General features: G+C 34.4%; 6 protein-coding genes across 10 annotated transcripts; 3 read left to right on the forward strand and 3 right to left on the reverse strand.

The window, feature by feature from the left end:
* Positions 1 to 7,304: 7,304 nt before the first annotated feature.
* LOC104899944 (uncharacterized) lies at positions 7,305 to 8,526 on the forward strand. The gene has a single exon (XM_010687240.3). The coding sequence runs from the start codon at positions 7,504 to 7,506 to the stop codon at positions 8,524 to 8,526; it is 1,023 nt and encodes a 340-aa protein (XP_010685542.2). The 5' UTR covers positions 7,305 to 7,503.
* Positions 8,527 to 39,207: 30,681 nt separating this feature from the next.
* On the reverse strand, positions 39,208 to 39,600 carry LOC125492691 (auxin-responsive protein SAUR76). Its single transcript, XM_048635401.1, has one exon. It carries the CDS (start codon positions 39,598 to 39,600, stop codon positions 39,208 to 39,210), a length of 393 nt encoding a protein of 130 aa, XP_048491358.1.
* A 20,339-nt stretch (positions 39,601 to 59,939) lies between these two features.
* On the forward strand, positions 59,940 to 60,521 carry LOC125492690 (uncharacterized). Its single transcript, XM_048635400.1, has one exon. It carries the CDS (start codon positions 59,940 to 59,942, stop codon positions 60,519 to 60,521), a length of 582 nt encoding a protein of 193 aa, XP_048491357.1.
* A 3,460-nt stretch (positions 60,522 to 63,981) lies between these two features.
* LOC104901674 (uncharacterized) lies at positions 63,982 to 80,889 on the forward strand. Of its 3 annotated transcripts, none has more exons than XM_010689271.4 (12): positions 63,989 to 65,161; positions 68,018 to 68,294; positions 68,449 to 68,634; positions 70,125 to 70,262; positions 73,007 to 73,468; positions 74,759 to 75,818; positions 75,907 to 77,123; positions 77,812 to 77,999; positions 78,085 to 78,240; positions 78,781 to 79,015; positions 79,373 to 79,686; positions 80,283 to 80,889. In XM_010689271.4, exons 1-12 carry the CDS (start codon positions 64,374 to 64,376, stop codon positions 80,587 to 80,589), a joined length of 5,328 nt encoding a protein of 1,775 aa, XP_010687573.2. In that variant the 5' UTR covers positions 63,989 to 64,373; the 3' UTR covers positions 80,590 to 80,889. The 3 variants fall into 3 exon arrangements, with proteins under 3 accessions (XP_048490324.1, XP_010687573.2, XP_048490325.1); XM_048634368.2 differs by having other exon boundaries at positions 65,020 to 65,161; positions 68,064 to 68,294; XM_048634367.2 differs by lacking the exons at positions 79,373 to 79,686; positions 80,283 to 80,889 and adding an exon at positions 79,209 to 79,366 and having other exon boundaries at positions 63,982 to 65,161.
* Positions 80,372 to 83,791, reverse strand: LOC104901863 (pectinesterase-like). Its single transcript, XM_010689489.4, has 2 exons — positions 82,572 to 83,791; positions 80,372 to 81,867 (listed from the first exon to the last, which is right to left on the reverse strand). The coding sequence occupies exons 1-2, from the start codon at positions 83,671 to 83,673 to the stop codon at positions 81,173 to 81,175; spliced, it is 1,797 nt and encodes a 598-aa protein (XP_010687791.4). The 5' UTR covers positions 83,674 to 83,791; the 3' UTR covers positions 80,372 to 81,172.
* Positions 83,792 to 84,386: 595 nt separating this feature from the next.
* Positions 84,387 to 101,119, reverse strand: LOC104901675 (sucrose synthase). Of its 3 annotated transcripts, none has more exons than XM_019251347.3 (12): positions 100,967 to 101,119; positions 89,115 to 89,245; positions 88,465 to 88,585; positions 88,204 to 88,355; positions 87,885 to 88,077; positions 86,973 to 87,308; positions 86,420 to 86,689; positions 86,020 to 86,303; positions 85,711 to 85,935; positions 85,060 to 85,623; positions 84,824 to 84,962; positions 84,387 to 84,716 (listed from the first exon to the last, which is right to left on the reverse strand). In XM_019251347.3, the coding sequence occupies exons 2-12, from the start codon at positions 89,207 to 89,209 to the stop codon at positions 84,678 to 84,680; spliced, it is 2,418 nt and encodes an 805-aa protein (XP_019106892.2). In that variant the 5' UTR covers positions 89,210 to 89,245; positions 100,967 to 101,119; the 3' UTR covers positions 84,387 to 84,677. The 3 variants fall into 3 exon arrangements, with proteins under 3 accessions (XP_019106892.2, XP_019106893.2, XP_048491674.1); XM_019251348.3 differs by lacking the exon at positions 100,967 to 101,119 and adding an exon at positions 90,108 to 90,260; XM_048635717.2 differs by lacking the exon at positions 100,967 to 101,119 and adding an exon at positions 89,710 to 89,734.
* Positions 101,120 to 115,780: the final 14,661 nt, after the last annotated feature.

Raw genomic sequence — 115,780 nt, forward strand, 5'->3', positions numbered from 1 at the left:
CTACACTTCAAGTTTGCGCGCAGATATCGTACATCATGCGTCAAAGTGGCGAGGAGCGTCGTGTTACTTGGGCAGAAAAGAAAAGGGAGCGTCAAACAATCCTACAATTCAACGGTCAATTTTCCACATCCCATGCTTAGCTATATTCAATTTTGAGCTTGTAAAGTAGATATATATATGAAACTGATGATTATGGTTAGAGACTTAGAGTTACCATTATTAGTCAAAATTGTATATTGATAAACATATCAAAACTTGTGGATATCTTCTCATCACTAATTTAACGCATATATAAAGTAAGGCTATTTGGCTAAATTTTAGTTGGTCAAGTTTTTGTCACAGTTGGAGTTTAGTGGAGCACTTTTATAACTACATAATGTGGAGAAATTCATCATTTCTATTATTTAGCTAGCTAAAATTTCACTAATTAAAAATATAATTTTTCCTAATTAATAATATTGTTTAGATTATCATATTTCTTATTAAAGTTGACTAATCCCATATATAAGGTGGTAATCCTAACAATAATAATTAATCAACATGATATTAGCTGAAGAATAATAGAGATAGAGACCTTAGCTATTAGAATAAATAAATAAGTAAATGCAAAACACTTTATAATTGCAAGAACACTTATTTAATATTAAGAGTAAAATGAAAACCCAGTTGTCAAAAGTTCGCAATATTTATTGTAATTAACAAACTACATAACGTCAACAACGTATATATATGCTGATTGTTGGGCACGTAGTGATAGTGCAACAACAATTTAACAAGTATCAAATCTTCATGGTGCTTAAGCAGGCCACTGTCACCGTCAACTCCTGTCCAAATTCTAACCAAATTTAACAAATTTGATTGTATTTTCTTTTGTTCTTTTGGGGAGAATTTTTCTTAGTTAAACTTTCATTTTCAGTATAATCCTTTCGCAATTCACATGGAAGTGTTCGGTGAAAGCGATAGGCATGTGCAAGGGAGTCCAAGGTTCTTATGAAATCAATTTTTTCGTCATTGATTTTGTCCGTCAATGTATTGAATATAGGAAGAGCATTATCCTTGACTCTCACTTTGTTATAGATGAAACATTTATAATCAATTTGTCTTAATGGGAATTCTTGACAAACTTTGTATAATATAAGCAAGAATAGAATATTAAGTTTTAACTTCTATATTGTGGAAGTAGTACTTTATGGTACTACAACAACTTTCATTTTGACATGGAAAAAGATTGCAAATATGTTATAAGCATTGTTATTAAAATTTCGATGCGGATCTCACGATCATATCATTCTAAAATCCGGAAGGATTTTATCTATCCCAATTCTACGTATAATCTTAATTTTGTATGAACTTTTTCGATCCTACCCAATTACAAATACGATCCTACGACTCTACGATCCGGCCATATTGTAAATTAATCATAAAGTAATTTCACATATTATATTTCTCCTATTAGATTTTGGTTTGCATGTTATTTCAATCTTATATTATTGATAATCTTATAATAATTTCAATCATATAGTATTTCCTGATGAAATAAGTCATTACACTACAAAAAAAAAAGCTTATATAGCGACGGATTTTTGGAGACGGATATATATCCGTTTCTAATTTAGAGACAGAATATTGCTAATCCGTCTCTAAATTTATTTAGAGACGGATTTTTTAAATCCGTCTTTAAATTAGAGACGGATTTAAAAAATCCGTCTCTAAATTAGAGACGGATTTTTAAATCCTTCTCTAACTTTAGGGACGGATTTTAAAAATCCGTCTCGAAATAAATTTAGAGACGGATTTTGAAAATCCTTCTCTAACTTAGGGACGGATATTAATAATCCGTCCCTAAAGTTAGAGACGGATTTTTAAATCCGTCTCTAAAGTTAGAGACGAATTTTAAAATCCGTCTCTAAAGTTAGAGACGGATTTAAAAAATCCGTCTCTAAATTTACATATGAATAATTTATTGCACGTATTTAATTTAGAGACGGATTTTCAAAATCCGTCTCTAATTTAGGGACGGATTTTTAGAATCCGTCTCTAAATTCAAATATGAATATTTTATTGCGCTTCTTTAATTTAGGGACGGATTTTAGAAATCCGTCTCTAATTTAGAGACGGATTTTAGAAATCCGTCTCTAATTTAGAGACGGATTTTAAAATTCGTCTCTAATTTAGGGAAGGATTTGAAAATCCGTCTCTAAATTAGGGACGGATTTTTGAATCCGTCTCTAATACTTCTTCTACATATTACCAATATTATGTAGAGAAGTATACAAGTTGTATTTGGTGTAGTTGGTTGGAGCTTCTTCTCGTTTCTTTGAGGTTACAAGTTCGATTCCTACAAACAACGATTCTTGCGACTGTGGAGTCTTCTTATGCTTTCCCTTGTAGAGCTGAACCGGGTTTACTTAAGGGATATTCCTAAATGGTAATGAGATCAACTTGAACTAGGTAGGTAATAATAGGTGATTAAATATAATCATGATAATATTAGGAACTATCGTGTTGTTAATTTCGTTTATATATTTTTTATATTTTCAGCGAATTTAGAGACGGATTTTCGAAATCCGTCTCTAACTCGAATTAGCGACAAGGGTTTTAGAGAGGGACAATATCCGTCTCTAAATCCGTCTCTAAGCCCATATAGCGACGGATTTGACCTTTTTAGGGACGGATTTTGTCCGTCTCTAAATGGACTTTTTTTTGTAGTGTTATTAATATGTGTAAATTTTTTATATGATGTTCTCACTATATTTTAGCATAATTATCTCAATTTTACCGAATTGTAGGATCTTACGATCCCATCGATTTGATCCTACCAACTTCAATCCAAAGTAGGATCACGATCATGATAACATTGGTTATAAGTATATTTGTTGTGAATATCCATTATACCCTTAACTTGTGTGTCTATTTATTTTTTTGCCTCTTGTAAGATAACTGCTAGTTTATTCATAGATAATTTCTCTTCTTATCTTCCCTTTTTGTTTTTATTTTTGATAGGCGTGTCGCGCACCTATCAAAAGTAATTACCTAACCAACTACCCAACTATGTAGCAGAGCAAGTCAGGGTTGAATCCACAGGGACAAACAGTATCAAACACTAGATATCTTGACTCAATCTAACTAAACGAGTGACAAACAATGATGAAAGGGGTGTTGAACTAATTCTAACACTAAACTATGACAATCACTAGAAACGCACAAGGTATAATCAGTTAATTAAAACATCTAGAATTAAGCATCACCACTAGCATGACCAATACATGAATAATTTCCATCCCAAATAAACATAATCAACGGTTCAAGATGAGTAATGCACCCTATAACTACCAAATTAAAGACCTCTCCCGAGTACCAATGGCTACTCTAAACAAGCAATCAAACATATTCCCATAGAATCATGCAAGAAAGAGGCATTAAGCATAGCATCACAATTAAATTCCTAGCAATCCCATCTAACTATTCCCATAGAAGATATTCATACCATTGATTGGATCAACAAAACCATCTAGATTCAATTCCCATTGAAAATAAGATATACGGAGTCAAATCAAAATCACCTATCCCTAGTATGATAATGAGCATAAGAACAATCCAATCAAACAAGAACAATTGATCATATAAACTTGGGATTAATGGAAGAATTCATATATTAAATCATTGCTAGGGTTTTACTTAACCCTAGATTAATGGACTACTCACACATAATTGAAATAGCAAAACAAATAATAAACAAATTAAGAGACATAATAATAATGAAAGGAAAGAAGAGATTAAGAAAACTTAGTCTTTACTTGAAGGAATCAAAGCGTAGTAATCAATGTTTAACAATGGAGTAAACTCAAAAGCTCTCTAAAAAGTTATAAAATGTATTCTCTAGTAAAAAGGCGTAGTCTCTAATTCTAAGAAAATAGTATTTATATGTCTCGTAAATCTGGCGCAACACGCGCTTAAAACGCTCAAAGATCGTCTCGCCCGACCGGTCGGGCGGATTTCGCCCGGTCGGGCAGTCGTCAGGTGTCATTTTCCTTCGTCGCGCCTGGCCGGGCGCTTTTCAACAGGTCTTCATTCGCCTCGCCCGACCGCCCGGGCGGATTTCACCCGGTCGGGCCCGCATGTAAAGTTTGCCTGGCAGCTTAACTTTTCTGAAAATGCGCTAAGTAAGGTTCGCTCGACCACCCGGGCAGATTTCGCCCGGTCGGGCGCGGGAGCAATTTCACTTGGAGTTTCAGCATCCGAATTCTGACTAAGTAAGAATCGCCCGACCACCGGGGCGGATTGCGCCCGGTCGGGCGGTTACCAGGTTTTTGGGCTCGATGTGAGATTTTTGCACGTCCCGACTTCTTGTCTCATGTAGCGATCTCAAAGATTAGGAAATGCACCAAAAATAGGTTATTCCTACAAAAATCAATCTGAAAACACAACCACACTACAAGACACACATTAGTACTAAAAAGGGCTCTGAAGAGCGCAATTAACACTAATAATCCATGGGAAATGGGGGTAAAATTCTATATAAAATAGACATATCAATTTTCATAACACATTATCAGCACCATTGTTAATTAATTGATGGAAAAACAAAAGCAAGGTTTTTAATTATGCAACATTATATGCACAAAAAAAAGTAATATGAACTTGAATAAAAAGTTTTCTTATACTCATTTTAGTTTTTGCTCACATTTTTACAAATTCTCAAGTTCGAAATTGATACTCAAGTTAGTTTGATAATATTATCATTTTAGTTAGTATAAAATGTGAGAATTTGGCGAAAATATTCAATTTCGGCAAAAATGATGTATAGTTGGGACCTATGAGAAGGGGTCATTCGAGCGTGTCTAAATAGTCAGAAATAATCCTTAGTTGGAACTGAAAATGGCGGAACGCCATAGTTGAGATTGTTCCTATCAATTTTTCCTTTCTAATATAGTTGATTGTACAATTGAACGTGTTATAGAATATTAGGATTATGTTGTCAGTTTCGATATAGTGCGTTTGTATGTGATATAGTGTGTTACTATGTGTTGTAGTGTTTTTTTAGGCAAGAACTATATTGTTTTATCGTGTTATATATAATGTACTTCCTCCATTTCACAATAAGTAAAACATAGAGAAAGTACACACATACCAAGGAATATAAAGAGATAAAGTTGGGACTACAATAAAATAGAGTGATCAAACAAATAGGTTGTGGTCCTCTTTCACTTTTTGGTGCCATATTTGTTATAAAAGTGAATTTTTTTACCATTATAATAGTATGTGCCCGGTTTCACGTGTGTGAACTTGGTGCATACTAATTTTACCGTGAATCATGTCAACCCAAGTAGAATTGTAAAGTTTATTGTATGCATGTTTTTCTTCTTGCAAAATATAACCGCCCAACCTAAATTCGGCAAGAACATCGTTTTAATAGCCTCTTGATTCTTGAACATAGTATTATGGTATTGGTGGCCTTGTAAAAATATTTTCGCGATTTTGTATATATATATAAATAAGGAAAAATGGATCAGAATACCCCCAACTTTGGCCCGTCCGTTTTTAATACCCCCAACTATGAGTTATTTTTAAATACCCCCAACTATTGAGGAGGTCCGCCAAAAATGCTCCATTTACCTGTTATGACCGGATGAACCTGTAAACCAAAACTCCTACACCCCCACCCTCAGCTCATCTGGTCATCTTTCTCCTATGCCCATCCCACCACCCACTGCCACCTTCCCTCACCCCCACTACCACCCTTCCCACGCCCCAGCCCCTTCCCCTACCCCCAGCGGCCCCCAACAGCCTCCCCTCCCCCCCACCACCCATCGAATTCCCCCCTTTCCTAACCCCTTTCGAAACCCCTACCTGCACCCCCCTCGATTTCAAGCAAAACCCCCACCCGAAAGACTTCAGTACTGTAACGAAGGAAGAGGTCAGAAACAACTGGTTTGGGGGGATTGAAGGACTAAAAAAGCGATTCTGGCGGAAGTTAGGGGTAGGCATTTGCCGCAAAAATCGAGGGGGGGGGAGGGAGATTTCAACGGGGATTAGGGGAGGGGGTTCCGAAGGGTGTTAGGGTAGTGGGGGGACTGCTGCTGTGGGGGGTGGGGGTTGGGGGATTGGAGGCTGCTGTGTTGGGAGTGGCGAGGGGGGTGCGGGGGTGGAGGGAGTGGGGGGTACTGCTAGGGGATGGGGGGGGGGTTCTGGGGTGGTGGGAGTGGGGGGATGGTTGGGCTGGCATGAAGGTTTGCAGTCGGGGAGGGGAGAGGGAGGGTCTGGGTTGGTGGAAGAGGGTGGTTGAAGTGGTGGTGGGTAGAAGTAGAAATTAAAAATAAAAGAGAAATAAAAAATTACCTTGTTAACAGGTTACAAGTCATCTCGGTGCATTTTTGGCGGACCTCCTCAATAGTTGGAGGTATTTAAAAATAACTCATAATTGGGGGTATTAAAAGCGGATGGGCCAAAGTTGGGGGTATTCTAATCCATTTTTCCTATAAATAATATGAAAGTTGTTATGAAATATAATATGGATGCCCATTATACCCCCGTTAATATATCCGGGATATTCTAGGGTTTTGTTCTCCAATCAAACCCTAACTATTGTATTGTATATATATACCCTGGACTATATGGAATAAGATACAACACACGATTCTCTCTTCTATTTTCTCTCTTCAGTTTATTTACAACACGTTATCAGCACCAAACCCTAGCCGACTGAGCAAACAAGAAACCAAGAAAATCATCTGTCATTGAGGTAAAGTATTATCACTTTTGTTATTAGCGACTACGTACCCTTATTTGTTGGATTTTTTTTTTTTGACTAATTATTATAAACAAAGGAACTGTATAAAATTTTGATTATGGTTTTGTATTACTGCATGTTTTTTTTGATAAGTTTGCTTCAATTTATTTATACTAGTAATGATGTCTAACATTCTAAAGTCGAATTGTTTAGAAGCGAAATTCTACTATTGATTTCTTGAACTAAGTGAGTTTATCGTCGCGGTATGATTATCAAATTGATCTGTGCTATGTATGTTTTATTGAAACTTCAATTTTGCCGTTGGTTTTTGTTGGTTGCGATGTCCAGTTTTTTTTGATGTACTCGATTAATGTTCGTCTTTGTCTATTACGCGCTGCATAATACATTATTCCTCGCTGCATCATACTTGTTCACTATTCAATCTTTGATGACTATTTGATGGACTACATATACACCTGATCATTACTGCCATATGTTTGCCTGAGCTTAGAGAATTCATGTTTTAGGGACTTATTGCCATATGTTTGCCACTGTGATGTCAACTTGGTTTGACTTATTGTAGTATTGTGTTGCGGGGTTGCGGTGCTTCATGTTATACATGTAGGGTAGTAGGAATTTGCTTAGTAACTGATGCTTACAAATTTTTGTATTTTTTTTTTCTTTTCGTGGTTAAAATTTGTATAACTGCTGTTTATCACATGCTGTCACCCCCGTGACCCTTCTGCTTTCGTTTCAATTGTATATAGTGAATTATGTCGAACCTTACAAAACTTGAATTTGCGGCCCTTGATATTACTGGAAAGAACTATCTGTCTTGGGTGCTAGACGCTGAAATTCACCTAGATGCAAAAGACCTTGGTGATACAATCAAAGCAGGAAATAAAGCAACAAGTCAAAACAAAGCTAAGGCTATGATATTTCTTCGCCACCACCTCCATGAAGGTCTTAAGATTGAGTACTTGACTGTGAAAGATCCACAAGTCCTTTGGAGTAATCTAAAGGAAAGGTATGACCACCAGAAAACTGTAATACTACCCAAAGCTCGTTATGACTGGTTACATTTAAGACTACAAGACTTTAAGTCTGTAAGTGAATATAACTCAGCTATGTTCAGAATTACTTCACAGTTGAAATTATGTGGAGAGAAAATCACTGATGCAGAAATGCTAGAGAAAACATACACTACCTTTCATGCGAATAATGTTGTCCTGCAGACACAATACCGTGAAAAGGAATTTAAGAAATATTCTGAACTTATATCTTGTCTCCTTGTGGCTGAGCAAAATAATGAGCTACTGATGAAAAATCATGAATCACGTCCAACTGGTTCTGCTCCATTCCCTGAAGCGAATGCGACATCCCATAATGGGAAAGAAAAATATCATGCCAACAATCGTGGACGTGGACGTGGACATGGTCGAGGTCGTGGACGTGGACGTGGATACGGATATGGTCGAGGCCGAGGCCGAGGTAGTTATTTCCAGAATTCATATTCCCACCAGAAGGGGGACAATAAAGATGATAACAAACAAGAGAAAGATAAAAATGAGAACGTGACCAATGTATGTTACAGATGTGGAGGAAAAGGTCATTGGTCTCGTACGTGTCGTACACCAAAACACTTGGTTGACCTCTATCAACAATCATTGAAGCAAAAGGGAAAGAAAGTAGAAACAAATCTTGTGTACGAAGATGGCGAAGGTGATTTTGATTGTGGCAATACAACTCACCTGGAAGTTGCTGATTTCTTCACCACCCCTGAAGGAAATAATTAATCCTTAGATTAGATTATGGCTTTTTAAAGAATAAAACTTCGTTTTCGTTTATTAAGTTATTACTATGGATTTTTGTTTGGATTATGTTATTTTATTTTAGATTTTATTTGTTAGTACTATGATTTTATATGACATTGTTAAATTTTGGTTATTTAGTTATTCTTATATATTATTGTTATTTCATTTATTTGAAGAATATGAATGCCCCTCAAGTTCAGTTAGCAATGAATGGTGAAGATTTATGCCTAGCAGACAGTGCAACTACTCATACCATACTAAAAAGCAAGAGATATTTCTCTTATTTGACAATGAAAGAAACTAGTGTGAGTACTATATCAGGTAGTACAAAGATAATTGAAGGCTCCGGAAGAGCAAATATATTATTGCCTATGGGAACGAAATTTGAAATCATTGATGCACTATATTCTCCCAAATCTCAAAGAAATTTATTGAGCTTTAAAGATATTCGCCATAATGGATATCATATTGAGACAATAAGTGAAGGAAATGTTGAATACCTTCATATCACGAGTATTACCCAAGGCACTAAGAATATTTTGGAGAAATTACCTGCATTTTCCACTGGTCTGTACTATACTAAAATCAATACAATTGAAACATATGCCATAGTAAACAGGAAGTTTGCAGATAATTTCACTATTTGGCATGACCGGTTGGGCCACCCTGGTTCAATAATGATGCGAAAAATAATTGAAAATTCATGTGGACATTCATTGAAGAACCAGAAGATTCTTCCTAATGATTTCTCATGTGCTGCTTGCTCACAAGGCAAGTTGATAATACGACCTTCACCAACCAAAATAGATTTTGAATCTATCAATTTTTTGGAACGTATACAGGGAGATATTTGTGGGCCAATTCACCCACCATGTGGAACATTTAGATATTTTATGGTTTTAATTGACGCATCGAGTAGATGGTCACATGTATCCTTGCTATCAACTCGCAACCTGGCGTTTGCGAGACTACTTGCTCAATTGATTAGATTACGAGCACATTTTCCAGATTTCCCTATGAAGGCAATCCGCCTTGATAATGCTGGTGAATTCACTTCTCAAGCCTTTGATGATTATTGCATGTCTATTGGGATAAGTGTTGAACATCCTGTAGCACATGTTCACACACAAAATGGTCTAGCTGAATCATTAATAAAGCGTCTCCAGTTGATTGCTAGACCACTACTTATGAAGTCCAAACTCCCAATCTCTGCTTGGGGACATGCTATATTACATGCAGCAGCATTAATTCGCATCAGGCCAACGAGTAATCAAAAGTTCTCCCCATCACAATTGGTTTTTGGTCAGGAACCAAATATTTCCCATCTAAAAGTTTTTGGATGTGCTGTATATGTTCCAATTGCTCCACCACATCGTTCTAAGATGGGTCCTCAAAGGAGGTTAGGAATATATGTTGGATATGAATCTCCATCAATAATTAAATATCTAGAGCCATCCACAGGGAATCTATTTAAGGCTCGATTTGCAGACTGTCACTTTAATGAGTCAGTTTTTCCAACATTAAGGGGAGAGAATAAACAGCTGGAGAAGGAAATCAGTTGGAATGAATTATCATTATCTCATCTTGATCCTCGTAATAAACAATGTGAATTAGAAGTCAAAAGATAATTCATTTACAAAGCTTAGCAAATCGATTGCCAGACGCATTTACTGACCCAAATAGAGTAACCAAGTCGCATATACCAGCTGTGAATGCTCCAATCAAAATTGATGTCCCAGAAGGAAAACATCAAACTGCTAGTGAGTCTACAGCACGCCTGAAGCGTGGTAGACCTATTGGTTCCAAAGATAAGAATCCTCGGAAAAGAAAAGGAGCAGGAATTGATAATGGCCAGACCGAGGAAACAAAGAATTTTGAAGGATCTCCAGGAGAGACTTTAGACATGGCAAAGGAAGAAATTCAGGTACTTGACAACGAAGAGATCTCAACTGATCATGTCATGTCTGGAATAAAATGGAACCGAAATAAAATCGACGTCGATGAAATTTTTGCATGCAATGTAGAAGTCGATGTTATGGAAGAAAATGAGGATCATGAACCAAAGTCTATTGAAGAGTGTGCACAAAGTGATAATTGGCCAAAATGGAAGGAAGCAATTGAGGCAGAATTAAAATCTCTTGCAAAGAGAGAAGTCTTTGGACCAGTAGTCCGTACACCTAAAGGTGTAAACCAGTGGGACATAAATGGGTCTTTGTGCGAAAGAAGAATGAAGATGGTGAAATTGTGAGATACAAAGCACGTTTAGTTGCACAAGGATTCTCACAAAGACCTGGAATTGATTATGAAGAAACATACTCCCCTGTGGTGGACGCAACTACTTTCAGATTTCTTATTAGTCTGGCAATAAGAGAAGGACTTGATTTACGTTTAATGGATGTAGTCACAGCCTACTTATATGGGCCACTGGACAATGACATTTATATGAAAGTCCCAGAAGGATTTAAACTGCCAGAAGCAGCAAATTCTAATTCTCGAGAACATTACTGCATAAAATTAAACAGATCTCTTTATGGATTGAAGCAATCAGGGCGTATGTGTATAATCGCCTCAGTGAGTACTTATTAAGTGAAGGCTATAAGAATGACCCTATCAGTCCATGCATTTTTATAAAGAGATTTGGGGTAGGATTTGTAAAAATTGCAGTGTATGTTGATGATTTAAATATTATTGGGACCCCTGAAGAGATTTCACACACAGTGGAATATTTGAAGAAAGAATTTGAGATGAAAGATCTTGGAAAGACAAAATTTTGCTTGGGGCTACAGATTGAGCATCTAAAGAATGGAATCCTTGTGCATCAAACAACATATACGGAAAAGGTGTTAAAAAGGTTTTATTTGGATCAAGCACATCTGTTGAGTAGCCCAATGGTTGTAAGATCACTTGATGTTGATAAAGACCCATTCCGTCCTCGAGAAATCAATGAAGAAATCCTTGGTCCTGAAGTACCATACTTAAGTGCAATAGGGGCATTGATGTATCTTGCTAGCCATACGAGACCTGACATATCATTTTCTGTGAACTTGCTAGCAAGGTTTAGCTCATGTCCAACTCGAAGGCATTGGAATGGAATAAAACATGTACTTCGTTACCTCCAAGGAACGAAAGATATGGGTTTATTCTTTTCTAACCAACCCAAAGAAGATTTAATTGGTTTTGCAGATGCAGGGTATTTGTCTGATCCCCATAATGCTCGATCACAAACAGGATATGTGTTCACAAGTGGTGGTACTGCCATTTCTTGGCGTTCCATGAAGCAAACCATTGCAGCCACTTCTTCCAACCATGCAGAGATTTTAGCTATCCACGAAGCTAGTCGTGAATGTGTATGGTTAAGGTCCGTAATTCAACATATACGAGAAGATTGTGGCATATCTATAGGGAAAGAAGCTCCAACAGTTATGTATGAGGATAATGCAGCATGCATTGCACAGCTCAAGGAAGGATACATCAAGGGTGATAGAACAAAACACATTTTACCAAAATTTTTCTTCACCCATGAACTGCAGAAGAATGGTGATGTACAGGTTCTACAGATTCGTTCAAGTGAAAATTTGGCAGACCTATTCACCAAGGCACTTCCCACCGCTACTTTCAAGAAATTAGTTTACCGTATTGGATTACGTCGTCTCAAAGATCTCAAGTTATGTAATCATGAGGGGGAGTAGATGCGCGCTGCACTCTTTTTCCCTTAACCATGGTTTTTCCCACTGAGTTTTCCTGGTAAGGTTTTTAATGAGGCAGCATCTTACGCGCATTAGGAAATATTTTATTTTAAGAGAGAACTTTTATTTTGTATAATGGACATCCAAGGGGAGTGTTATGAAATATAATATGGATGCCCATTATACCCCCGTTAATATATCCGGGATATTCTAGGGTTTTGTTCTCCAATCAAACCCTAACTATTGTATTGTATATATATACCCTGGACTATATGGAATAAGATACAACACACGATTCTCTCTTCTATTTTCTCTCTTCAGTTTATTTACAACAAAAGTCAAATTTTAGGAATATTTCCTTCAATTTGTCATAGACTTATACAAGTTAAAAGAAAGAATACGAAATTTAAGAAGTGCATCACCATTCACCTGTCGCCAAAAAAAAAAAAAAAAAAAGAAGAAGAAGTGCATCACCAATTCGTTAATCGTGTCAACCACAAAAAAAATCATACTCGAGGTCTCAAACTACCGTTATTATTAGGCCCAACAACAAAATCTAGTTCAATCCAATTGATTAGTACCCATTGACAAACACTTAAATCAAGGCCGTGCATCCTTAATCTTAATGGTACCCATTGTTTCCACTAGTTTGATAAGGATAACAAATGAGGGATTATGTTTCCCTTCAGAAACAGTATCTGTTACTTAACACTCATACCAAACAATTAGAAATGAAAACGCTTATTTGAATCCATTTCCTACATCAAAATTTTCCATATCAAACACCCTCTAAATCTTAATGGTACTAGTACATTCACAGAGGTGTCAAAATGGACCCATATTTAATACTTGATTAGAGACCTGTTGTTATCCAACAAGAACCAAAAATATATCTGAAACCCCAAAACGTCATACCCCCAAACCGAAAGAACCTAGACCTGAAATCGAAACAACTCTACTCGAACCTACCCCAACCCAAAAATTATGACCCAAACCCACTCGAAAATAGTAATGCGATATTTTTCACGGACATTAAAAAAACGAACTTAGACTTTTTTGGCAATTAATTTTCAACAACCAAATAAAAATATATAAAGAAACATAAAAGCTTCTAATTCACAACAAAGTATAAATATCACATGACTTGTAACACCAATAATCCAATATGTTAACGTAGACAAAAGAACTTTTAACTGGGTTTTTTTTCCTGAAGACACTGAAACTATTCTAGTTACTTGACTTACTTTATACTAGTTAGTATGTGTGTGTTTTATTTGTTACGGAAAGAAAGTCGATCTCACTTGAAACGACCCAAACTAAATCAACCCAATGCGTTAAAACCGACTTGATGTTGACAGAATTATCAAGCTCGTGCCCGACCCGAAAATTCATGGACCCAAGATGTACCGAACGCAGCCGAACCGAACACAAAGTTGATCCGAATATCACCCAACCCAAAATGACCAGATCCATATCTAATTGGATTGCCCGTTTACCACATATAGATACATATATGTCGCTTTAAAGATCGAGAAAACCTAAATTTTCTCTCATGTGATCAAGGTTATTCCCACTTTAATGACGGTGGTAGCTAATTTTTTAATTATGTTTGTGAACTCATCATTCCTTTAAATTGAAGCGATTCGCATATATAATACTCCATCCATTGTAGAATAGTGCAAACACTTTTATTTATATTTATCTTAAATTAGTTTACAAGTTCATTTTTGCATAGCCCCACTATTTATCATATTATTTCTTTTATAGTTGTTTGGCCCACACTCTACATTTATTAATATACAGTTACCTAACCTTTTCTCTCATCCAATAAAAATAATACCCCACGAACTCCTATCACATGTACTTTAATAAAATATTTGATAACCACATTACCGTATCACCTTGAACTACGTGTCTCGACAAGTTTTCATATTTTTTTCTAACGTTGGGAGTATATTTTTATGCTCTTTCGTTCCATATTATTTTAAACTAGGACATCCTATCATCTGGAGGTATTTATATGGTAGGTTGTGAAGGAATATGTCCTTAGACATCCCGGCAATTACTAAATATAAATAGGAATGTTATTATGAAGATAATAAAGTTAATTATTTTAATAATCGGATTTTCTTGCTAGAGAATAAATATGATTAATAGGACAATATTGATTGGGCCTATAACTAAATTATATTAATCCTATGAGGTCACACAGTGTAGCACAAGTTGGACAAAGTAATCTAAATTCAGTTATGATTAGGATTGGGCCGGTCCAAAAGGGAATAAGAGGAGAATTAGTTCTCCTAACTAGCCTATGACTCTTCTATTATATATAGGATATAATATTAGGGTTTAGGTGATCAGTTAAGCAGTCAGTTTCTTTTCACTAAAGAGAGAAAGAAAAACCCTAGATCTATTCCCTCTAAACGGGTGCCTATACCATCAAAAGCAAGAGAGTTTATACTCTTCCGTTCTAGCAAAACGTTGGTGTTCAATTGGTGCTCGTAGACTGATTAGAGGAGCAACACTTGGGGCTCTTGGATCTTCAAAGCTTGCATACAACAGGAAAATCACGCTACAAAGGTTTAATACTTGATCCCTATTGAATGATTCATGTGTTTTATCATGTCTACGAGCCTATGATAGATGTTAGGAAATTGTTTCCTGAAATTCCGCTATTTACATCTATAAATTCCTACAAGTTGGCCTACCATCTCTCTCTTATTTTTACTCACATTTTTGGTTTTATCTACCTTTTACTTTCAAATGCATTTCCTATGTAGTCGGCCACATCTTGTGGTAGCGCGAGCCTCAATTGCATTTCAAAATTTTATATCTCACTCGTTTTTCATTGTAATTGAGCTTTTAACTAAACGTTAATCTGCCAAAAATATTGTGTATGATGTGAGAAGTATACATTTGAAAATTTTCCCAAATTTTTTACTACTACTTTCATCTTTTATTAGTTTAAAGTTTAAGGATAAAGATTGTGTGGGTCATATGAGAAAAGGTGAATATAGATTGGTTTGTGCCTTGTGATTCCTCGCCCTTTTCAGCCCTACCACACCCAATTAAAAAGGAGTGAGGGATAAAGTTTTTCGAAAAAATAAGAAAAAAGCAAAGAGCCAATCAAATAGTGCCAATAGCATGTTTAATCAATTTAACGTGTCAATTAACATTTGCATTGGCGCCTTGAAAAGTTTGTTGTGACTTCTTAATGCTAAATGGCCATAGTTGGGGCTAGAGATGTAAATGGATCGGGTTCAGGGCGGGTGAAGCGTCACCCGCATCCACCCACTCCACCTGATCCATCCATCACCCGCATCCAACTCCACCCAAATCCATCCATCCATTTGTAACCGGGTTAAACGGATGGATTGGATGATTGACGGGTGAAATCAAATAGTATTAGGAGAAGAAAGAAAAATTACTAACAAGAACCACTAATCCATTTATATAATTCTACTTACTATGTAAAATCGTCTCCAAACTAGCCCTAATCCACATTATTAACATTTATATACTTATATTATCATCTTGTAACTTTTGGGCTATAGATTAATAAAGCTGTAAAAATGAAAAAAACCCAAAATTAAAAAAATTATATATTTTTTACTTTAAATGGGTGACGGATCGGGTGGTAAACGGATGATGGGTCGGGTGATGGATGAAAAAATATCACCCAAACCCGACCCGCATCCATCATCCGATTATCCGTCACCCGGCTATCATCCGTTTAAACCGGGGTTTTCACCCACATAATAAATCGGGTGGAGCGGATGGTCAGGTGATCCACTGGATATTGTCATCTCTAGTTGGGGCATGTGGTATATTTTTCCTATAAAGGCTATAATTGTTTGATGTAGCAAATGTTTACTAATTACTTAATCTTCTATTTGGTTCTCGATTAGTTTATTGAGTTATTTTTCTCTTATTTTAATCATTACATATCTATTTTAATCACTATTTTCTATTTTTCAAATTTATATTATAATATGTTATGCTATGCCTTTGTGATATCTCATATGCTTTTTAAAAGTTTTTCTTTCATATAAATAGTCAGATAAGCATGCAAATATGTGTAATATACGAGATAAAAATAATATAAAAAATAGGTACACAAAAGCTATCATTACTAAAAATTTTAAGTATCCAAAAATTTCAAAACCCCTATCTATACCAGTCAATTTAATTTGATGATATATATGCCATGTATTTAGTTGATCTATTCACTGGTCCCTCACTTTACTATTTGAACTACAAGAAAACACATAATGAATTAAGGATGAATTATAAATAAATTGGTACATGCATATGCAAATATGCAATACAATGAAAAAGAGGATTTTGATTATTCTCAGTCTAAAATAAAAGGTTGACACAAATCACAATGACGCCTCCCCCAAACTTAACCTACACAATAAAGAGCCGCCAACCGTTGGAAATTAGAACGATGTAGAAGTTTTGAGGAACAACTAGTAAACGTAATGGCTTCAATTCATGCATGATTATTCTTGGATAACATAATAAATGATGATGTAGTTATTTTGGATTTTGAGGATTATGGATGAAACCGTATTGCATGTTTGGACGCATGCTATGTCACATGGGATAATCAAACCAAACACATGGGTAATGAACGGCGCAGCGCAAATTTCTAGCAAGCACACTCGCAAATGAGCACATACTTAAGGAAACATAAACTAGTGGACAGAGACCCATATCAGTTGATATCACTACACAAGCAATACTAACCACTCATTTGACTTATGACTTACGACTATAACTAGTTATTGAACCAAAATCTTAGAAAAGGTTGGGTAAAAGTTCAATCGAGATTTCTTAGTAGTTCTAATTGCTCTAATACCATTTCGAAAATTAAGCTCGAATAGGTATTGTAGGATTAGTATTGGATGCTTCAATATATAACTAGAAGGTGTTATCTAACACAAAACTTTCACACATGGTACAATATCTACTTAATAAATCGTTTAACTACATATGCAGGTGTGAATCGGTTTAGGATTGAATTAGACTGGACAGAGACTAGTTAGATCGACATACTGGAGTACAAGGTTTTAAGACCTGATGGGATACAAGGTTTTCAGATCGAGCTGGACTGGAATTTTCAAATCTGGTCCATTTGGCAACCATTTGGACTAGTGGCGTTCATTTCGGCTATCAGATCCGATTCGAAATTTCGGATATCAAGGTTTTGGATAGTGAAAAATTTCATATCGAGACGGATCGGATATCTAAAAACTAAAAATGAAAATGTCAAAGGAAACGTTTATAAAATAAGTTTTGGATCGGATTATCAGATATTTCGGATGAAAACGGATATACTTCGGGTCGGATAACCGAAAAATTATCGATCTGTATGTGTTCCGATTCAAAATATACAAAAACTAAAAAAGTGGATCGGATATCCGAAAAACCGGATCAAATATTTATGAACACCCCTAATTTGGACCAGTTCGTGATTTACAACTTTAAAAATTAATTTTTGTAATTTTTTATTTTAATTAAATTGTAGATTTATGCATATTAACTAATATAACATATTAAAAAGTTCAATATTGTATGAAACATATTAAAATTTAATATTTTCAATAAAACATAAATAAGTTTTGTTTTTATAAAAATTGTTAATAAAATTGATTTTAAAAATAAATCAGGTCGTCGGCTTGGGCCAGAATATTCAGGATTTGGATCGAACCTAACCGAAAGACCGGAATTTGTGGTTTTATGACTCGAGAACCAATTCAATTTTGGTTCGAATTTCGGGTTCGATCTGAATTTGCACATCCTGGGTGCGGAATGTGGATGCTTACCTCTTATACTTTCTAATTTTTTTAAGCAGCTTATATATATATATATACTTTCTACCTTTATGTATTAAATCTATATATATCTAAAACACAAGCCAAACACATGTCATGCTGCCATATGTATTCCTTCCCTCCCAAACAAATGATACAAATTGATCAACAGAAATAGGATTTTTTTTGTCCCAAACTACCTTTAACTTCCAAGTTTTTGCGAGAAACTGCCTTATAAAAAAATCGTTGTCCTAAACTACCTTTACAATTTGTTGTTGACAACTACCTTATGCCGGTTTCCGCCGTTGACTTTTGTTTTTTCAGTTCAAAATTGTGGGAAAAATAAAATTACCCTTGTGGAAATTATGGAGGGTGATTGTTTCAATTTTAGTTGAAATAGGAAAGGAATTTAATGGTGGACCGGTGGCAGAAAGTATCACATAGATATGAGAAATAGAGTGCTCACACATAGGAAAATGGGAAAATCAAGGTGGGAAAATTAAAAATGGGTTTGAAGAGGTTAAGTGATATAAGGTGACACTAAAAAACCAGAAAAAACAAAAGTCAATGACATAAGGTAGCTGTGAACAACAAAATGGTAAAAGTAAGGTAGTTTCGGACAACAATCTTTTTATAAGGTAGTTTCTCGCGGAAACATGAAAGTTAAAGGTAGTTTGGGACAAAAAATCCACAAAAATATATTGTATGAAGACTTGACATGCAACCTCTCATTTAAAATATGACCACACTAACCAACTAATGTACAATCTCTTTTGTTTTTTATGGGGAGAAAAAAGTATAACATATATACATCCAATAAAAGCATTTAAAAATATGATAAATTACATCTCACAATGTACCCCACAATTAATCAAGATCCACCATAACATCCAATTGCCTCAAAAGTTATTTCCCATGATACTTGAATTATATTCATTTGATCTGTATATATACTCAACTAAAATAAATCATAGTCCCTCTTCTTGAATTTATTCTCGAGTATACATATCAAAGTTTCTTAATTGAGTAGCCATTTCTAAAGGTGTCGGGATCGAGCAATGTTTGTAGCTACTTATTTTTGCTATGAGTAAGTGACATACATTTTCCGTGTCAACAAGGTGATTGATGTTTTGTTCATGTACCTCATTTTTTCTACTTCTCTTAGGTGTTTGATTTAAGACTTTAAATACATATTGGTAAATGATCCAGATGGTATCACCTGCTCCAACAACTAGTTAACTCCCTAAACAGCAACACATATCTACAACTAAAATATTATCTATTGTTAAAAAAAGAAAAAACATTATCCTCCTATTTATTGGTACCCTCGGATTCCCAAGTATTTTTGGTAAGAAAAGTTAACAACACATCTAGTATGCATGAGAAGTATTTTGGAACACAAATTTTTTTTTAAATAAAATATACTCCTGGAGTCCTGGTCATCAGCAATTTCTGAGGAATATTTATCAAAGATGCAAACAAGCTTTTCACCAATTAATGTCGGATAATATCATTATCTCCTAGGATTATTTGTCTTTTGTTTGGTATAATATAGGTTTAAGGTTATTGCATCACAAACTTGCTTTGAGAATTGGCAACAATGCAAGTCAAGAGAGATGTTGTCGAGAGAGATCATTACTCATGCCATGTTAAGAGCAGATTTTCAGCTGTGACCTCCTGACATTCAAGTTCATGTCGGGTACCAAGGGCCAATATACAATTATGTTATTCATCTAAAAAAATTACCGGAATAATAGTTGATCAAGATCGATACGTTTTATGGTCTTATAAGTTATATGAAGATTTATCTTATTTTTGGAGCAACTATACATTGCTCTTTTTTTTGGGGGGGGGGGTTGCCTTTTTTTTTTTGAGATAAGTAGGGGGGTTGCCTTTTATAAAAATGAACTTTGAGACCCATATATACCGTGAACTAGCTTTCCACCCGTGCAAAAATGCACGGGAGGTTTTATGTAGAAATGATTTGGAGCCGTGTATAATGTACGACAACATTATTTTGTATATTAAGTAGTTCTTTTTATTCGAAATATATTGAACCCGTGATTATTAGAATCCATGTCCATGTATTTAAGATTAAAAGAATATAAAAAGTAAAATTATACTTAATATATATAAAAATCCTTTGTTACAACATTTTGAACTTTAAAAATATCGTAATCGTGATATATACATTTATAATTACGTAAATGAAACAAAAAACATGTTAAAATGCGGGGGAATACTTTGCTTATAAATTTAAGATTTTAGGATGTTTCTTCTAAAATAATGATTTGAATAGTAGCTGGTTGATTTCAAGTTTTCATAATCATATCGTGTATTAAAAATAAATTTCAAAACCGACTTACGACCCGTATGTTCAGTGATTGATGTAGCTAATGTCATGATAACACATGTGACCAACCAACTTTTTTTTTGTTGCTTAGCAAAGGTTTGCTTTCTCTTAGTTGGTCTTAGGTTGTAACTATTTGCTCTAATTAATTTTATTACTTGCTTAGCAAAAAAAACTTTCTTAAACAAAAAATGTTAAAAGAAGAAGCTTTTGTTCTGCCTATCGTTTTATACAGAGGCTCATATAAAAACACAATGCGCAGCACTACTGTCACTGAATCATGCAACAACTTTCATTCCTTGCTTTCTGCAGTTTCGCTCAACTCCTCTCTCTTAATAAACTATCTTATTACAAATTATTTTTTTAATGATATGATTATCCAAATTGTATTAAAAAACAATCTCAAAGTTTATATAGCATGATTTTCATCAAAGTGAATGGGGTTATCTCTAAATTTCTAAGTGAAAAAATTAATTTAAAGAGACAATCACTCAAGAAAATTATACAAATATGGTATTTTTTTTCTTGATTTGCCTTTTATTTCTTAATCACCATATGATTTGTATTTTTCCATATTCTTTTCGATTTTTAGAATTGTATTGTAGAACATTTTCAAACTTCTACATTTACATTCCAACATACTCGTGAATGAGGTGTATCTCGTAATTTTAGGTTGAAATATTTATTATGGCTTTGTGATCAAAAAATTTAGAATCTTGTAATGAGAATAGTTTAAAACTGGCTTACGACCTTGTGCTGTAAGATTATGACTTGTGAATTATCTATGATTAGTAGTATGATTGTTCTTGTTTTATTAGAACGGGCCTTATAAAAAATGGACCTGCTTAGAGTCATTTATTTACTTTAACTAACTTTTTAGCGGTAAAACTTGTCTCGTAGATACTTTAAACTCACGTAATTTTATGCCATTGTTCCTTATAGTCAATTTTAAATGTCTATATCAATTTCTTTACACACAAAAACAAAGAATAGCCCCCCTAATACCATGGTTCTCATGTGTGAGTGGACATAATATATGCTACTAATAAATTTGTTCGAAAATTTTTAGTATAGGTTTTTGACCCCTGCAAATTACATGGGAATGATAAATATAAGATTTTATGATAGTTTCGCCAAAAATATGTTGTAAAGTTCAAAAATATTTACCGAAATTTTATAATTAAGCCAATGTATTAAATATTATTTAATCAAAGTAAAGAGTGATTGCGTTTTCCATCATTTTTTAAAAAAAACATGTGAGTTTATTTATCAAATAGACAATATATTTCATTTATATATCTTTCCTTAAGACGCTCCTTATGAAATTAGGATCTAGATTTCGAGCACCAAGTCAATAACTCTTGTATGATTTTTAGTACTGAAATTATGATTGGTCGTACTGTTAGATATATCTAATAAAGGGCTCTTATGAGTTAACAATATAATTTTTTTTCTTATTGTTATGTAGCACAGTCCACAAAAATATTCTTCAACTATATCTAAAAGCATACATCATATATTAAGTACGTACATTATGCATCAAAAGAGAAAACCCAATTTTTTAACCTGATAATTAGTTATGTATACATCAAAAAATAAAAACCATAGTAATATGTTTAAAAATTGTATTTTTTTTATATAACCTTAATATCAACTTATACAATAAGATATCAGACTTTATTTTCAACTCTTTATATCAAGCTTTATATACAATACTTTATAAGTTGTTACACTTTATAGCAAACTTTACAATTGTTTGTATTCAGATTATTCAGGGAACTTAAATGAGATGCATTCTTTCTTCCTATTCCTTATATATATTGATGTACCATATATTAAACTTTTTTATGAACAATTATCCATTACCAACAGCCATTCTTCTTCCTCTTTGATTTTCCATCAAAACCCTCCAAAAATTAAGTCCAAAAAATATGCCTACTCATCTTCTAAAATCTAGAGCCTTCAAGCAAATCAAATTACAATCTCTCATTTATAAGTAGCTACATTTTTATACTTTAAAGCCACAAATTATCAATCAAAATATACTCCAACATCTTGAATTGTTATCTTCTCAAGTCATCGACTTTTGCAACAACAACAATTATAAAACTCGCGCATGTGGGTTTTGTAAAGAAATTAAGCCTTTGATTATCTTTATGTTCTTTGCATTTAAAGCATGGTTCTATAATCCCTTAATGCAACCAAGGTGTACATCATTCCATCTACAAAGTGAAGAAGATTTAAAGACCGCATGCAAAATCACAAATCTGTGAAGGAGTTGGATTGAGTGGAGTTCGAAGAAAATTTTCTAAATGGGTCAATATAGGTTGGAATTATTTGGTAAGTTTAATTTTAAAAAAAAATGATTTTTGACTAATTATGATGAAATTTCCATGATTTTATGTTTGCATGTAGTTTTTAGCAATTAGTTATATCTTATAATTATAATAATAAAATGAGTCATATAATTCCTAAAATTGATAACAGTGAGTGGGAAGAATCAAAATTCAAATTATTTGAAACAATAACATGAGGTTGAAATGAAATAGTGACTATGCCAATCTATAGAAAATATTCTAATTTATTACAGTTAGTGAGTGAGAAACCTATTGAAAAAATCAAGATTCTAAATTTTAACCGTTAGTGAAAATTAATTTAATATATTAGTAGTATAACTGTCATTTAGGAATTTAGAATTGAAATTGAAATTAGGATGAATGCACATTCTAATTTTCTGGACCATCAGTTTATATTAGGGTGTGATTACATAAACATCTTATATAATAGAGTAACATTTTTTACCTTTATTATTCCGCAACTATAATAACAATTCTTGGTGGGTGAATTTTGAATTTTAAATAAAAAAATATTTAATTATATTTGACCGGTAGCTATAATTTAGGTAGTTGTTTAAAACTTCCCACAGTAATATCATTGTTTGATTTCAAGGTAGTTTTTTTTGGAAGGAAATTATCACGCCATGTGACATCAGTTTTTGTATATAATAGAGTGTCGAATTTGGCAATGACACGTGGCAGATGTAGTAGTAGCATGACACGCAGGCGAAGTGAACATTGAATAATGCTGGCTTGACACGTAAGCAAAACGAACCTTGTTTTATATATATATATATATATATATATATATAGATGCTCTAAGTCCACTATGTGTTCTAACTTAATAAAAAATATCATACAATCTCTCTTATTACAACTACATACATCATCTTCTCCATAAATTGATTCTAAATAAATCTCTCTCTACATACAATCTCTATCTTATTACAACCCACGCCTAGATGATTCTAAAACTTATTAGAACCAAAACTATCTTATTACCGACTATTGCATACAACTTATCTACGTTTTTTTAGCAAATCTCTCTTAGCTCGCTACATTTTTTTTATACTTTAAACCTACAAATTATCCATCAAAATTATACTCCAAGTCATCGATTTTTGCATCAACAACAAATATAAAACTCATGCATGTGGGTTTCATGAAGAAATTAAGCCTTTGATCTCCATATTCTTTGCATTTGAAGCATGGTTACTATAATTCCTTGATACAACCAAGGTGTAGGATCATTCGATCTACAAAGTGAAGAAGATTTAAAGACCGCATGCAAAACCGCAAATATATGGAGTTGGATTTTTTTTTTGAGGGGAATATATGGAGTTGGATTGATATGGAGTTTGAAGAAATTTTCTAAATGGGTCAATATAGATTGAAATTATTTGGTAAGTTCATTTAAAAAAATTTTGATTTTGACTAATTATGATGAAATTGAACTGATTTTATGTTTCCATGTAGTTTTTAGCATATATATATATATATATATATATATATATATATATATATATATATATATATATTATAATACTAAAATGAGTCATATAATTCTTAAAATTGATAATAGTGAGTGAGAAAAATCAATAATATAAGCTAAGGTTGGAATGAAATAGTCAATATGCCAATGTATTGAAAATTTTGTAATTTATTACAGTTAGTGAATGAGAAATTTATTGAAAAAATTAAGATTCTAAGTTTTAACAGTTAGTGAAAATTAATTCAATATATTAGTAGTATAATTGTCAATTAGGAATTTAAAAATTACCCATCAAATAAAAAAATTTAGAATTAAGATTATTGAAATAAGGATGATTTCTACCGGTGAGTGACACAATAATTTTAAAGTTAGTAAAAAATAAATAGACAATATAATTTTGTTCCATTGTTAAATATTTAGGGTTTTATGAATTTAAATTTTTTGTAGTAAATTTCATCTTTTTTGTTTTTGTTTACAGTAATGCCATTTTGTTTTTGTGCTAACATGGTATTTTTTTTTTTTTTTATTTGAGATTCATTTGAATTTTTTTTATTTTTCGTGTAAAGAAAGAAGTGGAAGAAAATCAGTTTATATTAGGGTGTGATTACATGAACATCTTATATAATAACATTTATTTTTTTGATAAGTTACATAAATGGTAATGTAAAATGGTAAGTTTTATCAATATTAATATTGTTTACTATTAGTTAGCAACTGTGCCGTAAATAATTGTAAAACAATTCCATTTGTTGAGTTAAACTTACCAAATTTATAAGATTGTAATTGATCCATTGTACACGTGGCACTAAAAGAATAAGAATAAGTATAGTGATGACATGTGACAAAATGAGCATTAGCTTGACACATAAGCCAATTGAACCTTGTTTTATATATATATATATAGATAATAAATGACAGCTTATCCTTTTAAGGTGTCTTGTTATTATATTTATACATAAATTTATAGTTACATATATTATAATAATAATACCCTTAGGTATCCACTATTACACCCACTCAATATATGTAGGGTGAACCACGTGTATATTGGACTAAGACAGACTTTTGTAAATATATCTGCAGATCTGTAGTTGAGTGGGAATATAACGAACAACTAAGTCACCATGAGCCACACGCTCACGACCAAAATGATAATCAAACTTAATATTTTTGTTGTGATCATGCGGAACGGGGTTAACAACAAGATAAGAGGCAAAATCATTATCAATGTAAAGACAAACAGGTTGTCGAATGTGCAAACCTAGTTCAGCAAGAAGAGAACGAACATGTAATGTATCCTGTACCGTATAGGCGACATCATGATACTCGGCTTCAGTGGAAGATTTAGATGTCGTAGGTTGCTTTTTAGAACGCTAGGAAATAAGATTGTCTCCAAGATAAATAGAATAGTCCGTGGTAGATCAACAACTATTAGGGCAACCAGCCCAATCAGCATCGGAATAAACAATGATGATGGAGAAGTCTTTGGTGGGACGAAGCTATAGACCATGATCAGCTTTACCCTGCAAATATCTGTAAACACGCTTGACAACCAACAAATGAGATGTGCGGGAAGCATGCATAAACTAGGATACTAGATGCACAACATAAGCAATTAATATAAGGTCTATGAGCACAAAATGAATATGGAGTTGTGGGATTGAGAAGAAAAGGCGCCTTGTTGCAATAAGAAACTACTAAAACGATGGAGCCAAGCTCTAGGAGCATGTTTTAGACCATAAATAGCTTTTCTGAGGTGGCATATATGAGTTAGAAATTGAGGATGAATAAAGCCAGCTGGTTGCTTCATATAGACCTTTAGTGATAAGACCATGAACAAAAGCATTTTTGACATTGCAAGTTGACGAATAGACCAACCATAGGATACAATTAAGGACAACCAAACAAACAGTAGTAGAGTGAACAACGGCGCTAAAAGTTTCCTAATGATACACCTCGGCTTGCTGATTGAACCCTTGAGCTAGCAAGCAATAGCCTTACACCGTTCAATAGACACGTCACTACGTACTTTGTCTTATAAATCCATTTACAACCAACAATGTTCTTTGAAGCATCAAATGGTACCAAGTCCCAAGTGTGATTGGTAATTAAGGCATTGAACTCATCCGATGGCAGTACACCATTGAGAGTGTTTATTTGCTTGCGAGAAACAAGTGGGATCAAGGTCATTGTCAATTGCAATGAGGTTAAATAAAATCTTGGGTTTGGAGATACCAGACTTAGGACCGGTTTGCATAGGATGAACAGACTGGACATGATGGAGTGGGAGGGGGAGCAGCAACACAGAGGGAACTCGAAGACTCGGAGGAGTGGGGTTACTAGGAACCGACGAGACCATAGTCGGGGAGCTGGGCAGGCTGCTGTGGATGGAGGCAGTAGGGGTGCCCAACGGGGAACGAGGAGTCACTACTAGGGAAGGGGAGACAGAACCCGATACTAACGGAGAAACTGACGTAGGTTGGTCGACGCAAGTAGGCACCGGAGAAAGGGAAGGGCATACAGGAACCATGGGGGAGAGGAGGACGATGCAACATTAGTGGGGCTCCAATCAATAAGGAGTCACGGGTCCGTGTCAGTAGACAACATGGTCAACGAAGGACGAGACTAGATAAGAGAGCGATATGGGAAAACAGACTCATAAAATTGGACATTACGACTCACATAAACACGACCTATTTTGGGATCCAAGCATCGATAAATCTTACATACATATAATACTATATAATCATAACAGTACTTTAATTAAAAAAATTAATAATAACATATCAATTAATCATAATATGAATAATAAAATAATAAAATATAAATATAATACTATGTAATAATAATATTGGTATTTTAATTAAAATTTTAATTCAAATATATTAATCATTGACTATTTGGACCCTATTGAAACTTATTGGATCTGATTAGACCTGATTGGAACTTATTGCACTTGATTGGAACTTATTGGACATGATTGGAACTTATTACCCTAACTGGACCTGATTGAAATTAATCTGAACTGAACTGAACTGAACTGATTGAACCTGAAACTTAAGTTATTAAGGTGAAGAGAACGCACCCTTAATTTGACATTTGATACGGACTAGAGGCAACACAGAATATTCAAGAAAAAAGAGAAAAAAAAGTAGAGGAAAATGAGATACGTATGTATGGTGTGGGAATTGGAAGAAGAAAGCCATGGAAAGGATGTAATTTTTTGCTGGCATTATGTTAATTTTATTGGTGTTTTAGTTCGCTACTTACTTGTAATGAGATTGATCTTTCATCAATTAGAAAAGTGAAAAACAGTTTATTGCTCGAAAAATATTTTTATATGACAAACTAGGTAAAATATATAGCATGCATATATTATGAACCAATCCATTTTGGACCCGAATCTGCAAGATTTGTAGTATTTGGATCTGGATCCTCTTTTTTCATACTCATTGAATCCTGGGCGGATTTAGATCGAGTCTCTGAACTGCCATCCTTAGGAAGAGGTTATGGTTTTGTTTGCATGAATGTCGCCTCTTCTCATGGGGATATTACTGGTTTGACTGTAGCTGGCTCGAATCATCTTATGGGTCTGTCTATGCAAAGGGTCTGGTTCATCTTCTTTCAACGTGAACAATTGAAGGCCCTAGCAGTCTTCTTGGCACTACAAAAATTCCCTACGATCGATTAAATGGTGAGTTTACTCCCAAGTTTTGGATAATCGACAAGGGGGCCACACATCACGTAATAGGCGATAAGACGTGGTTGTTTAATATTTGTAATATCGTTGCTTGTCCAGTGGGACTCCCAGTTGGGGAACCAATTCTTGTCATTCAAGAAGGCTCGGTTCGCTTATCAATTCATATTAATCTTCACTATAGTCCTTATGTTCCTAAGTCGAATTGCAATTTACTTTCAATTATTTGGTAATTTACAGTGGATTATCCAATTTAACTCATCCATTTTAACTCATCCATGTGTACTATACAGGACCAAACGAGGGAGCTAAATGGAACGGGTATTAGTCGAGATGGACTTTACCAATTTCTAAAAACTGATTCGATTCAATATGTTGTTGTAAGTGGATCTTCCTCTACACAGTGGGGGTGTCTGATTGCGGAACGCGTCCTATTGCTCGTCGTTCTTTGACTGGATGGTTTGTCTTTCTTGGCTCTTCTCCTGCATCTTGGAAGATGAAGAAACAGCGCAAGATATCTGCTTGATCTGCTGACGCAGAGTATCGCTCCAGGACTGCTATTACTTCTGACCTTGCTTAAAAGATTGAAGGGTTTGCTATTGAGTTTAGGTATTCATCATTTATCCCAAGTCTATTCCAGTCAACCGGCTTTGCGGCATACTGCTAAGAATCCAGTGTTTTATGACGACACCAAGCACATAAATGTCGATTGTCATTTTGTTCGTGATGCTATCAACGATGGTCTGATTGATCCTTCCTATGTTATCACAACAACTCAATTAGCTGATTTCTTCACTAAAGCTTCTGGAGAGCGACAATTTGTTACTTTACTACTCAATTTGAGCGTCTTGTAGGAATCTATAAGTACTATCAAGCGGAATTTCATGAATCAAATTCATAAGCACTTAAATCAGAATCACATGCATATACAATTAGGGATCACATATAAGTTTAGAAATAACCTTTGTAACGTGAATTCCACAAAGCTTGAGTAATCCGATAAGAAACTCAGATGCGATTCCTCTACTTAGTCCACCAACCCGGATCAACACTCCACCAATGCTAGTTGTAAAGGAAGAAAACTTCTTTCTTGTTTCTTGGAGTTATACATGACTTTGAAAGAGAGAGAATAGGAGAGAGAAAATAATAGTAGAAAACTCATCCATTTTCTTTCTGCCTAACCCAAATATATAAAAGTATTTAGGTCAGAATTCTCTCCTTTTCCTCTCTTGGCCGGCCACCCTAGGGCCCTCTTGGGCTCTAGGTTTCTTTTGTTGATCCAAGTTTAATGTGTGACCTTGTAGGATCCGTTACATTGGGCTTCGGGTTTATTTATTTACTAATCCGAAGTTCTATAGCTTTCTCTAGCAAGACGTATAGACGACCCAATATAACGAACTTATTATCTCTATAATACGATCCATTATATATTAGTAATTGCATTTAAGTCGAGGACATAAATCCTTCAATCTCCCACTTGTCCGAGACGAGTGTGCAATGTTTTTATTCCTCAAGTCTCTTAATGTCTTAATTTGATAGTATGATCATATTTCTATATCATCCATACTAGCTTTCAAATTATTCCTTGAAATCCGAGTTCAAATTGTCAACAAATGATCATCGAATGATCCATTTGAGCACGGCCATGCATTTTCAATTTTTCACTCTTCAAGGGGCCAAGACACCTATCCTATCTCATATAGGAGGACTTTTCCAATCTTGTAGTAACCAATACTCCCACTCAACTTTTAGCACAACCTGAATGCTGCCTTTATAGTCCCCTTTTACGGCATGACGTTTGACAGTATCAAAGCTATACAATCATTGGGCTAAGTAATGTTCTACTCATGTCTCAGGAATCTACTAATATAATTTCGAAGTTAAAACTTCTAAGTAGGTCAAGTTCGACTATGTATCAACTATACATCCATATGATTGATTAAACATCTCTATGTTTCCATAGCCCATGAAACGGCGCTATCAATCAATCTTATATGCTAATCCCTTTAATAAGTCATTTATGTCCAGTTTAATGACTTAGATTAGGAACTTTAATATTCTATGAATTCTGTTCACTTATGGTGTTTCATTCATCAAATCACATATTTGACAAAACCATAGAATTCAAGATATATTTTGGACATTTTATTTAATACCAAACCAAAATTAAATAAGACAAAATTTATTATCATAAACATAAATAGCAAAACCATGTCTTTACATTGTAATAAGTTTCTCTAAACCTAGTACAATCTAAAGCCACTCTAACATTTGCTTCAAGCCTATAGCCCTAGCGTGACACTCATGCTTGGGTTGAGGTATGGTTTAGTTAGCGGATCAGCCACGTTCTCATCCGTATGAACTTTGCTTTGAGCTCTTCCAGCTCTACTACTACTCCATTTAGACAAAGAAATACCCTGACTGAGAGCGGTAATCATCTTTGTCGATTTGGAAGTTTCATAATATAACCTTCAACAACCAACTCACTTTGTCCCCCATATACTAAGAACATGCTTTAGTCCTCCTAAGTACTTAAGGATGCTCTTAGCTGCAGTCCAGTGTGCTTCTCCTGGATTTGCTTGGAACCTGCTGCACATGCTCAAGGCATATGCAACATCAGGTCGAGTACTTATCATGGCATACATATAGACCCTATAGCCGAAGCATAAGGAATGCTACTCATTCGCTTTAACTCATCAGGCTCAGTCGGGCACTGACTCTTGCTAAGCGATATGCCATGTGACATGGGAACGAAACCTCTCTTCGAGTTTTCCATGTTGAACCTTGTAAGAACCTTATCAATATAAGTTTCTTGACTTAGCCCAATCATCCTTCGAGACCTATCTCTATGGATTTTGATTCCCAGTATGTACTCAGCTTCTCCAAGGTCCTTCATAGAGAAACAACTTTTAACCATTCCTTGACTGACTCAAGCATTGGTATGTCGTTTCCCATGATTAGTATGTCATCTACATACAGAACCAAGAAGACTAAGCTGCTCCCACTAAACTTCTTGTAAACACAAGACTCTTCTTCGCTTTTGATGAAACCAAATGTTTGATTGCCTCATCAAACCGAAGATTCCAGCTCCGAGATGCCTGCTTCAATCCATAAATGGATCTCTGAAGCTTGCAAACCCTTTTAGGATTTTCTGGATCTTCAAAACCTTCAGGTTGTGTCATGTACACATCCTCATTCAAGAACCCATTCAAGAATGCGGTTTTGACATCCATCTGCCAAATTTCGTAATCGAAAAATGCAGCAATCGCTAAAAGTATCCGAATTGATTTAAGCATTGCTACTGGAGAAAAGGTCTCATCATAGTCTATACCATGAACTTGTCTGAATCCTTTTGCAACCAGTCTTGCTTTGTAGACATAGACATTTCCATCTTTGTCTGTTTTCAATTTGAACACCCACTTGCATCCAATAGGGTTAACCCCACCAGGCAAGTCAACCAGTGTCCAAACTTTATTCTCAGACATGGAGTCTAACTCGGATTTCATGGCCTCAAGCCATTTCTCAGAGTCTGGGCTCGTCAAAGCTTGTTTGTAGGTAGTAGGTTCTGAATTTTCCAAAATCATAATTTCAGAATTTCAGTCATTAGGAAATCAACCAACCTTTTGTTTGGAATCCTTGGTCTACTAGACCTACGCGGGGTCTGAGCATCAAGAGAAACGTTTCTTCAACAGTTTGAAGATTTTCGCTTGATTCAACTTCGAATGGGACGGTAGGAGGTTCAGCGTTGAATACGTTATCTCCTAACATGACTTTCGTCTTGTTGGGCCGTCTCTGACATGGTGTGAGCCACGTCCAGTTGTTGCTCATCTCGAATTTCTTCGAGTGTTATTTTACTCCACTTGTCTTTCTAGAAACAAATTCCTTTTCAAGAAAGACACCATCACGAGCAACAAACACTTTGTTCTCTTGACGGTTATAGAAGTAATAACCCCTTGTCTCTTTTAGGTATCCCACAAAGAGACATTTATCTGACTTGGGTGCGAGTTTGTCTGATAGTAACCGCTTTACATAGACCTCGCATCCCCAGATTTTAAGAAAAGACAAGTTTGGAGGTTTTCCATTCCATAACTCATATGGAGTCTTTTCTACAGCCTTTGACGGGCTCCTATTTAGTGTGTGTGCAGCAGTTTCGAGAGCGTATCCCCAAAAAGAAATCGGAAGATCAGCAAGACTCATCATAGATCGAACCATATCTAGTAATGTTCGATTCCCCCTTTCAGATAATCATCAAACTTTTGGCTCAAATACTCACCACTACGATCGGATCGTAGTGCTTTTATTGTCTTACCAAGTTGATTATGTACTTCACTTTGGAACTCTTTGAATCTATCAAAAGATTCCGACTTATGTTTCATCAAGTAAATATAGCCATATCTACTCAAATCATCAGTGAAGGTGATGAAGTAATTAAACCCTCCCCTTGCCTTTGTGCTCATAGGACCACATACATCTGTATGTATGAGACCTAAAAGATCGCTGGCCCTTTCACCTTTTCCAGTAATGGTGATTTTGTCATCTTACCCATTAAGCATGATTCACATACATCAAATGATTCGAAATCAAATGATGGAATTATACCGTCCTTTTGTAACTTGTGAATGCGCTTTTGGTTTCTATACCCTTGGCAATGCCAAATATAGGTTAGGTTAGAATCATTTGATTTCTTTTCTTGCTATCTATGTTATAGACTGAATGATTATCAAGCACATATAAGCCATTTATCAATTAGCTCTGGCATAAACATATTATTTAAAAATGGAACAACACTTGTTCTTTATTTCAAACAAAACCTTCAGAATCCAAAACTGAAACTGAATTATGTTCTTAGTTATTGCAGGAACGAAATAACAATTATTTGATTCTAAAATAAGCCCAGATGGCAAGTGTAGACTATAGCTCCCGATGAGAAGTGCAGCAACTCGTGCTCCATTTCCAACGCGTAGCTCTACCTCGCCTTTTGCCAACTTCCTACTTCTTTTTAGTCTCTGCACATCATTAATTATGTGAGAACCACAACCGGTATCAAATACCCATAAAGAAGTAGAAGTCAAATTGATTTCTATAACATATATACCTGAAGTGGAAGCCCCAGACTTCTTTATTTCCTCCAAGTATATCGGGCAGTTCCTCTTCCAGTGTCCAATCTTGTGACAGTGGAAGCACTTGCTTTCCGCAGCACCTTGGCTTGGCGGTTGGCTTAGGTTTTTCAGCGACAGTGGCAACTTGCTTGCCTTTGTCCTTCTTTCCTGCCCATTTCTTTTTGAAACCCTTTCCCTTTTGAACCAACAGAACCTCTTTCTTTGGTTCAACCTTAGGGATGTTCCTTTCAGCATTGACCAACAATCCATGCAGCTCTTGCAAAGTCTTTTCAGACTCATTCATATTGTAGGTCATTCTGAACTGATTGAAACTATCAGGCAGTGAGTGGAGAATATGTCAGTAGCCAACTCGAGCCTATAAGGAACCCAAGTCTTTCCATGTTTTCGAAAAGACCCATCATTTCGAACACATGGGGGCCAACAGCTTGACCCGGCTTCAAGTGACATTCAAGATTTCCTATTAGTCTCATACCGCTCAACTCGGGCCTGAGTTTTAAACATGGCCCGCAGCTCTTGCATGATCGTGTAGGCATCCTTGGTTTCGAACCTCTTTTGGAGGTTCGGCTCCATGGCTGCTACCATCAAACAAGTGATTGGTATAGACTTATCACTAGCCTGTTTTGCACGACGTTTTTAGCGTCAGTTGATTCATCAGTTATTACAGGAAGCGGGGTATCTAAGACGTCCTCTCGACCCTCAAACCTCAGAACGAGTCTTAAGGTCCTTTCCCAATTAAGGAAATTTTCACCATTCAGTCTGTCCTTTTCCAGAAAAGGACGAATGTTGAAACCGGAGTTGTTGTTGTTGTTATTAAGACATGATATCTACAGACAGAAAATAAAGCAAAGTTCAATTTATGTTTATAAAGCAACCTAAAACATGAAAAAGGTTTCTAGGTTGACCACCTATTCAAAATTAAAGGCCCCTATGAATAAGTGATTTACAAGATCCAATCAACATGAACACTAAGCAGACGGAGGCCTTATCTCAACGTTACATTATCAAGGTAAGTAAACTCTTTTACTAATTATAACTCTTGTTTAGATGGATAAACATCGCATGCTTAACTATCTCTTGCTTCAAAATTCAAAACGCTTTTGATAATTTTGTTAAGGACAACCAAACTAAGTTGTAAAATTCGCAATTTTACCTTATTCCCAAAATTAATGATAACACCCTGCGGAGGCATGACCTATTACTATTAATTAGGGTTTATAAGTACTTTATGTTTGGAAAACAAACCTTAATATTTACGGGGCCTAAGTTTATTATGTTGTTATGAATTAGTGAACTCTAGCGCATCAAAACCAACATACAATAAACTTATAAGCATTTTAAAGAATAATAAAATGCGAAAATAAAATGATCTAGTATGGCCCCTAATCCTAAGAACTAAGCATCAATGGCTCCTTCTTGGACTCTTCATGGATCTCCATCCACCTTTTCCATGGGCCTTCTCTTGATGGGCTCTTCTTTGGATTACATAAGTATCAAAAATAATTTAAATAATAACTAAATTAAATAAATTACAAAAATACTTAACGATACGCAGATCGTATTTAAAATTACAAGAATACATCACGATACGCAGATCGTATTTTCTATCTTAATTTGGGCCATACTAGTCATACATAGCAAATATATCATATATAAAAGCCACATAATAATATCACATATTATACTTGCCAATCAATTAAAATATCAAATATTCTTAATTAAAGCAAGAGGATAAAATTTTAAGTAATAACTAATCACCTAAAGATTCTATCCCTTAAAAGTAACTTAATTAATTTTAATTAGATTAAAAATCAGATTATGGATTGAAATATATGACCAAGTCAACACAATTGAAATTTACTTATCTTTCTCAAAATTCTGTTTTTCAAAATAAAACTTCCAAAAAAGATAAAATAAAAAACGTAGAGATAAAGATAAGTTTTACATAGATTATATATTTTGCTTATGATACTTATTTCCTAGTTCTACCTTCAGTAGGTTTCTCATTGTACTATAAATATGATTGATCTGGTAATTATAAACTTGAGCTTTTTACCTTCTGATTTTGCAGTTTCACAATTGTGCACCTGAACTCACCCGTGCATAAATTAGTTATTCTGCTGTTAAAGTCAGAGTTACCCTTTTAAGCTCTAGGGCTTCATCAATACTCCCGCCGTTTTTTTCTAAATGTAACATATTGACTTTGGGCACTATTCATTTAATACACTTTGGCCACTAATTGTTATTTATACATAAGAAAAAATATAGTCATGTGGGATCTTGTTTGATTCGTCACGGTATACACTTTCCAAATATATATTTTTTATAATTTTCACTTTTATACAATTGGAGATATTATCGGTCAAAGTTGTGCCTCGACAAATGTGAAAAGTCCAATATTACATCTATAAAAAAAAACGGAGGGAGTATTAGTTTTTCTACCTGCTCTTTTTTTAGCATATCTCTTCTGCTTTCTTATCTCTTTTGTTTCTATCTTCCTATCCTCTTTTTTCCTTTCCTATTCCATTATTATGAACGTTTTCGTCCTTTTGAAGAATAATCAATTGGACGTATATCAAATGTTTGAGACAAAAACTTTAAGACCACAGAAATGTTTCTTTCCTTGTGTCTCTAATAATTTAAGTACATGGTCAACCTGCAAAACCCTACAGTATATCCCACTACCTTGTAAATAATGCATGGAATTGATCGATTTTACTTTAATTTGCAGACATGGTCTGAAAATAACAAAAACATCCAAAACCCTAAAAAACAAATTAAAGTTTAATCGTTTAGTGTAGACATTCAAGCATGACCAGATTACAAAATCTTCCTCATCATATAATTTTTGTCAGAAATTTCGACAATATGCATGCAGATATCAAATTTAAATAAAATAGGTAGCTCGCAGGGAGGTGAACTAAGAACAAAGGGGCAAAGAGAGTCATTTGTCATATCCTTTAGTCACAAACAAAAAATATTTGTGGTTCAAATAATGATCAGGAAAATATGTAATTATTTTTGATAATTATTCTCAAAAATTGATAAATACAAGATTTTGTTATTGTGTTAGGAGACTTCATTTATAATGTGTGATATCTTATCAACCAACAAAGTTGCATGTTACTCTTGTAGCAGCATGCATAGTATAGTATTTTGTTTTTGCTAAGTATATACAGTGTTTAATATGTTTGAGCAAATGTATTGAAATGTGAAATTAGATTAGTTGTTGACATCGCATGTGCTTCTCAAAATCAATGTCTTTTAGAATCTTTTCAACTATTAATGAGATCTTAAAAAGGCCTTAAGCACATGCAATTAGCTCCATTAATTATGTTCAATGTAACATCTAATGTCTAAAATTTTGTCACTATCTAAGCAAAATTTTCTATGGAAGAATTAATTAACTTAGAGATGGGCCGTTTTTTTGTAATTAGTGCGTGGTCCTGTTCTTATTGATGCATATCATATCATAACTTAGAAGGTTTTGGCATTGAAATGCAAGTATACAACATTGTAAGAGTATTATCATGCAATGTTAATAATGGCAAATTAAATTAGAGATAAGAATTGTGAGAGATATATATCTTCAAAACTTTATGTTGATTTACGGCGGTTACGCACAATTGATTTAGGTACTTTCTAGTCCCTTAATAAAAAGACACTTTCTAGTTTATACAGGTAGGTGCATAAAAAACGTGTGCTCCAAATATATAGATCATGAATATCATTGGTATACCAAATATGAGATCAACTTTGGAAATGACTAATGATAAGTGACAAATTTGGGGCTAAAGGGTTAATCGTGTGGCTTCAATATTATTCATTAATTCGTAGAGTTTTTATACAAAATTTAAGGTAACATATAAGATAGAAAACAATCTTTTCTAAAAGATATAGGACCATGACTATAAATTATTCATTAAATAATATTTTAACATAAATAAACCTAAATATATTATTCTCATAATAATATCAATATGAAAAATATATCATACATATATTTTTCGATATTGATAATATATATCTCGTATCTTTAATAATAAGTTAATTGTTTTAAAATGACCCGCTTGATACTTGATCAATTGACGAGAGAAAGAGGGAAAAAAATTTAAGACTATTTGAGCTTATCTTTCTTGGACATACAGATAAAAAAAAAAAGTTTCAAACATGTGTACATATCTATGTATTTTTAGAATGGCATATAAGTAGGTATATAAATTTTGGATGTAGGAGGAATGCAAGACATCCTTGAATTCAGAGAAATTTGATGTAGTTTTAAGATCTCTTTCCTCTCTTAGTCTCTTTCTATCGTACTCAAGCCCATAAAAAAGGAAATTGTGAAATAGTATACTTTAACAACCACATGTATGTGAGATTGACAAACGGACTAAACAACTCATTTACTACAAAGTATGTTCTTTGCCAATCCAATATATATGTTGTGGTCTTCTTTCCCTTCACTGAATATGTTTTCTATTTCTTTGAGGAATACATCATACATATCTATATAGTTTGCCCCTGATTTTTTGTTAGATGGATTAGAAGCATACATGCTCTTTCTAGAAGAAAACAGTACTCTAGTACACCACTTGTGCTTTTTAAAACTAGCTTTTTTTTTAACTACATTATTATCCTTCTTGGCACATCAATATTATGTAATTGTAAAGTTTGAGTTGAGAGCTTGAAGCTTGAGAATATCATTAAATCAAGGAGAATATTTACATTACATCACTAAACCTAAACAGGTAGAATAAGGACTGAGATAAGAGAGAATAATTAAGGAAACACTACTTATCAACATATAATACTCCCTCCGTCGTTTCTTTTTAATTTTCACACTTTCTTTTTTAGTCCCTTTCTTTTTAATCTACACACTGTTGCTTTTTCTATTTTTGGTAACATATCACATCTACTTTCTCCTCTTTTTCCACATATGTCATTCATTTTTTAATATTTTAACCCACTCTTTTATTTCCCTCTCTCACTTTTCAGTTTCTCTCTCCACCTTTTCAGTTTCTTTCTCATACTTTTGTACTTCCTCCTTGGTTCTCCCCAAAGTTAAGTGAGTAAATTAAAACGAAACGGATGGAGTAATATCTAAACCTTTATATTATCCTAATAGTAACTAAGCACAACTATTTGTCAAACATGTAATTATGGGACAATGTGAATATGTGAAAAGAAGGTCAAAATAAGAGAAATATGACAAAATTCATTTAAAGTTATGACATACCAAAAATAGGTAAATTTTGTGTTTGAGAAAAAGACAAGTGTAGAAGTGGAGAAACAAAATATCAAATATTACATTAGTTTGCTAAGGTGACTTACATAATAAACAAAAAAAAAATCCTATAAGTGACTTATAGTTGAAAAGTAAATTATATGTAAGTAATGAGAAATACATCAAAATCATTTGGTGCACCTAAAATCACAATACAATATAGACACAACTAACATTGCGGAAAAGAAGACACAGATCATATATGATGTTTTTTTTCATTTGAAGTGATCCAATGTTATATTCTTAGCAAAATTTTCATGCATATATATAGTTACACAATATGGATGACAATCCCATCCTCTCACAAGTCAAAAGTGAAACTTACCAGTGCAATTGACATAAGCCTCTATAATATATAATAAAGATAGAAAGACTAAGATTAATTAATTGTTTTCGCCCTAACACAACAAGTCTTCAACACTCATGTAACTAATGGATGAAAAAGAATTGATTATAAAACTGATCAACAGATAAAAGAGTAGTTGACTGAACTGAACTGAAATACTGAATTGAACTGAAATATATAGTGATATGTGAGAGTAAAAGTATTGTTCAAAGTTGAACTGAATTGAACTAGAATAAGTTAGGGAGAACAGGCCCAAAGTGAATTGTACTTTATAATTTGTAATAAACGTGATAAACCAATTATCAATTCTAAAACGAATTAAAATGCTCAAATCTTGAACAAATCATAAAATTCAATAGAAATTTTTTGTGCGAATAATTCATTTACAAATAGTCTCCAAAAAGAAATGAATTCTTAGAGGTCGACTTCTTGGGATTAATGTATATAATCTCCACGTAAGCCATATAAATTCTAAATTGCTACTTAATTTTTTTTCAAGAGTAGTTCCTAAACTACCCCCACTAAATACAATATTTTCAACAAGCATAAAAATCAGCAAGCTCATCCAAAGACTCAGGCATAGGATCAGCATTGTCCAACATCCAAAGTAAATGCTCAAACAACACCACTTCACACCCTACAACGGTAATGTCATCGTCTCCGGCAGTTTTTCCGGCGACTTGTTGGACGAGGGGGTGGCCTACTACGTCGGAAGAGAGGAGGTACCGCCGCCTCGACTTCCCTACGTAAACCGGGTGTAGGGTGGCGGACGAGGTGTCCGAGGAGGCTGAGTCTGAGATATCGGATCGTATCGAGCTCGAGGAGGCGGAGATGGAGGAGGAGAAGGAGGAGGAGATGGTGTTTGTTGCAGTGGATTTACCAAAGGATAGCTTCTTTATCAACTTTGCTAGTTTCCCTCCTTTTGCCATTTTAAGTGTTTAGACTACTAGGAAAGTTGAGAGTACTTTTTTTTTGTTTTAGTGGGAGAAAAGAGAGAGGGAAATAAAGTATGATGAGTTGATGGTGAGATGAGATGAGTTATTGCCTTCTTGGAGTATATATATAGGAGGAGGGTGCATGGGAGTTTAGTTTTGTAGTTATTCAAAATTTATAAATATAAATTGTGTTGGATCATGAGATAAATAGAATAATGTTACATTGTCACTAATCTTAAGATTTCAAGGATTATGATTTTGAGAAGATAAATTATTAAAGAGATTAAAAATGAAGAAGCAAACAAAGAGTGATGATAATTGAAGGAAAAATTGTGGGACCATTGTCTTTCCTTTTTTATATTATACTTTTGATTGAAGATTTTGGGGGCATTTTCTCCAACCATTGATATTATTATAATTCGAATGTTAACTAGTTTTTAACCCATACAATGTATACGAATTATGTTGTTATATTACTATATATATTCAGAATATTTTATAGTGAAATACATCAAACAGATATGATTATAGTAGTGTTTGTGCTTGTAAAATATAGTATTTGTGTTGGAAGATATATTTGTTGCTGCACAAATATCAACAATATATGTATATATATGGTGAGAATTGAAATCATGTCGCATGAGTGAAGGAGGATCTTACAATTACTAGACCAACCTTGATGCAAGTATGAAAATTATATATATTACCAAGCCAATCAGGAATATGTGTTACCAATGAAAACACTATATACATATGCGTTAAATGTATATCTAACCGTTAGTTTTTTTATTTCTCCTACATTTATGACTCTTTTGGTAGTTGGTTATAAATGGTGGTGATGAAAATGAATTTGTATGTAAATTTGTGAACAAAATCATTGTTCATCCCCATGATAACGCTAATTTATCCTAAAGTGTCTACTTTTCTTCTTGAATCTGCATTCTCATCCAATACCACCTTGTATGTAGTAATGAGTGGTAATGAAAATTGTTTCCCCTTGGAGAAAAAACCACTATTTGGGGGGGTGAGATTGATTGTCATGGAGAAAAAAATGCCTCCTCATGGAAATTATAAGGGTATTTTCCTTGTAATATATCTTACACTTAAAATTCATTCATATTACCGTAATTTATTAACGACTACCAAATAAACCGTTAGGATATATATGACTAAAGAGAGGGAGGTAATATATTGAGGGGAGGGTACGAGTTGGTATCGTGAATACATTTAAGTTTGATAACTTTTAGTAAGAATTAATTTTGATTGTTAATTATTTTCAAATAGATGGTCAAATTCATAATAAGAAAAATAATTATATTCACATGCATGGAAATCTATTGAGTTTTAACCTGTTTGTGACTTGTTTAGTAGGTTACTCATGATACGTGTTACAATGTCTCACCCCACCCTCGCCTCTCTCGCCTGTTTTAGAAGAAGGGACATTGTAACACATACCATAAGTAACCTACTAAACAAGTTACAAATAGGTTAAAATTCAATAGAAGAAAACAGACATACAAACTTAACTTAATCAGGAATAATCAAAAGTTAGATTTAAAATGAAAAAATCGTCCAAAGATTGACTTATTTAAAACAGTTTTTCCTAATATCTAATATCCCATAATAAATAGTATATGCAATCAACTAAACCCAAACTAAAACAGAAAACCTTGTTCCAAATTATACCTCAATTAATTCTAATAGTAGTATTTTTTAAAGCAAAAGGATATCTTGTCACGTTCAAACAAAAAAATTTGTGGCTATAAAGCCTATAATGCTATAATAGTACCTCCAAAGTTAGTCCTTATGTTTGATAAACATACTTAAGCAAATTTTGCGCCGATTATTCGTTTCAACTATAATTGGTTCCAATATGAAATGTATCTAATCTCCACAATGTATATACTAATACTCCTACTTCTTCCTTATTCTTACATGTACAAATTTTAATTAGGAGCATTTTATTAAAGACTTGATTGTTGAATTTCAAATTAAGTATTACACGTTGGATAATGTCGATACCATTTAAATCCTATCTAGCACATGCCTGTCCTTCTCAACAACTATTTTTTAATCAAATGCAAACAAATAAGAGAACCCTTTAGCTTGGGGGGAAGTATTAAGGCATGCTGCATGCTTCAACATATGACCGCAAGAATTTGATTGAGAATTTTATCGTCTTACTGTCACGCTGGTTTATCTTTTCTTAATCTTCAGATAACATTAGGTGGGAGAAATTTAAACTTAATATTAATTTGTATACTTCCTCTGATATTTAAAAGATGCAATATTTTGAATTTTATTTATATAAAAATTGACTCAACATAATGTAAGAAGTAGTCAGATTTATATTAATGCATAATTAAAAAATATTAATTTTTTATACTTTATCATTAATACATAATTAAATATATTGATTGTGAAAAGTTATGTATTAACAAGTTTGTAAGTCAAAATGTTAAATTTCCTTCTTTAAATGAACGAAGGTGATAATTTTTACTGATTGATTATTAAATATATTAATGGGTAAATTTGTGCAAGTGTGAAAGTCAAAGCTGAACAACTAAGTCTACAAAAATGAGGGAGCAAAATTTAAGAGAAATAACATTTTTACACTTGTATATCAAATATTAAAATATAGTATATATACATAGATAAAATGTGCTTACGAACCAATCAAAGTTTGTTCCAGTAGTAAAAGTTTGACTTTATGACTTGAAAATTATGTGATCGGCCTCTACTAGCTACTCCTTAGAAATGATGTTTTCCTTACCATTCCTCCTCACTCCTAATGGATTTGACTTGCAATTAAATATGCCTATACAAAGGTATAAGTTTAATAGAGGTGTCCTCCTTACCTACTTGAGAAAAAAGCAAGCTACTGATATTATAGCATAAAGAACACACAAAGTAAGAAATTAAAGGAATTAATTACAATAAGGAAACTAGATAATCTATATCCTTTATATCATCAATTACATATGATATAGAAGGTACTCCTGTATACGAGTATATAGAAAAAAAGTGTGTTTTGGGTGTAACATGTTATACCATAACTTATTGTATAATATGTACAATGACAAAAAATTCAACAAGAATGATATGAACTATACAAATAATGACATAGATCTCATGTCATCTATTTCAGGGTTTTTTGTCAGAAATGACCTAATAAAATACAAGTTTTGTGGGGAAGGACCTAATAAAAAAAAAATTTGTCAAAAAAGACCTAATAAAATACTTCCGATTGTGAACAGGAACCACTTTATGAATTTCCGGCCAAATTTACCACTTACCGACGTTGACCCTTTTTTTACCCCTAGTTGACTCTTTAATGTTTTGTTCCTATTTTAACTGACCTAAACATATTGAATTCTCACATTTTCCTCCCAACAGCGCAATCTCCATTGAAGGGAATCATCAACCTATTTGATCTTATCCTACAACCTTCATCAAATCCAAGATATGTTTTGCTCTTCAAATTCTTCTCTCTCAATGTTGAAGGGTTTTTGAAATTTAGGGCTCCTATTATACGTTTTTCCAAAATTGCAAATTAGGGTTCTTAATTTTATGATAATTTCTCTTCTCCTCCTAATTTTACGGTAATAGAAACACAACATTAAAGAGTCAATTAGGGGTAAAAGAAAAGGGTCAACGCTGGTAAATGGTAAATTTGGCCAGAAATTCATAAAGTGATTCCTGTTCACAATCGGAAGTATTTTATTAGGTCCTTTTTAACAAAATTTTTTTATTAGGTCCTTCCCCAAGAAACTTGTATTTTATTAGGTCCTTTCTGACAAAAAACCCCTTATTTCATGTCATTTGAGTTTCTTTTATAAAAAACGTGTTGATTTATGAGTTGTTACTCGATAAATTATGGTATAACAGTTACACCCAAGAATTTGTGATAAAGAAATACTTAGGAAAATAGACTCTAGGAAACAATATTAATGTAATGTATGGATATCTTTGATTTCAAAACTAGTATTTCGATACTATATCCAAAGAAATTGGTAGCTTTCGTTCTATTTACATGGCTATAACCAATTAACATGCAATGGCTGCAAAAATGACACACGCAATTAATAAGATATGAGGACAGACATACCTTAGAGCACATGGGTATCCCATTCCTTCTCACAATGCAAGTTGAACTTCTCAAATATATTACTAAAATTAAATTACAAATGAAGTCGCATTGGCGGCGCAGAACACTTGAATATTGGAAGTATATTTCAACAACTAACTACACAACAAAATGAACCAAGTAAGTGTTGGCCCAGTGGTGATGGGGACTGGCTTTGGTAGGACGGACTCGTGTTCGAATCCCCGCAACACCCTTGGGAGAGGAATGAAACCTAACCACCCCGAACTTGGCCTCGATCCGGATGTAGCCCGAAGGGTGAACCGGGTGCAAACACAAAAAAAAAAACTACACAACAAAATGAGGGAAAACCAAGCGATAAAGATCAAAAGAATATGAAAAAATCTAGGATAAAATGAACATTTAAACATAAACATGCATACACTCTTATGATTTGAGGGCTTTTGTGATGTGCTCCATACCTTCCCATGTGAAACTTTAAATGCAAGAAGTTTATATATGTACAAGGGTTCAGTCAAACTGATTGATACCTAACTAGCTTATGAACAATGTAGTATTTAATTTGATCAATTTTTGTGGTCAATTATGTCACAATTATATTGCATGTATATAGTACCATATACGACTTATGTGATGTTAGCTTTTTTTAGGTAATGGGATAGTGGAAGATCAAGCCAAGGTTTTAATAATTCGACCTAGCTAATTTGAAGAGCTAAGTACAAAAAATGCTTGGTGCATGTAAAAGTAAACTTTTTTTCAAGATAAAAAGGCAACTTAAATCATGGTATATATTTGTCTTTTATCTTATTATTTTCATATGGCCATTTAAGTATATTGATTTTCTACAGGATGGGTGTAATAGTTAAGTTTCCAAATAAAAATACACTTGTATTCAGATTAATATACTACCTCGCTTTGTTCAAATCAAGTTATTATATTAATTTGTATGAAATAATATTTCTGTATTTAAATATCTTAACTAAGCTTATCGCATATTCTTTCTATTGTTTTTTGAAAAGTTACCATATTTAATTTGAGACTTTAATAAATCAAATTGTTTTAGGCGAAGCGGATTTAATTACAATAGCTTATGCAAAATTATAAAAAGAAAGGTATGTTAAAATTAGTTAGTAATGAGTCACTCCTTAAAAAAGTTAGTTAATGTTGACTTCTAAGGGAACACTATAAGAGGGGGGTGAATTATAGTGTGACAAATATGCGTTATTTTTTGCGGAATTATAAAACAACGAAAGGAACAAGAGAAATACACGAGAGATTTTAGCGAGGAAAAACTTCCTAGGCCCAATAAGAAGAAACAACCTCGACCACAAGGGATTTTGACCCAATACTTTCCACCATAATAGGCCAAACTAACGACTCTGTTTACAATCCTATTACTTTTCTCTCGAGCCACAACTTAAGTTACTAAACTCAAGTTCCCAACGACAGTTCCCACAACTGTCGTTCCTTTCAAACTTCACTAGAAGTTCCTTTCTCTTTCTTTTTCTCTTGCTTCACTCAAAGCTTCACACTTACAATGAAACTCACTCAAGTTTCTTCCCTGCTTTCTCTTGCTTTACTCAAAGCTTTTTTCAATACAGGATTTCGCTCAAAATCCCCTTACCCCAAAAACCAAGATTACAAACGATAATTAAAATAAGAGAATAAGTAGGAAATACGTAAGGAACACAAGAGTATATTGAAGGAACGACGGTACTGACTCTATCTTAGTTAAACCCAATTAAAATCGAAGCCAGACACACTATGGAAGGATTACTAAAGTTTGACACTTTATGTAAGAATAACTTAAAGTCCGACACATTAAACTTTATATTAAGCGCCTATTTATAACATAAGTAGTCATGAAATAACTTACCACTAATTAACCCACTAACCCATGATATCCATAATTTAATTAATTAGTTTTTATTTAACTTTACTTGAGAATTAAATAACCACTAACCCACTACTTAACTTAATAGGAGAATCAGTAAAGTATAACGTGGTTTATAAAACTTGAAGCCTAATTAAAATAAATTAATATAAGGCTTTAATAAAATAATCAAGCACATTACTCCACAAACAGTAAACGTGTAGCAGTAAGCTTAAACGTGATATTAGTTTGCTTGGGGAGTAATTAAACCATATAAATTAATTAATACTTGGGAAATTAATTAATACTAGTACGGATTTAGCCATACGCAGCAGTAGCCTACGTGTGAAATAAAAAATGTGCATAACAACATATTGTTACGGTTTCTAGACAAAATTAAAGCAACAGGTCAAAGTATTTTTATCATATAATATATTGTTGCGGTTTCTAGAAGAAACCGTGGCAATCTAATGGGTTTTAGTAATAAAATGTGGGCCAAGGTTTGTTAGGCGTCATTCCTCTCTTCACTCCTCACAAATTCTTTTTTCCCACAATCTTTCACAATTCGCATCTCTCACTCGATCCTCTCAACCTCCTGATATGTCACATGAATTACGTAAGTTGTGCTCTACTACTCCCTGTTTGCGTGTTTCGATGGCAAATTGATTATGATTATCTAAGATCAATCCTATTAATCATTGAAGATGAAGATAGATTTCACAAGGATCACAATGCATCTGTTTGGGACAATTTCAAGTTAGAATGAAGCAAAGAGTTAGTGAAATAAGTGCCAAAACTGACACCTAATCACTATTTTGATCATACCTTTTGATAGAAAAATGATAATCAAGAAATTCTAGTTGGGTAAGAAAATAGACTTCAAGGACTTTCCAATGATAGGTCACACCCCCCAATCGTACTTCTGGTTTGAGAAATACAACCTTCTCGAGTTGACGCAAAATTGCAGTTTTTCCCGCCCGATTGACCGGGCGAAATGAAATTTCATCAAAATTCAAGGCATGTTTGCCCGGTCAACCGGACGAGAAACGATCCAAAATCTCTTGTGCGCCTAACCGGGCAGCCTTACTCGGTTGACCGGGAGGAATTGTTTCTTTGTCGTAGTTTGAGAATCACAATCGCCCGACCCGAAGGATTTCACCCTGTTAACCAGACGGTTTTTGCGACGATTAACCTTTTTTTAGCCGATTTTGTAAGAACTATAAATAGATTTTTAGTATTTTTGGTTACACCATCTTAATTTCTGCGTTTTAGGTTTAAACACTTAGTTTTCTCTCTCTAGCTTTGTATTAACTCTTGATTTTGAAGAATATTTTGTTGATTCCGTTTTCATTGTTCTTCAATCATTCGATATTCTCTTTACTTTGTTTAATTTAATGAATTCTTCTACTTGTATTATGTTTATTGAGTTTATTATTACCATAAATAAATAGTCTTTTGCTAGGGCTTAGAGAGGGAAGCCATGTTTATACGTTTTTTATTGTTGTTTAATGTTCTTCAATATTTGGATTGAATTAGAATAATTTCTATTATTTTGTTATGCTTGTCTTATTCATGTAATTGTGCAATATCATGAGTTATGTTTAGCTAATAGGAGTTACAATCGAAAGATCGTAGTCCTTAGAGGCTTGTTACAATAGGTAGGTTTGACTATGTTGAGCGACCATACTGACATATGTTAATCTAAGGGTTGTTAATACCCAACTGTAGGATTAACGAAATGTGCTAATTATTCGAACCTCAATCCAAGCATTGTTGAACTATATTGTAGTGATTAAATTGGTATAAACATGGTGGACTGATCGATTGCCCTAGGTTTTTAATTATTTGATAAACTTCCATCTTTTTGTGTTCAAAATTATTATACTGTAGTTATTAACTATTTAATCAAATTCCTCTCTTGAAGTAGTTAGATAATTGAGCATAAATCTATAGAACTCCCCTCTTTGTGGATCGACCCGTATTTGCTAGTTTCTGCTAAACACACACCGTGCACTTGTTGTATATATTTTTAAACCCATCACCTCCCTCACCTCTCTCACTCCTCCCAACCTTTGCCTCTCTTAGACCTGGCAAAGTTGGCCCTGATCCAAAAATCCGGCCCGAAATATCCGATCCGTGGTCCGATCTGGGTCCGAACGAGACGGTCCGAACCTTGATCCGAATCCGAAACGGTCCCGATCCGGTCCGAATCCCGATCCGAAATAATCTTGATCCGAAACTCATCCGAAATCCGAATGATCCGATATAATCTTACCCGATCCGAAACCGATCTGATCTAAAACTGATCCGACCCGAAGGCAAACCGATCCGAAATTATTGGTTTCGATTGGGCTTCGATCCGAAATACCCGAAACTTACCCGTTTTTTTATATAAAAAAAATATCATTGGCATAAGTATTCCATTCATTCCACCAAGTCCGATTCCGATCCGAAATAATAGTCCGAACGATGACCCAATTCGAAACGATCCGATCCGATCCCGATCCGAATGTAACTTGACCCGAAAAACGGTCTGATCTGAATTTATCCGGTCCGATTCCGATCCGAAATAATAGTCTGAACGATGACCCAATCTGAAACGGTCCGATCGTAACTTGATCCGAAGACGGTCCGATCTGAATTGGTCCTGTCCGAATCCGATCCGATTGGTCCGATTGCCAGGTCTAGCCTCTCTTCACTTAGGTCTTCATATCTCAGTCCTACTCCTCTCACTTTGTTTCTCAGTCATCCTCGAACTTTATTTCATCTCTCAGTCCTCAAATCCACACCTTCACCCTCTTCACTTCTGTCTTCATATCTCAGTCCTACTCCTCTCTCACCTCGGTTCTCGATCCTCTTCGAACGTTGCTTTGTATCCAAGTCCTCGAATGCACAAGCTCAAAATGAGGAAAGTTTGCTAGGTGTTGGCAGAGAATTGGTGGAAAGGGAGGAGAGTTTGTGATTGTTGGTGGTTGCGAACATTTTTGACGCGACCAAGGAAGGCATGTTGGCGGTTGCGAGATAGTTTGCTTTTGACGCGTTCAAGGAATGCCTATTGGCGGTTGCGAGCCGATTGCAAGACGAAATTTGGTTGCGGCTGCGGCGGTCAATTAGGTGTTCACTGGTAGCGAGATGGACTTGTTTGTGGCATCCGAGGCTGCAAGATTATGTCTTTCTTTTCTTTCTTTTTTAATTTTTTTATATTTTATATATTTTTTTGGTAATTAGGGTTAAATATGCTCATTTTTTTAATCTGCATATTTTCATTTTTGATCTTTTACATTTTTTGTATATTAACGTATAAAATCAATACATTAATGAGATTTTTGTGCTTCCCATTGTTCCATTCTTCTTGTTCTGTAATTATTTTTTTCCTACATCTTTCAGGGTTCACAACCACGCCAAAAATAAAAATATGACTATCCTATTGCTCCAGTTTCTTGTGACAACCGCAACCTTAGGTCAATCTATTGCTAAGGTTTTATAACTGCAACAATATGTACTTATCTTGTGTCGAAATTTGTAGCAATAGGCCATTTGAAAACTGCAACAATTTTATATTATTTTACCAGTGTCAGTACCATGGCGAAAAGTAAATTAAGATTTTGTCACATTAAGCAACGATAAAATCCATCTCAAGAAAAAAATTGTGGAAATCGCTGGTTCCAAGCACGGGATGCTTATTTGAGACCATAAAGTGTCTTGCAGAAGTGACAAAGACAATGAGGAAAATGACGATCAGCAAGACCTGGGGTTGATGCACATAAACCATTTCTTGTAAGTCACCATGTAAAAGACATTTTTGATATTAAACTAATAAATTGACCAATTTGAGCCATTGTCAAACCCACAACAGTATGGATAATAGTCGGTTTGACAATCGAGCTAAAAGTTTCATCACCTTCAACATCTATCTCTTGTGACATGCCATTACAAACAAGACGAACTTTGTGCTTTTGAAAGTCACCTTTGTTATTTTCTTTATGAGTAAAGATCCACATGCAATTCACAATATTCACCCCCATGGTTGGTCTAGACACCAATTCCTATGTCCTTGTATTACTTAAAGCACCAAATTCATCTTGCATCGTCGCATTTCAGTTAGGGTTAGTCAAAGCTAATTTGTAAGACTTTGAAATGGGTGAATGGTGTAGAGGACGGTTGGGGGGGACAATCAAACCAAAAATAGGATTAGGTTTGGTGATGTCGGCTTTTGATCTAGTTTGCATAGGATGATGAGGGATGAGTGGGGGAAGGAAGGTTGGGTGGATTAGTGGTAAGCCTCAAAGGGAAGGAGGGTTGTATTGGTTTATTAAAGAACGGATGGACTATATTTTTTCTTATATATATTGGGAAAAAATTTGGAAGATTTTGTTTCATTATGAATAGCGTCGAAATTAGAAATGGAAAATCTATTAAGTAATGGAGGGAGTATGTCTTAATAAAGTTAGTTTGTCTATCACGTGTGCAGCCACATAGTTGTTAAATCGTCCTTTTAAAAGACTTATTGTTAAAGAAATAATTTTATTCAAGTTTAAGTGATGAATTAGTAACAAGACCTAATAAAAAAAAAACAAGACCTAATTAAAAAGAATTCAAAAGGTGGCAAAGTGAATCAAAAATAATTTTATTAACTTAATTATTACCTTAGCTAGTCCATCTAAACATGTTTTAACTTTTAACACTATCCACCATTAGTCCACCTCCATTAATCTGACTATTAACCAAAATAATTAATCTGCTCATTGAGAAATAAATCATGCTTATAGTCGAAAAGCCTAAGATCTTATGATAAACCAACAAAATATAATCGAGATTTGATGCTATTTGATGAACTAAATGATTGGTTGACAAACAGAACCCAAATTAACAAATTTCTCTGAAGAATCTGGTATGGTAGCTACCTTCCATAATTTTATCATCTTTGTCTTATTACCATGCATATAAAATCTAATTGTCAGTACTCAGTCCATCGATCTTCATTAGGACAACTTGCAAAGTAGACCACCAGCTGCTAGAGTTAGGCCTAGTCCCCTGAACTTAGATCATAATATATTAATATTAAGTTAAAATTGGTTTTAAATTATACTTCAAAAAGCTTCAATTAATAGAAATAAGATTAATTAGTAAACATCAAACTCAATCAGTTTTAATTACTAAAAATAATTTTAGTTTTGGTAAAAATAAAATAAAAAGAATAGTTCCTCGGGAAAAAAAATCTTGGTGATTAATATTATGACAATATATTTCAATGCTCAAGTACAGTGATAATTTTTCATGAAGAAAATCATCAAAAGAGCAATATTGTAGACGAAATTTGATTTTATACCAATTACCATGAGTAACATTGAAAAACTTTATCGACAAGACAAACTATACAATAATGTTTAATTAAAAATTTATACTAAGCACTTTTTATACATCATTAAAAAGTACTTCTAAGATATGTACGATCTGGTGCAATTTAAGTCATATTCCGGATGTATATCATACTCAAAGTTATATATTTGCTCATTACTCATTGTAGAGTTGTACATGAGCAATAATCGAGCAATGAGCAAAAATAATAGACTTGTACAATATAGGTTTTGGGAGTTGGGGGAATTTAGTTTAGACAACTTATTTTAATGCTTGAAATAGGGTACTACTAGTTTAGACAACTCATTTTGTGTACTAAAAACATATCGTGTTGCGTGTCAAATTAAAACGGAACCAAACTAACGTAAATTTAACGGAAATGCTACGAGGAAGAAAAAAACTTAAAATTGAAGCCTACCAATGAGAAAAGAAAAACAAGAAATACTACTAATGAGAAAACCCAAAACCTGAAGGTTACCAAAGAGAATTAGGGGGAATTAGGATATATTACTGGGTAATCTTGAGCCTAGAGAAAAATGGCAAACAAACATACTAGATGAACAGTTACCATAATACCATAAATTTGGGTTTTTAATTGTTGGATGGTGTTTGGATTTTCTAGCATCACTAATTCCTAATCATAGCAAGTAATATATATACTGTCTTATTAGATTAGAATCATTAGTTGGCGGCTTTACAACATGTCATAATCAAAATCATATATAGATTGTTTCACCACTTTTGACACTTTAAGCCGCTAGCATGTGCTTGACCTATTAATAGCGAAGGATCTCTGCATGCGATTGTCATTAGATCGTTAATTTACTTCTTGTAGCAATTATGGAGTAGCTTATAGGGGAAATTTTCTGGGTAGTCTCCAGCATTAGTTTTGATTAGACAGAAATACAAGTTAGTTTAAAAGGAAATCAATGTAATAGGTTCTAATTATGGTCGATTTAGTTTAAAAGGTCCATATTTCAGATTAATGTATAATGTTCGAATTGTGTTGAGAACATTCCTTAAAGGTGGAATTATTTCGAATTCATAGTAATGCTAATTTTCCTTTCCAATATATGCATATGTACTCAGCAAATTACCTTTTCTAAAAGAGAGATCTCATTAATTGAAGGCCAAACGATATCTACAATAGATATTAAAGAAAAATAAGATACAATTAAACAAGGCTAAATCAAATTCGTCTTTGAAGAAACTATAATGAAACAAATCGAGCAATACAGCGCAACCCCCTTGTATTTGCTGAATCAAACTGCTATTGATGATGAAATCTATCATTCTGACATAGTTTTGGAAGAGCATTCTTGATCGAGCCATGTTAACCGCATCCGAGATCACAATACTTTCATGTTGAGTCTTGAACTTCAACCAATAAGAACAATTTCTCATACCTACAAACAAAAAAACCACACTCACAACTCCCATAGGGGAGAAGGAGATCTCCACAACAGAGACTAAAAACCTCATAACAAAGTTTGAAGAAATCTCATAAAGAGATACTAATTTATTCAACAAAACAAGAAAATAAACTAAAAACTGAAAATAAAAGGAAAAAGGGGGCTTACCATGGATGAAATCATCCATGACAGCCCCTAACTGATGAAGAAAGAGTATGGGAGACTACGGTTTTAGAGAGAAAAAAGAGAGAAGGGGAGGCTACGAAAAAGTATTGTTAAATTACTCAGCAAATTACCTCACTATTCTTGTTATTACTTATAAGTCAAGTTTTGATAGATTTGCCTTTATTTTCATTTTAAAATATATCCGCCTACCTGTGCTATTTTTTTTTATTTTCAGTTTTTAGTTCATTTTCTTGCTTTGTTTAATAAGAGAGTAAAATATATCCTACATTAAACCAACTACGATAGGGGGGGGGGGATTGAATTGTAGTTGAGAAAAAAATTTCGAATTTAAAATGCGAATAAATATAACTTAAAAACTTAAGAGAAAAGACACACGAGGTTTTACAAGGAAAACTTCCTAGGTCCAATAGGAAAAAAAAACTTTAACCTCAAGAGATTTTAATTCGACTTTCTTTACTGAAATAGGTCAAAAAAATCTTTCTTTACAACCTAATAAGGACATTCTCTGTTCCTCTATGAACTTGTTCCCAGTCACTCAGTTCCACCTGAACTGATGACACTCACTTTGACTTCACCCAAAATCTTGTCTTTTCTCTCTTTTTTTTTTCTCTTTTTAATCTCAAGGATACTCTCTAATTTTTCTCATACCCAAACACTTAGAGAATTACAATGAAATGTAGAAGAAAAATACAGAAAAACTTTCTCAAAACAATAATTATCTTTTATGCTCGAAAGTTATATATTTTCTTCAAATAAAATTCTTGCTTCTATAGCTGCTTCAATTCTTCTTATTCTCTTGCGCTTATCAAGCTCCACTTTCTCCATGATGTGCTCATGTAATGGAAGGTTGATTATGGCGCGATTTTTGCTCCACTTGTTCCACCAATTTTGCAACGGCTACCAACTTCCACCACTATCCGTTAGTGTGGGAGTGTAGCTAGATTGTAGAAGTGCTTACAGCAGAGAGTTGTGTTTTTATAGCAAGTGGTTCAGGTAGTTGGAGATCCTCAAGCAAGTAGTTCCTCCTTTTTCGCATCACATGCTCCAGCCGGAATTTGCTCAACATTTTTATGCTTGCTCTAACTGTTTTTGAGCCATAAAAACAACAACTGCATATCTAATAACTAGAAGAATCTTTGATACAAAGATTCTTTAGTTAATAGACCATTAAACATACCTTATAATAATACTCAAAGTATATTAGACATAATATCTTGACTTAGATTATAAAATCTTTCTCTACAAGATATATAAAATAAACATGATAATATTTTTGGTGTTTTATAATTTTCTAAAATAAAATCATATTAATATCTAAGTATTTCGCATCACCAAAACATGGAATACAACATTCTTCTTATCCACATCGGTCATGGAGAGGGTGTTTTCCTTCTTGATATCTCTCTTCCTTCATCCACTCTTGGAGTTGCTAGCACATGGTGCCTTTGTTGACATGAGGTTATATGGCTATCTAACACGCGTGCTGCCGCTCAAACCAGGCCTGAGATCTAGAGCTGCATTGAGCTTCTTTTTGGATCAGATTATTTTAAGTGTGTAACGTATGATTTGAAATTAAAATGGTCCAATTGTTACTAACCTTGATTACAACAGTCATTTCCATAAATTAGTTATATATTGAAGTTACAAATTATTTTCTTATTTAATCTGACCTCATTCTCCATTTCTTTACACATAAAACTTACCTATCTTATTTTTCTTGGATTATGCGTGCTATACTCCAAAGCACTCTCAGTTAGTAGTAACTAAGTTTGTTGTTGTGCCTCTGTTAACCTTGGGGAGCATTCCCACCGGTGTCGTTTACCATTATTGTCCGATCGTAAATGCTTACAGTTCAGTGTTTTTCTACCACGTTACATCATTGAAATCTTATTTTTATGTCATTGTTCTCAATCTTTTTCTAACAATGATTACATGAGACAGACGTGCAAATGTAAGGATTAAACTGAAAAATGATTTTGACTTAAGTTATACGGAGTAAAGACTTGCACTAGCGATAAAGTTTTGACCTCATGAATTATTTCATAGTCAAGAGATCAAACTCCACTTGAGGATCCTTAGAGGAAGGTTTTCCTTACCATTTGCCCTTCCTCCAAAAGAATATGATAAACAAACTTGACTAATTATACTTACAAGAGGTGTTAGTACAATTGAATCCTTTATATTACCTACCCAAAAAAGGAGTTAATCAAAGTTAGTGAAAGTATTGGGTCAGACCGCCTGACCCAATATGTTTCGTCGGACGGAGCCGCGAAAACGGCGCCGCTGCTCCTTCTTCATCTTCTTCCTCCGCCGCCGCCGCGTCGCTGCTCCTTCTTCTTCATCTTTTTCCTTCGTCACCTTGTTGTGTCGACGGTGGACGTTCAAGAGAGAAAGACCCGACTGGTGGCAGCCATTGTTGTAGAGGAGAGAGAAATCGGTCTCAGCTTCACGGTCTAGTGTTTGTGGTGGGTAGGAGGAAGATGCCATTGATGTGGAATGAAGAAGAAGGAAAAAGTGAGAGGAAAGCAGAGGTTAGTGTTTTTTTTAAAAAAAAATTTAGTTAGTTGTTAAATGGAAGAATAATAAAACTAAGAATCCAAGTTACTTTCATTTAGAGGTAACTTACTTTCATATAGAGGTAACTTACGTTCATTTAGAGGTAACTTACATCCAACTGAAAAAAATTTAAAACCAACTGAACAAAAATTGAAACCAACTGAAAAAAATTGAAACCAGCTGAATTTTTTTTGAAACCAACTGAAAGTCGTCCGACCAAAGATTATGATCGGACGGTCTGACACAATACCATCTCTTAAAGTTATTACTCCCATCATAATTTCATGCCCAAGCATTTAGTTTGAAGACTTGAAGTAAACATGCATCAAGTATCGCAAATATCACGATACATATATCTAGAGGATTGCAATGTAATATGCTTTTCGATTGATTGGATATGGCCAGCTAAGCTCCACTTTGTCTAAACCCAATGGGCCATTGGAGTTAAACCTGCTTAGTTGTGAACCCATCGCATAGCACATAATCTACAGATCGGTGATTAATTGGGTCATCCAAGAATAGTGAATGTGCCTTTCTATGGGTTAAACAATCGATCTTTTCTCTCTTCTCTTTTCTATTTATAAAATCAAAACTGAGTTTGTTTTTATCCTTGCTTAATTAAATTAATATGAGATAAAGATGGAAGGATCATATTATGGAATAAGCTAAGGGTCAAAATTTTGTAAGTAAGAAATCAAAGAACAAACAACAAACATCCAAGTTTTAGTGTGAAGGAATAAATCACTCGCTACATAATATTACTTAATCAAAGTAATACGCCCACAAGTTGGACACTCTTACAATTGGTTACTCACACATTTAGTTGTGAACACACTCTAACAACGAGTCTATAAATTCCTATTTATAGGACTTCATACACCTAAACCCTAGACCTACTAGAATTAGGAAACTAACAACTTTCCTAGTAACAACCACTCGATATTCTATAACAAGTAGAATATCTTTCTAAGTTTCCTAAATACATTAAACTAGTAAATAGGAAATACCATGAAACTAGAAAATCAAAATATTACACAAAGAGGAAACAAAAACTAAAACAAAACAAATCAAAAGCATCACTTCTTGTATTTGCGGTGGGCTGCACAGACCAATCCATAGACCAAGTATTACAAACAGAAGATCCTCCACAAAAAGAAAATTCACAAAACAATTCAAACACAAGGAAAAGGAAAAGTGAAATTCCAGATGAAAACTCAAACAACAAAAGGAACAAGGGAAATTCCCATTGGTAACCTCGTACTTTTGCTGATTTTCACTGGTAACCTCGAATTTTTTTAAATCCCATTGGTAACCATGTACAATATAAAAATTCTCAACCGTGACTTTAATGAGGAATATTCCATTAAAAAAGGGAATATTCCATTAGATTAACCCCTCAAACTACAATTAATCACCATAATTAAACCCTAAACTCAATATAGGCAAATTGAATCTTTTTTGCGATCCGACCTCGAAACCAACCCTAACAAGGGCAAAACTGCCCCCTATAATATTTGAATACCACTTTTAAAATTTTGTTTACATCACTTTCCACGCAAATCGAGGCACTTTCAGTACGCAAATTGGATCGTTTTTTTGCAAATTCCGACCTCGAAACCGACCCTATTAAGGGCAAAACTGCCCGCTATAATATTTTAATACCACTTTTAAAATTTTGTTTACATCATTTCGTTTTTCCACGCAAATTGAGGCACTTTCAGTACGCAAATACACGCAAATCGGATCGTTTTTTGCAAATTCCGACCTCGAAACTGATCTTATCAAGGGCAAAATTGACCCCTAAAATATTTGAATACCACTTTTTAAATTTTTTCATCATTTCATTTTTGCACGCAAATCGAGGTACTTTGCGTATGTAAATACAGGCAAAACTTACCCCTAAATTATTTACATACCGAAAGTACCTCGATTTGCGTGCAAAAACGAAATGATGAAAAAAATATTAAAAAGTGGTATTCAAACATTTTAATTTAGGGGTCAATTTTGCCCTTGATAGGGTCGATTTCGAGGTCGGAATTTGCAAAAAACAATCCGATTTTCCTGTATTTACATACCGAAAGTACCTCGATTTACGTGCAAAAACAAAATGATGATTTTTTTTAAAAAAAAAGTGATATTCAAATATTTTAGGGGTCAATTTTGTCCTTAATAGGGACGGTTTCGAGGCCGGAATTTGCAAAAATCGAACGGATTTTCCTGTATTTACATACCGAATGTACCTCGATTTGCGCGCAGATACGAAATGATGAAAAAATTAAATAAAAAGTGGTATTCAAATATTTTAGGGGTCAATTTTTCCCTCAATAGGATCGGTTTCGAGGTCAGAATTTGCAAAAAACGATCTGATTTGCCTATATTGAGTTTAGAGTTTAATTATGATGATTAATTATGGTTTAAGGGGTTAATCTAACGGAATATTCCCTTTTTTAATGGAATATTCCTCATCAATGTTATGGTTGAGAATGTTTATATTGTACAGGGTTACTAATGGGATTTAAAAAAATTCGAGGTTACCAGTGAGAATCAGCAAAAGTACGAGGTTACCAATGGGAATTTCCCAAGGAACAAATCCTTATCCCAAAACAATGCAGCTGAAGAACAAAACTACAGTTCCAAGAAAAAATTTCAAGCCCACCACGCGCCAGAATAGGAGAGTAGCGAAAAGGAAACTGCATGGGCCTTCAATGCAGCGACGTAAGAAGCAATTACTCCTCAACCACATTCCTTACACTCCATCAATTCCAACTCCAAGTATTATTAACTCTAACCCTCTCCATTTACACAAACGAGTAAAGTACGAGAATACCCCCCAACTTCAAGAAGGAAACATGTCCCAGATAGTATTTTCCTCAGCAAGAAAATCGAAATCACCTGCTTTCCTCTGGCAAAAAATCCTACTGCTCGATATTCTCTTAAAATACCTGCAGCTAAAAATAACTCTTCAACTTCCAGTTCATTTATGGCAAGCTACTCACTCCCACCCACCTCACTTATATCTATTTATCTACCAATACACTCTCATCCATCTACCTCACAATAGTCGTAACCTAAAACCTAGCCTCCCCTCTCCTTTTCTCTCTCTAAAACCCTAGCCTCCCTTACCCCTTCTTCATCAATTAGGGAGCTGTCATGGATGTTTTCATCCATGGTAAGCCCCTTTTTCCCTTTTATTTTCAGTTTTTAGTTTATTTTCTTGTTTTGTTCAATAAATTAGTATCTCTTTATGAGATTTTCTCAAACCCTTTTATGGGGTTTTTAGTTTCTGTTTTGGAAATCTCCTTCTCCCCTATGGGAGTTGTGAGTATGGTTCTTTTGTTTTTAGGTATGAGAAATTATTCTCATTGGTTGAAGTTCGAGATTCAACCTGAAGAATTAGGGTTTCACAACTTCTGTAAAATTATGGAAGACTATTGGAGTACGTTCATCCCAAAATTTCCGCATCTGCAGATCGTATGCCGAACCAGAGCGAACTCACAGATTGCATTGCTTCAGATGAAGATTTTTATTAAGGCAAAATTAAGTCAAATCTGCGACGTTTACATTTCTAGGGTGATATGTATTTCTATTAGAATTTTATGTTTTTCAGAAATGACTTGTAAGTGTCGTTTGGCGAAATATTAATGAAATCCCTTTTCTTTCTTTCAAAAAAAAAAAAATCTACCTCACATCAGCAAAAATACTATTTTCCATAAAATGAAAAAACAAAGTTTGTCTCCTTCCCAAAAAAGCCCAAGCAACAATTTCAACTCTAAGTCTTCAACTCAATCATGGGAATCCAACATTTTTTTTTTTTTTTTTTTTGAAGGGAATCATGGGAATCCAACATTGGCACGCCACAAGAAGTCAACATAGCACGCCTCTTTCAAGACTTTCACATGGAAGAAAACAACAGGTTCTATTTCCCCTCTGATCCATTCTCTGATCCATTTATCCCATTTGGGTCATTAGATTATCAGGAATTAAACAACATGTTCAGCTCCTCAAATCTGTCAAAGAATAGTAGCCCACTCTCTGATAATTCTCTAGGCACAAACTATCCTGATTCGCCAAGCCCACTGAGCCCCCTAGTCAACAACCAAGAAAAAGAGATTACTCATCACAAGCTAAAATCCGACCCTACAGTTGAGCCCAAACTCAGTAAAACCAAAGCCCTGAAATTTGAGGCCTGGGATGAACTAGGTAAGATAGTACAACATTTCTTAACCCACAAACAGCCCAAACACTCACTAGATCACATGACTCCCAGCTCTGAAATCTCAAACCCTCACTCAGTTCAAAAAACTACAAAACAGACTGTCGCAGACTACCCAAACCCTCCCCCAAATTCTTCAGCCTCAGCAAATTCATTTGAGACAGCCCTTTCACATTTCAAGGAAGAGGACTCTGAGGAGTCAATGGGATTGCAAGAAGATCTTAACTCCAAACCACATCAACTGATTAACCCTCCGATAAAATTCAAGATTTCAGACGATCCTTACTACAGGCACTTCCCCATAGCAAACATCAAGAGAAGAAGAGGAGAGAGAGAAAGAGTGAAAAAGTGGGAACCAAAGGGTTTTCTGGCCCTGCACCTGGCAAGAGGTAACCAAAAGGACACGGAGGAAACAGTTCCAGATTTGAATCTTCCACCCTCGGAAGAGAGTATTCATCGCCCTAGAGCTCCAAAAAGGAAAAAAATCCAGAAGAAATGCAAAGGAAAAAACACCCTAGTCTTTGGACTAGGAACTAGTGAGTCCATCGACAATTCTCCATCAGACAAGGAACCAAGGCTATCTCTGGAAGCAGAAGGTGCGGCTGACCTCGAACAGTCTAAAGGGATTATATGAATATCATCAGCTGGAACTGTAGAGGGTTGAGCTCAAATTCCTCCCCTCTTCACTCTTTCATCAAGAATTTGACAACTATCCTAGCTCTAGATTTTATTTTTCTGTCTGAAACAAAATGCAATGTATCTCAGTTAATTCCGTTTGTTAGTAGATTAGGTTTTAAGCACTGCACGGGTAGCGATGCTGAAGGTAGTAAGGGTGGCTTATTTCTGTGTTGGTCTGATAAGCTCAAAGCCCTTGTCCTTCACACTTCAAAAAATGTAATAGCTTGTAATGTTGTCTTTCCTAATGGTTATGAATGCCGAGTAGGCTTTGTGTATGGGTCCCCGGAGTTAGATTCTCGCAGCGTAGTGTGGACTGAAATCCAAAACCTGATGAGCACAAATCTTGCAGATTGGGTACTAATAGGGGACTTCAATCAAGTTGATAGCAAACACCAAAAATTAGGTGGCAACAGAAAACTATTAGGAGCTCAAGAATTTATCAATTGGAAACTGAAAAATAACCTGCTTGATATTCCCTATAAATTAAAGGAGCCAACTTTACCTGGACAAACAATAGACAAGGAAGGGATCTAATTTTGGAAAGATTAGACAGAGGCCTTTGTAATTTAAACTGGAAGGACGAGTTCCCAGATGCCACAATAACAAACCTTCCAATTATCCTCTCAGATCATAGCCCCATTCTGCTTCAAACTCACCCTATTCACACAAAAAAAGCTAGACCCTACAAACTAGAGAGTTGGTGCCTACAAATGGAAGAAATAAAAAATATGTTGGCAAGAGTTTGGAATTTACAAGTTCAGGGTTCCCCAGCGTTCATCATGCAAAGGAAGCTAGAATTCTTTCTTCAAGACGCTAGATCCTTTTGTCTGGAATTCAAGAAACTTAATACCTTGGACTGGCAGTCATTTCAACAAAAAGCAGACTCCAAACAAAATAATATCCAAACTACTTCACAAGGGGCTCAAGCCATGTTAGAAAGTCAGCAAATAAGAGAGATAATATAAATCAAATGAGAATATTGGAAACAAAGGTCAAAGTCAAAATGGGACAAAATGGGAGATTCCACCACTTCATTTTTCTTCAGGAGTGTCAAAAGCAGGAGTATAAGAAATGAAATCAGAATGATCAAGAACGAAAAGGAAGAATGGATCTCCAGCCAATCGGATTTAAAACAGGTTTTTACAAAGTACTTCAAGGACATTTTCATCCCAACCCAAGATAGAGTTCCATTAGATCCAAATGATGCCCTCCTTCAAAATCTCCCTACCCTAAATGATTCTCATATCAAGATTCTTAATACTCCATTCACCAAAGAAGAAATAAAGGCAGCTGCTTTTTCCCCTAAACCTTTCAAGTCTCCAGGACCAGACGGTTTCCCTCCAGTGTTTTTTCAAGAAAATTGGGATTCAGTTAGAGACAATATGACTGACATATTGCATATGTTCACATCCACAAATCATCTGCTTAGAGAGAGTAACAAAACATACATCTGCCTAATCCCAAAAACAAAGAATCCCACTTCCCCTTCACAATTCAGACCGATAAGACTCTGCAACTCCTCCTACAAAATCATATCAAAGACTTTGGTCAACCGCTTGAAAAGGATTATAGGAGATCTAGTGGGAAACTTTCAAAACGCTTTTGTTCCAGGTCGCCAGCTTGCGGACAACTGTCTCATTGCCCATGAAGTACTCAACTGGGTAAAAAAGCAGAAGAAAGGCACCCTTTACACAGGGATTATGAAAGTAGACCTTAGTAAAGCCTATGACCGCATAAGATGGGACTTTGTGGAAGCAGTCCTAATAAGAATGAAGTTCCCTAGAAAAATGGATTAAATGGATAATGCAGTGCATCACAACAATCTCTTACTCAATTCTCATCAATGGGGAACCCACAACTTTCTTCAATCCAAAGGTGGGCTTGAGACAAGGAGACCCCTTTCTTCTTACATCTTCATATTGTGCATGGAAGCGCTCTCAACTACATTAACAAAAGCTCAGGAAACAAAGGAAATTCAAGGTATCAAAATCGCTAGGTCAGCCCCCTCCCTTTCTCACTTGTTCTTTGCAGATGACGCTCTTTTGTTCTTCAAAGGGATTCCTAAGGTTTGTTGGAAACTGAAAGAGATTCTCAGCGATTTCTGTGAAAAATCCGGAGAACTTATTAACTATGAGAAATCAACTCTAATGTTCAGTCCTAATACTCCAAGAAGATTTAGCTCTCTAATGAGAAAGCCCCTAAAAATGAAAACTACCAATACCCTAGGTACCTACCTAGGGTGTGACCCGGATATAAATGGAGCAAAACTCACAAAGTTTCACGGACCTAGTAGAGAAAGTGAATAACAGGATTGCCTCATGGAAATTCACCAATCTTTCCCCTCCTGGCAAACTAATTCTCATTAATGCTATCCTTTCAGCACTCTCTTCTCATATTCTAGCACTATACAAAATCCCAAAAACAATCACAAAAAGAATTGACTCCTCACTACTGAGATTTTGGTGGAGCACAAACAAAGATAGAAAGTCAATCTACTGGAGAAAGAGAACTATCCTGGAAAAACACAAATATGAAGGAGGCCTAAGCTTAAGAAATATGGAGCCAGCCAACGATTCTTTGCTGATAAAACAAGCCTGGAGAATTCACCACTCAAAAAACTCTGTGATACATCGCCTCTACCAAGCTAAATACAAAACAGACCCACTATCAGCTGGCCTGACATCAAGAATAAAATCCCCTCTTCAGCTTCCTATGCGTTCAGAAGTATGTGTAAAGCAACCTTCAAGGCTAGAAACCAATTTAAGCATCAGATAGGCGACGGTGCCAAAACAAGAATATTTGAAGATTGGTGGGTAGGGGAAACAAAAATAAACTATCATCAAAATTCATTTCCAAACCTCCCCCAAAATGCAAAAGTAGAGGACCTTATAATAGATGGGAACTGGAACACAATAACCGTTTGGAGTAATTTTTCAAGAGAAGAAGCAAGAAATATTCTGGCTATCAATCTTCCATCCTCCCAACTTCCAGATTCCTTCATATGGAGCCGGCAAAAGAATGGAGTGTACACTGCAAGATCGGGTTACTGGACACTCCTCATGAACAACAACTGTCAAATCCCAAGAACCAGTCCTGAAAGCTTCTCTTATCACTTATGGCATCTAAATGTTTTTCCTAAATGGAAAATGTTTATGTGGAAGATAGTGAACAAAATAATCCCGTCAGCAGAAAACCTCTCAAAAAGGAAAATCATAGTCCCTACAGAATGTCACCTCTGTGGTACTAATTATGAAACGATGGAGCATCTCTTCAGAGATTGTCAATACTCCAGCAAAATTTGGATAACAACTATGGGTATAAAGTCTACTTCCAGCCCTTGTATCCCTCTTCATATATGGGTCAAAAACTTCATGAGATTGCTAAAGGATAGAGATAAGGAAGAAGATGCTAAAGACTACCACCCAGGTACCAGCAAATTCATTGCAACTTTATGGGACATCTGGTTACACAGGAACGAAACTGTTTCAGAAACTCAAATCCGGATCCAAACAGGATAATGCTCTTGTATAAAGAGTCTATGATCAGACTGCAAACATTCCAAAACCCAAATAACAAAGGAAGTATGCAAAGGCAAAAAGAAAAGAATATCTCATGGACAAAAGGCAAGATCAAGACAAAAAGTATCACATGTGTACAAGTAGATGGAGCCTGGAAGAAAGGTAAGAAAGACAACTCCTGGGAAGCAGCGATAGCGTGGGTTGAAGAGGGTTCGACTACAATCTTCGAAGCACACAAAGTTCTAGCATCTTCCCCCATTCAAACAGAAGCTAAAGCACTTTATGAGTGTCTCAAATTTTGGTCGAATAAAACAAGCGCAATCTTTTTAAAGGTGGACTGTAGAGATCTGGTTAAGGAATTAGTTTCAAAGGAAGGCGAGAATATCGAAATCAGAAACATAGTGTCGAAAATTAGGAAAGTTGCGGACAGCTTTGACTTTATTTCTTGTAATTTTGTTAGTAGAAGTGAAGTGACCAATGCGCATAATCTAGCCATAAAAGCTAGGAAAAGCAAATAGAACCTTCACAACCTTTGTCAAAAAAAAAAATAAAAAAAATAAAAAAAATAAAACTACTTTTGTCGAACATACCCATAAACAACCTTCATACCTCTACTAAAATTTAGCAAAATAAAGTTTTTGGTAATTATTATGGACAGTTGAAAAGGTTGTAAAAGTAGGACCCACAAAACGCCACTGTTAGCCGCTAATTACCTTCCACCTCAACCTTTAAAACTCCAAACTGCCCACACTCCTACACGTCACTATCTTCTTTCTCCCCCACTCACACATCACTGATGACATCTCTCTAAATCCCCGCCATATTTCTCTCTCGAACTTTCCTCTCATTTCTCACTATCTCTTCTTCAATGGCGTTCTTCACTTCTCCCCAAATCAACCCTAATTCCGCCATTATTACTCCACCTTCAACCTCACTTCACCTCAACTCATCGTTTCGAAACCTCGAACTTCGTCTATGGAAGAAACGCCGTTTCAAGCGCAAATCCAAACTCTTCTTCACTCTCCGAAACTCTCTAGAACCTTCTTCATCTTCATCCTTCGATTTTCTCTCTCTTCTATCACTCAATTGGGTTCCACCAGCTGCTCTAGGGTTTGCTTCAGCTCTCGCAATCTCTCTCTCCAATCAAAAACCCAAAATCCCCAAATTAAATCCCGATTCTAGGGTTTCCGATATCGGAGAATGGCTACTCTTCTCTAGCCCTACTCCGTTTAATCGGTTCGTTTTTCTACGATGCGGTTCAATTTCGTTTGAAGGAGGAGAGGAGTATTTGGAGGATGTGAGTGAGAGATTAGTGAAGGAGGAGAAGCATTATGTGAGGTTAGATAGTGGGAGGATTCAGGGGAAGAATGATGGTGATGGTGATGAGGTGGAGGAGAGAGATAGCGTGTCCGTTGAGTATCAAAGGGTGTGTGTAGGGACTGATGATGGTGGAGTGATATCTTTGGATTGGCCTTCAAATTTGGATTTGAGTGAAGAGAGGGGATTGGATACTACTGTTTTGTTGGTGCCGGGGACGGCGGAAGGTAGTATGGATGATAATGTGAGGTCTTTTGTGGCGGAATGTTTGAGGAGAGGGTTGTTTCCGGTTGTTATGAACCCTCGTGGCTGTGCTGGTTCTCCTTTGACTACTGCTAGGTGAGTACTTGATTGAGTTTTGTTCAATGTTGTGTTAATTGTGGTTGTTGCAAGTGTATATGCTTTTATGTTCATAGTGGACTTGTTGCTAGTTATATAATGTGGATGTGTATAATGGTAATGAATAGTGTTTTCGACTTATTGACGATTTAGAATTCGTAGAAACAATCATTTTTGACACGGAAATGTAGCTAGATTTTGCTGTTCAGGATCCTTATGACCTGTTAGAGGTAAATTTTTGGTGGCTTCATCTATAGACTATACATACCACAGCACATTTGAGCATATAAGACGACTTCACTAGAAGAGCCTTTGTTATTCGCGGGTCATTTTGACACCCCTTTTGACCCAATGTAAAGAGTGGCTTTGTAGAAAATCTAATCATAATTTAGTACTAATTCAGGAAAGGTAGCAACTTATTTCTGGTTGTGCGAAAATAAGATAGGTGGAAATTGTTTCCTGATTGAAAAATTATGGGCAAATGAGCAACATGATACAAATTTCAAACAGATTGTGTGGGGGCAAGAATGGTGGTAGGCTGCTAACTACTAGCTAGGCTGCACAGATCTTTATTAGCAAATTAGTTTTTGGGTCCGAGCCATGCCTTGGATATTTCTTTTTGTTACATTTTAGTAGTTCAAGACGACATATGTCATTTGTGTAATTGTGTCCATTAGGCATTCTAATGTGCCTGTCATTGTCGCTTTCCTTTTTGTTTAGGGAATGCTAATTACAATAATTATTCTCGATACCTAATTCCTTTTATTGTATGGTGGGTGTTATGTTCACAATTTGTCTAACTACTTTACTTTATGATGCCCCATGTTATTTTGGTGTGCTACATTTCATTAGTTCAAGACATCAATGATGCTTATGTTTCTATTAATCTAGTTGTTTCGGCCTCGATTGTGACTTGTGTTTATTGTTGGGGTTTGCTCATTACATTAGGTGCCCCCCCCCCCCCCGGGAAGTAGTTTTATATATCTATAGTAATAAATATAATGACGTCTTGGCGTATAAAAAGTTCCTTTGTGTTTATGTTCAGGGTGTGCTCATTGTATTAGGTGTTTTCCCCCTACAGAAGTAGTATCTATATATCTATAGTATTAACATGTTGGCGTTTAAAAACCTTTGTGAAAAAGTTCCCCAAATGTCTCTAGGTACCTTTTGGAACAATTTAAAATATCGAATTGTAGTTTTTAATATAGTTCCCTATTTCCAAATCTAAGTTTTGCTTTCCAAAAGATCTTTGAACGGCGTGAAGTTCAATTTCCTAGAGCAATTCAACTTGTTACAAATTTGTTTGTTCCTTTTTCCAGTTTAAAATCATCTCAATACTAAGATTAGATTATTGAAGGTATTGAAACTATAATTTGTGAAGCTTGTTGTCAATTCAATAAGACTTATTGGTATTAGACTTATTGGTAGATCTTATGTTAAAAAAAAGGCAAAAGGATCTACTTTGTTCATTCTTTTACTATTGCAACATACTCCCTCTGTTTTTTTTTTATCATTTTCACTTTCGTATACGCGTCTCCCAATGCATCTCTTTGAACTTAATACATCTTTCATTATATATTAGTAAAAATTATAATGATTGAATATTAATAATGTAGTAATTGAGACGAATCGAACAAGACCCTCATGACTATATTTTTTCTTAGAAATTGAAAAAAATTGAAAAGATTCTCTTTAAGTATGAATAATCAATAATGTCAAGATTCCAAGTGAGGAAGATAAAAAAAAAAAAAAAACAGAGGGAGTACCTCTTTTGGTAACAAAAGTTATCCAATTGGACTACATTACCCTTATTAAGTCTACCTAAATCTATAGTTAATTATCCATCAACCAATCACATGGGTTCTTTTTGCCAAACGCCACTACCTTTATAATTTCTTTAAAATGTATTCCCGAACGATATGTTGCAATAAAAAAAAAAGGAGGAAGTAGTGTTTAACATTGGAATTTGTTTCAAGTAGGAGCTTTAGCTTGGTGGTAATATTAGGACAATTTAAGTAAGAGGTTAGGGGTGGGAACCTCTTACAATTTCTTTTAGTAATATTAATGATTGAAGTTTTGTATTGGCAAGCGTGAAAACTCATATGCTGCAATAGAAAAAGAACGGAGAAAGTATATAGATAGTATAGTGTTGCCTTGTTGGTAGGCTTTCCAGCTGCTTTTTGATCATGGTATTAGATAGTGGGTTTGTGTAGCTCCATAGAATGGTTAGAGGAACATCGTAAGTGCAAAGGAGAATGCATCTGACAGGCTGACACCATATTCTGTTAGCCATTTACTTATGTATGTAACTCTGTATTTCCTACTGAGTTAAAGTGCTTTTATACTCAATATTCACAGTTCCCGTACTTTATTTTCTGAATTTGAGGTACTCACTCTTCAGCACTATAAGAGTTGTTCAAACTTAGCAGCAGGTGATTTGGATGTTTCAAACTTTTTTGGATTTGGGTATCCTTTTCCAAGGATAGTACTCAAGTATGCATATTTATTTAAGGTATCGGGTAGTTGAATAATTCCTTTTTTTGTTGAGAAGCTTTAGGCAAGTTGTATTGAGTATCTTATGCCGAAAGAAGTCTGATCTTGTTTGCTGCCACATTTGGATAATAATATGGATAGTGGAGAGGTGCATGACGATTTTTAATTTTTTCATCTTCTTTTAACTGTGAATTTATGTTTCCGATGAAACTGCTGTTCTGTGGATCTCAATTGTGATATTTTTACATATTAAAATTTTTTCATAATTCTGTAAGCGAGTTTGTGAAACTGAATTGCTGCCATTCTTGTGATCTTTCTGTCTCAAAGCTGATGATGCATTGTTACAACCCGCTTCATATCTAGGTTATTTACAGCTGCTGACAGTGATGACATTTGCTCGGCTATACAGTTTGTCACCAGAGCAAGGCCATGGTCTACATTGACAGGAGTCGGCTGGGGTTATGGTGCGAACATGCTGACAAAGTACCTTGCTGAGGCTGGGGAAAAGACCCCTCTGACAGCTGTTACGTGCATTGACAATCCCTTTGACTTAGATGAGGCCACCAGGACTTCTCCTTACTCCACTACCATTGATAATAAGCTGAAGGGAGGCTTGATAGATATCTTAAAGTCTAACAAGGTAGACTCACAAGTATCAATTTACTAATAATTTGTATGGTATTAATTATATTTGGCCGGTTTACTAGTGTAGTAGTTTTATGTTGAGAATGTTATGATGATGTATTCTAGTATCTTTCCCATAATTTATCTGCAAGCATCATCTTATGTTTCAGGAACTTTTTCAAGGTAGGAGGAAAGGTTTTGATGTGGATAAGGCTTTGGCAGCTGAATCTCTTCGTGACTTTGAAAAGGCAATATCCATGGTTCCTTATGGATTTGATACAATAGAAGAGTTCTACTCAAGCTCTAGCACAAGATTGTTGGTGGGGGATCTGAAGATTCCTGTACTTTTTGTGCAGGTGTGTGACTTTCTGTATTGCAATATAATGGATTGTAAACATGCTCTGTTACCACATAACTTAAGTGTCTAAGTACCTTGCACTCTGTGAAATATGATCATTCATGCCATAGAGCAGAAAAGTGGGAATGGTAATTGGTAAGAAGCGCAAATGAGACGTACACTTCAGAAAATTAGATTCACAACAGTAACAAGTGCCTATGTGGGACTGGGATCCATTACATAAATTCCAGGGTGCCACAGGCCCACAGTTTCCTAATGAAGGCTATGCTTTTTCTAGTCCCAACATGGACAGAGTCCTCATCACTTTCCACAATTTTTCTTTAGTGTTTATCTTATTCTCTTACAATCCCCTTACGATTTTCCTGCATTTCCTCACTGGAGCATATGGATGCCCATTGACTGAATTCTTGTGAAGTTCTGACCATTCATCATTGTCTCTTCTTGTGTCTTCCACCCAAGTAAAACTCTCCGCAAAAAAAAGTACACCACAATGCGGTGAATATCTTCTTAACTTCATCTACTACTGCCGCAAGTAGGGAAAAATTCAAGTATGCCAATGAAACTGTTTAATAGCCTTTAGCTCTTCAATATATGTGTATGAAAATATATCTTTTAGGAGATGATGATATGGCTTGCTGACTTCAGTTGCTTTATTAGTGAACACTGAACAGTTTCTTGCTTACAACTCTTGTGAATTGTGATAGACTTCTGACCTATAGCTGGCAATGCTTTTTGGATATATTTTGTGTGCTCTCTGTTCATACGGAATGTATCTTAGTTGATAGTAATGACAGTGAGGAGCAAAAGTATTCCAAGGATATCATCAGGGTATCACTCACGTACTAAAGGCAGGCCAGGAACGAGAGATCATCATCCTCTGTCCGCTTATGCAGAAGAAACCTGCATATAAACTGAAATCTGAGATCAAAAATTAATGGATGAAGAAGATGATTTTGGTTGATAATATGGGAACTACAATATTTAGAGATAAACCCAAGCATTTGAGAAGCTTGTTCTTTCCCAAGAGCTAACTATAACTAATGAATTCTCAATAAGTATTATGATGATCCTCTCTCTCTATACTATTCTTTATTTACAGAATACTAGTTTCCTCTCCCCCTGCCCCCACTTCTCCTCAACTAACTTACTTCCTTCCTCAAACTACTGCTATCTTAGTAATTATGCAATGCCAATAGTGCCCTCTCTTTACAATAACATTTGTTACATTACCAAATGAATTTTTTTTATAAAAATTCCCCATTTCTTGATGAGTATAGGAGTTCTTTAATATAAGTACTTTTCTGTCCACTATTGTTTATCCTTTTAGAAATGAGAAAAGGAAATATAATTTTTTATAATGGCCTATGTTCTTTTTTTTTTTTTTAAATTATGTTGTTTACTAATAATACATAATGAAATTTTCCTGTCTTTTATATTGCGCATATTCTGTTAATGTGATTGACTCACTTGTACCTGTTCCCCATCTAGAATGACAATGGGACAGTACCTCTGTTCTCTATTCCCCGTGGGCCGATTGCTGAAAATCCATTTACCAGCTTGCTTCTGTGTTCTTGTTTACCATCTAATGTTGCTGCCATCTCATGGTACCAGAAAGTGGCAATTGAGGTAAAGCTTATCTTTTGCTTTGTGGATGTCATTGCTTCATTAACCTAATTTCGTGATGTTATTGTTTTCTTTTACATAAGTGGGGGTTGTACTTTGCCCTATTTGATCATGTCTTCTTTAATCTAAAGTAGTTTTATTGTACTTTGCATGCAAGGATGTGTTGCTGAAAGATGAGGCAGACACTTACGCTCTTCAATTTGCATCTCTTGTTTGGGGGTGGGGTGGGGCTTTTTAGTACTTTCAGAACTGTCCTCACCAATAACGTTGTGACTGGAGAGTATTCGTCCCTGATAAGAGTATAAAGGTGCAACTGGATTGCGTACTGCTGCGAATTAGCATAGTTTAAGCATCATTAATGACAAAAAAAAGGAAGAAGAAGAAGATTTGATTGATAAAATGAAAATACAGCAAAATGTAAAGTTATTCAAGCTTTCGAGAGGCTGCTTGATACTTTCCCAAATGAAATCTTAAAAGCTCACCAAAATACTCATCAATTTTCAACATGTTTTTCCTCTCTTTAACTTTCACTAGATATACCAATTTTCTTCTAACAAACTCCCTAGCTTATTTCTCCAAGCTACCTATACTAAATTCAAATAATGTCTATAACACCCCAGTTCATTGCACATACCTTCGCTTTAAGAGTTTAAGTGTTCAGAGATGAGACTTATGGGCCTGTTTGGTATCCTTGTCAATCTCCAGTTTTTTATATTATTTTTTTTTTTTTTTATAAAAGTAACTACATCCGTTTCTAAAATATTGTTACACTTTGACATTTTTCACTATTCACAAATTTCGCATTGACTATTGTTTGTGATTTATATGCAAGTATTATCATATGTGGGATCTTGTTAGATTCGTCTTAATATATATTTTATAAATATCTACTTTTTGTAATTTTTACAAATATATAACTAGAAATGTCAGTGCTCAAAGTGCATTGGCATGTGTGAAAAGTGAAAGTGCAACAATTTTTTGGAAATAGAGGTATTATATGCTATATGGTACAAACTATATAATGCACCCAAAAAGAACAATAGTCACTCTAATCATGTTTACAAAAGCTGGAAACTACTTTTTGTGGTGTCCATATCTTTGATTTCTCCCCTCCCCCAACCCCGGAATAGAAAAATGAAATAAAAAATGATACTGAATAGACCCTAAGAAATCAGGAGAACGGTGAAACAGATTAAGATTAGCAACTTCATCCTTCCAAGAAAGACAGCCTGTGAAAATGCATCATCACACGAGCTGCAGTAGACTGGCATAGTTTTGAAATGCGACTCCCATGTCAGGTGATATATAGTAACTCATCCTCATATTCCAAGGCGATGTTGATACAGACACTTGATGATTCATTTGACCAAAAACATGTTAATACCTCGCAAAATAGCTTAATTGGAATATTGGATACTTGAAACATACTAATGTCTAATGGACTAACGCTTTGGGCAAGGTTGAGTTTAATAGAGTGAACTAGTACATTTGTAAACGATTCTGAAACAGCTCAGTGAAAGCTGGTTCAATAAGTGATAAGCTTAAGATGATGCTATGTTCAATTTGATGTATATGTGAAAAATTTGATTGCATGCATATTATCCAATTCTACAATATAACTCTGTTCTTTAATTTACAATTACTACAATGTTTCTGGGGCTTCCCCCTGATTCAAGCTGGGTAGAAGTATAGGGGAGAGGGAGGAAGGAGGAGGAGGTATAAATTGATATGCTTACAGTTGTTACATATTTAATTGCGATGCTATTCAGTACCTGTACAACCTTTGATAATGATGATGGTATAATTGAACCCTTGATTCAAAGGAGATTGGCTGATCCATTTAACCAGATGACAACTTAGTGAGACTTTTGGTTTAGTTGGCTAGCTCAGTGTAAACTTACGCTGAATCATTGCATCCTAGACACATTCAATTTGTTGAAATTTTTTCAATGAATTTGCTCTGACCTATAGCTCTGACATCAAATATGGCTTGGTCCTCGCTTTATATATTTCTTCACGGTGCTGTATACAATTTTCAAGAGTTGACCTGTGTCATTTGGACCAAGGTCTGTTAAAATCAGAGGTTGGCCAAACTCTCAAGTCTCAGCTATCCCCTCCCAAAAAAAAAAAGAAATAAAAAGGAAATTTATAGAACATTGCAATTATTCCATACTCCAGTAATATCTGCTCACTTTAGACTGTTTTCTTTCTTTGACCTTTTGTGTATTACTAGGTCCACCTTCATGAAAGTCATTATTTTGCTTCTGCTCTGCCACCTAATTGATTATAGCATGAGATCTCTGCATAATTCACGCTATTGTGCATAAGCTTTACTTCCTATTTGTAAGAAAAATGTCGGTGGGAAATGGATGATGAATCGGTGATTTAGCATCTGAAAAGGGGTATAGTAATTAGTTACGGACTTATGGTAATAAGATCTGCAGTTTTAACTACAAGTTCATAGAATATTATATCTCAGTTGTCATCCTCTTTGCTATGTTTAATTGGAAGGTTCGAGAACCGCAGGGCATTAGAGATGGAAATACTTATTTTTGTGGTGGAACACTGTGAATATGACAATATCTTATGCTGTCATTATAAAGATCACATGTTCTCTGCTGCCCAGCATAGTCTTCTTCTTTTTTGGTAGTTCTAATTTAAATGTTTCTAGAAATATTTTGTTTATGTAAATTCATGTTTACTTCTCTTTTTTGTCTATATATCTCATACGAATATATATTATGAAGTGGCTCACTGCAGTGGAGCTTGGACTTCTAAAGGGTCGCCACCCACTTCTTCAAGATATAGATGTTACTATCAATCCTTCAAAAGGTTTAGCTCTTATGGAAGGAAGAACATCTAATACAAGTGGCAGGCTTGATAGAGTCTTGGATTTAGGCAAATTAGATAATTTAGATGCATATGTGGATCCTATGAAGGAATTGCTTACAGAGACTGATGCTATAGCCAGTACTAATCCAAGATTCAATCAGAAGTCGCTGAGAAATCAGGCTCTTGGTGAGCATGTTCTGAGTGAAACAAATGGTGCTTTCCCAGATGGCACCTTGAAAGATGAAGATTCCACTAAAGACACGGGAACCAGTCAAGTGGAGAGTGATGCAGGCCAAGTGTTGCCAACAGCACAGGTTGTTATGAATATGCTTGATGTGACTATGCCTGGGACTCTAAAAGAGGAAGATAAGAAGAAGGTAATTTTTTTTTTTAAGATTGAACTGTTTGAAGTCTTTGAACTTGAATATTACAATGATGCTGATAATTTTATTTCTCTTTTTCTAATATATGAGTGCTAATGAGGTTTATTTTCTATTGTTACTCATGTAAAAGATAAAGAACATCACATTGTAACATTACCCTAATGCCTTTAATGAGGCTTCTACATCGAATGGGGAGGCAGGCTTAAAATAGATATAATATGAAGAGCATATCCTACTACAATTTTAAAGAGGTTGCTCCCATTATGTCTTTGATGCAGTAGACAGTTGATTGGTCTTAATGTAATTAGTACATTGGAAAAGAAGCAAAGGACAGCTTAGATAAACATTCATTTGTTTGTTCTAGTCTAAATTGATACAAATTGCCTATTTGTAACATTTGCAACTCTATTGAAGACATAATATTGTAAGCTGATTTGCCTTTTATGGGCAAATTTTTAAATGATGGGATGTGATAGGACCAATAAAACTGCTTCCAATTGATATCCGCTCAAGAGCAAGCTAACTCAACCAAGTATCCTCTCTTGAGGACAGAGGTTAATATTTTTATTGGCTGCCCTCCTGATTTTGAGGACTCAAAGCATTGAAGGATCCCCAAATCGCCACTTTTATTAGTTTAGAGTGGTGTTCGTCACAGCAGTTCTATGCAGGTTTTCATCACTAGTTTGATTCTCACTAGTCATCCCAAAAGTATTGTGCAGAAGAAGTTGATGACCAATATGATCAACTTGTATAATTAATAGCTCCGGAACACCCTTGCTGAACTTCTTGTCAGGCATTTGTTTTGCACAACCAAGAAGGTTTTGATGCCATGATAGGTTTGTGATATGATTGGTGTTCTGTGCCTTGTAATGTGAAGAGAGCAGTTGCTGTTGGTATGTACTTTTATTTCATTCTAGTACGTGAAGTGCGCAAACCTGCACTCTACAGGTCACCCAAGATCAAGGGGATCAAATTTAGCAAGGGTTCTTAGTGTACTATATGTTAAGCAATGTATATGCATTTTCTTCCAATTCACAACCCTGATTTGCTTTCTGCATTTTAAAATCAATTACAGCTAATGACATTCACATGGAGTCACTATAAATTTTGATGTAAAATAATATCTGAGTCCTCTGTAGCTCACATTTGTCTGCACCTTGTAGAATGTGCACTGAGCTTTTATTCATTGGAACATGCTGGATCTCATTGTTCAACTCGAAAATAATGCAGTGGAGGACCAACTTTCTTTATTATTCATTATGATCAATCATCTTCGATTTGTAGGTCCTAGCAGCTGTTGATCAAGGTGAGACGCTTATCAAGGCGTTACAGGATGCTGTCCCCGAGGATGTCCGTGGCAAACTTACGAGTTCTGTTTCTGACATTCTCCAAGCACAAGGGAAGAGTTTGAATTTTGATAAACTACTGAGCATCAACCGTAGAGCTGATGCTGTATCTGGTTTGAAGTCAAAGAACAATGCGAACTTGCATACCGACTCCAAAACTGATAGTAATGTTCCTCCTTCAGATATCAAAGCTTCAGAAGATACTAGAACAGATGGAAATGATAATGATCAAGTTGATGCGGATAAGCTTGGTAGTGAAGATAGTGGGACTCAGCCGCCAAAAACATCTGTCAAATCTGATATTTCGGAGTCTAAAGCTGTGAACAGTGACGATGATACAGGCTTGACAAAAGGTTTGAGTGAATCTCAGAACATCGACGAAAAACTTGATAATGAGGCTTCTGCCAAGAAGGTAAACCAGCTTTCTGAATCTAATGAGGATGGGTCTGAGAGTGCTGCCAAAATGAACTCATCTAGCAATAGTGCTGGCGTCACCAACGATGGAGCAGTTATGCAGAGTAATAGGTCCCAAGATGATGAAACAAACCAGAAAGAGAGCAGCATCCCTGGAAAAGTTGGGGAGTCCAAGGATTTGTCTGACGAGCAAATTAAGTCAAGCTCAGCTGCTGATAGTAGACCGGCTGATACAAATGAAGCAACAGCATCTCCCACGTCTGACAGCCAAGTGTCTGAAAAAAGAGATGATGATAAAATCAAGGGTGAAATTGTTCAACCTCCGGCTGATCAGAACAGAGCTTCCACAAGCACCGATTTCAGTGTTTCTCAAGCTTTAGATGCTTTGACAGGGATGGATGACTCAACACAGGTGGCTGTCAATAGTGTTTTTAGTGTCCTTGAAGATATGATTGCTCAGCTGGAGGAGAAAAACAGAGAAAGCATAGTCAATCAGGGGAGTGAGAATAAGGATGTTGTGAATGGTTCAGTTATTGAGAAGGATTGCACTAGCAATGAGCTCCAACTAGAAAAACAAACAGATGGTGAGATTAAAGTTCAATTGTTTGCTGACTCGTAAAGTCTTCCTGTGTATTTTCTGTGGTTATCTTACTGATTCACAGCTTGATGCAGTGGAAGATGAGGAAGATACAATTCCTCTGGACATGGAAGTAGGCAATGGACACGATAGCAACAGGAGTACAGAAAGTAGTTCAATTATAGCTGCTAGCAAAGAAAAGAATATTGAGAAGCTTAACCTGATCGCCAATAAACCAGAAGCAACAAATATTGATGGAATGATGAACATTAGTAAAAACTCTTTTTACATGACATTAGATCCAAATGTAAGTGCAATAGTCAAAGAGTCCTTCCTGAAATACATCCTTGCAGAGATCCAGAAAGTAAAATATGCCGACAGGGATTCAACCAACCCTCCGTTTCTTGATTATACTCCAGAACTTGGGAACTATCTTCTGCTAAAACAACCTGGTGGTTTACATGTTGCTGTAATAAACAACAACAATGACAGAAAGAAGAACTCCAAGCTACTACAGAAAGATAATGTTACGGATAGTGTTATTGAGCCATCCTATGTTATTTTAGACAAGGAACAGGAGGAACAAGGTGAAGAGCTAGTGGAGAAATTGCATGACAAACCTGTGAGCCATGATAATCATTTGGAAGAGTCAAAATCTTTTGTTAAGAGCACTTTACTTAATTCTCTGAAAGTTGAAGTTAGCCGTAGGCTTAATGCACTGAACATGGAAGATATGGAAGCTGCTCTTGCAGCAGATATAGAAGGAGTGGCAGATGCTGTCTATCTGGCAGTTCAACATGATGAAGAGCAGAATCAGAAGCTCTTGTTTTCTGGCTATGACCCTGATTTTCAAGAATGGAGCAGGCTTAATGGGAACCGTATCATAGAAGTGATTACTGAGGCAGTTCAAAATAGCAGCTACCTGAATAAAGTGTTGCCTATTGGTGTTATCGTAGGCTCTATTTTGGCTGCTTTGAGAAATTGCTTTGATTTGGCTTCTGAATATTGCAATAATAGTGCTGCTGGTTTACTGGACTTGGATCAAGATCACATTAGTGTCTCGAAGCCTGAGGACCAACTTCGACAAGATGTGGTCATTCAGCTTCCTATTGATGGAATCGACCATGATCTTAATCCAGGGAAGAATTTGAGGAAAGATGAGGGAAGTGTTGCATTGAATACTCTTGACGAAGATGACAGTGACGAAGACGACAGAGCTGAGGCTAAATCCAAAAGTTTAAGTCAGGACACTCTCATGGTTGGTGCTGTTACAGCTGCACTTGGAGCCTCTGCTCTACTATCAAATCAGCAGGTACTTAGTCACCGTTCTGAAGTATAATTTCTTACACATATTTTCTTCCAGAATCACAGTTCTGAAGTATCTTTCTTATACACATATTTTCTTCGAAATATGGCTGTCTTACCTTTTTATTCAAACGGGATTCGGGATTCGCATTCATTGAAGTGATGGGTGCATCCGTTTTTTATTTATCTCAAATTCTCAATACTAAGTTCTTGTCTGATTCTCAGAAAAAACCTGAATGTGATTATTGAGATGTTTTTGTTTTCCACTAAGATCACCTACTCTTAGATTTGAATAATCTCACACTTGTATGAATTAGCACTTCGTGTTAGCATAAAGCATCGTCAATAACAATAGTGCATGCAACCACCAGATTGAGTCCAGCACTGGTGGATTCTCAAAGGTTAAAGTGCTTGTAGTCTTACCTTTAGATGAAAGTCATGACATATGTTGAACTATTAAACAGAGGAGAGGATTTAGGTGATTGATTGTGAAGGATCTGTTTGTCGCGAATGCAGTATCTGACTGACTGACATGTTCTTTTTTTCATTTTTCCCCATATTGCAAAATTGTAGAATGTAAGGCATAAGTTGGCTAGCATAGTCAGTTTGGTTGGTCTTGTTCTGGGTGCCGTGACTTTGTTGTCGTTTCGGTTCTGTTCGTTGGTTTTGATCTCTGGCTATTCATATGGTCATAGGAGAATTTAATGGGACATGACAATTCTGAAACTTCAGAAGAGAAACATATGACGAGTGAACCTATCAAGTTAGAGGAGATGGTGGATAACAATAACCAGAATATTGTAACAAGCCTGGCTGAGAAGGCAATGTCTGTTGCTGCTCCAGTGGTTCCTACTAGGGAAGATGGAGCCGTGGATCAAGAAAGGTTTGAATGTGACTTTTGTCATTTTCTTTTCTCTGATTCTCTTTGTTGCTGTGGATGTTTATCCGTTGTATTGTTGCTTGAACAGGATTGTCGCAATGCTGGCAGAATTGGGCCAGAGAGGTGGTGTGCTAAGACTTGTTGGCAAATTAGCTTTACTTTGGGGTGGTTTTCGTGGTGCTATGAATCTGACGGATAGGCTAATCTCATTTTTCCGAGTCGCTGATCGGCCTTTATTGCACAGGTGATATGTGTTGCATGTTTTTCAATATGATTTGAAATCACTGTTTGTATGTTAATTTAAATAATTGCATATAGCCTTTCTTTGTTTGTGTTCTTGTGTGGAGAGATTTTAGCTTTTTTGTGCACTGTACTTCCTTTTGTTTCTTTTTTTCTTTCTTTTTTTTAAAGAAAAGATGGTAACTTGTCAGGTTACTATTATTTTTTTAAAAAATCTTAATCAGGGTTAGCTCATTCTCCTACTATCCAGTGTATAAATTGAGCTATTCCACAGTTCCCACTGTCCTAGAACAATTAGGATGCAATCTCTGCTACTTTCTGAGTAGCTAACCCTTTTAAATTTAAGTCCTGGACATGGTAATCAAAAAGAAAATTCGGTAAAAGATTACCTTGTTTCACTAAGGGAGCGATGGAAAGGTTGCTAACCTTCACTTTATGCCATGGGCCTCATGGCTATAACCTTCTTGTGGCCACTTGTTTATTTCATATATATGATGTCCATGTGCCCCTCCAGTGTTTTCTTTCCTAATATTTTCTTTCACAGGGTACTTGGTTTTTCCTGTATGGTGCTAGTATTGTGGTCCCCTGTGCTGGTGCCGCTGCTGCCTATTCTTTTTCAGAACTTCACAACACATAGTTCATCTAGGATTGCTGAGCTAACCTGTGTTGTTGGTCTTTACACTGCTGTCACAATACTCATCATGCTGTGGGGTAAAAGAATACGAGGATATGAGCATCCATTAAAGCAATACGGACTGGATCTTACATCATCAAGAAAGGTATTATTTGTAGTTGTAGGCTGTAGCAGCGATTTCTCATCTAAAGCATATGACAACTATTTGTATTTCAACTCTTTAATGCATTTATCAAAGCAAAAACTCATTTACCAGAAGAAAAAAAAGGCAACTACAGATGATTATAGAAGCCATCTTAATGATTCATGAGCATGATATGTATGTTGTGGGCATTAAGGGCAAGAGAGTGAATACTGGAACTTAAGGTGGTGACGGAGCTTACCTTTTCTGGCCTGAACCCTATCAACGAAGGAGAGGTGTGGGATGAATATGGAAGTAGAGAAGATGAGAATATAAACTACAGGTGGGAATTTTCAACTGACTCGATTCTTTCTCATACAGGTGCAACATTTCTTGATAGGGTTGGTTGGTGGAGTGTTGCTAGTTGTGTCGATACATTCTCTAAATGCATTCCTTGGTTTTGTCAACCTTACATTACCATCAAATTTTAGTTCGTCTTCCTTGAATCTTACTGCCAAAATCAAAGCACATGGTCAGCTGTTTCTATTGGCTGGTCAAGGTTTTTTGATGGCCGCTGGTGTTGCTTTTGTCGAAGAACTGCTTTTCAGATCATGGTTGTTAGAAGAAATTGCAGTCGACCTTGGTTATCATCCTGGAATACTTATATCAGGACTTGCATTTGCGTTATCACAGAGGTATGTCTGCTTAGTTTCAGTTGGCTTGGAATGTGTATCTGGTCTGTCTGTATTCCACTTCCAATAGAAAAGCTAAAAGATGAGTGATAGAAGAAGAGAGGAAGTAGAAGAGAGTGTCTGATTTGGATACTTTCAGTATTCTCACGGTGCCTTGTATTATGTATCTTGATTGGGCTTAAGTGCTTAACTGATTTTTTTTAAAAAAGCCTAGTCCATAGCCTAGTGGGCATAGCACTTCAACCCTTCCCCTAAAACCCTAACAACACTTAATTCCTCATTTCCTAAATCTACTAGGTTGGCGTTGTGCTTGATTTATTTCATCGAGAAACTAGAGTTTTAAAAAGTCGGATTTTTGGACTGGATCCAATCTAGAGTATGAAAATTTGGATTGGATTGGATTGGATTGGATCGGATTCAAACTCTAATTGGTTTGGATTCGGATCCAAATTTTGTTCAGATCGGATTGGATTAGGCCCTAATCCAAACCGTACACCGAACTTTCACCCCTAACTCTCACTGATGCCTGTTTGCCATTCACATTGTTCTTACAGTGATTAGCAAAATGTTCTCAACCATTCCTCTTTCTGGATTTCCAGGTCTTGGCAGGCTGTTCCTGGGCTATGGCTGTTGTCTATGTGTCTTTCTGGGGTTCGGTTGCGAAAGGATGGCAGCCTTTTCATTCCCATTGGACTGCGCACTGGGCTCATGGCTTCCAGTTATATATTACAATCAGGGAGTTTTTTGGTTTACCTGCCAAAGTTTCCATGGTGGGTTGTTGGTACGCACCCCTTCCAGCCATTTAGTGGAGTAGTAGGGCTTCTCGTTGCTTTATTATTAGCAGTGGTTCTATATCCGAGGCAACCTGGACTAATGGAAAGAATTCCTCGTACTATCCGGGCATGAAGCTTTTCTATGAGAGCCTATGAATGTGAAGAAGAGAGATATCAGTTATATGATCCTTATACGGTTCATTTGATATACTTGAACATATGGTGATTGCTAGGGTAATTGCATATATAAAGGACAATGTTATTACCTTCTGCAAGGTGAACCATGGGAGTGGAGGTGAATAGGATTTGTATTTTTTGACTATACAAACGCAGAAAAGATTCTGCTTCAATCAAATGTAAATAATCGTGACAGATATACTTATACACAATAAACTTGTAACAATATAAATGTTTATAGAAAATTTTGTCAACATTTTTGCGTAAGGTGCTGCATGTAGGTTTCGAGCTGAAACATCAAATTTGTATATATGAAAATATCAGCAATAATTTCTCCCATTTCTTGCTGTTTTATCATGAGTGATACAAGGAAGAAATAACATGCTTTTTGTATTTCTGTAAGGGAGGTTCTCCCGACAAAAAGCTGTTGCATAGTACTATTAGTATGACGGATGACTTTATGACGGACTTGGTCATCGTATTATGGTAAAAGAATGGCATGTACAGAAAGTGTCCTAGAACTATCTGCAGATAATTCTTCACAGATCATGGAACAGAGGGAACCAGGTGCTCTGCAACCAGTCATCAGATCCATGCAGGAAAGCTCCAACGGTAAATCTCTTTGCTAGATCTTCAGTACAATTCTTCTTATACCCTCTCCATTTAACCCTATATCTGGTATCTGCTCCAGGTCCGAAATTCCTGTACTCGATGTAATCTACAGTATCCAAATTGCTGTATTTATCCCATTGAGACCATCCCAATGGATGTATTAGGTCTCCAAGGTAACTCTTCATTATGACCGTCCTCGAGTAGTTCCGCCACGGGCGACCCAGAAAGGTGAAAGATCGTCTGCGGTCAAGAAGAGAGAAGTTTGGGGCAGCCTTGATTGTGCAGTTGTGTAGAGAGAAGCCTGTGTTCTGATTAGGGTCCTCTCTGCTTTGAGCAGTGATCATGTTGCTCTGCCCAAGAATAGGTTTTCGGGCTAAAATATGGCAGTTGTGAAAAACGGCTGCTGCATTTCCGAAGATAAAATCGATGGTGCCTTGTATAATACATTCCCGGTAAAATTGGCGAAGGGAATGAGCATAGAGAGTGTCTTGGTTGGAGGTGAAGTTACAGCGGAAAAAAGCAGAGTTTGAGGTTACTCTGATTGCTACTGCCTGGTACATCTCTGGACTTGCTGTGTTCTCTACTGTCAGGTCTCTGGCTAGAAACCTGTCTCCAATTACAGCTGCAGAATTAAAGCCAATACAATTTACCATTAGTTTTCCCCCTTTTCTACACTTTAGTTTATTTTAATTATAGTAATTCTATTAATCTAAGGCCGTAGCATTTCATGTATCACTGTATCAAGAAGGTATGTAATTATTAGCAGGGGAACTTTATGTACCACAGGTAATAATGTTGATGTTTATGGCCGTAGCATTCGAGAATAAGCTATCGTTTTGCTCTTGCTTAACTTTTGACCATAGGTTCTTACCAATGAAGCTATAGTCAATATTATATTCGTACATTCTAATGTGAACTTAATACTTCTTTCGTTAAGTTTTAAATGCAACAAAGGAGTATTATTTATGAGATATAAAATATTCATTTGTTGTATTTAAAACGAAACGGAGGAAGTAATATAAAATATTTCTGTAAAAATAGTAGTGGTTAAAGAAATTTTATGAAGGTTGCGCAATAAGCGATAAACAAAAATGAGAAGTTTATTATGAGATGACGTATCGTCTTTAAAACCATCTGTTTTTTGATGGCAAGATAATTTCCCATGAATGGCAAAATAATTTTACCAACAATTAAGTGAGCAACAATTTATTTACCAACAACCAACTGTTTCCAAAAAAAAGTTAAACAAAAAACTACTAATTTTACCTAATTAAGAACATAGACAATATGAAAAAAGACAATTGGGAAAAGAGAAAGAGGGTTTACTCAATGTTGCTGAAGCAAAGGTAGAAAACCCATCAACAATACTTCTGTTTCCACTAATCAAACTGGAATTAATTCCATCTCCAATCAACATTATATTCATCTTATTTCTTGGAATTTCCACATTCTCTTTATAAATTCCCGCCTTTATTTTAATCACATACCTACTTAAACTCATATTTGGCGCCATTTTTATTGCTTCACCAATTTTTCTGTAATTTCCACTCCCATCACTAGCAACCACTACATTTGGCTTCAATCTATAATTCTTGCTCCCCATCATCCTTCTCTCCTTCTTACTCATCCATGTCGGAAAGCGAAACCCGCTTTTCGATCTTTCAAGGGAAGATAACTGTTGATTATGCAAGAACAACTCATCTTCTTGTTCTTGTTTTATCATCTCCTCCATATGTTTGATAATTGCCAGAGAATTACTAATCATATGAATAATGGGTTTCAGTTTAATCTCAAGATAGATTCTTAGACCCTTTTTTTTATGGAATATTGAATGCATTTCCTCCAAATCATAAAACCCATCAATGCAAGTATTCTCATTAGTCATGGCAGCACTCAAAAGGGTCTTTAAATTTCCATAAAACGGACGAAAAATTCCGAAAGAACTACGAAGATCATTCAATGCCAATGCTAATTCATAGAGGGTTTGATCAAGCATGTCAAGACAGTCATTGAAAGCAGACTTTTCTTGCAAATTGAGCACATGATGAGCAAAAAAGTTAATGATTTCGGGTTGAGAACTCGAAACAAGACTGATTGTGTGGTTGATCGAGGCCTCGACAAGGCGGGCGAGGGTGGTGGTGTGAGTGGAAGTGGAAATGGGGGATGGAGAGAGAGTTGAGAGGCAAAGTGATGGGTAGAGAGTGGAAGAACAAGCAGTTTTGATTATTGGGTTTAGAGTTTGAAGTGAAGGAAGTTGTTTAATGGTGTTTTGGGAGGTTTCTTGGATGTTGGAATTGGGTTGTGTAAGTAAGAAAATGGTGAAAAGAGAAACCATGAAAATGATGAAGCAGAGGAAGGAAAAAACGGCTTTGTTTTGAGTCTTTGTTGCAGAGTTCTTGGTTATGGTGGTTGTTGAAGTTTCCTCCATTTTTAAGAGAGATGAAGTTCTTGATTATGGTGGTTGTTGAAGCTACTGATGTTTGAACTTTGAAGAAGTATGTTTATGACGAGAATTTGCAGTGATTTTATCAGTTCTTATTTCTGATGAAGTAAGCAATATGAAACAAAAGCTTAGAGGTTAGAAGAGAAGAAAATAACGTAACACCTTTATACAACTTTTTATTTATAATTTCTGTTTTGATAGACATATACTAGACATTAACCTGAGCTGGTTTGGTATGGGTATTGGATAGGGCCACAGGGGTGCTAATTAGCCTAACCGGCTCAAATGATTTAAGCTCGGCTCAATATTATTTTGTGTTTGAGTTGAACATAGCCAAGTTTAACTCGAGAAACTCGTGAATAGGAACTGGCTTGCAATAATTTATAGGGATGATGTGAACAATTTCGGAAAGGAGATCATTTTAAGTTAGCGAAATATTGATTGTGAAACGGCTAAAACAAAAAATTCAAACTCGAGTTGAGAGTTTTGAGGTTAATTCAACTTGAAATTCAAGTTCCAAAAAGCTCACGAGTCGGGTACAACTGTATAAGTGTTATGAACCGAGCCCTCGGGATCGGGTTAGTTCAAATTTAGTTGTCATATTAGTAGTTCAAATTTACGATATCTAGGCGAAGCGAGTCAAAGTTATAGTAGTAGTTTTTTGTGAGCATTTGTGACTACAATATGAAGAAGGTGAATTGAAGAGAATGATTTGGAAATAATAAGGTAGAAAATGGACCTTTTCTTCATTACAAATCGGAACACAATTGTTCCCTCCACAATCAAAAGACAATAATGCCGCAAAGAGCAATAATGCAGAATAGACAGGGTAGAAGAAATAAGAAAAAGGCAGCAAGAAACAAAGTCCAAAGGACTTTCATTTCTTTCTGATTACAATCTCAAAGAATTTGAGTTATTTTTGACAAGCACGCTGAGAAACGCCTCCATTCTTCCATGCATATTCACCAATTCGACAACGCTTCTCATCTTCAGTTTGCGTCCTCGATAGCCAAAGGCACTGACTCAGCCTGAAAAATTGATCAGAACAAACTTAGAATGTTAGTACCTTTTCAGTGAAGAATGGATTTAAGCAAAAATATAAGTAGGTGTGCATGGTTATGTGAAATTCACGTACGAGCTTTTTGTACTTAAGGGCGTAGAACATTTCCAAGTAACGACGAGCTTCACGGCGATCAAGGTTTGAGACGTATTTCCAGAAACCGTAAACACCAGCAAGAGTTAGCAACCTGTCGGAGTAGATCTTCCATGTGTATCTGCACATTACAAGACAAATAAAAAGTTTAGAATTCTCCTACAAGAGAATTTATCCAGGGAAGCTAAATTAATGTTGATGTTTAGAATGTTGCTTACTTCTCCTCGATTCGTTGCAATCCTCCCTTAGAAATATTCTCCCAGTAACTAGGATCGGCCGTAGACTTCTCGAAGAAATCGACAAGAAGATCAGCAGCCTTGTCCCCATGGTATGGATCAATATGGAAACCTGATTTTCCGTGGACAATGATCTCAGCTGGCCCACCATGGCATGTAGCGAATGTGGGCAGCCCACAAGTCATGGCTTCAACGACCGTGAGCCCAAAAGCCTCATAGTAAGCGGGTTGAACAAATGCTCCTCTGGTGTCAGCAATGTACCTGTAGAGCTCACCGTTCCTCACCCTATTCATTTGGGCTGAGATCCACCTGAACTGTCCATTCAAGTTGTACTCCTCAATAAGCCCGTACATCTTCTTCATTTCTTCCTTCTCTTCTGTGTCCTTGGATTCCTTCCTCCTATCACCAGCAACTACCACAAGGTTCACTAGCTCTCGCAGCTTCTTGTTCTTACCATACCATTCGACAAGGCCAGTCATGTTCTTTACTCGGTCTAGCCTTGCCATCGAGAATATAATTGGTTTCTTCCGGTCCTTGAGAACACAGCTGTTTCAACACCATTGAGACAATAAGATTAAAACCACAACATTATATAATGATCAGCACAAGGATATTAAGGGAGAGAAAATTTACATGTGCTCCTCGTTTTGAGTTTCACTGAAGAGCAACTCTTCGATTTCTGGGTGGAGAGCTGTGAGTCTCTTCTTCTCTTCGGTGTAATTGAAGTAGATAGAAAGATCTGCTCCAGGAGACACAATGTTGAATTTGGGGTCAAAGACGTCAATTCCATGAACAACTCGGTAGAGGCCAGGCAGCGTGAAAGCCATGTGACTCTCATATTGTCCAACGGTGTCCTTGCTGCAAAGATTGAAGAATCACAATCAACACAAACATACTGCAAAATTTATAGGCTAACTTTTGAAGACTGAAAAGAGGGCTTACTTTCCAGCAATCTCTTGGAAAGTACTGGTAATAATAAAGTCAGTGTGGTTCATGGCAATTAGATCAGCAGTGAACTGGCAAGAGAAGTGGTACTTCTCCTCGAATGACTTCCAGTAGATGTCTGAGTTCGGGTACTTGGTCTTCTCAAGCGCATGAGCAATTGTACACTGTGTAACTCCGAGTTTGTGCGCTAACAAAGAGGCGACGATATTACCATCACTGTAGTTTCCAATGATCAGATCAGGTTTGGCCTGTAGCTCTCCAGCAATTTCATTTGCAACATCCTGAAAGGAAACAGAGAAATCTCATTAGACTTTCTGTCTGTCTGTCTGTCTGTCAGATATTGGCTCATGGCTTAGAAAAGCTTGATGCTAATTGCTATCAGAATGCAGTGTATTACCTCGGTGTAAGTCTCTAGGTAAGGCCATACTTCAAATCGGGAAATCCATCTTCTGACAATTCCCTTCTCTGTTCTGAAGGGTACACGAAGGATGTGCGAGTGTTCAGTTCCAAAGACCTTCTCAAGACGCTGACCACAGGTGGTCCCCACTGCATCAGGGAGCAGACGAGACACAATAAGGATGCGCGGGACGATGTCAAGACCTTGTTGCTTGATGCGTAGAAGCATCTCATGCTCCAAAGCACGAACTTGATCAAGGATATACACAACCTGTTGATCAAGAGCCAAACTTATTATTTGATATTTAGCCCTCAAACAACAATAAAACATATCATGCACATGTAGGCCATGGGTAGGTGTCAAAATGTCTGTTGGCTATTAAGAAAGTTCCTGAATTTTCGCCCAATATGAAGTTTTGAGGTGTCCATACCCATGGTGGAGCATCGAGGATCCAACATGGGTTTTTAGGTGAATAGTCCGACTAACACACATGCAAAGTTATGAATTACTACTAATAAAAGAAAGGACAAAACAAAAGGCAAAGGATATATACCTGGCCACCAGTGTCAGGGTAGCCAAGGACATTGGCTTGAGCAAAGTAACCATGAGGTGTGAGGATTACAACATTGAAAACCATTGGGATCCTGCCGAGGAATTTCTCGAGGGTGCAAGAATCAGGAGCTTCAAGAAGGTCAAGAAGTAGCTGAATCATGTCCATCACTCTCTCGGCATTGTCACCCCAACCTCTCTCCAAACCAATCTCCTGAAACTTGTGATCGAACTCAGAGTAGGGTGTGTCAGCAGGAATGGTGGTCAGGAACTCTTCTGCTTTTCTCAAAACAGCTTGAAGAGAATCAAGGTTTTGGATTCTGTCATTCAGCATTATTGTCTGCAAAGCAACAAGAATAAAGATTAAAAAGAGATCTTATATTTGAGAAGAACCATGTACAAACGTAATTCCAATTAGATAAAACTACCACAATGCCCTAAATTCAAGTACTTCAGATTCCAACTAAAGTATCTACTCCAAAAAATAGTTGTCACATCGCCCGAGCCTCCCATAATTAGAAAAATATCATGCTTGGTCAGAAAAATTGAAAAGAATGAGATTTACATAGAATAACCTTAACAAAGAGTATTAGAAATTTCCATCATAAACCATTACTATTTTAGGAAAGGTGGAAACCATTACTAGTAACTTTACTACATGTATCCAGACATAAGGAGTACATTATTTTCTTAGATCTGATAAATCTAGAAGCCCCATTAACTTTCAGAAGCAATATATTACAAATAAAGAAGGTCATGAAGCAGATCAAAGCACAAAAATGCATCAATTTGATAACAAATCAATGAATCTGGTCTTATATTTTCTGCAGCTTCTATAACAAAAGACAATAATGATCTGCATATATATGTTCAAGATCTACATAAAAGAAACAAGAGTAAACTAAATAAAAGTTACCTTGCCCTTGTAGTGGTGCATCCTGAGGAAGTCAAGCAACGGGCGCATACTCTCCTTATCATGAAACATCTTAGCAGAAAGATGCCTGTTAAGGAACTCCACACCATTTCCAATTGACTTGGAAAGTGTAGGGCGGGGGAACGAAGCAGTAAATGGCTCGAAATCAAGCTCGAGCACAAAGTTCCCATTTGTACTGCCATTTACAAATTGCACAAAACAAAAAGGTTCGTCAAATTCCTGGCTAAGTAAGTAAAAACAATGCATCATACAGTAGTTAAACAACAAAAACTAAGCAATTACTCCAATCCTTGGAACTTACCTTCCATCAACTAATTCTTCCTTCACATGGAGAAACTGCGAAGGGGTCAATTCCTCGACAGCGAGTGCATCGACATTGACACGAATGTATTCCCAGACACCGGGCCTAGGACGAACAGCAAGGGTGATCCATGGAGGCAACACAATTGTTTCCTGAGATCAAGGATTTTTGTAATGGTAAGAACATGAAAAACTGCTTAACATATCATGATCTATGAACATACAACTAGTAGAATATATACTTAGTTAGTTGGTGGGTTACCTGGGTGTGCCTTAAAACTTCACCAAATGGACCATCAGCTAACTTATGTTTGTCAGCAACAGCTTCAAATTCTGACAACACTTCATGGGGTTGCAAAATTCCCTTCCCATGACTTGCAATCCTTTTCAATAAAAATTTAATCTTGCTCAGTGATTTATACAGTTAAACCCTAAATAATTTGGTTTTAGTGAAATGCCTTCAAATTCTAACATCATAGAAGAAAAACCCAAAAAAAAAAAAAAAAAAAACACACACACACCAAAAACCCAAGAAATCAAACCTAACTTAATTCGATTTAGTAAAATGCCATGAAATTGCAAGTGTATATAAATCAAAGAAAAAAAATCCAAAACCCCACTACAAACCCCCCAACAAAATCCAATAATTGCAGTAAATGAGCTCAGATCAGGTACGAGGCATTCCAATACTCAGCAAATCTGCAACTTGTAATAATTAAAATAATAAAAAACAGAAAATCAAAGAAAAATGATCCATTAATTATTTTAGAAATTTAGTCCTCACAACACCTAATAGTTACTTTAATACTACTATCATAGTATCATACACAAAAAAAAATAAATATAATGTAAATGACAATTAATATGAAAAATGAAATATAAAAATTAGAGAAAAAAAGAATGTAAATTTACTTGGATAAAAAAGAGATAATTTCATTGCGTTGAGCAGTGAGAGTTTCATCCAAACGCTCCTTAAGGCTAGGAACTCTAGTCAAACGAGAAGCCATTTCTTGTTCTTCCGATGATTCTCACTCAATTTTATTCTGCAAGACAAATTCAAACATTAATCTCAACAGAAAATAATATTTAAAATAAATTTATTAAAAATATTAACAAATTTTTAGGAGGATTAAATGATCAATGATCACTACAGAAAACATTATTTTAAAATTATATTCCTTAGTCAAACTTAAACCCAAAAAGTACTTAGCAAAAACCAATCAAATTGAAGGAAAAATAAAAAAAGATTTTTTCTTTGTAAAAGTTTTACTAATTCTTTAGTAGTTGGGTTTATCTAAAACTCTCATTTTTCGCAAAACCCACCAAATTAAACAATCAATGGCCGACAAAAGGTTGGATAAACAGAACTTCAGTACTCTTATTTCACTATGATCAACTGAGAAATAAGAAAAAAAATAAAAAATATTTGATTAAATTATTAAAGATGAAAACTTTGAAGAAATTTAAGAACTTTACATGATGAAAAATACAAAGATAGAAACTTTACCAAAAAGGGTAGATAAAATGGTGGAAAATAAGAATAAGGGTGATCTTTTAATGGTGTTGCATGTGTTTTTATAAGCAAAAATGAGTGAGATTAATTCATAGATTTTAACGTCAAAAAAAAGCTCTGAAATTTTTGGGTACTTTTTCATTTCCAAGACAAAATTTTCATTATTATTATTAATTTATTATCTGTGAAAGCTGAACTTATAACTGACTCACTGAGTTACTCACTGATTAGTAACTCAGCAAAGTGGAAGCCATGCAATGGTCAGAGACTCATTTTTTCAAGCAGAAAAACAGGGGAAGTTTTAGAGAAACAAAGTGGTTTTAAGTTATTAAAGAAAATAAAATGCATTATAACAAAAATAAAATAAAATAAAATAAAATGAAAAAACTAACCAGAGAAATGTAAATGTATGAAGAAAGTAGAGAGGAAAAGAATGTCTTTAAGAAAATGGGGTTTATGGAGAATTTATAGAGGAGTATCAACTATCAAGTATCAACCCATGAGGTGAGGGTCGCTTGTTTCCCAAGCAAAAAATAAAGGAAAAAGACATATAGGCTTCTGTGTCACCAAACAACATTATAGGGGGAGTAGGTTAAGAATTAAGATCATCTAAGAGTACATTAATACCATCACATAAATGTATTTAGTCATGTAATCAGATAATATATGATGTGTTAAGAATGTTTTGGCCGAGTGGTCAAGATTGATGCGTTATGAATGTTAGGTCACATGTTCGAATCTCTCTTCTTCATGGCTTATATGGATAAAAAAACAGATAATATATGATGTAGTACTAATAAATTATAAAAATAAACTTATCTATTTAGTGTGTATATAGTCTTATCCCTAAAAATAGATATTAATGATTAATGAGTCAAATTTAAAAAGTATTTTATTTCAAGTGAGTAGCTTGTTTGATGTTAGATCTAGCAATCTTCGTAAACTACTAGTACTATCATACTATGTAGTCTTTACAATAATTTGGTATGTAAAATAATTATGTTAGTTAAATGAACCACAAATCAAGTTGTTATTGGTGGATACGATAAATGGTCTTATATATTGGACTAGATTTTTATGGGCTTCTCAGCGTTGAGAAGCCAAAGAAATTTTAAAGTGGGATTTTGATCGGTAGTAATTAGCAAAATATCACCCTTTTTATATCTTCATCCTTAAAGAGTTTATAGTAAGATTTCGATCTGTTCAAGAATAAGTTTTTCACCGATAGAACAAAATTTAATGTTATACAAATCTATCAAAAATTGTTAGTTGTTAACTTGTTACTACTACATTGTCTTGATTATGTATAAAATGACCTATGCATACAATTGTATTAACATTATTCTTAGTTTTTTTATAGAACTTCATTCAAAAATTCTAATAAATGTTTATCGAATAGTATAGAACCATAATAGTATACAACTATGATAGTATAGAACCATTTGGACCCTACTAGTAAGGTGCTATTGATTCCACTTTGATGGTTATTATTTATGAAATCTTATAATAGTCCACATCATATAAAAATACTCATATATATACAATTCCATAATGGTTTGTGGATTTGATTAGTATCATAAAGCATGGAAAAAGGAGAATTTGATATGAATTTTGTCCACCCAATCAAGTGAAAAAGAATAGAAAAAGTTCCTAGAAAAAAAGAATAAAATAAAGCACTCTAGAAATATTTTTTAAAAGATCTACAGGATTCCAAATTTCCGATTTGAGGCATTGAATTTGAATGAAGAAAAGGTAGAAGTATCTTATTTTCTAAAAGAAAAAGGTTTTAGTAATTTGTTATTGCAAATGAGCCACAAGTGCGGAGATGTGAATCAATCCCAGGATTATCTGAAATCGAAAAGGAAGCTCTAATCCAATTTGATTGGGCCTGTTTGTTATCGTTTTTTATTTTCAGTTTTCAGTTTTTTTTTTTGAAAACTAAAAATCAAAAATGGGAAACTAGAAAAATGATTTTCACTTTTTAGTTGTTAGTTTTCAATATCATGATGTTTCTAATAAATTTGACTAATTTTTTATTCATTACAAGACATATTATATGACTTTGAAAATCAAAAAACCAAAAAATAGAAAACCGCAGTAATAACGAACGGGCCCTTATCTATCCTTCACCCTCCGATTTTAATAATTAGTAATGGTATTGAAGTATATTATTCTAGATTTCTAGACGTTCCTAGTTTAGACTTTAGTCATTTCAGCCGTGGTTTTGTGACGACCCTTTGCACGTGGATCCCACCAACCTAAAACTTCATATTGGTCAGTTCATAACTTCATATATCCAAATCCAACATTGGATAATACATACTCCTAAATCATTATTACTTATAAAGGATAATATAAACTAAAATCTATACACTAAAAAAGTATATAAATTAAAATCTTCTAGATGTAATTGTTGTGCATGTACATGTTATGTTTTATGCACATGTTATGTTTTGATGATGAAAATTAATATAATATGTTGTAGCATGAAAGTATGTAACAGTTGCAACAGATGCATGAAGAAAGAAATTGATAAACGAAGACTTTGAAGAAAAGAAGAATCAAAGAAGAATCAAGAATGAAGTTTTAGTTTATAATTTCTTAGAATAGTAACTTTAGATTAAAATGTAATATGCTCAAACTTGGTGATATGCTATGTGTCGAAATATAGATTATATGATATTAGTATAATTATTATTTTCTTAGAGTTAAGGAAATAAATAATTATGTTAATATTATATGTCTATATAAAAAGGAAATTAGTTTTCAAAATAAGGGAAATAGATTTTCGAAATCAGAAATAAAAAGGGATTAAGGAAAATGAGTTTTTAGAAAAAGATTTTGTAAAACCGAGTTTCTAAAAGATTTTAATAAAAATGAGTTTTTGAAAAGATTTTAATAAAAATAAGTTTTTGATAAAAACGAGTTTTTAAAATATTTTAACAAAAATCAGATTTTGATAAAAACGAGTTTTAAAGAATTTAGAAAAAAGAAATTTTCGGAAAAAACGTGTTTTAGTAAAACGTGTTTTGGAAAAAAGATTTTGATAAAATTGTGTTTTGATAAAACGTTAGTTTAGAAAAAGATTTTCAAAAAATTGTATTTCCTTAAAATGTGTTTTACAAAATAAAAGAATTTTAGAAAAAAGATTTTTACAGAAATCAAGTTTCCTTAAAACGTGTTAAAAAGATTTTTTATAAAATAATTTTATTTAAAACGTGTTTTCTAAAAAACGTGTTTTTCAAAGAGATTTTATAAAACTGGAATTTCCTAAAAACAAGTTATATAAAATCAGTTTTTATTTGGAAAATAATTTTTGAGTTGAAAAGAAAATCTATTATGGAAAACATATCTTTTTAAGAATAAAGATAAAGATGAAAAAGATAAAGATTGATTTTCTAAAAGAGAATTAAATCCCTTGAATTAAGGAATTGAAAGATATCCTTTGGAAGGATATTCGTCCAACCATGTTCTATAAAAGGGATTCATAATTCACTTTTAGATCTTAAGTTTTCAGAGAGAAAATCGAGTCTAAGTAAAAAGCTGAAAACTATTTCCTTGGCACTGAGCATAGCACTGAGCGTTAGGTTTAAGTTACTATTTCATAATTGTAATTGTCCTCTATTTGCTTGACTAAGAAGCACATCTTTGAGGATCGTTCTTTCTTGTAACTTTTACATTATTGAGAGTGCCAACACTTAGAGTTAAGTGTTGGGGAGTCATTACTAGGGTTAGTAGTGAGGGGAATCGTATTGTATCAAGAGTTTGATATTATAGGATTCAAAGAAATAAAAGAGTTTTTGTTTCTTGTGGACGTAGATCTCAGAGGTGAGATTGAACCACGTTATATCTTGTGTCAAATCTAATATCTTTTAAGTTTATTATTCGCAAAAACGAAAATTAGCAATTTTCGAGTGTTCAGCTCAGAGCCTGGCACTGAGCTGTGAAAGGATTTTTGCGAAAATCGATTAGATTTTGTCACTCAATTCAACCCCCCCTTCTTGAGTGTTCCCTTAGGTTACAACAAGTGGTATCAGAGCAGGCTATTCTCGTAAGACTCACATCTAGAGAATAGAAATCATGAACACACAAGACGACTTTCGCGACAAGTATTCCAAGTGTCCAATTTTCAACGGGAAAGATTATGGATGGTGGAAGACCAGGATGAGGATATACATTCAAGGTTCTGACTTTCAATGCTGGAGAATCATCAAACTGGACCTCTTCCTATCCAAAACAAAGACGAAAAGGTAACCTGTTCGACAAAAGGAAGAGGAGTACAATTCTGTTGACTACGGAAAGGCAGAAAAGAATTTCAAAGCTATGAGTATTCTCCAATCTGGAATTGGACCTGATGAATATTCAAGAATCTCTGCGTGCACCACTGCTAAGGAAATTTGGGACACATTGGAATTGGCACATGAAGGTACAAACGAGGTAAAACAGTCTAGGATAGATTTACTAGTCCAACAATATGAACTGTTCACAATGACTAAGGATGAATCTATTAAAGATATGTTTACAGATTTACACTAATAACTAATGAACTAAGATCTTTAGGAAAAATCTATTCTTCTGAAGATTTAGTTAGAAAAGTGTTAAGAAGTTTGACTAATAAATGGCTTCCTAAAATAACTGCTATTCAAGAGGCTAAGGATTTATCAAAACTCTCACTAGAACAACTCATTGGTTCCTTAATGACTCACGAACTTGTTTTAGACTCTAAATCAAGTGAACCAAAGAATAAAGGGTTGGCCTTAAAAACTGAAGTAGAAACGGATGTAGTGAAAGTGATGAAGAAGTAGCGTCTCTAACTAGAAAGTTTCAAAATTTCTTAAAAGAGAACAGGAGCAACAACTTCAGGAGAAGTAGAAACTTCAAAGGTAAAGGCACTTCTTCTAACCCTAAGAAAAGTGCTACTAACTCTGGTTGTTTCAAGTGTGGTGAGTATGATCACAGGATTAAAGAATGCCCTCTGTGGGATGAAGAAAAGCCTAGAGAAAAACGAGAGCAGTCTAAGAAGGAGTACAAGAAAGCCATGATCGCAGCAGTCTGGGGAGACTCGGATTCTGACGAAGATCAGTGCCACGCTCAGAGCCACGAAGCAAAATTATGTCTGAATGCTGTACAGACCACTCTGAAGACGGCACTGAGCCATGACGACTCCATCTATGCTTGATGGTAAAAGTTCGAACCCTCTTGAAGAGGAAGAAGACAGTGAGGTAAGTCTAACTTCTTTAAAACCTTCAATTCATCTTCTTTCCAAAAGTAAGCTTGTCATATTGCTTGAAAACGTAATTGATGATTGTCAAAACATGAATGATAATTTTGATAACATGAAAAGGGAAATAAAAAATTTGACTAGGCTAAAAATTGGATTAGAAACAGAATATAAGGAATTACTTAAGAAAATAAAACTCTGATGAAAAGGATTGACGAGAAAGACTTAGAGATAAACACACTAAAACAAGAAAAACTCTAGTTGATAATCTCGTAAATAGCTCAGTGCCAGTCACTGAGTTCGAAGCTGAAAAATCTAGTCTTGAGGAACAAATTGAAAAATTAAATCACGAGTTGAATGATCTTAAGAACTCAAGACAACAATCTAGAATTGTTCCACTAATGCTGCCTAGTGATGCAAAGATAAGAGAAGAGTTGGATAAAGTTAAAAGAGACTTAGAGACTTCCCGAAAAAGAAGTAGTGATTTAAATACCTCAGTTGAATATTTTAGAATCACAACTTTCTATTGCTCGAAAGATGCACGAAAAATGGACAATGGGAAGAATGCTCTAAATTACTAACTTGCACCACAAACAACAGAACAAAACAGGATTAGGATATTCTGACCAGCGACTCAGTGCCAGGCTCAGTGCCAGACCTTCGAAAGAGACTTTCGAAAAAGAAAATATGTTGGTTCCTGAATATCTTATTTGCAACTTTGTGGAAATAATGGACACTAATTGACGACTGCAACAAAAAGAAAAATCGAATTGCAAAGAATGTCAAACAGTTACTCAAATCTGGGTTAGAAAAGACATACTAGATGCTCAACGTAAGAAAAAGGGACCCAAGCAAATATGGGTTCCTAAAACAAACAAGTAATCATGTAGGAAAAGGAAGCCCTTGAATTTATTTGTACTGAAGACCAAATAGCTGATATTTTCACTAAACCACTTGCTCGTGAAAGATTTGAAAAACTTAGATTAGCTTTGGGATTGATTTCTGGTACTTAGTTGATTTATGTGCTTATTTGACCCCTTTACATGCTTAAGAGTTCGAAAGATTCTATCTACACTAAGTCAGATTTTTGATTTAATCCAAGACTCCTGAAAAGGCTATTGATGCTGTCCTGATAACTGACACCTAAGTTGCTCTAGAAAAATTCTATGAAAAACTCCAAAAGTATCATGTTTTCTAAAATATTCATTGATGTTGCTTTGATAAAACTAAAATATTTTCAAAATTTGTTTTTCAAAATTTTTTTTCGAAAATTATGCAAGGCATTAGAACTAGAAGGGCTTAGTGGACTCCAACCTAAAAACACCTTCCCCATCATTTCAAAATAACTGGTCCCCCTCCCTCTCATCAAACCCTAAAAATCTCCACATTCTATCTCCTTCCTCACCTCCAAACCCTAACCATGGGAAGGAAGACCACCAGGCGGTTCCCCAAGAAACCCACCGCCGCTGCCACTTCTTCTCCAGATCCACCGTTATCACCGCACCGCCTCTCCCAAAATCACCGACCAAAACCCCACCTCTAAAAAAAAAAAAAAAAAAAACCTCCGGCTCAGAAAACTATCGAACCACAAAAACCTCCGGTCAAGAAAAATCCGGCCCGAAAAAACCGAGAAAACTCCACTGAAAAGAATCCGCCCCGAAATTAAAAAAAAAAAAAAAAAACCGTTCCAAAACCCGGCACAAGATCGGCTCAAGAAAAACCGTCCGCGACTTCTCCTTGCCGACCTACGCGATCTCCGACCACTTCCGCTGCTACACCTCCTGACGCCTCTCACTCTCGCAAACGGAAAGGGGTGAGTTCCGGTCAGCTTATCTCCTCTAAACAACTAGGCGTTTCGAATATGAAAGTTCTCCAAGGGTTCTATATGGTCGATCTTTCCCACACAGTGGTTAGGTAATTCTGTCGTGAAGTTTCTTTAGAATCTCAGCCAAACACAAAATCCTTCGAAACTTGATTACTAAATCTATTCTTCCCAGGATTGAAAATAGAGGAGAGTGCCTAATAATGGATCAGGTACTTATATGGTTGTTAACTAACGAGATACCGATTAGCCTTCCACATCTTATATTTCACCATATGAAAACTTGTCCATCACCCCTCTTTATTATCTGTATGGACTGTGGCTCACCAAGATATTTCATGTTGTTATGATTATGTAATGAGTGATAATATAGAGTCGTATGGATTTATGTGTTATGGGTGATGATTACTAAAAAAGGACTGTTTGGGGTTCACGCCAAGGGAGGTGTTGTGGGATGCTTAAAGATGGTGGAAGAAGTGTGTGACATGAAGAAACAGATGCACAACGACATCGCCAACCTAGTCTAAACCATAAACACTTTTCCTTTATCCTAGTCCTACTATGTACTTTTGTCTATGCCTTGTAGTTTTTGGAAAAACATGTCGTTTTTGTTAAACTGTTTTGATTGCTTTTTGGATGTTTTTTTGGATTATTTTGGAGATTGTGAATTGGTGTTGGTTGTAGCACCAGCATCACTAGCTTAATTAGTTGAGCTATTGGATTATTTTAAACTCTTCTGATTGTGTGAATGATTTTTTTGTCTTTATGTACTTTTTGAGAATGACAAAAGGGGGAAAAGAAGGTATATAATATTGACTTTGTGTCTTGATGATATCCTAGGTTGAGCTAATGTGAATTGAATATAAATGAGCATGTGGGACAAGTGAATAATTGAAGCTATTAATCTGATGTACGGTAGGTTCTAAAAGGGTAAATAATCATCATGCATTGTTGAGGGGAACAAAAGTCAATATGCATATTTTAGGGGAACAAATTGTTTATTTAACATATTATATTTATGGTTTGTCATCATCAAAAAGGGGGAATTTTGTGCATGTCATGTTATGTTTTATGCACATGTTATGTTTGATGATGAAAATTAATATAATATGTTTTAGCATGAAAGTATGTAACAGTGCAACAGATGCATGAAGAAAGAAATTGATAAACGAAGACTTGAAGAAAAGAAGAATCAAGAAGAATAAGAATGAAGTTTAGTTATAATTTCTTAGAATAGTAACTTTAGATTAAATGTAATATGCTAATTGTGATATGCTATGTGTCGAAATATAGATATATGAATATTAGTATATATTATTATTTCTTAGAGTTAAGAAATATAATTAATGTTAATATTATATTCTATATAAAAAGGAAATTAGTTTTCAAAATAAGGGAAATAGATTTTCGAAATCAGAAATAAAAAGGGATTAAGGAAAATGATTTTTAGAAAAAGATTTTGTAAAACCGAGTTTTAAAAGATTTTAATAAAAATGAGTTTTTGAAAAAGATTTTAATAAAATAAGTTTTTGATAAAAACGAGTTTTTGAAAAATATTTTAACAAAAATCAGATTTTGATAAAAACGAGTTGTAAAGAATTGTAGAAAAAAGAAATTTTCGGAAAAAACGTGTTTTAGTAAAACGTGTTTTGGAAAAAAGATTTTGATAAAATTGTGTTTTGATAAAACGTTAGTTTAGAAAAAGATTTTACAAAAAATTGTATTTCCTTAAAATGTGTTTTACAAAATAAAAGAATTTTAGAAAAAAGATTTTTACAGAAATCAAGTTTCCTTAAAACGTGTTAAAAAGATTTTTTATAAAATAATTTTATTTAAAACGTGTTTTTCTAAAAAACGTGTTTTTCAAAGAGATTTTATAAAACTGGAATTTCCTAAAAACAAGTTATATAAAATCAGTTTTATTTTGGAAAATAATTTTTGAGTTGAAAAGAAAATCTATTATGGAAAACATATCTTTTTAAGAATAAAGATAAAGATGAAAAAGATAAAGATTGATTTTCTAAAAGAGAATTAAATCCCTTGAATTAAGGAATTGAAAGATATCCTTTGGAAGGATATTCGTCCAACCCATGTTCTATAAAAGGGATTCATAATTCACTTTTAGATCTTAAGTTTTCAGAGAGAAAATCGAGTCTAAGTAAAAAGCTGAAAACTATTTCCTTGGCACTGAGCATAGCACTGAGCGGTTAGGTTTAAGTTACTATTTCATAATTGTAATTGTCCTCTATTTGCTTGACTAAGAAGCACATCTTTGAGGATCGTTCTTTCTTGTAACTTTTACATTATTGAGAGTGCCAACACTTAGAGTTAAGTGTTGGGGGAGTCATTACTAGGGTTAGTAGTGAGGGGAATCGTATTGTATCAAGAGTTTGATATTATAGGATTCAAAGAAATAAAAGAGTTTTTGTTTCTTGTGGACGTAGATCTCAGAGGTGAGATTGAACCACGTTATATCTTGTGTCAAATCTAATATCTTTTAAGTTTATTATTCGCAAAAACGTAAATTAGCAATTTTCGAGTGTTCAGCTCAGAGCCTGGCACTGAGCTGTGAAAGGATTTTTGCGAAAATCGATTAGATTTTGTCACTCAATTCAACCCCCCCCCTTCTTGAGTGTTCTCTTAGGTTACAACAGTAATCATCCCCTAAAAATTAAAACAGAATAATATTTTAGACATTGTTCTATCATTTTCTGCACATTATTTCCTTATCAGCAAGCCACATAATGCAGATACAAGAGAAAATATTCTTTCTACTACATTTATTATATTTCTTTAGCTGAATAATTAGTTTTCAAATGTTGTACGTCTGTCTAAAATAAAGAAAAAAAAATAACATCTTATTTTGTTTTTTTTAAACATTGTGGATATGATCAAGGAGTGACGGTAGACCTAATCTTATTAGTATATTCTTTTTCAAGAAAGTAAAAGTTAATTTTGAATTGTACTCCTTTTTTTCTACCGAAATACTATTAACAAATAGTATTATAATTTAGAATTTGTCTTGTAAGAGACCGTCTATTTTTAAATTAAAATTAGGTAATGGTAAACCCAATGTTAAAAAGAGAATTAGCTCAATAATGACTAAGTTAAATTTTTTCGGTGACTAATTTAATCTATTTAAAGACTAGGTCTACTTATATATTAAGATTATACCTCTCTTTTAATAATTTTTGTACAATTTATAACTAGTATAAGAATAGTCATTTATTTGCTTTTCAGTGACAAAAACATTTTTTTGTTCCAACAAAAAGTTAGCTGAAAAAGAAAGGTAAATATATAGTATAAAAAAATAGTGGGATAAGAAATGGACCCAATATAGATTTTGGTACTATTGTACCCTAAATAAAAGGTAAAAAAATTGATGTCCACCTAACACCATAGGAAAGATTAATGTCGTTAAATCTCATCCATGATTTGCACTCAAATTTGGGTGGGGGAATAGTCAAAAGGGTATATTCTCAACGTAAATACTATTATGATCAATAAATTATAGTAGTATATAACAAAAAAAAAAGTAGCATAAGTTTTTTTCTAAAGATATTCTATAATTATTGTTAATAAACACATATGTTAAATCATCAAAAATGTCAACATGATAAAGGAAAAAAAAAAGTATTATTAAACCGTATTGGACAAATTCTTTAACAATTTGACGCGATCAACAAATCCATCTCCAATAAGTGAGTAGTCATAATCAAACTTTTTAGATGTTTTTTTAATTATTATTAGAAAATATAATTAGTCCGAAGACAAAGCGCTCCAAGGTACAACAGCTCAAAGGTTAGGTACAAAACTAAACAACCCATAAGATAACAGGCTTGGAGGCCCACTGCCACAGTGCCATCACAAGATAAACTACCAACACATTGTATGGGATGAGGATTCGGACCCTGCCAATGCCATAAAATTCGGGGTGACACTCAATTGTACTACCACCACTCCACCTCTTATTCAAACTTTTCAGACTTTAATTTCTTATTTGTTTGAGTTTTATGTTTCAAAAAGAAATACAAACAATAGTAGGCGAACTATTAAGAGTTCCATTACACTAAGTAATATCGCAAAATATTTCCATATAGATTTCGACTTCTCCCAATATTTAATAAAAATACATTGCAATATAGTATGAAGTATCAAAACAAACTTTAACAAAATGAAGGTAAAAGAGAGTGTTTATATAATATTACCTGAAATGCAACCAAATGCCAAAATATTGAGCTCAAAATATAACAAGAGAACTACTATAAGTAGTAAAAACAGAATGAACGGATTTTACTTATAACGTAAATGAGAGAATAGAAAGAATGTAATTGAGAGTTGATGAGGAAGTGATATCTAATGAAGACGTTTATATAGGCAATGAAATCTTGAACATTATAATTAGTAATTAGTCGTAGTATCCCACATTTGAATCAACAAGTCTTGTATTTTTCGTGCAAATCAACTTGAAATTAAAAAATAAAAAGAGTTAAAACCAGCTTGCAAATTACGGGATAATTGGTTACTGTGTTCTTTTCCTAAAACCACTTATTTCTGTTGTCAAAAACCATTTCTGGATTTACTTTCCATTTGATTTTGCCCACATATTTCATTTCATGCCCCCACCGTCTTATTCCACCCTCCAAGCTTAATTATTACTAGTTGTACTATACTTTGACCTAACCTTTCATTATTTTATTAAACTAGCCTATACAAATATGTTACTTCTTCATTATGGAGGTTTTTTTTTTTTTGGTGAATCAACTATGCATATAGAAGTACTGAAGTAGACAAGTAGTATTCTTTTAAGCTTTTGAAGTTTCACTTAATATGGTTTGAGATGTTAACTATGATAATTAATCTGGTTTGTTAAACGATGTCCTTGGATTTTCTAGTAACATCCTAAAAACGTATAATATATCGTATTTTCTCATTTTTGAATTTTCTCCCTTTTTTAAATTTTTTTTTTATCATTATGGGATTAACGCCCTAAATATTTTCAGATTTTCTTATTTTAAATCTGAGAATTATACGACAAATATTTGCAAATTTTTTAAAAAAAATTTCAAATTTTCTCATTGTAGCAAATACCACCACCAGCAAATATTAGTATCAAGAAGGTAAAAGGTAAAAGAAAGCGAACATAAAACATTAAGCAAATGAAGACAGAGCACACAACTCAGAAACGTTTGATGGAATTGTAGATATACAGAGGCGTCCACCATGGACGCCCCACGGCCTGTGGAGGCATCCATGGCAGGCGCTCTACCGGAGGGTGAGGCGCCTGCCATGGACGCCTTTAAGGTTTGAAAATTGTTTTTACAAAAATATGGAGAGGCGTCCATGGCAGGCGCCTCACCTTGTGGTAGAGCGCCTGCCGTAGACACCTCCATCGGTGGTGCGGTGTCCATGGTGGACACCTCCCTTTTTTAAAAAAAAAAATGTCATTGTAAATGTAGAAAACAGAGGAGAGAAGAAGGGTGTGGGTGAGTGGTGGGGGTACGACGGTGGTGGTGTAGCACTGTGGTGGTGGTGCGATGGTGGTGGTGTGTCGGCACCGGTGGTGATGCAAATGCAGCAAATACTTTCTCAGATTTAAAATACATTTCTCATTTTCTCTCATTGTGGGAGTATTAATATAATTTTTTTTTTAAAAAAATTAGTCATTGATACAGTATTAGCAAAAAAATGCGGTGGTGGTGGCGACGGTGTGGTTGGCGGCCCCAGGCCAATGGTGGTGAAGTGAAAGGGGGAGGGGAAGGAAAGAAGAGAGAAAAAAAATAAAGGTATAAATATATAGTATAAAAAATACTGTATTTAAGATGTTAGTAGGATATATTAAGGCGTTAAATAGCAAACCCCTAATTAATTAATATGACACTACAATAGGAAATTAATTCCTTCAGGTCTTCATTTAGTCAGATGAAGAGGGGGACGAAATAAATTGTTAAAGAGTTTTTTTTTTTACAGGAAGAAAATTATCATTCATTGAAAAGTCATCCGACATCTACATTGATTGATAAATGAGACGAGGGAGTAGATATGAAAAACAACTAGAAATATATCATCCATATAAGTTAACTGAAAATCTGTTTGAGCCCATTTGAATCGATGTCTACGCATCTTTAACTGAATCTTCACTAAACGTGTTGTAACTCTTTGAATATCAATATCTTTGTTATAGATCAGATCTTTCATCTTCCAAATTAAGTACACCTTCCCCTTGAAATAACCAGAAAAACAGAGCAAAAACAAAAGAAAGAAACAAACTTCTACCAAATGAGAAGAAAAACTTCTATTGAAAAGAAAGATCACCGCCTTATGGCCACCATAAGCAAACTCTTTTGCCTCACTTTCTCTAATCATAATAGATGAGAGGGAAAAATTACAACCCACAATCTAACCATAGCAAAAAAGATGAGGGCAAAAGACTATGGGGATGACTGATGAGGAGAAGATGAGGAGAAGATCAGGCGAAAAACACAAAGAAACTCGCGGAGGGAGGGGAGACACGCCTTACACCAGCTGTGAGGCTAAGTGTAACACCCCGACTCTTGCGGAGTCGAGTATATCGTCACCAATGCGCATCTAGAGCTAACAACTGTCCTCAATAACTAACACAAGTTCTTTCGACGCATTTTGTCCTCACTCGTGCACCCCGAGAAACTTTCCAAGAGGCACCCATCCCAAGACTACTCCTAGCCAATAAGTTCAGATAAGTTGTAATAAGGTCTAATAAGTGCAATAAGTTCCAATAAGGTCCAATAAGTTTCAATCAGGTGCAATAAGTTCCAATCAGGTGCAATAAGTTCCAATCAGGTCTAATAAGGTCCAATAAGTTCCAATCAGGTCTAATAAGGTCCAATAAGGTCTAAATAGTCAATGTTTAATAAAAATTTGTATTATTGTCCATTATTTTGTTATTCATAATTTCATATCACTACTATTAGCGGATTATGTTATTATTAGAATTTTAATTAAAGTACCACAATGATTATATAGTATTGTACTTGTATTAGTGTCTATTATTTTATTATTTATTTGTATTATGTCTATTATTTTATTATTTATCTGTATTATATCTATTATTTTATTATTCATATTACTATTAGCTGATTACTCCCTCCGTTTCCTAAAGATCTTCCCACTTACTGTTCCTACAGATACCAAGGAAAATCAAGTTGTGTGGGGCATGGTGTGAGTAAAGTAGGAGAGAGAAAGGGGTTAAGATAAATAAACATATAAAGGGGTTAAAGTAGGAGAGAGAAAGGGAGTAAAATTGAATTAATAATGTAATAGTGGACCATATGATAGTGACATGAGAGGGTAAATAAGGAAATTTGTTTTGCCAAATAAGGAATAAAGCAAAAGTGGGAAGATCTTTTGGAAACACCCTTAAACGGAAAGTGGGAAGATCTTTAGGAAACGGAGGGAGTATGTTATTATTAGAATTTTTCATTAAAGTACCACAATGTATAGTATTATACTTGTTAGCAATAAATTTTAATGTTATCTACTTACCTTCACATTAATGAAAGTGAAGTGAGAATTTTTTATATGTGCCAATTTTAACTTGTTAGCAATAAATGTTAATCAAATTTTGATTTTCTAATAGTGTTTTATAAAATTAAAACAAGACTATTAGATATATTAGTGATGAAAGTTATGTATAGGCAAATATATAAATAGTAAATATTTTTGTTAAATTAATTATCATAAGAGATAAATAATCATTATTTTTTAAAGGACGAATTATAATAATTATTACTCCATGAAAATTTTTGAGGGGTAGTATTTACGTTAGTGGTAATATTTACGTTATTCATGGTCAATGTTTTTGTCTAATAAGGTTAAATAAGTTTCAATCAGGTCCAATAAGGTTTAATAAGTTTCAATCAGGTCCAATAAGGTCTAATAAGTTTCAATCAAGGACAATAAGGTCTAATAAGTTTCAATAAGGTCAATAAGTTCCAATAAGGCCTGATAAGTTCCAATCAGGTTCAATCAGGTCCAATAAGTTGAATCAGGTCCAATCAGGTTTAATAAGTTCCAATAAGTTCAGTTCAGGTTCAATAAGTTCAGTTCAAATAAGGTCTAATAAGTTCAGGACCAATAAGGGTGCGTTCTTTTCAACTTAAAAAATTAAGTTTCAGGTCCAATAAGTTCAGATAAGTTCAGATAAGTTGCAATAAGGTCTAATAAGGGTAATAAATTCCAATAAGGTCTAATAAGGTGCAATAAGTTCCAATCAGGTGCAATAAGTTCCAATCAGGTGCAATAAGTTCCAATCAGGTCTAATAAGGTCCAATAAGTTCCAATCAGGTCTAATAAGGTCCAATAAGGTCCAAATAGTCAATGTTTAATAAACATTTGTATTATTGTCCATTATTTTGTTATTCATAATTTCATATCACTATTAGCTGATTATGTTATTATTAGAATTTTAATTAAAGTATCACAATGATTATATTTTTATACTTGTATTAGTGTCTATTATTTTATTATTTATTTGTATTATGTCTATTATTTTATTATTCATATTACTATTAGCTGATTATGTTATTATTAGAATTGTTTTATTAAAGTACCACAATGTATAGTATTATACTTGTATTATTGTCTATTATTTGATTATTCATATTGCTACTAAATAATATTATAATCATGGTCAAATAATTAAGGTTAATAATAATAATAATAATAATTATTATTATTATTATTATTATTATTATTATAATTACAATATTTTCAATTCGTCTTTAATAAACTAGAGATAACATGTATATATATAAATAGTAAATTTTTTTTGTTAAATTAATTATCATAAGATAGATATAATTAATAATAATTATTTTTTTAAAGGATGAATTTTATTAATTATTACTTCATAATAAATTTTGAGGGGTAGTATTTACGTTAGGGGTAATATTTATATTACTAATAGTCAATTTTTTTGTCTAATAAGGTCAAATAAGTTTCAATCAGGTCTAATAAGGTCTAATAAGTTTCAATCAGGTCCAATAAGGTCTAATAAGTTTCAATCAGGGCCAATAAGGTCTAATAAGTTTCAATAAGGTCAATAAGTTCCAATCAGGTTCAATCAGGTCCAATAAGTTGAATCAGGTCCAATCAGGTTTAATAAGTTCCAATAAGTTCAGTTCAGGTTCAATAAGTTCAGTTCAGATAAGGTCCAATAAGTTCAGGGCCAATAAGTTGAATCGAACGCATCCTAAGTTGAATAGAACGCACCCTAACTGTGGATTAACTAAGGAATTAAGCTCCCTAAAAGAAAGATGCATCTTGTTGGAATGAGTAGCCTGCTAAATCACTTTAAAGCAATCATGAGGGGTATTACATACACGCCCACTTGAGAACAGTAACGCCCTCGTTGCGCCCGAGGACTCCACATATTCGGCCACGACCTGTGGGTCGCCCCAGCCTGGAAAATGATCATCGAAAACTCCAGATATTCGGTCTGACGACCTCTGGGTCGCTACTTATGACAATGCAACCCGATAATCCTCCCCCACTAGGCGCCTGAGGACTCCTAATATTCGGCCTGACGGCCTTAGGGTCGCCCCAATACGCGGTCGCAGGGTTGCTCTGATACCATTTGTAACACCCCGACTTTTCCGAAGTCGAGTATATCGTCACCAATGTGCATCGAGGGCTAACAACTGTCCTCAATAACCAAAAGAAATTCTTCCGACGCATTTTGTCCTCACTCGTGCGCACCCTGAGAAACTTCGCAGGAGGTCAACCATCCCAAAACTACTCCCAGCCAAGCACGCTTAACTGTGGAGTAACTAAGGAATTAAGCTCCCTAAAAGAAAGATGCATATTGTTGGAATGAGTAGTCTGCTAAATTCCTTTAAAGCAATCATGAGGGGTATTACATTAAGCGCAGCCTCCCCAAAGGGGTTTATGGAGATAGGGCTTGGAGGTTTTTTTTAGGAGGAGATTTTTAGAGAGAGAATTTTTTTTCTCTTAAATCAACCCAACGTGATAATTGTTAAAGAGTCTTTGGCTAAATTTAAGTTAGTGAATATTTTGCCTCATCATGATTTGATTGAGGCATTTATGTACCTTTACACTATATGAGGCAAAAACCACCTCTTCATCTAATTATTTGAGAATTTATTCCATGAATAATGTCAAATGGAATATTAATTTATCCTATATATGCCCTGGACATGAAATTAATTCCATAAATACCGTTCAAGTAGGATAACACGCGAGAAATTTTATTTTCGATTATCTAAAGTGAAGGATAATTGCTTGATATGCTTACAAAAGTTGGTTTGCGATTTCAAGACCTAGTCACTAAGTTGGTCTCTAATGTTTGATGAGTAAATATAAGCTACAAGAGTTGTTGCTGAACTTTGTGGATGTTCCTATTTTGCTTTCTTTTATTTAATTTTTATTATTTTCTAAGTACCATAATTGTATTTAGGAAAGCTAGGAAGATATTATATGCTAGAATATCCAGTGATTACCCTAAAGAAACAAGGAGAGAATAGTAACAAGATGCGGTCAAACATGACAAGGGTTAGGGAAGCCTAAACATGATATAGTAGTAATTCATCTCTTTCTTTTTCCACAATTGCTAATTTATAACTTTTAATCATTTATATTTTTAATTATCAATAAAAAAAGTTTATTTAAAGTTGGTGTTTTGAAATATGTGTTGATATAAATCTAACAAACTTTTACATAACCTTTTTTCTTAAGTATATATAAATCACAAAAGACAGTCAAAATAATGTTTGTGAATAGCTTTAAAAGTCAAAACGAATACGTCAATAAAAAAACTCGGAAGAAGAAATTGTTAGATAACTAGGCCTCGTTCTCGTAAGTTTAATTCCATTCAGTGTAGTTCAATACAGTATAGTTTAGTTCAATTTAGTTAAGCTACTCCTACAAGAGTTGTTGTAGAGTTTTGTGGATGTTTCTATTTTACTTTCCTTTTATTATTAATTTTCTAAATTTGTATTATTTCCTATACCCCTTAATTTTGTTCAGGGAAGTTAGGAAGATATTGTATATACTTGTAACAAATATCTAGTGATTACCCTATCATCCCATTTTAAGGAACCAAGGGGGAAATTATACTAACAAGATGCGGTTAAACATGACACATGACAATGGTTAGGGAAATGCTAAATATATTACCATTACTTCATCTCTTTTTCTTTGCTACATTTGCCAATAATGCATAATTTTAAATATTCATATCTTTGATCATCAATAAGCAAGATTTAGTTAAAATTGATATTTTGAATATGTATTGAGATAAATCTAACAAATTTTCACATGACTATATATTTCTTAAGTATAAATCACAAAATATAGTCAGAATAATGTTTGTAAATAGTTATAAAAGGAGTTCACTCATGGTACACCCAGGTGTACCATGAGCATGGTACACCCATGAGTATTTTTGTAATAAATTAGAATTTCAGGTGCTCATTTGACACCAAATTTGTTCATTTGTTCATTTTGCTCATTTACTCATTTGTTCATTTTGCTCATTTTGCAATAAAAGTGTTTGCTCATTTTCTTAAATGAGTAGAAATGTTTGCTCATTTGTTCATTTTGCTCATTCGCTCATTTTGCTCATTTGGAGAAAATAGTCTTGGGTGTACCATGAGCATGGTACACCCAGGTGTACTATAAATATTCTCTGCTATAAAAGTCAAAACAAGTCAATCAAAAAAAAATACGGAGGAAGAAATTGTTAGCTAACTAAGGTCTCGTTCTTTATTTTGAGCTTAATTTCAGTTCAATTCGGTGTATTTAAGTTAAGTTAAAGATATAGTAGTACTTCATCTCTTTTTCTATATGCTACATTTGCCAATGCATAACTTTAAACATTCATATCTTTGATCATCAATAAGCAAGATTTACTTAAAGTTGATATTTTCAATATGTATTGAGATAAATCTAACAAATTTTCACATGACTACATTGTTTTTAAGTATAGATCACAAAATATAGTCAGAATAATGTCCGTAAATAGTTATAAAAGTCAAAATGAGTCAATCAACAAAAAAAATACGGAGGAAAAAATTATTCAATAACTAAGGTCTCGTTCTTTTGAGCTTAATTTCAATTTGATTCGGTGTATTTAAGTTCAGTTAAACATATGTCATATAGTAGTACTTCATCTCTTTTTCTTTGCTACGTACATTTGTTAATGCATAACTTTAAATATTCATATCTTTAATTATCAATAAGCAAAAGTTAGTTAAAGTTGATGTTTTGAATATGTATTGAGATAAATCTAACAAATTTTTACATGACTATTTTTTCTTTAGTATAAATCACAAAAGATAGTCAGAATAATGTCTGTAAATAGTTATAAGAGTCAAAACGAGTCAATAAAAAAATACGGAGGAAGAAATTGTTCGACAACTAAGGCATCGTTCTTTTGAACCTTAATTCAGTTCAATTTAGTATATTTAAGTTCAGTTAAACATATAGTAGTACTTCATCTCTTTTTCTTTGCTACATTTACCAATGGATAACTTTAAACATTCATATCTTTGATTATCACTAAGCAAGATTTAGTTAAAGTTGATGTTTTAAATATGTATTGAGATAAATCTAACAAATTTTCATATGACCATATATTTTGTTAAGTATAAATCACAAAATGTAGTCAAAATAATTTATGTAAATAATTATAAAAGTCAAAACGAGTCAATAAAAATTTACGGAGAAAGAAATTATTTGATAACTAAGGCCTCGTTCTTTTGAACTTAACTTCAGTTTACTTCAGTTCAATTCAATATATTTAAGTTCAGTTAAACATATAGTAGTACTTCATCTCTTCTTCTGTGCTACATTTGCCAATGCATAATTTGAAACATTCATATCTTTGATTATCAATAAGCATGATTTAGTTAAAGTTGGTGTTTTGAATATGTATTGAGATGAATCTAACAAATTTTCACATGACTTATAATCAAAATCTTGTCTGTAAATAGTTATAAAAGTAAAAAAGAGTCAATAAAAAAATACGGAGGAAGAAATTGTTCGATAACTAAAGCCCCATTCTTTTGAGCTTAATTTCAGTTCAATTCGGTATATTTAAGTTCAGTTCAATTCGATTCAGTTAAACTCAAAAGAAGATAGCCTAAATGTGAAATACTTAAAAATAAATGATGGATTATCCTAGTCATTCTACATGCATATTATAAGAGTATTACCAAGCTAAGATTGGCCTAGGCCCTAGTGGTAAGGAAAAAACCTTCCAACCTTAACGTTGAGGGTTCGATTTCCACTAGAGACACTTTCGGAGAAGGTTTCCCCAGTGAGCTCATTGGATGATCTACAAACTAGATCATGAGGAGAGAGGGAGAAAAATATTATAAAGAATTGGGAGAGAGAAAAAAAAGGAGAGAGAGAAGGATGATTAGATAATTACAATATAATGATCTGATCACTGTTGGATCATAGTTAAACCTCGTGAAAGAGAATAATTGGTAGACCCCATGTATGGTGAGTTGACAACAATCTAATGACATTAAAAAAACCAATCCAGTGATTAAAAAGCCCAAAACTGTAGATAATCCATTGTGGGTAAAAAAAGCATAAAAACTAATGATAGATCATAAATGAGGTGGAAGAGAGAGGAAATATTAAAATAATTATTCAAATTTTTGGATCAACCATTGTGTATGCTCATAATCCCCCAATCTCAAAGTATCTACCCATACACTCAAGCCGAAAGAGGTGTCGATCTGGCAGGACTCTTCATCTTTCCATGAGGTTACTGATAGTGATATTGTACATATGTCTAAAGTATAGAAGTCCATCCTTGAAAAAAATAAAAATTTATAGAAGTCCATCGACAAGGGGGCAAATTCTGAATAGAACTTTTAAACTTTCAGAAGGTAGTCCTCGAAATTCTGGGTCATTTCCATAACCATGTGACGCATTTGGATGTTGTCAATTCAGCAGCTGCTTTTTTCAGTCCCCGGTTTTACATTATTACATACACAAGGACTTAACGCCGCGTACCGTACGTATAGATTAATTGTACATTTCCAATACTAAATTAAATTTCTAGATGTATCAACTCAAAAAAAGAAAAAGACTTTCAACACGTAATATTTCATTTGCAGTGTCGGGTAGTAAAGTTTGTGGGATTAATTCTACTATGAGCATTTGAGGATAAAATATTTCCTCATCTTTTGCCTTTGTGTTAAACTCGAGGGGTTAAGAGTTCAAATCTTTTTTTTTTCCGCGATATTATGTACATTTTGATAGTTGATTGTAATTTTTTAAAAACATTGAATATAAGAGTGATTGAGTATAATAAGAATTATAATAATTAATTATATAAAATGATACATTGAGTTGGTTAAGTCTAGCTCGGCTCATGAGCTCACCCCAAAACAATTTGAGTTTGGTTAGTACTATTGATTGGTTGAGTATGGCCGGAGCAAGAGTTTGAAAGGATATGAAAGAAGATCTAGGAGTAATAGAAGACAATTACACCTAAGAGTGAGAGAGGGGGAAAGGTAAAGGGAGACTTATCACTTCTAAGTGTCTTTAATTAAGATGGATCAAATCCATAACTTTAATAATAAAAGAAGGTAAGATCCCTACAAATTGAATCATTTTTGTTAGTAATAACACTACATATAAAGAAATATACTAATCTTAAGATTAAATTAATTATCCCGACCCATCATTTTCTATATAGAAGTACAAGTTAGAATATAGGCATGTTTTGTCTTTATTTAAAAAAAAATCATTCTTCTAAGTTCTAAGATGTTATAAATTCTCACTCAATAACTTTTGTACGTTAAATTTTTCACTCATCAATTTCACATAAATTTTATACTTTATTTCACATTTATAATATACTATTAAAAAATTTACATTTATATAAATTATCCAAATAAAATCCAAATCTCTATTACCTCTTTATAGAGTATAAAACTATTCCGGGTACTCCAACCATCAACTTAATCTTTTTTGGTTGAGTTGGTCCTTTGTAGGGGTGTTATAAAAAACGAAAAAACAAATCGTACTGAAAAATCTGTATATATGGGTGGAATTGTACTAATATAATAATATTTTAATGGTACAATTATCGAACCGTAAAAGTAATGGTTAAATGATAAGGTTACAGTTATGAATTTGGAGTGAACAGTTAACCGAAATACCGAAATATATATGCTCTCTATTTAATTATTGTAAAACATTTTTTTATAATTAAATTGATTCTAATATTTGTTACTAAGTTGCAACAATTATTAGAGGAAGTATGTGATTATTTTGAAATTATAATACTAATATAAACACTATAATTGAAATAGAGTGAATTCTTAGTGTTAATTATGTTTTCTCGTGCATTTATTATCAACTTTATAATACATTTTACATTAGAATATATAATATTAAAGCATATGCACAAAAAAATAGAAAATATGACGTACATTAAGTAAAAAAAATAATAATATAACTTATATAACAGCTTATGGTTGACCAAAAAATCGCACCAAAAAACTGGTTAACCACTTAGGCGGTAACCGTCTAAACAGTTACGACTACGGTTCGCAAAAGAGTGAACCGAAACTTTCGATTACCGAATTGTTGTTTCGGGATGGTTGACCACCCATGAACACCCTTAAATTCCTTTAACATCCTTTGAGATAATATCAGAGCCAGTGTACCGTGACATAAAGGTCACGGGTTCAAATCTCATCCAACCTTACTTTCTAAGTGGAATATTTAGCACCAGGTATGAGGAAGGCATGTGCACCACATTTCAACCAAAATTGGCTCTCACGGGAGGGGGAGTGATAGAGTATAAAATTATTCAACTCCAACTGTTAGCTTTTTGGTTGAATTGGTTCTTTGACACTTTTGTTTTATCTATATATCACAATTCAATATTTTTTTAAAAATAGTTTCTAAATGAGATAAGTTTAACCTTAAAATTATATAGCTACATTGTATTGTTGGATAAAAGAAATAATTTAATTTGTAAATAAATAACCCCAAAATATCCAATAGAGAATTGAAATAGTAAGATAATAAAATTAAAGACAAAGCTAATAGAGATAGAATAAAGGAGCTACTATGGGAAAAAAGTCATCCAAATGAATAATAATTACAGTGAAATTGAATCATAATAGGCCCCCCCTTGATCCATATTAATAGGTAGCAAGATTAGACAGGTTGTTATTAACACTTACGATTCAAGAAAGGTAAAATTATGCTTCATAAGTCTATGAAATGATACCATTTATCCAATGAAATTTGGCTTGTTGGCCCCCAGTCCCCATTACCATTCACCAAGACACCTAACAAAAGCATGTCAAACACTATGCATGATGAGCGGAATTTGGAGATCCAATAGTCAATACTCTCAATTACTCTCAATTTATGTTCGAATTTGAACTTTAACCGTTAATTACTCTCAATTTATGTTGATAGAAAATTTCAAAAAATAATATTATTATAGTATTTTTCAAGACGAATCCAACGGTATAATTTTTATAATTTTTATTTGTCGTATTTGAGAGATATTTGTGGTCAAAACAAATTTTCGTAAAGCGTAAATGCCTTATATTTTGAAACAGAAGGAGTATCATACATATTTGGAAAATCAACAAGCTAATTAAGGGTAGCGTTGAGGAGGTCTAACATAAAAAAAAATAAAAAAAAACTTAAATTATAGCCTAGTGTTCTTGTAATTAAACTTCAAGTACTTTCAAATTTTGCAATACAAACGAAATTTCTTTAGCTAAGGTAGAACAACATTTTATGTGTGTGTCACTGAAATCAATTTTTCCATTCCCTTAACGATCATCTTGCTCTTCTTTAACCACCATTGCACGATAACAATGGTTAGTAGATCTCATCTTGTAAATGACCATCTGTTGAATTTTTGTCAATTAGCTTAACTTTTCACCTTTTTTCTAAACTTTTGAGTATATATATTGATGCAATTATTTAACATTTAATGAAACTTTTATAGCTTTTAAAATAACTTAACTTTTAGACTAATTTTTGATGTGCTTCTTAGAATTGAATGATTCCGGCATATCTGGAAAATAGAATAAAAAGAGCTTTTCAATGATAAAATGGCACGCCTCGAGGAGACTTCTAGTCAAGGAGTATGTCTTTCTAAATTTCGGATTGTTTCAGCTGCAATCCATTTTCGTATGCGTGGATAATTAAATCCGTCTATTCAATGATTTATTCGACTTTCTTTATCTTGTACTTACTTTCCTAGTTATATTAGGTTACCTAGTAGTAATTATATTAGGAATCACTCCTCTCTTCTCGCTACTTTCTCTCTCATTAGTTTAGGTTTAGTTCTAGTTTTATCTTCTTTTTCTCTCCAATTTTTTGTAAACCTTACATTTTATTCTTCTTTATTAATTCAGGAGTTCTAGATTAGTTTCTTTCATTGATTTCTTTAATTATGTTTTCCTTTATACATTTAGATTTCATTATTTATTTCATGATTGAGTAATTTTTGTTTCTAGGATTTGGAAATTCATGTTTATATGCTATTAATCTTGATTGATATTACTTATGGTTTGACTAGTCTTTGATATCTCTTATTCATTAGTGTTTTTATTGTTAATCTTGCAACCTGATTAATTATTTGATTAAATCATGCTAATAAGAGTTAGAACTTAAATATTTTTAGAGGCTTATCTAGAATTAGCAAATCTAATTATGTTAACGACCATATTGATTTGAGAGCGTTAAGGCCCCACCGTAGATTAACCCATGCTCTAGATATATGATTAATTGAACTTTTGATGATATTTTGATAGATTTTGAATTATAAGAATTTGTGTACGTAGTATCGCAGCTCTTAAATATTCATATCGAGTTATTGACGCTCTAACATGAGTACGAAGCTCCTACACTTCGTCTAAGCCAAAATGATGAAAATGTTTCAATTAATTGTCAAATCGGACACATGAATGTGTAACACATAAGATAAGAGCATGCAAGTCCCAGTGGCGTATCCAGGAATTATAATATGTGGGTTCAATTACTTGAATGTTAAGACAATTAAATTATTTCGTATGATGCAAAAAAAAAAAATCAAAGTTTCAGAGATGCAAATCTCATTAGTGAATAACTATTTGAGGAAATTATAAATACTTTCTCTAATAAACATCATTAACAACTTAACTTTATTTAAGTCTTTGTTTAAAAAGAAAATGAAGAATACAGTTGACATAAGGTAGAAAAAAAAGGTTCACCGGGTAGAAAAATAGGAGGGGAGAAGAGGATCAAGTTCAAAACTACAGTAGATGAAAAAAAGAAGAGAAGAAACGAAATTTATCTAAAGAGAATGACAAAAATCAATTTAAAACATTAAAAAACTGATAAGAAAAGAAAGGAACCGAAAATTACAAAGTGCAGAATTGAACCCGTGTCTTGCAACGACAACCACATCTCTAAGTTCACAAATTACCACTGCGCCACAATCATGCCTTCCTAAAGTTGTTGCAAGATGTTCTACTTATTCAAATCCACTATGGGTTCAACTGAACCCAGTGAACCCATAGTGGCTACGCCCCTGACAAGTCCCAGTACTACACATCAAATACTTTTGAAACTGTAATTTGATATGTGAAAAGATAAGTAACAAAAGTTTGAGGATAAAATGACGCAGTTCGAAAATATGGAGAAAAGCAAGCGCTAATCTCGATCAAGAACAAACAGATTTACAAGCGATAAATCTGTAAAAACTCCGGAATCCACCAGAAAAGAGTAGGAACTCTGTGATATTATTAAAAGTCAAAAAACTGCCTCCCAATAATGACCTAATAATGTTTAAATAATTAACACAAAACCCTAATACGAAATTAAGGAAATAATAAAATCCAATAATTAAAATGCTGATTTCGGGACTTAAACGAACTCGGATGACCTAAAAAGCCTATAGGTCACAGCATAGCGGTGAGTTTGACTCGTCGGCCCGTTCCGCTTCCAGAAAGATATCACAATAAGCAATCGGACTCTGTAAGCCC

This window comes from Beta vulgaris, chromosome 8 (genome assembly GCF_026745355.1).
Source record: "Beta vulgaris subsp. vulgaris cultivar EL10 chromosome 8, EL10.2, whole genome shotgun sequence".
NCBI lineage: Eukaryota > Viridiplantae > Streptophyta > Magnoliopsida > Caryophyllales > Amaranthaceae > Beta > Beta vulgaris.

Coding starts and splice junctions, on each gene's coding strand:
- LOC125492691 (XM_048635401.1), bottom strand. CDS start 39,600: ATGGCAAAAGGAGGGAAACTAGCAAAGTTGATAAAGAAGCTATCCTTT.
- LOC104901675 (XM_019251347.3), bottom strand. CDS start 89,209: ATGGCTTCTCGTTTGACTAGAGTTCCTAGCCTTAAGGAGCGTTTGGAT. Junction 86,304..86,419: donor ACCTAGAGACTTACACCGAG/GTAATACACTGC, acceptor GTTTCCTTTCAG/GATGTTGCAAATGAAATTGC. Junction 84,717..84,823: donor CCCTTAAGTACAAAAAGCTC/GTACGTGAATTT, acceptor TCAATTTTTCAG/GCTGAGTCAGTGCCTTTGGC.
- LOC104899944 (XM_010687240.3), top strand. CDS start 7,504: ATGTCGAACCTTACAAAACTTGAATTTGCGGCCCTTGATATTACTGGA.
- LOC104901674 (XM_010689271.4), top strand. CDS start 64,374: ATGGCGTTCTTCACTTCTCCCCAAATCAACCCTAATTCCGCCATTATT. Junction 65,162..68,017: donor TCTCCTTTGACTACTGCTAG/GTGAGTACTTGA, acceptor CTTCATATCTAG/GTTATTTACAGCTGCTGACA. Junction 79,016..79,372: donor ATCTTACATCATCAAGAAAG/GTATTATTTGTA, acceptor TTTCTCATACAG/GTGCAACATTTCTTGATAGG.
- LOC125492690 (XM_048635400.1), top strand. CDS start 59,940: ATGAATATCATCAGCTGGAACTGTAGAGGGTTGAGCTCAAATTCCTCC.
- LOC104901863 (XM_010689489.4), bottom strand. CDS start 83,673: ATGGAGGAAACTTCAACAACCACCATAACCAAGAACTCTGCAACAAAG. Junction 81,868..82,571: donor CTTTGCTTCAGCAACATTGA/GTAAACCCTCTT, acceptor TTAATTCTGCAG/CTGTAATTGGAGACAGGTTT.